Below are 144179 nucleotides of genomic sequence, written 5' to 3'. Positions count from 1 at the left end.
TTGATCCAGCAATACCACTCCTGGGTCTATACCCTGAAGAAAAAGGGTAAAAACATCACTTGTACAAAAATATTCATAGCAGCCCTGTTTGTGGTGGCAAAGAATTGGAAATCAAGTGAATGACCTTCAATTGGGGAATGGCTTAATAAACTGTAGTATATGTATGTCATGGAACACTATTGTTCTTTAGAAACCAGGAGGGATGGGAATTCAGAGAAGCCTGGAAGGATTTGCATGAAATGATGCTGAGTGAGATGAGCAGAACCAGAAAAACACTGTACATCCTAACAGCAACATGGGGGCGATGATCAACTTTGATGGACTGGCTCATTCTATCAGTGCAACAATCAGGGACAATTTGGGGCTGTCTGCAATGAAGAATGCCATCTGTATCCAGAGAAAGAACTGTGGAGTTTGAACAAAGACCAAGGACTATTAACTTTAATTTAGAAAAAACTGATATCTTTTTTATCTCTTATACTTTATGTTTCTTCCTTAAGGATATGATTTCTCTCTCATCACATTCAATTTGGATCAATGTATACCATGGAAATAATGTAAAGACTGGCAAATTGCCCTCTGTTGGGGGTGGGGGGAGGGAGTAAGATTAGGGGAAAAATTATAAAACTCAAAATAAATAAAATCTTAAAAAATATAGTTAGTAAAGGAAGGATAGAATATTTCTTCCCTTGAATCTAGATCATTCTGCCCCACAAATGTACACAGACTCATTGGGAATAGTGGGATTTGCAAATGAAGGATAAAGTGTAAGGAAAATATGTAACCGCTGTAGAAGGTCACTTATCCAAGGACCATGTAAAGTCAGAAAAAATAAATGGAGGAGCAAAGACAAAAGGAACATATGTGGGGCAGGCCATAGGTAAAGGTCATATTGCAACCAGTGAACACAAAGGGAGGAAAAACTAATATCTTGGATGTTTTATGGCTGCTATATGATTGTCAACTGTCTTGTGGTGATGTCAAGTTGCTCTACTTGGGCCAGATCCGTAAAGGATATTGGTCTTTGTTAGGACTGCATCTGTTCATTCTAGCATGTTTCTGCTCTTCATCTATTAGGTAATAAATTCTCTTGTGTCATAGTTTCTGCTAGGCAATTCTTCCTGTTATCAACTTTTGTATTTTGTTTCTTTAAGGTTTCCTCCCAAGAATCTGAGTTACAAGGTAAAGTGACTAGAAACCTCTCCCTGATAAAGGAAAATTGACAGTCCTTTAGTCATAGCCAGACCCAGGCTAAGGTTAAGCATTTCATTCTTCATGGTTTATCTGGGACTAAGATCAGAATTGTTTGCTATGTACCCAAGTGATTTAAGGTTAGAAATTCCCAGTTCCTCTTTCTTTGCCAAGGAATTGAAGATAAGGAACAAAAGGTAAACAAAGGAGGCAAGATCATAGTTCTCTACTTTTCTGTCTCACATTTCATATATATATTATATATTATATATATATATTAAATTTATCAATAAAAACCCATTTAATTTTAGTTCTGCATTTTGGCCAAGGGAAAAAAATTACTATCATTCAAGATTAAGGGTAGCAGGTATCTAGAGAATTTCATTAGTTGAATAAAAGATTGATATAAAACAAGAAAGCAACAAGTCTTTTTTAAAGGGAAATAAATTTATATAACATCACTGCTGCCTCTGAATTTCACCATTCTGTTTCACACTTGAAATGATTTCCCTCTTCTATTCTGCTTATTTAGATCCTATTTTTGAGACTGATTAACTCAGATCATCCCAGAATAGTAGTACTTACTATTCTTTGATGAGAACAATGCATAAATAAAAAATGGAAGATTTTTCAGTCTTTCTATAATGATTTGTTTTTCTCATTAGTACTATGCAACCATTATATTCGGAGAACATCTCAGTCCCTGATGACCTATACAAGGAGGCTGAACATCCATTTCCCTTAAAGATTAACCCCTTGGTTTCCTGATGCAATGGGAATAGAATGTTATCAATTGCCCATAATAGATGCTTGAATATTTTGTTACAGGGTAGCCTGTGCTTCCTGCCTCATGGTCCTGTCTTCTGCCAGGTATTTCCAGGTATATATATATATATATATATATCCTTCTAGCTCAGGTCTCAGCTGTTAGATTTCTCAAGTAATTCATGCTTTCTGGCTTGGAAAATATCTATATCCAGGAGCTAGATACCAGGCACTAAGAACTTTCATTCTCCATTATTCTCTCCAATGAACAGCACTGTATCTGTGTTAGGTTGTAAGCAAAATGAAACTATTTAAAGCATTCATTAAGGGGAGGAGTTGATGTCCAATTCCATAGACAATGGGGAGCCACGCAAAGTTTTTGAGCAGAGGTGGCTTAATCAGACCTGTGGCACAATCACATAATTTACAGCTGTGTATTGGATTTATTGGAGAGAGGTTATATAGGCTTGAATTAGGGTGGTGACAACAGTAAAGAAAAGAATGGGACAGATGGAAAAGAAATTATGGAAATAGAAACAACAGGACTTTCCAACTTCCAGATGAAGAAAAGTGGAGAGTAAAAGAAAATTGAGATTTTTGACTCTGGGTAACTAGAAAGATGGTGGTATCACTAAAAGGAATAAGGAAATTAGGAGAAAGGGAAAATTTAAAGGAGAAAATTTTGAGTTATATTTTTGACATGCTGGGTTTAAGGTACAAATGGAACAAATGGCAGAAACCTTCCTCTGCCAGTAAGAAATGTGAAACTGGAGCTCAGGAGAAAGATCAGAGCTGGATATATATAGACTTCCAAGTCATCTGCATTGAGATGATAAATAAAACCATGAGTAAAAGAATTTGACATGGGTTAGTGTGTAGGAAAAAAAGTACTAAGGTTGGAGTCTTGGGGAATACTTAGTGACAAGGAAGCAGAAGATGAGCTGCAATCTCATAGAAATCACAAAAAAAAGTATCAGATTTTAAAAAGAAAAGAGGACTTCAGTTCAAATTCCTTCTCTGATGATAGCTGTGGGTTCTTGACCAATTTCTTCACCCTTCTAGGCTTCTATCATCTAATTTATAAAATGAAAGTTTAAACTAGTGATCTTATTTCACTTGTAAAACCTATTATTTGGAATAAAGAGAGACTGAGATAAAAAGAAAAATAGGAGGAGGACAAAGTAATATCTTCAAAAACATTATATGGAAGAACATGTGCTTAATAGTGTCAAATTCTGCTAAGAAATTAAGGAGGATGAGGATGACTGTGAAAGAGCCATGAGATTTAGCGGTTAGGTCATTAACCTCAGAGGGAAGAGATTTAGTGGAATGACTGGGACAGAAACCAGACTGCAGAACAATAAGGAAAAGAGTAGTAGGTAATGAGTAGGTAATGGGAGAAATGAATTTAGAATGATCTTTCTTGAAGTTAAGCAGTGGAGAAATATTCAATCTTCACATTCATCTAGTCTCAAGATAAGAAACATCTTTGAAGCTATTCTCTTTCCTCAAGTTGTCCTTGGCCTATATCCTTCATCCCATCCCCTCTTGACTAAAAGAATATGATCTCTGTCTTGATCTCTCCATCTCATTCTCTCCTCTGAAACTTTCCTTTAAGCCTTCAAACATATACAGGTCTCTCCTCTAGTGACTGAAGTGCCCTTCCTAGTTACTATCATAATCTGTAGTAGCATCATAGATTTCAGAGCTAGAAAAGAACTAGAAAAAGCCTTGGGGATTATCTAGACCAGGTCTCTAATTTTATAGATGAGGAATAAGGTCCAGAGAGGTTAAGTGACAACCAAAGTTATAAAGATAGTACGTGGCACATCAGGAATTGGAACACAGCTTTCTTCATCTATAAACTGAGATGACTGGATGAAGAGACCTCTAAAGTCTCTTCTAGTTGTAAATCTGTAATGTATGACCTGAGTCTAGGTTCCAGGTAAACCAACTACTTGTTAGCTGTGTGACCTTTAGCAAGTCCCTCAACTTCTCTGAGTTACTGTTTCCTCATATGTAAGCTAGCAATATGTAAATTACTGTCTTGGAGTGAGAAAGGATAGGGTTGTTGGAAAGCTCAAAAGAGATAATGAAAGTGAAAGTGCTTTGTAATTGTAATTGCAAAATAATTGCAAATAATTGCAAAATAAAAACAAATAAAAACAAATCATTAATATTATTAGGATCCCTGTCTAGGGTAAGATTTCCTGTCAGGTTTGCTGCCCAGTCCTGCCTACCTCATTGCTCTCTCTCTCTCCTTTAATTCTGTCAGTTCTCATAGCCCGTATCACATTACTCAGCAATGAACCCTAAACTATCTTTCAAAAACTCTATGAAGGGAAAAATTGTGGAAAACCTTTGTTGCATTGTTTAACTCTAGCCCTACATGGCTGAGAGACCAGACTTATTGCTCAGATAGAGACCAAATTTGTTTAATGCTTAACTCAGTTAGTCTAGGTTGTACTGATTCAAAAAACAAAAACAGGGGCGGCTAGGTGGCACAGCAGATAGAGCACCAGCCCTGGAGTCAGGAGTACCTGAGTTCAAATCTGACCTCAGACACTTAATAATTACCTAGCTGTGTGGCCTTGGGCAAGCCACTTAACCCCACTGCCTTGTAAAAACTAAAAAACAAAAACAAAAACAAAAAACTTACTCAGGAGTAGAATATCAAGAGCAAGAAATGTAAAAAGTGTTTTCCATCATACATCTCAAGTACTCTATATGCCTTACCTGACAACAGTCTCATTGCTGGTCAGTCAGCTCTTGTTCCCTTGTTCATTTATCTGAGTTCTATATAATGTGTAACTCATAGTGTTTTGGGGAAGCAAGTCACCTATTTCAGTTCTCCCTCTGGCAGATGATTTAACAAAAATTTCTCTCTAAAACTTTTTTCATTTCTGGGTTTCTCAGACAGATTACATTGAAGACTTCTTTGGCATCCTCTAATACCTAGTACAGAAGTCAATTACATGATTAGGTGATTAATAAATATTGGTTTGATCTGAAAGATAAATTTGGTGACACAATATTTCAACCCAAAGAACTACATTTCTAATTGTAGAATTTCAGGCACAATGGCAGAAAGGTTATAGAGATTTTTTTTGAGGCAAAGGGGCCTCTTCCTTCTGGAACCTCACTCCCATAATATTCACAGAATTTTGATGAAGCAATCAACAAGAAATTATTAACTGTCTCCTCTGTTTTAAGCACTGGGCTAGACACTGGGGAGACAAATCAAATAGTCCCTGACCTCAAGGAGTTTACATTCTTTTGGGGATACAACTTGTTTTCAAAATTGGAAAGATCTTTATGACTATTGATGCAACCCATACGCAAAAAGGAGTTTCCTTTACTATATACCAAATAAGTAGTCATCTAATTTTTGCTGAAAATCTCTAGTGAGAGGAATCCTACCATATCTTAAAGCAGTCAGCCTTTTCCATTTTTGGAATAGTTTTTAAGAAGTTCTTTCCTTTTAGCAAGGCTAAGTGTATTTCTATTACTTCCACTCATTGCTCCTGGTTTTATCGTCTGGGGCCAAACCAAACAAATATGATCCTTCTTCCACAAGTTCTCCCCTCAAGACAGCTATTATGATCCTGTCTAAGTCTTTTCTTCTCTGGCTTAAATATCCCCAATTTATTTAATCTGATCCTCAGATAACATGGATTCAAGTCTCATGACTATCCTGCTTGTCCAACTCCCAGACAACTCCAGCATATCAACTGTCTTCCTAAACTGTGGCATTGGAAATTGAACTTTCAACTCTCATTTTTTAATTCCTTATTTCTTGAACAGGCAGCTAGGTGTTGAAGGGGATAGAGCACCCTGTCTAGAGTTAGGAATACTCCTCTTGTTGAATTAAGATGTGGCCTTATACACTTATTAGCTATGTGATCCCAAGCAAGTTAACTTGTTTTGCCTCAGTTTCCTCTTCTGTAAAATGAGAGAAGGAAATGACAAACCACTCCAGGATTTTTGCCAAGAAAGCCCCAAATGGGGCCATGAAGAGTAAAGACACAACTACACAACTTCCTTGAAACCCTCAGACAATAACTTCATGATTTCTTTTGTCTTTCTAGACCTTTTAGCCTCAGAAAAGAGAAGTTTGGGAGACAGGGAGTATAGCAGTTGTCATTTGAAAGAAGGATTAGACTAGGTCTTCTTAGTCTTCTTGGCCCTAATAGGCAGAACTAGGAACAGTGTTTGAAAGAAGTAAGTTTCAGAGAGAAAGAACTCAATTCTACATAAAAGAAAATTTCTTAACAATTGGGAATCTAGGGGGCTAGGTGGTGCAGTGGATAGAGCACTGGCCCTGGAGTCAGGAGTACCTGAGTTCAAATGTGGCCTCAGACACTTAATAATTACCTAGCTGTGTGGCCTTGAGCAAGTGACTTAACCCCATTGCCTTGCAAAAAACAAAACAAAACAAAACCTTAAAAAAACCAAAACAATTAGGAATCCCTAAAAGGGAGGGACAACAAGATGACATGGTTGATAAGAGTGCCAGGCTTAGAGTCAGAAAGATCTAAGTTCAAATTCAGCCTTAGACCCTTACTAACTGAGTGACCACTGGCAAATCACTTAATCAAATATGCCTCAGTTTCCTCATCTCTAAAATGAGCTAGGGAAGGAAATACAAACCACTCCAGTTTCTTTGCCAAGAGAACTCCAAATGGGGTCAAAAAGAAGTCAAACAAACTGAAAACAAGTAAACAAAAAGAAAAATAAAAAATGACTGGGAAAAAGTGGAAATGAGAAGTGGAAAGTTCCCAGTCACTGGTACTCTTTACCAAATGGGGATGTAATAGAGTGTTATTTGGTTTCACATGTGGGTTGGTTTTTGAAATCACTTGGAATGCTGATGTTCTGATCTTTAGAGCTGACCTTGAAGGCATGAGGTTAGGGACTGTATCATTATTATAGGGAACTCTCAGGGGAGAAAATTTCCTCCACTAATGTAAGTGGATAGTTTCTCTTCAACTTTGAGTCTTAGAGAGGTGCTTAGAGAACTGAGAAAGCAAGACCATGGCTCTATCAATTAGGTTTCAGCAGCCTTAAAGGAATATGAAATTAGAGAAAGTATCCTGATTTTGAATCTAGAAGACCTGGGTTCAAATTCCAGAGCTATCATAGGCCATAACAAAATCCCTTGTCCTTTCTCAGTCTCAATTTCCACATCTGTAAATACTTGTACTTTTACTTCACAGGGGATTAAATATGAAAATGTTTTGTAACTGTAAGGAGCCATATAAATCTAAGGGATTAGAATCACTATGGTTCTTCTTTCAGGAAATGCAGGGTAGGGTTTTCTTTCAGGTTTACCCAGTCCTTCTTGTTGCAAGGGAATAACCTGAAACTGTGGCTTTCACAGGATCACAGAGATAGAGCTGAAAGGTGTCTAGAGTTTATTTAGTCTAACCCCTTCATTTTACAGATGAGGAAACGACATAACCTAGACTTGCTTAAGGTTGTTCAATGAGTGCTAATACCTCTAGTGTGAGAGCCTGCTGATTTCTTTCCAGGCTACTCATTCACGTTTGGTTCCCACCTGCAACTCTGCTCTTACTTGTAACTCTAAAAAGCTATAGCATGATCAGCAGCCACTCTCTGGTAATCTGTCTCAGAAGATGGATTAAACCAGGTAGAGAGTAGCCAACATGCCTCAAATCTGTCAGTGAATTGGGGGGGGGGGGTGTCTACCCCAAGTATGTGAAGACTTCCCCTTACAAAATGGGTGGATAAGAACAATTTGTTCCAATTACTATAACTATGATTGATACAGGTGCTTAGACCTTGGTTAGTCACAGAAAATGTATTCTGGCCCATCAACAGGCATCTTGACTTTTTGTCCTTCCATTGAACTTCCATGACTCTGGAAGAGAGATTGAGGCTGACAACTTTGTGTAACTCTGCCTTCCTTAAATCCAATTCATATGCAAGTCAAGATATCACTCTTTGGCCCTCTTTTTTTAAAAAAAGGATGAACAGCAGCAACAACAACAACAAGGTCTCTGAATTAGCAAGTCACAGAGGTAGAATTTGTTAATTTTAGAAAAAAAATCTGATTTATTTTTACTTCTGTTATTATAAGAATGGATCACAGTCTTTTTAAATATGAATTTATTTTTCAACTACATACAAAGATAATTTTCAACATTCATTTTTTTTGTTAATTTTTGAGTTCTACATTTTCCTCCCTCTCTCCCTTCCCTCCCCTTCCCTTCCCTTGGACAGCAAATAATCTTATTAGATTATACTTGTGTAACTATGTTAAACATATTTCCGTATTACTCATGTGAAAGAAGAATCAGAACGAAAGGGAGAAAAACCTGGGTGGGGGGAACCTAAAGGATAAAACAAATGTTAAAAATGGAAAATTCTGGGGGCAGCTAGGTGGCATAGTGGATAAAGCACCGGCCTTGGAGTCAGGAGTACCTGGGTTCAAATTCGGTCTCAGACACTTAATAATTGCCTAGCTGTGTGGCCTTGGGCAAGCCACTTAACCCCACTTGCCTTGCAAAAAAAAAAAAATAACAAACCTAAAAAATAAAAGGAAAATGCTTCAGACTCTGTAATTCTTTCTCTGAATGTGGATGGCATTTTCCATCACAAGTCTTTTAGAATTGTCTTTGCAGTTGATCACACTATGTTGCTGTTGATGTATACAATGATTTCCTGGTTCTGCTAACTTCACTCAGCATCAGTTCATGTAAGTCTTTGAATGGGCTAAATTCTAAGGTTAAAAAAACAGACTTTATTTCTCTGAGAGTTGATGTACAAAAGTGGAGTGTAGAAGAGAGAGAAGGGAGAGTAAGCACAAGAAACTGGGGATATTGTCCAAGTTATAAGAGGCTAATTCCAAGAAAGCCTGTACAAGAGATGAGAAAAGAAACCCTACATTAAAAAAAAAATTTGAGACATGATAGTTCATACTTCATCCTAGTAACCTATTTTCCCCTTTATCTGTCCTCAATAAGAGAAAATAACATTTGCATTGCTGCTCACCTAGCAGCTAGGTGGCGCAGTAGAGAGAGACCAGCCCTGGAGTCAGGAGGACTTGAGTTCAAATTTGACCACCTCAGACAAACAATATATAACATGGAACCAATGTAAAGACTAATAGAATGCCTTCTGTGGGGGGGGGGGAAGCAAGAATGGGGGAAAATTGGTAAAACTCAAAATAAATAAAATCTTTTTTTTGTTAGTTTTTTTTTTGCAAGGCAATGGGGTTAAGTGGCTTGCCCAAGGCCACACAGCTAGGTAATTATTAAGCGTCTGAGGCTGGATTTGAACTCAGTACTCCAGGGCCGGTGCTCTATCCACTGCACTACCTAGCCACTCCTAATAAAATATTTTTTTAAATATTTATTTATTCTCTTTTTTGTACAAATTTTTTTATACATTAATAAAACATTCTTGTTTAAGAGTAAACAGAATGCCCCTCCCCCACAAAATATAGACTTGCTTGAGCAATAAAGGGGAGAGAAAAAATTAAAATTAAAAAATAATAGTAATAATTGTAGGTATGGCTAGGTGGTGCAATGGACAGAGTTCCCAGCCCTGGAGCCAGGAACACCCGAGCCCATATCCAGCCCCATACACTCAACAATCACCCAGCCATGTGACATGCAAGCCACCCCAACCCCACTGCCCTGCAAAAACCAAAAGAAAAAAGAAAAAAAAAAAGACCCAAAATACAAAAAAATAGTAATAATTGTAGGGGTGGCTGGGTGGTGGACAGAGCATTGGCCCTTGAGCCAGGAGCATCTGGGTCCAAATCTGGCTTCAGACACCCAAAGATCACCCTGCTATGCGGCTCCAGGCAGGCCACCCAGCCCCATTTGCCCTGTGCCCCCACAAATAATAATAATAATAATAATAATAATAATAATAATAATAATAATAATAATAATAAATGTGCTTCAGTCTTTGTTCCAACACCACCAACTCTTGTCATGAGTGGATCACATTCTTTATGATAAGTCCATCACAAAAGTTACTTCCATATTTTTCCACCGTTGCCATTGCTGATGCAACTCCCTCCTTTCATATTTCTCCACTACCATGTACTATATTTTCTCTCTCCTTTCACTCTGACTCTGCTGTTGGGTAGCTGAGTGGCGCAGCAGACAGATCCCTGGCCCTGGGTCAAAGAGGCCCTGAGCCCCCATACTACCCCTTAGGCCTAGCATCCACTTTGGCCCTATGGTTCTGGACAGGCCATCCAATCCCAGCCCCTTGCAAGAAGTAAAAAGGAAAATGTGTTATATCTGATCACTCTCCCACCATGGTCCATCCTCTCCTCCTTCATTCACATCCCCCCCTTCCCCCGTCCCTCTTCTCTCCTTCTTACTACAGATGTCTATACCCCATTGAGTATATATGCTGTGTCCTCTCCTAGCCACTTCTGATGAGAGCGAAGATTCCTTCATTCCCCATTGCCTTCCCCCCCTTCCATATCATTGCAATAGCTCATTGTAATAAAGAAAAAAGTTATTATATGAAGTATCTTGGCCTATTCCCCCCTCTCCTTTTTCTTTCTCCCATTACATTTCCCTTTTTTCTATTGATTCCATTTTTACACCATATTTTATCTTCAAATTCAGCTTTCTCCTGTGCTTCAATTATAAAAGCTCCCTCTATCTGCTCTATTAACTGAGAAGGTTCATATGAGTATTATTGGTGTCATTTTTCTATATAAGAATACATGCAGTTCATCATCATTGAGTCCCTCATATTTTACCCTTCTCCTCCAGTCTCCATGCTTCACCTGAGTCCTGTATCTGAAGATCAAACCTTCTGTTCAGCTCTGGGCATTCTAACAGGAACATTTGAAATTCCCCTGGTTCACTGAAAGTCCATCTTTTTCCCTGGAAGAGGATATTCAGCCTTGCTGAGTAGTTGATTCTTGGCTGCATTCTAAGCTCTTTTGCCTTCCGGTATATTATATTCCAAGCCCTACGAGTTTCCAGTGTAGTTGCTGCTAAGTCCTGTGTGATCCTGACTGCAGCTCCACGATATTTGAACTGTGTCCTTCTGGCTGCTTGTAATATTTTCTCTTTGACTTGGGAGTTCTGGAACTTGGCTATAATATTCCTAGTGGTTGGATTTTTTTGGGATCTCTTTCTCGGGGGGATCGGTGGATTCTCTCCATTTCTATTTTGCCCTCTGCTTCTAGAATATCAGGGCAATTTTCCTGTAGCAATTCTTTGCAAATGATGTCAAGGCTCTTTTCCTGATCATGACTTTCAGGTATTCCAATAATTTTTAAATTATCTTTCCTAAGTCTGTTTTCCATATCAGTTTTTTTTTCAATGAGATGTTTCACATTTTCTTCTAATTTTTCATTTTTTTTGGTTTTGAAGTAATGAATCCTGGTTTCTCATAAATTCATTAATCTCCCTGAGTTCCATTCTTTGTCTGAAGGATTTGTTCTCCTCAGAGAGTTTTCTTATCTCTTTTTCCATCTGGCCAATTTTGCTTTTTAAAGCATTCTTCTTCTCACTAACTTTTTGAACTCTTTTATCCATTTGACCTAAGCTGGTTTTTAGCATGCTATTTTCTTCAGCATCCTTAGTTTCAAAGTTTTATGAGAGAGCTTCTAAGAGACATTGCTCTCTTGTAGCCATCTTGGCTCTGCCCCCCCCCCCAATAAAATCCTTTCAAAAAAAAAACTGGCCTCAGACATTAATTACCTAGCTCTACCTTGGTCAAGTCACTTAACTCCACTGCCTTGCAAAAACCAAAAAAAGTATCGGTGGGAAAAGTGCTGGAATTGGAGTTAGTTGGACCTGAGTTCAAATCCAGTCATGGTCACTTATTAACTGTGACCCTGGGCAAGTCATGTACTCTCCATTTGCCTCCATTTCATCCACTGTAAAATAGAGATCATAATAACACCTACCTTACAGAATTATTGTGAGGATCAATTGAGATAATATCTGCATAGCATTTAGCACAGTGTTTGGTGCATAGTAGGTCTTAATAAATATTTATTTCTCTTTTCTTCACCCTTTAACTTCCAATTCTCCCAGCCCCCTAGCAAAAACAAAACAGAAATAATCTCAGACTTTTTTTTTTTTAGGAAAACAGAAATAATCAAAGAAACAAAAAACCTGATAGGTCCAAATATATGGAAGATATAGAATTCGAACCTAAGCCTTCTGACTCAAAAGCTAGTGATCTTTTTCATTGCTTCAGGTATAGGAAGCCCAAGATAGACTGAAAGTGGGGTGATAGCCATTGGAATCAAAGTTGTAAAATTAATATAACCAGGAGTTTGTTTACCAATTCTGCATCCTGACTAGGGTTTCACTTTGTCCCCTGTTTGACAGATGCCTTGTTGGCCTTGGGGTAGGAGAGTCTAAGGAATAAGAATAGGGTGTCTGAGATCTCTAGGTCTCTGTCTGGATAATGCAGATCTGAGGAAAAAATACTCATAGTTTCTGTGTGACATCTTTTTCCAGTGAGTGTTAAACAGGAATTATTGCTTCTGGGGCAATTTAATTTGGGGCAGTGATGATGAAGAGGACATTTTCACAACAGGTATAGTGACTGTGGTGATACCTCCTTTACAAGTCTGACTCATGACCCTGATATGTTTGGAGAAGGAAAGTAGATCTTAAAAAGGGGCACTAGAGTAATGGAACCCTGGAGGTGGCCTCTCAGGAGTAATCATGTGGCTGAATGTGATGAACAAATAAAGAATCATATAAGTCAAAAATGACTTCTTAGTCCAATGCTCTGGTTTTTAAATAGAGACCAGAGAGCCAAAGTGACCAGTATCATACAGGTAGCAATGGAGATATAAATTGAATCTATATCCCCTTTTTTCCTTTTGTTCCATTTTTGACTCTCCCCAAAAGTTTCTCCCATTAGAGCTTTGAGATGAAATGTGGGAACTGAGATACCCCTTACCCTGGAGGATCAATGCATCCATTCCTATTTTGATACCCTAAGGCAATGGACAGGTCATACATTGATATTTACAGTTCTGCTCACTCAGAATGTCAAAGGGAATCAGAATCACAGAATGGCAGAGTTGGAAGGAACTTTAAAGATCAATTAGCTCAATTCCAGTCCCTGTTCTGATAGATGAGGAAAGGTCACACAAGTAGTAAGAGACAGAACTGGGACGCAAATTCAAAACTTAAGTCTTGTACTCTCCCTCTTTACCACATGATTTCTTTACACAGAAGTAAGAGAGCATAGATTGATCTTCCCCATTGCTGGTAAAACATTTCATAGCATCTGGTCTTTTTGATAAGGGTCAATAGCATCATCTTTCTTTCATTACTGATGATGGTAAGTGTTTGCCTACTTTTTAATGACAAGTTTATTTTCCCAGCATTAAATATTAAAACTGTTTTTGACAAGCCAAATATTAAGTCCCTTGAAAATAAAGACAAGGGGCAGCTAGGTGGCACACTGGATAGAGCATGGGCCCTGGAGTCAGGAGGACCTGAGTTCAAATCCAGCCTTGAACTCCTAATAATTACCTGGCTTTGTGACCTTGGGCAAGTCGCTTAATCCCATTGCTTTGCAAAAAAAAAGAACAACAACTAAAAATAAGTTTCTGTGGTTAGGACTTGGAAATAGTTATGCTTATCTTGATGAAAAAGTAAATGTATATCAGATTACTTGCTATCCTAGGGTAGGAGAAGGGAAGTATTGGTGGGGGAGAAAGCTTTACAAAAATGAATGTTGATATTTATCTTTATATATATAATTGAGAAAATAAAAAAATTGTAAAAAATGTAAAAAAATTAAAATGAACATATTGGTAATGTAGACAAAAAAGTAAACGTGCTTGTTTTGGAGAAGGAAAGAATGTTGATTGGCATGAATAACTGAGTGTGATGGCATAAACCTGTAATCCTTACTACTGAGGAAGGTGAAGTGGGGGCATCTCTTGAGCTGGGGAGTTCTGAGTTGCAGTTGGGCTGAAACTTATCAGGTGTCCTCATTAAGTCTGGCATCACTATGGTGAACCTCCTAAGAGCTTGGGGCCACTGGGCTAATGAGCAGAGAACTGGCCAGAACTGGGAGAACAACAAAAAACCAAAACAAAACAAATTGGCATTAGTGGAACTACTCCCATGTTATGGGCCAGCTTTCAGGGCCCTGGCCAATTAAGAGGTGGTAGAGATTTTTAATTTGCTGGGGTTGTTTTTTTTTTTCTCTTGGTTTGTTTGTTTGTTTGGCAAGGTAGCATCATCCATGAAGCTCTATCCAGGAAGGGAAACTGGAAGGCAGATTTAGACTATACAGAGAGAGGTTCTAGACTTGGACTTTAGTTAATTCTTATACCATAGTATTTCATTGTTTGTGGGGTGTTTTTATGTGTAAGCGACATAATTGCTTTAGTCTTCTTCAGGCATGAAAGATTTTTTATGACCCTATTTGGGATTTTCTTGGTAGAGATACTAGAGCAGTTTGTTATTTCTTTCTCCAGCTCATTTTAGAGAGATGGGGAAACTGAGGCAAACAAGACAGAGTGACTTGCCCAGAGTCACAAAGTTAGTAAGTGTCTGAGGAAAATTTTTTTTAATTTTTTTTAAATTTTTTTTTTCTGAGGACAAATTTGAACTCAAAGATGAGTCTTCCTGACACTTTAAGCTGCCCAAGTAATATAGCCCTATAGCAACCAATTCCTCTGTACTTGTCCTAGTGATGGTTTTCTACAATGATTCCCCTAGAGTGTCTTTCCAAAGCCATGGTCTTGGGCTTATTTGGGAGTTTGGGGGCTAACTCCCATGTATATTTACTCCTTTGGCCCATAATCGTCCCAAGAATTAAGGTTGTTTGCCCAGTATTGGGAGTCAAGATCATAGATCTAGAGGCCTCAGATGCTATCTGGTCCAACACACTATTTTACAGATAAGGAAACTGAGGCCTAATAAATTTAAAGTGTCATATCCATGATAAATGTTGGTAGTGATATTTGATTTCAGTTCCTCTGACTCCAGTCAGTGCTCTTTTCACTGAATTACAGTACCTCCTTTATCACAAACTCCTCTTGGTAGCCATTACAAGAGGGCATCAAGGAATCTAGGGTTAGAGTCCAGGATCTAGGCCATTGGACTTCTCAGAGGTTTGACTGGTAGGAAGGTTTGGAACTGAAAGCCAAATCCAGTTGCCTGGTCACCAGCCCTCAAAAAAGTAACTTGGGGTCCAGTCATAGTTAGTGGTACATTTATGTGTAGCCTTGGTAGTCTCTGGAGCAGATTAAACCCTCCTGAGCATCTTCTAACTCTCCCAAGTGGCAGTGGACTGCTAACATGGTGGTATGAGGAATTAGCATTGGAAATAAACAAGAGGAGAACCTATTATTAAAATAAAACAAATCTGTCTCTGAATGTAGGAATGAATGGGACTTTAAAACTAGGATTCAGTAGCAATAAACTGGATGTATCAGTTAGACTGATAATAAGGAAGCAATAGTATGTGAGTAGTTCCCCCATCTGACTTCCCTTGTTTTAATTTGCAGCCCCTAGATAACTTCAGAATGGGGTGGATGCTGGTGCTATCATTCAAACTATCAGAAGCAGAAAAGTATAAACTATTTTACCTTGGCACTTCAGAACTTTCCTAATCTGGTATCACCTTCTATTCCTTTTTGCTGTTGATCAGCTGTGTACAACTCTTCACTACTTCCTTTTAGAGTTTTCTTGGCAAAGATACTGGAAGTTTGCCATTTCTTTCTCCAACTCATTTTATAGATGAGGAAACTGAGGTAGTATTAAGTGATTTACCTAGGGTCACAAGCTATTAAGTGTCTGAGACCAAATTTGAACTAAGGAAGATAAGTCTTTCTAATTCTAGTCTCAGCACTCTCCATTGCACTACCAAGTTGCTCTTTAAAAGTATCCCTTTGGGGGTGGCTAGGTGGCACAGTGGATAGAGCACCAGCCCTGGCTTCAGGAGTATCTGAGTTCAAATCCGGTCTCAAACACTTAATAATTACCTAGCTGTGTGGCCTTGAGCAAGCCACTTAACCCCCATTGCCTTGCAAAAAAACCTAAAAAATTTTTTTAAAAATTAAATAAAAAATAAAAAAAGCCATTCCCCAATTGACAAATGGTCAAAGGATATGAAAAGGCAATTTACAGATGAGGAGATCAAAGCAATCCATAGTCATATGAAAAATTTCTCTAAATTATTACTTATTAGAGAAATGCAAATTAAAGCTTCTCTGAGGTACCACCTTACACCTCATCAGACTGTCCAATATGACCAGAAAGGACAATGATCAATGTTGGAAGGGTTGTGGGAAACCTGGGACACTATTACATTGTTGGTGGAGCTGTGAATTCATCCAACCTTTCTAGAGAGCAGTCTGGAACTATGCCCAAAGGGCAACAAAAATGTGCATACCCTTTGACCCAGCAATATCACTACTGGGTCTATACCCTGAAGAGATGATGAAAATGAGTAAAAACATCACTTGTACAAAAATATTCATTAGCAGCCCTGTTTGTGGTGGCAAAGAATTGGAAATCAAGTCAATGTCCTTCAATTGGGGAATGGCTTAACAAACTGTGGTATATGCATGTCATGGAACACTATTGTTCTATTAGAAACCAGGAGGGATGGGAATTCAGGGAAGCCTGGAGGTATTTGCATGAACTGATGCTGAATGAGATGAGCAGAACCAGAAAAACACTGTATACCCTAACAGCAACATGGGGGCGATGATCAACCTTGTTAGACCTGCTCATTCCATCAGTGCAACAATCAGACAATTTGGGGCCGTCTGCAGTGGAGAATACCATCTGTATCCAGAGAAAGAATTACAGAGTTTGAACAAAGACCAAGGACTATTACCTTTAATTTAGAAAAAAAAAACTGATATCTTATTGTCTGATCTTGCTATCTCTTTTACTTTTTGTTTCTTCCTTAAGGATATGATTTCTCTCTCATCACACTCAATTTGGATCAATGTATACCATGGAAACAATGTAAAAACTGGCAAATTTCCTTCTGTGGGGGGTGGGGGGAGGGAAGTAAGATTAGGAGAAAAAATTGTAAAACTCAAAATAAAATCTTTTTTTTTAAAAAAAGTAATCCCTTTGAAAGTCAGCTAGGTGGCAAAGTGGATAGAGCACTGGCCCTGGAATCAGGAGGACCTGAGTTCAAATTCGTCCCCAGACACTAAATAATTACCTGGCTGTGTGACCTTGGGCAAGTCATTTAACCCCAGTGCCTTGCAAAAAAAAAAGTAATCCCTTTGAGCAGAACCAAGAGAACATTGTACACATTAGCACCAACATTGTGAGTTCATCAACCTTGATGGATGCAACTCCTCTCAGCAGTTCAGAGAGCTAGATATCCCTAGGAGGCCAGCAATGGACAATGCCATCTCCATCCAGAGAAAGGAAAACAGATCAAGACAAACAATCAAAAAACCCTTCAGAATCTGGATGAACACTATATTCACTTTTTAAAAATTTCTCTCATGTATTTCTTTCCTATCACATGTTTTCTTTCTTTTTCCTTAATCCTAAATCCTCATAGAGAAAATGGTTAATCTGTAAACATGTTTAATACAGATATACATGTACAATGCTCACCTGACTGTTCACCAGTGAGGCAAAGGGGGTGGGAAGAGAGGGTGAAAGGAAATTATGTAACTTAAAGATATGCATAAGCAAATGAATGAATACTGAAAAACTTCCATAACTGTAATTGGAAAAATAAAATAAAGTATCAATTGAAAAAATTATCACTAATTTGGAAAAAATAAAAGTAATACCCTCCATCTATTCTGTGCTTCGTCTTATTGGACAACTGATTGTCCAAAAAATGTGTCCTTTATTTTCTCATCTCAATAGCTTTGTTCTTCATCCATTATGCCTATTCTGATTTGCTTAACTGTGGTTTCTTTTATATATTAGTTGTCTAATTTGTAATTGTTTATTGCATTGAATTAAATTGAATTAATATAATTTAAGAAGTCAGCATGGTACTGTAGAAAAATCATGACTTGAAAGTCATAGGTCCTGGATTTAAATTCTGGGCAGCAATGAACTGAGAAAATAGGGCAAGAGATCACATTTGGGAAGCAGCAAAAAGGAGATTAAATTAACCAATAAGTGTAGGTACTATATTGCTATTGTTCATCCTTTTATTTCAAAGAGGACCTGTAACATCAATAGATGATGTCCTGACTTGTGTATCATTCTCTTTTCCTGAGTCATCAAAGTCCAGTGGCAAGACAAAAGTGTAGACAACTAGTGATGACCCTAGGAAGAGTTGAATGACTTTGACCAAGCTCTGAGTCCATAACACGTGCTTCAGCTACCTTCATGATCATTGGAACAAATTGTTCTCATTTGTCCATTATACTGAGGGTAGTCTTCACATTCTTGGGGTAGACATCCCTTAAGTCACTGATTGGTTTGAGGCCTGTTGGTTACCCTCACTCTTAGCCTGTGGCAAAGATGGCTTTATTGGGATATGAACAACAGCTTCTTGAAGCCCCAGATGAAAGCTATATAACAGGTGAATGCCAAAGGTGGAATTCCTAAAATGAATAGCCCTGAAAGGACTTGGCAAATCCACATCCAGGGAAAAAACTATGGAGTCTGACTACAGACCGAAGTATACTATTTTCACTGTTTTAAAACTAGTTTTATAGTTTTTTTCTTTTTCCCATGATTCTTTTTTCCTTTTAGTTCCCTTTTAGTTTCACAATATGACTAAAATGGAAATAAGTTAAACATACATAACCTATATCAGATTACTTCGCTGTCATGGGGAGGAGGGAGGGAAAAGAGGGAGGTAGAAAAATGTGGAACTTAAAGTTTTCAAAGAGATGAATGTTGAAAGCTATCTTTGCATGTAAGTGAAAAACAAAATAAAATAGCATTTAAAAAAAAGAAAGGAAAAAAAGGGCTTAGAAAATCTTCACACTAGAGATCCAGAGGGGGTATAGCTCAGTGGTAAGGCATTTGACTGCAGATAAAGAGGTCCCCTATTCATATCCATATGCCTCTTAAGAGCAGGACTGCTTACATTCTACCAGGCAAGAAAATGTTCACAGATAAGAAAATATAAAGTATGTAATAAGTAAAACAAGGTAATTTGGGATGGTGATGGGGAGGCACTAGCAGCTGGGAAAGGCAGGAAAAGCCTCATGCAAGAACTAATGTTTGACCTGAACTTTGTAGGCAGTTAAGGCAGCTAGGTGATGCACTGAATAGAAAGGCTGGTCTGGAAATAATAAGAACTGAATTTAAATCCAGTATCAGTCACTTGCTACCTTTTTGACTTTAGCAAGATGCATAACTCTCATTTTCCTCATCTGTTAAATGAATTGAAGAAGGAAAGAGTAAATTACTCCAGTATTTTTTTTTTTACTTAGATAAATCATAATTTCATCTATGTGGGTATTCCTTCCACTGATGCAATTTGCAATACATCCACACCCTCTTGAGCCCTGGGAATCTGATTTATATTCTCCAGGGTTCACCTGAAGTTCTGGAAGCCTTCCTTGTCCATGGACTGTCCTATGGTGGTTTCTCACTCTCCACATGTGGCTGTCCCTCCTTAATTTTCTGATCATTTATTTCTCCCTGTTTTCACTTTATGAGCGATTTTCAGAGTGGATGCCTTGGTCCACTAGGTTATTATGACTTGATCCCAAGGTATGAATGGTCAACCAATTAAAAGATGGGAAGATAGATCATATTTTTCCTTCTCCTGATAGCTGATTATAGGACAGGTTTCTGATGCAATCATCCTACCCCCTTTACCTATTAGGACTCAGTACTTCCCCACTCTGACACCTTCTGTCTCTGGCCTCTAGTAATTGTACAAGTTTTCAAACTTTCCTTTTCCCCATCAGCCCTCAATTGCAGGGTAATTGCAACCTGCTCTCAACTTGGCACCCACACCAGCAGCACTAACAAACCACTTTCCTACACAAATGTAGTCACCCTCTATCCCCTTCCTCCATTATCTTCTAGTTGGGTCAGACTTCCCTTGGCTGCATGGATTCTGCATTCAGGAGTAACCAGTAATAAAGGTAGCTAGGTTGCATATTGAATAGAGCATTGGGTCTGGGGTACAGAAGAACTAAGTTCAAATTGGGTCTCAGATATTTCATAGCCATAGACCATGGACAGCTTATTTAACCTCTGTTGAAATTTTCTCAACTATAAAATAAGAGTAATAATAGAACCTATCTCCCAGTGTTGTCATGAGGTCCAAATGAGATAATATCTTTAAGCACAGTACTGGCACATGGTACCTTTCTTGAAATATCACCCACCTTCACAATATCTCTCATATATGTTCCATTCTTTCCATTCCTATAGCTACCACCCAAGTTAAAGCCTCTGTCATTTCTCCCCTGGACTATTGAAATAGTTTTCTGATGGTCTCCTTGCCTCAAATCTCTTCCCTTTCCAACCTATGCTTCATACAGCTAACAAAATGATTTTCCTAAATCTGACTATGTTGTTCTCCTCTTTCTCTCATTTCAATAAAGACAAGCTCTAGTAATTCTAAGATCAAATATATTTTACCTTCATCTCATGCCTTTAAAAATGTATTTTGTGTACATTTTATGATTTTCACAAGTATTAATATAGTAGTACATAAATATAAAAGTTAACACGCAAATGTTGGTGGAGGTACTCAAACATTTTCATTGAAAGATTTGGAGATCATGGACCTCTACTGCTTCTCTTGCACAATTGTCAGTTGGTCATTTGTAGCCTATCCATATCTTTTATACATAACTCCATTGACTTCTAAATAACTTTAGTTCTTCATAGACTGTGGCATGCCATGACTCAGAATCATATGGCATTCCTGGAAGAATATTATTTTGAAAAAAAGATGGGTCTTTGATTCAGGAAAAAATTTGACATCATTAGGTAAGGACATATACCAAAGATAATCCAACATTATAATTATTGTTGTTATCATTATTTTAAAAATTGTCAACAATTCAAACTATATTGTTTCTTTAATATTTTCTATTATTGCTAAATGAATAGTATCAATAAGTAATATTAACAAAATGATAGCTATTTTTACATTTCGGTGAAAGAAAAAAGAGTTTAACAAAATGAGAAACCTCAAGTCTATATATTTTCTTTTTGTTGGTTATAATGAGGATTGCATAACATCACAAACCTGAAATTAATTATATTTTGACAAGAAAGAACTTGCTATTAGTGTGGCAATCCCACACTATTAAATAAGCAGTCCCTGTGCAGTTATTTCAACTGATTAGAGTATTTAGTATGACATTAGAAGAAAGAATGAAGGTAAGGGAAAAATAAACACTAAATAATATAATTTTAAAAACTCTATTCTGACTTATTTAAACCACTGTTGACTCTGAAAATAGGAGATAGATAAAAGTAAAGATATTGACTCTGACTACCAGCATTTCCTAGAAAATTTAATCACTGTAAAACAACCATAACAAGGAAGACGAAAGAACCCTGAAACCAGCTGAAGCAAGAAGTGCTTCATCTTTATGCCAAAGTGGTGTTTGTAAAAGTTTTGGAAGAGGATAAATCATTTCACTTCACAAAGCAGTGAAAAGCAGCAGAGGAAGCCAAAAGTTTATTATGAGACACCTAATCCAGATTAGCTCCAGATGTACAAGGTCTATGCCCAGACATTGTCCCATAATCTTTATTTTTGTTGCCTTTGTTCTACTATTGAAGATGTCTCCTTAATAAAGAGTGAATTTTTCCTTGTATTAAGTTCTTTTTGTCCCAATGATACCTCTTTGATGATGATTGATTATTGATAACTAATTCATAGGAAGTTACTGAACTACTCTAGGAGCTGATCTTTAAAAAGGGGCATCAAATTGGCAAAGAATTGACATTGAGGGGATGCCCACTAATTGGGGAATAGCTGAACAAATTGTTATGATGTGTTGCTGGTAATGGATATAGTGATGGTAATGATGGTAATGGATACTACTGGGCTGTAAGAAATTAAGAGATGAGAGGTTTCAAAATAATCTGTGGCAGGGGGGCAGCTAGGTGGTGCAGTGAATAGAGCACCGACCCTGGAGTCAGGAGGACCTAAGTTCAAATCCGGCCTTGGACACTTAATAATTACCTAGCTGTGTGACCGTGGGCAAGCCACTTAACCCCACTGCCTTGCAAATCACCCCCCCCAAAAAAACAATCTGGGAAGACATGAAATGAAGCAAAAAGAAGCAAAACTAAGAGAACGTTGTATACAGTAGTAATAATATTGTAATAATAAACAACTATGAATGATATAGCTATTCTGATCAATACAATGATCTATAAATACCCCAAGGACTCATGGTGAAACAAATGCTATCTACCTCCAATGGGAGAACTGATGAACTCTGAGGAAAGATTGAAGCAATTTTTTTTAACATGGCTAATAGGGAAATATGACATTGTATATATAATTAATATCATATTTCTTGCCTTCTAATGTTAGAGAGAGGTGAGAGACAATTTGGAACTGAAAATAATTTTTAAAAAAGTCATGCAAAATATATTTCCATATCAGCTTTACTACAAAACAACTTACCCCCCACCAAAAAAGAAAAAGGAATTAAAAGAAATATGCTTTGATTTGCATTCATTTGATCTGCATTTCTTTCTTTGGAGATAGACAGCATTTTTCATCATAAGTCCTTTGGAATTGTCTTGGATCATTGTATTACTAAGAAGAACTACGTCACTCACATTTGATCATTCTGTATATAATGTTCTGTATAATGTTCTGATTCTTCCCACTTCACTTTGCATCATTTTATATATCTTCCCAGGTTTTTCTGAAATCATCTTGCTTACCACTTCTTATAACCCATTAGTATTCCATCACAATTATATAACACAACTTGTTCAACCATTCCCTTAATTGACAGTCATCCTATCAATTTCCATTTCTTTGCTACCACAAAAGAGCTGCTATAAACATTTTTTAACACATAGGTCCTTTTCTAATTTTTAAAAAATCTCTTTGGAATACAGACCTAACAGTGGTTTGCTGGATCAAAAGGTATGCACAGCTTTATAGCCCTTTGGGAGTAGTTCCAAATTTTTCTTCGAATGGTGGACCAGATTACAAGTTAATCAGCTGCATTAGTGTCCCAATTTTTTCATGTCAACTCCAACATTTTTCATTTTCCCTTTCTATCATGTAAGCCAATTTGATAGAGATAAGGTGATACCTTAGAGTTCTTTTCATTTGTATTTCTCTGATCAATAGTGATTCAGAGCATTTTTAACATGATTTTTTAAAAAATTAAATATTTTATTTCTTTCTCCAACTATATGCAATGGTAGTTTTTACCAATTTTTTGCAAGGTTTTGAGTTTTACAATTTTTCTCCTTTCCTCCCCCCTCCCGCTGACATAAATCTGATATGTTTGACATCTACAACCAATTAACATGACTTTTCATAGCTTTAATTTCTCCTTTTGAAAACTGCCTTTTCATATCCTTTGGTCATTTATCAAATGGGAAATTGCTCTTTTTTTAAATAAATTTGACTCAGTTCCCTATATGTTTGAGAAACTAGGTTTTTATTAGAGAAAATTACTACAAAAAATTTCCCCAATTTTTTGATTTCCTTCTAATTCTTGACTGCATTAAGTTTTGTTTGTACAAAAATTCTTTAGTTTCAAGTAATCAGAATTATCCATTTTACTTCCCATGATTCTCTCTGTCTCTTATTTGATCATAAAGTCTTCCCTTATCCATAGATATAATAGGTAAATTTTTCCAAGCTTCCCTAATTTATTTCTGAAATTATTCTTTATGTCTAAATCTTTTATCAATTTTGACCTTATTTTGGTATATGGTGTGAGATGTTGGTTTATACCTAATTTTTGCCAAACTTATTGCATTTACTATTAATGCACATTTATTTTATTTTGTTTTCAACAGAACTCTAGATTGGTTACTCAGGATGCCAAGAAAATCACTCTTATTTTAAAATGCTGATGTTTGTGTTTATGCTACATATTTATAAGTCTCCAGCTTGTCCTACCTGATTTTTTGCAAGGGATTTTTAAAAATTTTGACTCAAGGAAGAAATGTAACCTGGCTCTCATTCAAGTAGAGTCAGGGAGAGGCAGCCTGTTGCTATAGAGACCCTAAATGATAGAGACAATGATAAAGCAATGCTGTGGATCTTTGTGAGGGGAAGAGTTGGTGCCAGAGCTTCTTGGAAGAGCAACACAGGTAATTCAAATACTCTTTCAGAGAAGCATGGAGAAAGCTGAGGACTGGGAAGGGAAGTCAGTCCCTTTTTTTTTTTCTTTTTTGTTTGCAAGGCAATGGGGTTAAGTGACTTGCCCAAGGTCACACAGCTGGGTAATTAGTAGTCTGAGGTCAGATTTAAACTCAGGTCCTCCTGACTCCAGGACCAGTGCTCTATCCACTGTACCATCTAGCTGCCCCTGATTCATAACTTCTGCTTGGTTGGAGTTAAGATATCTTATTCTCAGAATAAGAGCTCAATCACTCCTGCCTGTTTTCTGATATATTATAATTTGTAGAATATCTTTAATTTTCATTTGTCGCTTTGCTTGGATAAATGGGAAGGAGTCTAAGAAATTCCTCTTATGTAATCTGTTGGAATATAGATTACCAAGATTTAGGGGGACAAATGGATGTAATTCCAGTCTGGTATCCCCTCTAGGAAATAGATGTGAGGAAGAGTAAGTACCTTTCACCAGTTTCTCTCAAAATGGAAATTGCAGTAAATTGGGAAACTATTTTTACAACTAGTGTTTCTGACAAAGGACTTATTTCTAAAACATATAGAGAACTGAGTCAAATTTATAAAAAACAAGCCATTCCCCAACTGACAAATGGTCAAAGGATATGCAAAGGCAATTTACAGAGGAAATAAAGCTATGCATAGTCATACAAAAAATTACTCTAAATCATTACTGATTAGAGAAATGCAAATTAAAACATCTCTGAGGTACCACCTCATACCTTTCAGATTGGTCAATATGACCAGAAAGGACAATGATCAATGTTGGAAGGGATGTGGGAAATCTGGGACACTAATACATTGTTATGTGGGAGTTATGGACTGATCCAACCATTCTGGAGAGCAATTTGAAATTACATCTAAAGGGCAATAAAAATGTGCATATTCTTTGATCCAGTAATACCTATATTGGGCCTATACCTTGAAACAAATCATGAAAAAGGATAAAAATATCACTTGTACAAAAATATTCATAGCAGCTCTGCTTGTGGTAGGAAAGATTTGGAAATCAAAGGGATGCCCATCAATTGGGGAATGGCTGAGCAAATTGTCGTATATGTATGTGAAGGAACACTATTGTTCTATTAGAAACCTGGAGGGATGGAATTTCAGAGAAGCCTGGAAAGACTTACATGAACTGATGCTGAGTGAGATGAGCAGAACCAGAAGATCATTGTACACCCTAACAGCAACATGGGGTAATGACCAACCTTAATGGACTTACTCACTCAACTCAATAATCAGGGGCAATTTTAGGATATCTGTGATGGAGAATACCATCTGTATCCAGAGAAAGAACTGTGGAATTTAAACAAAGACCAAGGACTATTTCTTTTTTTTTTAGGGTTTTTTTTTGGCAAGGCAAACGGGGTTAAGTGGCTTGCCCAAGGCCACACAGCTAGGTAATTATTAAGTGTCTGAGACCAGATTTGAACCCAGGTACTCCTGATTCCAGGGCCGGTGCTTTATCCACTATGCCACCTAGCCGCCCCTATTACTTTCAATATTAGAAAAAACACTTGCCTTATGTACTACATAATTTTTCTATGTCTCTAATATTTTATTTTTTCCTCAAGGATATGCCTTTCTCTCAACACATTAAATTTTGATCAATGTACAGCATGGAAACAATGTAAAGATTATCAAATAGCCTTCTGTGGGGGGGGGGAAGGAGGAGGGAAGGTAGGGTGGGGGAAAATGTGTAAATTCAAAACCTTACCAAAAAAATGATAGGTAGAGACTACTATTGTATATAATTGGAAAACAAATGAAAAATTTATATAATTTTTAAAAAATTCCAAAAAATATCTATAAGACATCTGTTGGAAATGTTCAATAAGGGGTTGGAGATGTTATACTAGAGGTTGGAAGAGAGGTTAGGATTTGATAAAAAAAAAAGATCTGAGAGTTTATTGTTAGAGAGATAAAAATTGAATCTATGGGTACTAATGAGTTCTAGAGAACTAGTAAAAGCATATCTAGGACAGAGCCTTAGAAGTCACTCATAGTTAACTGAATGAAGACCTGGATGAAGAACAAGAAAAGGACCTGAAAAGGAATTGTCAGACTTATAGGAGGAGAAATCAGAGATTGTGGTGTTATTAAAATCTAGAGTAAAGAGAACATCAAAGAGAAGAGAGTGGTTGATGGTATCAAATGCCGTAGAGAGCAAAAAAGAATGAGGACTGAGAAAAATCTATTATTTCTGGCAATTAAGAGATCATTCATAACTTTGTAGAGAGCAGCTTCAGTGGAATGAAGAATTCAGAAGTCGGACTGCTGAAAGTTTAAGAGAGAATGCGAGGAAAAGAATTAGAGGCAAAGATTGTAGGTAGTTCTTTCAAGGAGTTTAGCCATTAACAGGAGAAAAATTATAGGATAAGAGCTAGGGAGGATAACCAGATTAATGATGATTTTTTAAGAATGAGGGAGATATATTTGAAAGAAGCAGGGGACAGTCAATCAATTGACAGGTAAGATTGAAGATGCATGTGAGAGAGAGAGAGAGAGAGAGAGAGGAAGGTAGAAGGAGTAATCTGTTAGAGAAGATGAGTTGGAATAGAATCACTTGTGCATATTGGTTCTTGTCCTTTGTTCTCAAAGAGGACTAAAGTGAAAATGTTAGAGTCAAGATCGTTAGTCAGGCCTTGCAAGGAAAAAGCCACATCTTCAAGTGAGATATGGGTGATGGTAGAAATAATGTGGAAAGATACTTGTGTTGTGAAGGATGTGAGATGAAAAGAAGAAAAAGGGAAGCTTTCAGTGAATGGCCTCTTTTTTTTTTCCTCAATGAACTATGGGAAAAGGTCATCAGCTGAGAGAGTAGTGCTAGGGAGTTTGAGGAGGGATAAAAATGTTTGGGAAAAATATTTGTGGTAAATGTGATAGTGGATTGATTAGAGTGGTGGAAAAGGCTTTTTTTTTTTTTAAAAAAAATTACGGTGAGGTTCCAGTTGAGATTATATAACATTTGTAGTGGACTTAGCATGGTTTTGTGATTTTCTCCAGAATGAATTAGTAGTATGTGAATAGGAGTAAAGTCAGCAGATAGTGGAAGTGATCCAAGAGTGGTACTTGGTAACACATGCTAGGTATTGGAATAAGGTAGTAAGGGATTCAAGTTTAGATGATAGTTTATAATTAAATTGGTTCCCCAAGGAGTTAAGATAGGGAAGAGAGGATGGTATAGTTAGATGATTTAGGAAACACCTGAGAGTTGGAGGAATTAAAGGTCCCAGTGAGGATGAAGAATAGGGCAGAGAGATAAAAGATAAATAAAAATAAAAAAGATCACTCTCAGACATGAAGGTGAATACTCATGAAGAATGATGGTCAAATTAAGAGTACGTCTATCTGTATGTGTAACTAAGAAGTGGAGACATAGGTTATAAGAAATGAATAAACTGAAGAATTGGAAAGTTAGGTATTTGAAAGAATATCAATATCTATGCTGAAGCTACCTAGCATATAAACAGGAATTGGAAAGAAGAGAATGAAACAGGCACAGAACTTATGGAGGAAGGAAGAAGAGGGTTTTGGGGATCCATAAATATTAGCTACCAGAATATTGATTGAATGGTAAATTGATTGTTTAAACTTCAAATAAGGAAAGTTTCCTTAGTAGTAGGTAGAGAATCTGGAATTAGTATTGGGGAACAAGGAGTATTTCAACTACTCCATCATGACCAGTGAAAAAACAATCAATTTGGATGCCACGCGATCAGAAGGAAGTCAAGTTTCAGTGAGTGTCAGAAGACAGAAAGGATAAGAAAAGAATTAGGATTAAGAAGAAAGCAAGTTTGATTTCTACGAAGCATTCCATAGAGCACAGTAGAAGAGGTGTGTAAATCTGGAGTAGGTATTGAAGAGGCAAACTTGCTGCCTTTGTGGCAACTTTCCTATTCCTGTCTATACATATTATACTCACAACTGTGAAATTATTTCAAGAATTACTGAGAGTTACTCAGAGTAGAGGAGGATATATTACTTTATCACAGGCTTCTCCCAGCTAAAAGCCTGTCATGCCTCAACAGAATCCTGCCTGGCTGGCTTTCTTTCTGGCTTCTCTGTTCTTCAAGTTGAATCTTTGCCCTTTTGCCTAACAGGGCTCCTCCCTCACAGTATTTGAGGTATCTAAGAATCACAGTCCAATCCAGAGTCCCCCATATATATCCCAGACAAACCCAGAGTTTCCACTGTCCAGAGCCAATTATAGTGGGATAATAATAGAAACTGACATTTAACATAGGCTTCAAGGTTTACAAAGGACTTTACCTTTATTATCTCATTTTTATTCTCTCAATACATTCTTGAATGCGAAGCAGTAAGTATTAACATCATTCTACATATGTAGAAACTGAGGTACACAGAGAGATAATGATTTTTATCTCCTTAACCTTTTAGTGAGGAGCAAAGGTAGAAGTTAAATCCAGGTCACTGCTTTTCTCTTTCTTCTGTTCCTTTGGATCCAGGCACATTAGGACCATTTTCATTCCTATTCCCCCTTTTTGATCTAGATGGTTATTTCATTTGTTGAAAACTGTCTGTAGAAACTAATTCCACAGCTGTAGACAAGCAATTCAAGGGAAATTTAGGAGCTTTTACTAGGCTGTGATTATTCAGTTCCTGCTTACACAGCTAATGCTCAGTTAGAAACAGGATTTGAACCTATGTCTTCCTGGTCCTAAATCCATTGCAACATGCTATCTCATATTATTATTATTACAATTTTAAACTATGAAATTAACAATTACCAACAAATATTTTAACATAGAAATACAAGAAAAAGAGAATGGCATTTGAAATTGTGAAATTCTGTAACAAAGTTTTTGAAAAGTCTATATTAACTTTAATAAGCCAAAACAGTTTTTTTCAGAGTCCTCTTCTATGTAATAAATAAGGACATTGACTAGACATATATATGTATATATACTAGATGGGACAACTCTCTTTACCAATGCGAATCAGCACATTTTTGCAACTTGAAAGTCTTAGAAAGTTTGTTTAGAGTCCCTAGAGTCATGTAGCTAGTATTTTCAGAGGCAGAATTTGAATCCAGGTCTTCTTGGGCTAAAAGTCAATTTGACCCCTTTAATAATAATAACAAAATTCATAATTATCTCTGGTTCATGAAAATAACTAAGGTAAATTATAGCAGAAGTCATCTGATATTAATACTTTTCTACCCTATAGGGTGGGGCAATGCCTTAATTTACTTTGCTTGTTTCCAGAATGTAATTAGCTTTGAAATGGGATGCAAAAACAGGACTGGAGAATGGAAGTTTGGGAGCCAAAGCCTTCTAAATACACCCAGAGAACAGCTGCCTTTGCGTAACTTGACTCTCCTGTGCCCTGAGTCAGCTTCCCTTTCCTCCCCCACCCTATATCAAGCTTGCCCTTTTCAGAATGGGATTAATCTGAGACACTGGATGAGCTCTGCTCATTCCCATTTCTTATTCTGATTTTCCCCAGATGGAAATGGTCTCTCTCTCATCTGATCTCATAGCACTTTCTATTCCTCTTGTGTTCTTAATATATTCTATTTTAAGAGGAAGGGGAATTGGACCTGAGATTTCTAATAAAGGTGAGAAAACTCCTAATAATAATAGCTAACATTTATATAATGCCTACTGTATGCTAGGAACTGTAACAAGCATTTTTTGATTATTTTCTTATTTGATGCCCACAGCAACACTGGGAGGTAGCTGCTGCTATTATCCCCATGTTATAAATGAAGAAGCTGAGCTTAAGTAACTTGCCCAGAATGGCAAGTAGGATTTGAACTTTGGGGATCTTCTTGATTCCAGTCAGGGTGGTTCTATCTGGTATTCCATCTGGCTGACCCAGCAAATTCTATTAATGCAGATCAACATTTACTTTTTAATTTATAATTTTAATGAGTTATTTGGGTACTGAAAAATTGAGTGACTTATAAGACAGTCCAAAGAAATGACTGGAAAGAACTTAGGTCCTCTGACTCCCAATAAGCAATCAGTAGATGGTTTATCTAATATATTTTTTAGTCTTTCTACCTTATCACTTCTACTAAGTGCCAACATGATATAGTGGAAAAAAGTGGACTTGGAGACAGAAGAGATCTGGGTTTGATATAATAATACACGGTTAATGAATGCACTGTTTGCTATCAGGGCTGACAGATTCTACCTGTTCTTGAAGGGGTTCCAACATTTGCTTTTTCAAACCTGGATCACTGAGTCTGTAGACTGGAGAGGGGATAAGGAACAAGCTTTAGGATGAACCCTAGAATGGATAGTTTTGGAAATGTGCACTGATCATCTATTTCCTTGAAAAGTTTCCCTCTCGTAACTGGTTCCAGAGTTTCTCAACATAAAACACAGAAGCAAAATATGAGACCTGTATCTCATAGGATCACATGTCTACAGTTGGAAGAGACCTCCTTCTGAGACCATCTAGTTCTATGCCTTTATTTTTCCAGTGGAGGAAACTGAGGCCCAAGGAAGTTAAGTAGAATATCCAGGGTCACACAGGTAAGGAGTGGGACTATGTTATTATATACTATCCAGCACAGGAGCAGCAGGGAGACTGTCAGTCTGTTAGACTTCATCCAGAGCAGTCTAAAGTTGCTGGCTACTTCCACTGCCATTATTAGTGTTCTTAGCACTGAAGGACCAATATCAGAGTCAGAGAGACTTTGCTTCAGGCTCTTCCCTGTCACATACTGACTCTCCAAGGCTGGAAGTTACAGATGAGTTGCTGATCTGTTTTAGAGGATGAAATTTCAGGAAATAAAAGTCCTTTATCCCAATAAAATAAAAGTCCTTTATCCCAATAAAATCACAAGTTTTGGGGGGCAAAACTATGGGTGTCTCAGGGTGTAGCAAGGATGAGAATTTAGGGAGGTATAGGAATAAAGTTTTCCTTATGAATAGTTTGAAGTAGGCAGCCTAACTATTGTGAAGTCCTTCTGTTTGCCTTAGGAAGGTGATTGGGACCTTTGTAAATCTCTGGGCTCTGGGGAAGATCATGGTGGGATCCTGGGGGGGATCCCAGGGATTTCCTGAAAGCCTCTTCTGTGCGTGTGTCACTGTGTTTCTTGTCAGGGAAGACTTCAACAGTATCAACCTTCTCTCCTACCCATAGGCGTCTTGTATGTTGTGGCTAAACTTGGTACTGTCCCCACTGGGTGTGGTCAGTCTGAACCCAAGTTGATATAGCCTTTGTGTGACAGACGAGGGAGGGCTGCTTCCCTGGTTTGGCATTCTTCTGAGACTCTCCACCCACCCAGTTTTGGGAAGGGTTTAGAGCCAATCTGGTTACCCATGGATTTCTTTTCTCTTCCTATTCCTGGGGCTACCCTGCTCCAATCTCTCTAGATCAGGTGTTTTTAACCTGGTGACTGGGAACTTGGTTTTCTGGTAATATTTTGATAACTGCATATCAACATGATTGGTTTTCTTGGTAATCTCAAGTATTTTATTTTATGCTTTTAAAGACATTATTCTGAGAAGTGGTCCAAAGGCTTTAGCTGAGTGGAAAGGGTATTCATGACTCAAAAAAGTTTAAAAATCCCTAGACTAGAAGAGATTTCATGGAGCAGCTGAAGGAGTTTCAGTGTCACTTCATCAAAGGCTTGCCTTGAAGAGACCTTAGTGACCATCTGGTCCATACCCTCATTTTACCAATGAGAACACTGAGAACTATTTTGACTTGTCTAAATCCATAAAATTGCAGACACATAATCTGAACCCAGGTCTTTAGACGCCCAAGCCAGATACTTGTTTCACTAAAATGTGATACTTTCCCTCTGAGGGTACTTTCAGGCAAATAGTCTTAGACCACTCCAACCCAAATTCCCCTGTAATCATCGTTTTTGGGATAGAAGGGCCACTCCCCTGCCCACCCCTTTTTTCTGGTATTTTTCCAGGATGTACATCCCTTGAGATTCTTCTTTCAACCTTTTTTTTTTTTACATATCCCTCTTAACTTTGCCTCCTTTCAACCCAGGACCATCTTTTAGTCTTTCTCTATAGGTCTAACTTTTCCAGCTATGATTAAAGTAGGGGTGGAAGAAGTGGGGGTGGGAGGGGTTAAACAACTCTAGAAATATATTCTTTTTTTTAGTTTAGTTTTTTTTTTTTTGCAAGGCACAGCTAGGCAATTATTATGTGTCTGAGGCCAAATTTGAACTCAGGTACTCCTGACTCCAGGGCCAGTGCTCTATCCACTGTGCCACCTAGCTGCCCTAGAAATTCATTCTTAAAGAATATCTGCTCAAATGAGATGGACCCTTCCCAACCTCCCCATCACTAAAGCCAACTGACTTAGGTAAAGAGACAATACAGTGATATCAATATATTTCAACTGACTCTTTGTGACCCCATTAGGGATTTTCTTGGCAGAGATGCTGGTATGGTTTGCCATTTTCTACTCCAGCTCATTTCAGAGATGAAGAAATTGAGGCAAAAATGGTTAGGTGGCTTGCCCAGGGTCACCCAGCTAGTGAGTATCTAAGGGCAGATTTGAACTCAGGAAGATGAGTCTTTCTGATTCCAGGTCCAGTTCTTTATGTACTGCATCACCTAGTGGCCCAAGAAATCAGTGATCTATTGATGAAGAGCCCTAATGATAAAATAGCAGCTGCTTAAAATTAAGACCATTCTGGAGACCAGACAACACCAGTAGAAAGAAGTGAATAATCTTCATGAATGTAAATGAAAATAAGGTTAATAATGGATAATGAGCATTTGGTAAACCAGTAGTCTGGATCTTAGTGGGTTGATTTTTCTTCTTAGTAAAACATGAGCTAAAAAAGAACTCCATCACTGATGTACTATCCCTGAGTTTATTTTTTAATCAAAAAGAAAAACAAATTTCTTGTTACTATGCTTGAAGTTTAGAATTCAATGAATCAATCAAAAAACATTTGTTATCTGCCATATGCCTGGCACTGGTTAGGTTCTGGAAAAGCAAAACAAATTTTAAAAAATGGACTGGTACTTAAAGACATTACATTCCATTAGGAGGAAAATACACACATATAAGTAAGTGCAAAATATAATAAATTAATGCAAGACAGCTGGATATCTGTGATGGGGGCTGGGAGGGGGAGGCATTAACATGGAAAATGGGGAAGGTGGGGATCAGAAAAGACCTTCAATGGGAGGTGGCACTTGGGCTGAGCTTTGAAGAAGGTTCTGGGAACTAGCTAATGATGTCATTGCTCCCCCTTGCCCTTGGGCATCTTGTATGACTGTACTACTCCATTGGGTGGGGCCAGTCTGTTATTAGGCAGAATCTAGGATGATAAAACCTTCTTGAAAGAGCCAAGGGCTACATCTCTGACACAGCACTATTCTGGGACTCTGCCCTACAAATTCAAGTTAATTCCACAAGTGGTTTCTTAAATGTCTGCTGTGTAACAAGTATTAAGGATACAAAGACCAAACAATACAATCCTGAACCTCAAGGAACTTATATTCTATTGGGGAAATGTAACTTGTATTAAGAGAAGTAAATACAAAAGTATGTACTGAGTAGGCAGAAATTAGGTCTGAACCTGTGATTTTATTGGTATAGGTAATTCCTTCCCTTTACCAATGCAGATAAACACCACCTATGCAGCTTACAATCTAGCAAAGTTGCTGAGAATGCTAAGGGGTTAAGTGCCCCTTTCACCCCCCACATCCACCGCTACTCTTGGCCTCTTCCCTTGAGAGGATATGAACCCAGGGACAAAATATTTCTGAGAGGGAGAAAGAGAGAGCATACAACTTTAGATGTTGGCACTTGAACTGTATTCTGAAGGAAGCTCAAGCATTTATGAAACAGAGAGGACAAATGACTCACTTTCTTGAAATTTGGGACTACTTGGACAAAAGCAGGGAGATGGGAGAAAGGTGTGTTAGAGGGAAGAGTTATAGACTGGTTTGACTAAAATGAAGGGCATATGAATGGAAAATCATACAAAATAAGGGAGTCTTATTTTTGTGTTATCTGGGAGGCTTGAATAGAAGAGTGACATGATTAGTTTTGCATTTTAGAATTATCCAAATGGCAACTGTGTGGAAAATGAAATTGAGAAGGATATAGCATCTTAGATAACAGTCCCATGCAAAGGCTCCCAATCCAGAAGTAATTTAGGGCTTGGAAAATCTGTATCCCCTGAAAAATTCTGTATGGTTAGTTCTGTCCTTTTCTTAAAGCTGACACAAGCCTAACCTCATAAGGTGGCTTAAGGATGAACACCCTGGCTACATTATCAAGTCATTGTATGACCAAGTGAATTACTTGGAGAGAGGATTAATTCACATTTATACAGTATTACTTTGTAGTTTGCAGTATTTATACAGTATTACTTTGTAGATTCCTTCTAAAACTATTATGAGATTGGTAGCAGAAGAAGCATCATCCCTATTTTGTAAATGCAGTAACTAAGAAGCAGAGTCAATAGAGCTTGGACTTGAACTCAGATCTTCTACCTTACAATTCAGTACTTTGTCAATTACAACTTATTTCTTACTAAAGAATCTGGGGAAGAATCTTAATAAGACTATCATATCATATGACATTTCACAAAGAGTCTTTGAAATATATCTCTAGAAGTCAACAATCAAATTTAACTCAGTAAATATTTATTAAGTACTGGCTAGCACTGAAAACTGGACCTCATACTCCCAGTCTCTAGAGAAATTAATCCACTCACTTTTGGAGCTCCAGCTTTAGGGTCCAACTCAGATGACTGATGACCAAGGGAGGACAAACTAGTAGTCAATTCTCTAAACCTACTGATTGGCCCTAGATACCAACCAGACCATGCTTCATTCACTTTCATATTCCATCCAGTCATCCATTTTTTTATCCATTTTTTCTTACCTTTTCTCTAGCCACCACTCCCCTATTTATGTTGTCTTTTAGTATTTGAATGTAAGCTCATTGAGGGCAAATGCTGCCCCTCTCTTTTTATAGTTATATCTCTAATATTTAGCATCTCACCTATTCACTCATCCATGCATGCATACATTTATTCACTAAACACAAAGCACTGTGATAGATTCTAGGAATATTAAAAATATTCAAATTATTCTTTCCCATTCAATTATAATTTTTCACTCAATTATGAAATACTGTGGGATAGTTGACATCAAAGCCAGAAAGACCTAGGTTCAAGTCCCAAACTCTTACATATACTTTCTGTGTGACCTTATTTCTAAAATGTAGACATCCTCTCTTCTCTCTCTCACACTATCTCTCCTCTCTCTCTCTCTCTTTAGGATTTTGCAAGGCAAATGGGGTTAAGTGGCTTGCCCAAGGCCACACAGTTAGGCAATTATTAAGTGTCTGAGGCTGGATTTAAACTCAGGTACTCCTGACTCCAGGGCTGGTGCTCTATCCACTGCACCACCTAGCCACCCTCACACTATCTCTTGCTTTAAAATTTCATGCATTTATAGTTTGAACTATTACATGTATGCAGTTGATTCCTAAATCTATATTGTCATCCCTGGTCTTTCTCTAAGATCAACCTTTCTCCTGAACTCCAGGCTCATATCTCAAGTTGCCTATTATACATCCAAAACTAGATGTCCTTAAGTCATCTTAAACAAGTGTAAAAGTGAACTCATCTTCTTTACCCATATCCTTTCCCTCTTCCATTCTCCCCAATATCCAGGCTCACAACCTATGTGACATCATAGACTCCTAACTCTCACACACCATAATCAACCTATTGTCAAGCCCTCTAGCTTCTACATACTTTACATCTTTTCCATATGCCCCCAGACATTTCTATCACCCTGGGACCAGCTCCCATTATCTTATATCAAACTACTACAATGGCTAGATAGTCTTACTATCTCAAGTCTCTCCCTACTCTAGTCTATTATCTGTCAAACTGATTTAAAACACATATCTGACGATGTCACCCATTCCCCTATTTAATAAAATTCAGGAGTTCTCTCTTCTACAAACATAAAATCCTCTTTTAGATTTACAAAGCTCTCCATAACCAGGTCCCTTCTTCCCTCCTAAGTTGAGTATCTTATTATACTTTATAGGATAGAATAAGTATAAATATCAATTGTTTTCTGTTCTGGCCAAAACCTTCAAGGGTCTTCCCCTCCCAGACTGATATTTTTGTGGTGATAAATTAGGCCATCTTTTGTCTCAACTCTTATCTAGCTTGGGCAGCTAGGAAGCATACTGGATAGAATATCAACCCTGGAGTCCAGACCTGAATTCAAATTTGGCCTCCTCAGACATTTGAGCCTTCCTATCTATATGAGATTCTGGGCAAGTCACTTATTCCCAACTGCCTTCCAAACACACACACACACACACACACACACACAGTCAGCTCTCATTTAGCTCTTAGTCATTGAATGGGTTTTGCCTCAGACAAACTAAGACCTAGGAAAGAACTGGAAAAGAAAATGAGGCTTACAGCTCTGCTTCACTTAAATCCAATTCATTTACAAGTAAAGACATCACCCTGTGATGTCATTGACTTTCAAAAACAAAGGATAAACAGTAACAACAGCAATCATTTCCCCAAATGGAACATAAGATTTTGAAAAAGAAAATTCAATTTTTAGCTTAATAAATGATTTTGGAACATTCTCTTTACTACTTTCTGCCTCAATAACTCATCTACCAGCTACATTCTCCTTGTTCCCAGAATGTTTTGAGACTTCACTGAAGGTAAAGATTTTTAACATATTATAGCTGGGTTCAAAAGAGATAATAAACTTTAGGTATTAGGAAACCACTCTCTATGAACTCTTATTATTGTTAGGAGGAACCATCAAATATGGGCTGGGGATTCATTCTGTGCTAGATTGTATAGGATATATGAATTCTTCACAGACCTTCTAAGAATTAGTACACTAGAGTAGCACATTGTATCTAGTATGTAAACTGAATGCAATTTATGTAGCATGCTTCAAGCATATAACCCCTTTGCCTTAATTGGTGAGTGTTTGTCCTATGTAAATTGAACTTTGCACCAGCCTAATCAAAATAAAGTTAGGAAAATAAATATGCTGTATCTCAACATTATTTAAATATTCCAACACAACTAAAAGATGATTTTAGATTTTACAATATTCTGGATTATACACAGTATTTTTTCCAGTTTGTTCATCCTTCCTTTTGGAAGAGGATTAGAGCCATCATGAGGTGAATCACCTGTAAATTGGATTTAAGTAGAGCAGAATTGCACAAAGTTATCAAGTTTGAGGTTTATCAGTTACCCTTAACATGGTTTAGACCATCTGCTGAGATAGCTTTATAGGGTATGACAGCTGCACATGCTACAGCTTCTTGAACCACAGGTAAGAGTTGGATGAGCAACCTGAAAAGTGCTTGGCAAGTCCTCACACCAGAGGTGTTATTCCTCCCAAAACATCCCATACAGACAGGCATAAACACACACACACACATACACACACACACACAAACACACTAACTTCATATATTCTCTTTCCCAAGGATAATATTTTTTTCCAGAGGGGAAGATTTGGCTGGCTTTCTACACTTATTTTTTTCTTGTAATTCATTTGGCACATTTACCACATGCAAGATGAAGAGAGATGGCTGTTTGACAGATCTGAAGGAGACAGCTGAATCTTCTTCCCTCTCAGTTTTGGATTTAGGGCCAAAGGACTTATGTGTGAATAATGGTTCTGCTTCTTTCTAACTTGTAATCTTGAGCAAAGCATTTAGTTCTCTGTTGACCTTAATTTTCTCATCTGTAAAATAAGGATATTGATCTAGACCAGTGTAGCCATACTCAAATAGAAACAGGGACCACCAAGCCACATCCTTATGGGTGCATATTGATTTTAAAAAATCCATTAACATCTATATTCTTTTTTAAAAATTTACTTTATTAACTACTTCCCAATTACATTTTAATCTGGTTCTAGCAGCATTTGGGAGTGACTTGTTTGATATCTCTGATCTCGAAAGTTTTGTTTTTTTTACTTTCTCATTCATCTCCTAGCTAGACTCTATTCTCCAAGCATTTTCTCTCAAATGAAGACTACAGGTAACTCAGAATCCTACTATTATGATAAAGTATCTAAATAATCTTTCATCATTATTGCCCAAACTGTAGTGCAAAAGGACTAGGACAAAAAACCAAAATACAACTCCCTCTTATTAGCAATCACAATTAATCTTTTTCCTCACATCTAAACTTCTGGGTCTCCAAAGTCCTGGACACTTAATATGCACCTCATTTTTTCATTTATACTCACTGCACCTTTCTTTCTCCTATGTCAACTCACTTTTTTTAATCTCTCTTTTCTCTAATATACTCTGCTAACCAAAGCAAAGTATGCCTATAAGATAGACAATCTAAGCCAATAAGCATTTAATATATATCTACTATTTGCAAAGTGTTATGATATGTGCTCTCTCTGCCCTTAAGGAGCTTACATTCTGATGGGTGGATTCGGGATGTAAAAAGTTAAGAACATGTCCTATGGGTTTCTGTCAAATAAAGGGAAGACTGGGGCAGCTAGGTGGCACAGTGGATAAAGCAACAGCCCTGGAGTCAGGAGTAACTGGGTTCAAATGCATTCTCAAACAATTAATAATTACCTAGCTGTGTTCAAATCCGGTCTCAAACACTTAATAATTACCTAGCTGTGTGGCCTTGGGCAAGCCACTTAACCCCATTTGCCTTGCAAAAACCTAAAAAAAAAAAAAAAAGGGAAGACTTCCTCACATTCAAGGTTCTCTAAATCTATATTTCTAAAAACTATACTTCTTTAGCTTCTATTAATGTGTTTTCCTTTTAAATAGGACAAAATTTACTCAAAGCAAAGGTATTTACTGGGTTGGCATTTAAAATTTACAGTGAATTATAATTCCATCTTCCTCTCCCATAAATTTAAGTTGCATTTTCTTTCAAGCATGCATGCCATCAATAAGGAAAGTAAAAAAGAACAGATTGTATATAAATGACTTCTATGTTGGGACCACATGTGGATTGAAAGTTCTACCTTCAACACTGTAAGGTTGTTTCTGTCTTCTTGTACTGACTCTCAGGTGTTCTTCTTTGGGCAAGAATTTTTATTGGTCCAGGACTAAATCTCTCAGGTGGTTCAAATTCAAGACTGCAAAGAAGTGAAATAGTTGTAGATTATCTAACATTTTCAGAAAAAGGAGTTTACTTAATGATAGTGTAGAAAGAAAACTCAATAAGGACACAATACTGGTTCAGATATATGTTGCCCCTAGAGTCCAAATGGAAACGTCTTCAATAGGGTGTATTTGGTCAGATGGATATAGTGACTTCTATCACAAGGACATCCATCAAATCTGAGGGACACTGACTCCTCATGGGTTGTCCTTTTTGTGCTTTAGTGTCCACACTGTCAATAATTTCATACCTAGTTCTTTGGGCCAATCAAATAGCAAAGATAGCTTCCCAGCATTTTTAGAGGATACATCCTATTCTTTATGACAGCGACCCTGGGAGATATTTCTCCTAATACATTATATTAGTTTGCTGGGCCAAATTGGCTTATTTTCTGCTAAATATGTTGTTCAATTGGATTCACTGAGCTATCCATTGGCTATACTCTTTGACCATCTCAGTTTCTGGCTAAACTGTGTTCTTTGTCTCTCTGCTCTTTTCAAAAGAAACAGACTCCACCCTAGGATCATCTGGAAGCCTCCCTACTTTTACTTCTTCAGAATCTTGGATCTCAAGTCTGGCAAGTTTCCCAGCTTCAGATGCCAAATTTTCTGTCTTCTTAACATTCTCTACACAAAAAACTAGGGTTCAGGAAGCAATTGTCTTGAATTTTCCTCTCCAGCTGTATTAACTATATCTCCTATAGCTACATACTTCTGCTATAGGATGCTACTAACAATGGTGGAGGAAGGAGTTAAAAGAACTGAATTTAAATTCAGCCTCCTTAGACACTTGACCCTTCCTATCTATATGAGATTCTAGGCAAGTCACTTATTCCCAACTGCCTTCCAAACACACACACACACACACCCACACCCCACACACACAAATAAATTTCTTATACTTTGTAAGAGACACAAGTATGACCTCAAAAATTCAGAGCTGAATCCTATAGGTCAAGCTGACTGACTACTAAATGGGGCTAGTTTACTTTTTTAAAGACACCAGAGGCATGGCTTATCCTCAGTCAATAAACTACTAGAATGTCCTTGATGTTTCCATTTGATCAATGCCTTATAAAATTGTCAGGTTTTTGAAGAAATGCTTTTAACTTCTGTTATCAAATTGTTTAGGCAGATCTTTAAATCTATTTTTACCACTTTAGGAAAACTTCCCAGTTTGAACAGGATCTTTCCTGAACCACATTTTATATATATATATATATATATATATATATATATATATATATATATAGATAGATAGATAGCTATAGATATGATGATCACATATTACTATCTGATAAAAAGGAAGCACAATTAGGGTGAACAGGGAAGATTTCCCATGATGAGATGAGCCTTAAAGGAAGTCAGTTAGCTGGTTGTAAAACCACACTAAAAAATCCATTGATTCATGGATTAGCATCAATTTGAGAGTATATCTCTAGGGAACTACCACAGTTCCTGGTTCTGTCCCATTCATATTTATCAATACTTTGAATGAGAAAGTTAAACAGATACTTTTCAAATGTTTGAATTACACTAATATAATGAAGATGTGTTGGTCCAGAGCTTGTTACAGCTACACAGCATTTCCAAAGGTGCAGACAGGTATACAGAAGCAGACAGTAGCTTTGTCTTTGAGGCAATAAATACTTTGCCAGGTTGTGGTCACATCTCCTGCCTCCTCTTCACATTAAGTTGGAGTTTCCTATAGACTGTTTTATACCTTAGGTCCTAATTCAGGCATAATTTTTAGATTTCTTCCATTACAAGTTATGCTTCAGGTTCCTCCTCTCCTATCCCAATAACACTCACAGACACACAGACACACACACACACATATAGAAACACATACACACACACACACACAGCTCTGAATTGAACTTAACTCATCATGTCCTAACAAACTTTGTGTAAGGCTCTCAATTTTTACCCCATTTTTAACAGAATCAGGGCTCAAAAGAATCTTGACAGCATGATGAAGTGAAACAATAATCTTCTTGAAATTTAATCTCCTTTGATGACTTTTATCCACCTAGTTCATTTCTCCCCTGCTCAAGGAGTTTGACCCATATATCTTTCCCTTTACCCACTCCCCCACCCCCCACTTCTTCCATGAGTCTGGAGTGACTCCAATATACATATTGATGTTACCTAAACCACTCAAGTTCCAGTCTCAGTTCTCATGACCTATTCATTTATTCCATCTCAGGTATATATACATAAGAGTGGTTACTCTCTTGATCTGACTTTTATCAACCATAGTTACATTTTCACATGCAACAACTCTGAAATTTGCTTCTTTAATCAAAACCTCTGATCTTTCCTTCTCTTGTCATGCCTCCTAAAACTTTTCATTTTCACTTTGATCTCCAATTTTTATATTCCTCAGTACTTTCTCAGGTTATCACCCCTACTGTGACTTCACTCTTCTCCCTTCACAACCTTAATCCTATAGTTAAGTAAAATAGTGAAATGTAATCCCAACTCCCTTGAATTCCTTGCTGCTCAAGTGTTGCAAACTCAATTTAATTCAATAAGCATTTATTAAGCATACTATTGTTTCAGACACTGTGTTAAGCACTGGGAATACAAAAAGAGGCAAAAGACAGCCTCTTTCCTCATGGAGCTTGCGATTTAATGGAGGAGACAAAAATGCAAGCAAATATGTACAAAACAAACTATAGACAGAATAAATAAGAAATTTTTTATGTAGTGAAAGCACTAGAATTAAGAGGGGTTGGAGTTTCCTATAGACCCTGAATATCCAACCTTTTAGCTTTTCCAGCCTGTGTCACCCAACAAAACTTTGTCAAGAGCTGTGCATAGAATTTAATATTTATTTATGACTACAATGTAACTCATCTTACCAATGAGTATAATAACACAATGTAATGATATAATGAAGTATGAAAATAAAAATAAGTATATTTACTTTTTGAACAAAAATAAGAAAATGTGATTTTTAATGTGAACATTGAGCCTGCTTTTTTGATACCAGTGTATCTATATCTTATCTGATAGAGGCTGTAGTTATATGAAGAATATTTTCAAGATGCCCATCTAAAATTTTAATCTATTTTTACTTTGTATAAGCTTCATCTGGGGAAAAAAGTTGCTCACAAATCTACATGCTCCCCAAGAGAGAAGTCATGAACAGGACAGGTTCATGAAATGCTAGATAATTTTCTTTAGACAGGTGTAATTTATCAAAGTTCCATAAAGACAACTGAATATCTTTTTCTTTAAGTTATAGATCTGATTACAATTCTATGTATTCTATTTGCAAAATAGCAAATATAGTAAAAAATGCAGTTGGTGGTTTCTAAAATCTTGAAATCTAAGTCCCAATTTCATGTGACAAAATAGCAATTAATGCTGCATACAATAAAATTGTCTGCTGCATATTCATATAACTTTTTAAAACAGATCTTAATTCCTATATACATATCTTTTTATTTTTTTTTATTTTTTAGGTTTTTGCAAGGCAAATGGGGTTAAGTGGCTTGCCCAAGGCCACATGGCTAGGTAATTATTAAGTGTCTGAACCCGGATTTGAACCCAGGTACTCCTGACTCCAGGGCCAGTGCTCTATCCATTGTGCCACCTAGCCGCCCCTCTACATATCTTTTTATATAAAAAAAAGATTTCTATAAAATACCTGATATTACATGAAAAAATTGAAATGAGTCATGTTAGTTCAAACTCAGTTCAGGAGTCTTCCTGGCTCCAGGCCCAGGACTCTAGCCACTGCACCTCCTAGCTTATCTTTGTTCTTAGTTCTCCCCTTCAGAAAATACTTTTTATGTTTCTTGTATTTATTAGTTTCATGCCCTATTAACTAATACAATATAAGCTCCTTGAGGGTAAGGACCATCTTATTTTTGTCTTTATACTCTTAACCTAAAACCAGTAGCTATTGCATAGTAGAAATTATTGAATTGCATGAATCAAGAAGATCAATTTGGAGGCTATTACAATAGTAAATATGTGATGAGGAACTGAATTAGGGTAGTGGCCTTAATGGAGAAAAGGATGTGATATTGTTAGAAGTTGACAAGACTTGTCATGAATATACTTCAAAGATTAGTGATTTCTCCCATGTGAAAATACATGATTTCTCAACCTTCTAAGATTCTTTCAGAGTTGCAATAGCTAAAAAAATTCATCATCCTTCAGGCAGCAACCTGATAAGTAGCCTCTCCTAAGTTAGTTAGATTGGTCCTTGGAGTATATACTTGTTCAGTTGCTGGGCCTGTATTTAAAATCTTTCCAGGCTAGTAAGATCTGTCAGGGCATGTGCTCTACTGCACAGTCTTAACAGAATCCAGGTCATTTCTACGCCATGAGGTATTGAAATAAGACTTGTGGTGGGCTGATCCGTTGTACATAGTAGGTATTTAAATTGGATGGTGACTGAGTTAATGAGAAAATGATTATGATTCTAATAAATTCCAAATTGAAGTAGGATGGAGTCAAAGCAGATTATAGGTGAAGAGAGGAAGCACAGAAATCTGAGATAGGCAGAATAAAAGGGGGGGGGGAGACAGATGGGTGAAGGATGGGAGTCTTCCAGAATGAAGTAGGATTTGTTTCATTAATTATTATTTTCCGGGTACTGAACCTAAGATGAAGATGCAAATAAAAGCAAGTGGGACAGTCTCAGTCTTCAAAGGAGCTTACGTTCTAACGGGGGGGGGGGGGGAATTTGACTAATATTCTCAGAATTAGAATTGGAAGGTGAAATGAGAGGTAGGGACAGACGGAAGAGCAATAAAGAATAATAATCCTATTACCACAGTGGTCAGAACGATTCATTTTAGTTGACTGCTGACTCGATACAAATTCCGCTGGGGCATTCAAAGCTCCCTTCCGATTCCTGTTTTTTCCTTTCTCAGTGTCTCAGTCCCTGCTTTCTTTCTCAAATGGAGCCAGTCCCTGCCCTGGCTCAGTCCTCCGGCTCACCCGAGGCGGCTACATTGTAGCAAGGGCTGCGCCGCCGGGGGCTGTTCTATTCTAGGAAGGAAAGCGTGCGTGGAGAGGACGGAGGGGCAGCGGGGAGTTCAGCCGGACCGCGGAGGAAAGGGAGGGTGGAGGTCAAACATGGAGCCGTGAAGAAGAAATGAAGACCGCGGCTGCGGGGGGAAATCATAAGGGAGGGCGGAGAGGGAAGGGGTTTTGCTAAGCGCGATGTCTGAATGTGAAACGAGAAAAAAGGGGCCGAGGGGCGGGCTGCGCCCGGTCTCGGCGTCCCCTCTGCGGCCGAGCGCAGGGCACGGCGCACGGTGGGCACTTCGCGAAGGGCTGGGCTGCAGAGGGTGAAAAACAGAATGGAGACGGTCAGAAGAAGGACCGAGAGCGCGCGGGCGTGGGCAGCCCGGGGGCCGGCTCCGCCCCCGGGGCGTGGGGAGGTCTGCGGGGCCGCCGGCTCTCTAGGAATGCGGCGCCCCGAGAAGGGGAGGGGGGACCGGGGGCGGACATCCCCTCCCCTCCCCTCCCCTCCAGCGCCGGCCCCGCGGCCCTCTGCCCTGACAGGCCGACGGGCCGATGACATCATCCCTTCCTGAACCAGCGTGGCCAGTTTTTCACTTTCAGAGTCCTGCTCCCTTCCACCCAAAGCAAACCGCGGGAGGGGGCGGGGTGGGGGCTGGGAGCTCCCTTTCCGCTCTACTAGCCGGGTCTCCCTGTGGGCTCCGGGGCTGCCTCGGGGCTGGGCCGAAGCCCCAAGTCACCTAAGTGAGCCTGCCCTGCGTGCCGTGCCGGCCGAAAGGGCTCCAGTCTCTCGCGTATTTACGTGGCACCCACGGGCGCGACTGTCCGGACGCTATGCCCGGGCCAGGCCTAGCTGGCCTCCCCTCGGTCCCGCGTAGCTTTCCTTCCCACAGCTCCAGCGGTACCAGGAGGGTGGGGGGGGGCAGGGAGATCTGCGCTTGCCCGGCCCTCTCGGTCCGCTCTACCCAGCCCAATCCTGCTCTGCCTCGGTCGGCCTTCTCCTCCGCCAATCAGACGGCGGCGAAGGAGCGCGTGCGCGCACTGCCTTCCCAGGTCGAGGCGTTTCCGATAGGCGCGCTAGACTTCTGGACTTCTCAGGCCCGGGTGCGCAGAAGGGGCGGGGCGGGTTCACGCTCGTGCGTGCGTGCGTGCGCGGGCACGCCGGCGTGAGAGGGCACGGGGAAAAAGGTGGTTTGGGCCGGGGCGGTTCAGCTTCCTGTGGCTATGTGACTGAGGGCTGCCGGGCTCCAGGCTCCTCTGCCCGCGTCGCGTCCTCGCTGGAAGTCGGCGCCGCAGCTGCCGCCCCGCGCCGGCGGAGACGCCGCTTCTTCTCGCTCCGAGCCCGCCTGCCCGCCGCGGGAGCGTCCCGGCCGAGCGGCCCCGAGGGGGGAGGGGAAGCCATTTTGTCCCGACCGACTCCCCGGAACCGAGTCGGGCCAACGGGAGAGGCCGCAGAGCCGCCGCTGCTGCCCCCCGGAGGCGCCGGAGCGAGCCGCCCGTCGGAGCCTTCCGTGCCAGGGCGCTCGGCGTCGTCCCCGCCCCTGGGTCCCCTCCCCGGAGCGCGCCCCGTCCCCTCCACCCTTCCCCGCGCCGGCCGGGGGCCCAGTGGCCCGGAACCCGAGTGAGGAAGGAGCCCGTGGGGGTGAGGGTAGGGCTCGATCCCGCGGGGCCGCCGGAGGCGAGAGCCGGAGCCGCCGCTCCTCCCGATGGCGAAGAAGACGTATGACCTGCTTTTCAAGCTGCTCCTGATCGGGGACTCGGGAGTGGGGAAGACCTGCGTCCTCTTCCGCTTCTCGGACGATGCCTTCAACACCACCTTCATCTCCACCATAGGTGGGTAAGCCTCGGGCAGCGGCCCCGACCCCGCTGGCCCCGCCGCTGCCTCGGCCTTTGTTTCCGGGACTCCCGAGCCCGGCCCTGCCCTGCCCTGCCCGGCCCGGCCCAGCCCCAGCCCAACTTGCTCTTTGAATTTTTTGGGGGCGGCGTCTGCCCTTATCTCCCATCCGGTCCTTGGCCTCCCAGCCTTCTGCCCTTCTGGAGGCATTTAAGGAAAAGTTCGAACGCTCTGTGAGTCCGAGAGGATGCTGCCTCCCCCCATCCGGCTCAGGGCTGCGGGGCTGCGGGCTGCGTTTTGTGGGGGATCCCGTGGGTCCGGCAGGCCTCACGGTCTAAACCGTGGGCAGAAGAAGAGGTCCCAGATGCTGGGCTTTTTGGCGAATGATTTAAAGTGATTTTAGTGTTAGAACGAGGAGTCATTTGAGCTAGTGGTAGAAAAAGCGAGGCCTGCCCCCCCCCCCCAAGTGAGCCATTGAGGTATTTCCAAGTCTTTGGGACTTTTTGGGACAGGACTGTAACCAGACTTCAAAGTGCTCTGATGACATTAATCCATCTCCATTTATTTTTTCCCATTTAAAGCTTTGACGGTGAAGCAGTTTTCTCACTTTGTGCTTTGACTTGCGGTGCTTTCAGGAAAGTGTCTACTCATGTTTCTCCCTCAGGATGTAAAAACTTTTTTTTTTAAAGGTGTCTTTTCACCTCATGTTTCAGAATTGACTGGTTTCCTTGTCAGGATAAGTCAAAACATTATCCCAAAGTATAATTGTCCAAAATGGGGGGGGGAGTTAAGTATCCCTCCTTATTTCCTGGGAAAGCATCTTCTGACTTGATTGGAATAATTCTTAGTGTGATGGCACAATTTACCCCAAGTTGTTTAAGGAATAACTTGATGTGTTCCTAGGGAAAAAAGCAAACACTTTGGACTTCTGTCAAAATGGAAACTGACTGTAAGCAATTTCTAACATATACTAAAATTCCAAGGGATTGGAAAATAATTTTTCATGTGAAGCTCACTCTAACTAGACAATGATACAAACTAAATTAAGCTAGATGATGGTTTTGTTCATAATTTGTAGGTGTACAAACATTTCACACACATCCATCCTTGCTCTTAAAATCATTGATTTCTTGTTTAGGAAATAATGGGCATTCAGTTTGTACCAAATACATTCCATTTCCAGCTGTAGCTATTTAGCTCAGTTGGTCAGAGAAACAAGGCGAAGAAGATGAGATTTGGTTCCCTCTTGGACCAAGTTAAATTATTTATTCCTTGGATCAGACCTTACTTGGGTCCTATTATGCCATTGGTAATGAGGGAAACTAGTGAAGAGAATAAATCAACATCCTGAGGATTTGTAGACACTGCTGAAAGAACACATCAAAGCCTATGTCCTTATAATCCATAATTTAAAAAAAAGATACACTCCTCTTTTTTCATTAAAGTTTAGAAGGTAAGCAACTTGAAATTTTATAGAATAGTAAGCTGAGGTTCAGATAATGTCAAATAATTTCTCCAGGCTCATGGTTAGTTGGGCTTCAAACACAGTTCTCTTTGGTCTTAAAGCCATTGTTTAACAAGGTATAGATTAGAATAGATAAATTAATTCTTAATTGCATTCATAAAACCTTTCTACTATTTGGGATCTAGCAGAACACATGATGCATTGTGAGTTGAATGATGTGCACATAAGCACATAAAGTATTGATTACTGTATTTGAACAATATTTAATTTTTTACCAGCTTGAGATATGATGAATACTGATCACCATATACACTTAGTTATACTTATTTGGTTTAAGTTAAAATTTTGGGCACAGCTAGAAGTCATGCTTTCAGAACTTAAGGCATATGTATAAATTTTAAGAGATAGCTTTTGTGTAACTTATTTTAGAATATTTTAATTCCATAAGGTTTTTTGCTCATTTTCTAAGAAATATGAAGGGTTGATTACTTGCTAGAAGAAAAGGCTAGAGTAAGATTATCTAGAAATGCTTGTTTTGTAGGAGTTACAGAATGCTTAAATGAGGCAGAGTATCTTTTATTTGGGAGAATTGAAACTTCTTTTTTTTGGTATTCTGTTTTTGAAAATAATGAAACTATTTAGAGCAATATGGAATGGGCACAAAAACACCAAGTCAATCTTTTATTAATCACTTTTCTATTCTTTCCTTGCATCTTTGAATAAGTTTAGTGTGATATTATGGTTTCTCAATTAAAAGTAGATTGGCAAATATAAAAAAGCATGTTATAGTAACTGTTGTCAAAATGATGACAAGCCTGATGTGAAATAACAGTACACTGAAGAAATATAACATCCATGTTCTAGAACATGCTTTTCGGTTTTTTAAAATATTGATCTTAAATTTTTCCTGAATTTAGGCTTATTTATATTTATGTTTTTCTTAAAATTGTTTTTAGCAGAATTAGAACAATACTGATCTTGGTTAAAAGAGTGGAAAAAAATAAGTATAGAGTGACATCTGTTGAATTTTTTAATTCAGGGTTAGTGTGAAATAGTGGAAAGGTCTGGGATGAAACTGCTCTAGGAGGTACAAGTTGTATGATCAAGGACAAATCACTTAATGTCTCTGAATCTTGAGTTTCCTTGTTTGTAAAGTGAAGAAAATATCTGATGTAGCTATCTTGTACAGTTGTAAGGGACTTGTAAACTTTAAAGTGTTATGGAAGTGTCAGCTATTTATTATTATTCAATACATCAGTATTTCAAAGATTTCTTAATTCCATCAGTATGATCATTCCCTCGATAGATTAAGATAACTTAAATCCTACTCTGCAGTCTCATCTTGGAGGTGACCCTGGGTTCTCAAAGTCCATGACAGACAGCAGACCACAAGCCCTGACAGCTACTGCCAAGCTGGACAGGCTTGGAATAAGAGTACAGGCATGGACAGGTGGCAGTGTCTGTCTGTTATCAAAAATTTGAGGTTGGCTACAGGGTGAGAATTTTTCTGTTAGGCACTCTGAATTCATCTGCTACTTTGTAGAAGGTGAAGTTGATGGTGGTAACTGCTTTTTTTTTTAAACCAGCAACTTGACCTTACAAGAACATTGGCAGTTTAGTAATGGGAAGTCAGAAGACTGATTGATACAGGCATGAACTAATTTAATTTAGATCAGCCCCTTAAACACCCAAGATTTGTCTTAGAAGTTAAGTGACTTGGCTTAGGGTCACATAGCTGGTGTGAGTCAGAGGTGACACTTAATTTCAGATCTTCCTGAGTTCAAGACTAGTTTTCAGGCTACTGCATCATGATGCCTAATTTACTTGTCCCAGAAAAACCTATAAGTTTTCACTTATTTTAGGCAGTGGTGAGGTCTTAAGGTAAAAGGTTTTCTATTCCCTTAGGGAATATATTTTGTCCTGGGAAGACTTGGTTACTCCAAGTATTGCATTCAGCTAAGTGTTGACAAAACTACTCTGGAGGCTTCCAGAATTCACATACGTTTTACTTGTTAAGAATAGGGAGGAAAGAATTGGAAGCAATCTCTCTCTCTCTCTCTCTCTCTATTTCTCTCTCTCTCTTTCCCCCTACATATACCTATAAGATTTTTGTTTGTTGTTTGTTGTTTGTTTTTTAAAGAATAAAGGAAACTATAAAAGTAATAATTCTCTTTAGTATAGATTCCAGAGATGTTACTGGTTAGGGAAGTCCGTATTTGAAGCATTTTTCTTTTCTCATTCCTTAGTCTTTATGATCTTGCATCTTCTTTTAGGAACTCCATGTAGATGTGCATGAATTTTGGTTTTGCATTTGCCTGCTGAATCACAGTCATTATCTGCATTATGTTCTACCATCTTCTGAGAGGTGAGGTGACTTACCTAGGTTCAGACATCAAAAGAAAGCATGTTACATATTTTTTTATTCCAACATGAATGAACCCCTTTATATAAGTGAAGCTGTAACTTGGTCTCTTTCTTCTTTAATTCCATTCATAGTCAAATGAGAAGCTATCTGTAATAATCTCTACTTGGTAATTTTTACCTTGTAAGAATACAAAATGTTCTTTTTAATATCTTCAGTAGATATTTTTTAATCTTAGTGCAAAATATTAAGTGTTTCTCTACTGACTTGACATGCACATTTGGATTCTAGAGTGAAGTTTATGATACTAAGAATCTTTTCCATTTAGGGATCATGTTGGTAGGATTGTTAAAATCGTTTCTATAAATTAATAAGGTTGCTTTTTTTTCCTTTGTGGTAACAGGAGTGTTCTGATATCAGGAGCAATTTTGTAAAATGTAATTGTTGACTATTGCATACTGGTTAGTGAGTCTGTTTGGAAATGTTATTTCATGTTGGTATAAAAATTACTTGCTTATTTAGATTGATGAATAAATATCAAATTTTGGGTGACTTATCCCTTGAGTCTGAAACTGGGAGGGTTTGGGGAAGAGACATTATTTTTTGAAAAGTGAGATGAAATATCAAGCCAGTTTTTGATTAGCATTACATAATTAGAGAGATATAATGTGTGAAAGTTGTCAGTTATAAATAACTTGTTCAAATAGACAATAGTGAAGATACTGTTTGAAGTCTTACTTTTTTTTTGCCAAGGCAATGGAGATTAAATGACTTGACCAAGGTCACACAGCTAGGCAATCATTAAGTGTCTGAGGTTGCATTTGAACTCGGGTCCTCCTGACTCCAGGACTAGTGCTCTCTATTCACTGTGCCATCTAGCTGCCCCTAGCTGTCTTACTTTTGAATAAATTTATTTCATTTTGTACAAACTTGTAATTGAAAGTTTCTGCGAAGAATGTGTCATACAATTTTAAGTAATGAAGTAAAATCATAGTAGACATTTGTTTAGGTCTTAAATGTGGACAAATGAAAATACTTATTTCTCTAGTATGATTCAAAAGTGAAGTGAGGGAGAAGTCTGCAGTTAACTTTTCCAGGACCCTATAAAAACACTGACTCATAAGTGCAAAAGAGAATTTCTTTTGTATCAATGCATTTGTCTATGGAGAGTTCATCCTACAAGGGTAAGAAATCAGGATTATGTGAGATTCGGTGTCAGGAGGAATGAACTTTAGGCACAGTGATTATCATGGTGAAGAAGTCAGTGTTCTGCTTATGATATGCTTTTTGTCATTTCCTGTGACCTAATATATTACCCAGTTATTTCCCTACTTTATTCACTAAACTTTTAAAAATCTTTTCTTTTTTCCCCATCTAGACTTTACACTGTATCCCTTCCCATCCCTACCCTAAATGCTATCCTTTATGACAAAGGAGGTTTTTTTAGAAGTAAAAAAGTTAATTAGAACAGCACATATATTTAAAAAGTGGCATTTCATGCAATGTTTTATTCATTCAGATTCATTGTTGAATGTCTTTTTTTGCTTTTCAGAAAACCAAAAGTCGAATTGAGACATCCTTAAAAGCATTTGACTATCATTGAGATTATTATTTTTTAAATTTTATTTAAAGTTAAAAACCATCTTACATTCATTATTTCATTGGAGTTTTACAACAACTCTAGGAGGTAGAAGTATTAAAATTATCCACATTTTACAAATGGAAAAAAAAAACTGAAGATAAAGTAATTCAAGTGACTTGGCCCAAGGATTTTCAGCTAGTAATTTTTAAAAACTTTTTTCTACTTCATAGTATTTTTTTCCCATTTATATGTAAAGATAGTTTTCAGCATACCCTTTTATTAAGATTTTGAATTCCAAATTTTTCTCCCTTGCCTTCTCCCCTCCCCCCAAGACAGCAAGCAATCTGATATAGGTTATATATGTATATACAATCATAGTAGTCATGTTGTCAAAGAATAATCAAATAAATAAAAGGAAAAAATCATAAAAAAAGCCAAAAAATGTGAAAATAGTATGCTTCGATTTGCTTTCGAATTCCATAGTTTTTTTTTTCCTGGATGTAAATAGCATTTTCTATCATGAGTCTTTTGGAATTGTATTGGATCATTGGATGCTAAGAAGAGCTACGTCTATCTTAGTTGATCATCACACAGTGTTGCTATTAGTTTGTAAAATGTTGTCTTGGTTTTGCTCACTTCTCTCAGCATTAGTTCTTACAAGTCTTTACAGGGTTTATTTGAAATCTTGCCTGCCCATCATTTCTTAATTTTCAGTGGAGAAATTTGAAATCAAGCCTTTATATCTTCGAGCCCATTATACTATCTACTGTTCTAGGTTTCTTCTCATTTAAAATAACAGATAATAGACTGAAAACATACGCGAAAATACATCAAACAATGATGGTGTATTTGAAATAAGTCTATATCCTCCTAAAATGATTTCTTTGAAATAAATTTTTTCAATCTAGTATCTTTGCTTTATGGATAAAAACAGTACAGTCTGTCAATTGATGTATCTTAATCTCTTGAAGTATTCTTTTTTTTTTTTAGGTTTTTTTGCAAGGCAAATGGGGCTAAGTGGCTTGCCCAAGGCTACACAACTAGGTAATTATTAAGTGTCTGAGACCGGATTTGAACCGGATTTGAACGCAGGTACTCCTGACTCCAAGGCCAGTGCTTTATCCACTATGCTACCTAGCTGCCCCCTGAAGTATTCTTATACCCAGGTTCTTCTTTTGTGTGATATGGAGTTGTATTAAGTTTATTTTTTATTTTTTATTTTTTATTTTTGCAAGGCAGTGGGGTTAAATGACTTGCCCAAGGCCACACAGCTAGGTAATTATTAAGTGTCTGAGGCCAGATTTGAACTCAGGTACTCCTGACTCCAAGGCCGGTGCTCTATCCCCTGCGCCACCTAGCCGCCCCTCCTTTTTTCTTTATACCATCTTAGAAATAGTTTGCCATTCATACATTGAGCAAGCAGGCTTGGATAGGCTATCATTTTAATAATGTTCTACTTAAGAATGAATAAATGGATATTTATGGCTCAGTTTGTGGATATAGAATTCAGAGAAAAACAAATTGGTGTAAAATTAACCCTTATGACATAATTTATGTGAGTTGTGGGATTGAATTAGTTTTATATGTATAGCTATTTAGTAAATTTTTTTAAAAATTAAAAAAAGATTAATTAATTTATTAATTTATTTAAATAAATAAAAATACAGCTATGCCTCTGGGTTGTCTTTTTTTTAAAGTTTCTGCTCATAAGCATTAGCTTAAGGATTTATTAAAACTCAATATATTCTAAGCACTATGGTAGGCTCTGGAAATGTGGTGAAGAAGTGATAGTTCTGCCATCAAGGAGTTTAGGATCATAGAATTTAGAGGATTATAATTACAGATCTGATGGGAAATTCTGAAGCCATCTACTTCTAGTCCAGTCCTGAGAAAACTGAGACCCAGCAGTGTTTTTTTTTTCTTTAGGTTTTTTGCAAGGCAATGGGGTTAAGTGGTTTGCCCAAGGCTACACAGCTAGGTAATTAAGTGTCTGAGGCCGGATTTTAACTCAGGTACTCCCGACTACAGGGCCAGTGCTCTATCCATTGCACCACCTAGCCGCCCCAACCCAGCAGTGTTAACAGCATTACCTTAGGTTACCTAGGTTCTCTCAATCTAGAGCTAGTTCTCTTTCCTCTCTTTTGTCTTACCAGGGGTTGTGGTTGAACAGAGGTGGCAGTGGGGGATAGGTGAGGAAGATACGTTTTCATACTCAACAAATATTTATTATTAAGTTCTTAACTTGTGCCAAGGTGCAGCTAGGTGGCGCAGTGAATGGAGCACTGGCCTTGGAGTCAGGAGGATGGGAGTTTGAATCCCGCCTCAGACACTTGATGCTTATTAGCTGTGTGATCTTGGGCAAGTCACTCAATCCTGATTGCCTCTTATCCAGGGCTATCTGTAGTTGTCCTGATCCATAGCTGGCCACTGGACCCAGATGACTCTGGAAGTGAAAGTGAGGTTGGTGATTTAATATAGCATGCCCTCACTCAAATACAGTTCATGTGCTTGTCATAGCTTCATCTCCCTGATGTCATGGTCTTCTTCAAGAATGAAGGACAAGCATCACCTTGTGCCAAGCCAGCTTAAAGAAGTGAGATATAAAGAAAAACAAAAACTAGATAAAAACATACAGAGTATTCTATCTGTAAAATGATGTTCAATTATGGTTCACAGAAATTCCTTTAGAAATATAGTGGAACTGGAACTGTATAACTACAGTGCTGCTCTTCCATCTATACTCTGGCCATCTTCTTCACCATCTTCCCTCTGGCACTGACACATCTTGATTCTGGGATTTTGGGTCCTGATAGAGGAACTTGGCCTTTCCTGCCCAGGAACCAGGCTTCTGGGTCCTTTCAGGCTATTTCCAAAACAGGCTACTGCTGGTTCGCCTCTCTCCCCTCTTCCCAAGAATATTTATTAACTTTTTCCATTAGATTGTAAACTCCTTGAAAGCAGGGATGTTTTGATCATCTGCATTTTTATTCCTTGTGCTTAACACTTTGCCTGGCACATGTTGAGCACCTTGTACTCTTTTTTTTTTTAAACCAGAACCTAGTTTTCTTGCGACCTTTGCTTTTGTTAAAATAGCATAGCTGTAGGACTGAAGTAAATAATGAACCCTTGAAATAACTGTCACAAAGTTGCTGTCTTAGGTTTCACAGTGAATAGAGTACAGACTTTGTAGTCAAGAGGACAGGAATTCGAATGTGACTTCAGGTATTTGAGACTTACTAGCTGTGTGTGACTGTGGGCAAGTCACTTAACCCTGATTACCTCACATTCAGGGTCATCTCCATCTACCCTGCTTCTTCTATGGCCACTGGACCCAGATGACCCTGGAGAAAGTGAGGCTGGTGACTTAGCACAGCACCCCCCCCCCCCCCTCAAATCCAATTCAAGTGCTTGTCATGGGCAGTACCTCCCTTAATGCCATGGTCTTCCTTACTGTTTAGCTACTCAGAGTATTTAGGCACATTTAAGTAAGCCTGTACAAATACTTGTGTATTTTACACATAGTTTTTATGAGATATAATTAAATTGTTTCTATTCCATAGAACTCTTGTCATTGTAACAGTATGGTAATGGTGAAGTGCATTATGATGATTTAGTCATCAAGAAAATGTTTGTTTGGATCACAGAGTGAGAAGGAGATTAATGTCCAGGGAGACTAGAAAGATAGTTTGGGACTATGTTGTGAAGGGTTTTAAAAAAACTAAACAGAGTTTATATTTTATCCTAAAGGCATTGGAATTATTTTGGTAGAGGGTCGCATGGTCAGATCTGTGTCTAATGAAAACTACTTTTCCAGAAATGTATAGGATGGGACTGGAGTGGTCATAGCCTTGAGGTAGAGAACTGATTGGAAAATTGTTGCAATAATCCAGATGAGAGCCTGTCAGAACCTGAACTAAATATGGTAACAATATAAGTGGAGAGAAGTTAGACGTGAGAGTTGTAAAGGTAGAAATGACAAGACTTAATAACTCAAGGTGATTGCCCAGTGAGTTGAGGATAATGCTGATATTATTAACCTTAGACATTGGAAGGATAATGGAACCTTCAGAAGAAATAGGGAAATTTGGAAGAGGGTAGGGCAGATTTAGACTTGATGAGTTTGATAATGAATTCAATTTTAGATATAATGAATTTTAGATATCTCTGGAATATCTAGTTGGAAGTGTCCTATTGGCAGTTGTCGGGACTGAAGCTTGTTAGGATAAATATTTAGATCTTCATAGAGAGGATAAACACTAGGGAGTTGATAAAATTACCAAGAAAGGGAAATTAGAAGAGGGGATAGCCCAGGATATACCTTGGGGAACCTCTACAGACAGTGGGACATGATATCTAAGGAGTGATGAGATAGGATCTTAAAGTGGAGAGTGAGTCCTGGAGGAGGGAATAGTGTCAAATGCAAAAGAGCTTGAGAAGAATTAAGAAATTAGAAAAGACTGAGGGAAAAGATGACATGATTGAATTCTCTAAAGTCATGAATGAAATGAATATGATGAAAAGACTTATTCACCAAATCCCTGAGTAAGATGAAGGAGAATCGCCTTTGAAAGTTCCATATAGAACAGTTTAGGGCAAATAAAAGAAATCCTGTTTCCCATAGGTATAGAGCAGGTTAGTGGAACTCATTATCCCAAGAGGTGTTATCAGAAGAAATAGATTAGAAAGTATTTGAACAAATTGTTTTTTAAGTAATAAGGGGGTGGAGAGAAAATGAGCATTTATTATACAGCCTACTATGTGCTGGGCACTGTGCCAAGTGCTTTTCAAATATCTTATTTGATCCTTACAGCAACCCTAAAGTGTGGTGTTCATTAATTACCTTTTATCATTGAAGGAACTGAAGCAGAAAGCCTTGCCTAGAATCACACTGCTAATGTCAATAAGATGTTCCAAAGAGAACTTTTAAAAGTGATGATTTTAGAAATGCTGTGACTGAAAGAACTCTGAAGGACTTACAATAAAGAATGCTATCCATCCCAAAGACAGAGCCGATAATGTTTGAATACAAATGGAAGCATAATCTTGGGGGGGGGGGCTATAGATACACATTTTTAACCCATATCAAGTAACTTGCTTTCTCAATGAGGGGTAGTGAGGTGAGAGGAAGGTTAAAAAAAGTGATTTCTTTTGTAATGCTACTATTTTAAGTTTTATGAATTGAATTATTCACTTTGGTTCATGTGTTATAATTTTTAAATTACAGGTTGATGACAGTGTATGTATGCTTAGGATGCAAAAACTATAAAGGAAAAAAGTGAGACATTTCAAAGCATAATGTAAATGATATTTAATTTTATTTTCAGTTTCATAATTTCAAGTTGATTGGAATTCAATGCTCCTTTAATGGTGCCTAAGTCAGATTAAAATGTACTGGGAAATAAGATACATAAAAAGAATACAAGAAAACATAGATAATATTAAGTTTTAAAACATGCACCCCTCAGGGATCCTTATGTGTGGTTTAGTGACCCCATTTCTGTTCAGGCTTGACACTGCTTCTCTAGGTAACTCTTCAAATCACAGAGAAGGTATGATCTACTTTAATAGAGGATGTTTTCTCTTCCTTTACTTCCCTATGTGTAGTAATGAAATTACAGGTGCAGTCCCTATCCCCAGGTTAATAACTATCTTAAAATTAATGTTTTTCTTATTACTTAGTTTGTATTTTGAAGTAATTTAAAAATGCCCCTATAATCTTGATATAAGTTGAAATGTGTCATTTGAAATCGTTCTTAGATGGTGGAGATATATATATATATATATATATATATATATATATATATATATATATATATGTATATGTGTATTCTTTTTAGATTCAAGTAAATGGGTATCTGATTATGGATGCTGGTTTTCATTTTGCTTCAGTAACTATCATGAAATATGTCTCCCCCTTTCCACCAATGAACTGACTATTCTAGGTCTATCTTCAGCTTTTACAGTAGAGTTCATTGAACTCCCTTACCTAGCAATAGTTATGGTAGATAATAGTAACTTGGATGTTTAGACATTTGTATTCTTCCCATAAGAACACTTCCTTCTACATACCCATAAGACCAGAACTTCTGGAACTCTGCAGATTCTTTACAACCCTGATATTCTTCCCTTTGTCTAGACATATCCATTTGTTTAATTGTGACTCTTCTCTCCTTTTTTTAATCAAAAAATATTTTTTTATTAAAGATTTTATTTATTTTGAGTTTTACAATTTTTCCCCTAATCTTACTTCCCACCCCCCACAGAAAGCAATTTGTCAGTCTTTACATTGTTTCCATGTTGTACATTGATCCAAATTGAGTGTGATGAGGGAGAAATCATATTCTTAAGGAAGAAATATAAAGTATGAGAGGTAACAAGATCTGACAATAAGATATCAGTTATTTTTTTCCCTAAATTAAAGGGAATAGTCCTTGGACTTTTCAAACTCCATGGTTCTTTATCTCGATGCAGATGATATTCTCCACTGCTGCAGACAGCCCAAAATTGTCCCTGATTGTTGCACTTCTGGAATGAGCAATAGTCCATCAGGGTTGATCATCACCCCCATGTTGCTGTTAGGGTGTACAGTGTTTTCTGGTTCTGCTCATCTCACTTAGCATCAGTTCATGCAAATCCTTCCAGGCTTCCCTGAATTCCTGTCCCTCCTGGTTTCTAATAGAACAGTAGTGTTCCATGACATACATATGCCACAGTTTGCTAAGCCATTCCCCAAATGAAGGGCATTTACTTGATTTCCAATTCTTTGCCACCACAAACAGGGCTGCTAATGAATATTTTTGTACAAGTGATGTTTTTACCTTTTTTTCATGTGACTCTTCTCTTCACGTGAATAATAATGAATAAAAGCTAATTTACAAATTCATGTTCTAAGCTTAAATTTCTTTTAAAATTTCTTTAATTTCTGTGAATTTTTTTGACAGATTGGGATAAGTGAAATGAAGTTAATTTATTTTCCCCGAGGTAATGAATGTTCTTGTTTGTTAATTGAACTTTGATCTTCATTTGAATAATTTTTTTACTTAACAATTTGAACTTTATGTGATGTTTGCCATTAATTAATCAATCTCCTTAAATATACTTTTCTCAAATGGTATTTCTGCTGTGGCATCAACATATGCTGAGTCACAGATTTTCAGATGCTTTATAGGCACAGTTTTACAGTTTGACTCATTTCTTTGTATAGAATGAATCAGTTAATTTACTTGTAACTAACAACAATGTAACTTTAGGTAGCATTTAGTTCCTTTTAAAAAGATCCTTATAATGAGCAAATAGGTATCTGAAAGTTTACTTTTTATGATGGTGTATTTTTTTTGTTTTTAAGTACATATGGAACAACAAATGCAAATTTAAGGAAAATCCTTTCATTAATTATTTAATCTGTCATTTGAATCTTTTGTCTTTTCATTTTATGAGTTTTCACTATCAAAGAATATGAAATCTGACAATAACTGGCCTTTATGTGGTACTTTATGACTACTAACTACATATTTTATATGAGGATCACAATAATCTTGTGTATAAGGTACATAGTTTCAGGTATTCTCACGAAATTAAAAAACTGAAACTCAGAGAGATGACTTATTGAAGTTATATAGATTCTATTTGGCAGAGCCAGAACTCGGAACCAATACTTCAGTAATCCCCCCCCCCCATTTTGAGTATAAAAGGTTGAAAGAATACCTAAAAGTATTTTTTAAAAATTCTTGATTCACTTTCCATTTCCAAATATGTCTACCACCTCTACCCATCCATACAGAGAACTATAATAGGATAAAAGAGAAAACAGCAATTTTGTATAACCAACCAGTAAAGCAACTAAGGTCATTTTTATAAATAAGCATTCCCCACTCAGATTCCCCACTCTACCTACCTCTAAAACTACTTGAGTTATTTATTCTGAAAGAATAAGAATTGTTCTTTCTTTTTCTTTAGGGACCTTAGATGGTTCTTTCTCCTTTTTTCTTGCCTTCTGATTGTGAATATTACCAGTGGATTTTTCTGGGTACATATTTCTGCCTTTAACCAGACAGTAATGGTGGGAAATCCAAGATATTCTCCAAAAAAAAGCAAATGATAAAGAGAAAAGCTGGCATGACACAATAAACCAGTTATATGGAGGTGGATAGTATCTTTTGTATTTCCCATTATACTGACTGAAACTTAGAAATAATAAAATAGCTTTTTTCTGTTTCTTACAGACCCTTTCATAAATTCTAGTTTGCCCAAATTGTATATCACTAATGAATCTACCTAAATGGAAACTGGAATATCATTTTCTCTATCTTACTATCTTTTGCTTTATTTATTTGTCTGCCAACTGCTACCACTATCTTAACTCTATCTCTTCTTCATTCTTATTTATGTTGACATGTTGACATCCTCTGCCTGGATTGTTCCACATTATTTTAGGACTGTATGCGATTCTTGTTTCTCAAATGTTACCTACCAGTCTTCAACTCTGTCACTACCTCTTTTGAATGCACCCTAAGAAGAACTTTGCGTTTTGCTTTTAGGGCTTTAAAGTACTTACTATCCTCTTAGCATCTAAATTTTCCTAATATGTGCTGTCTTCCCATATGTTAGATTTGTAAGTTAAAATAACACAGCAGGAGCTGCCATGGTTGAAACAGTTTTCGTTATAGCCACCTTGGTGTTTGAACTGGTCCTCTGACAGCAGACAGTGATGGGATGAATCACTGTGCTTGAAGTTTTTTCTAGTTTGGTTTAGTATCTGCCAGACTTTACATATTAGTATTACCTTTGAGAAGCCTAAGTCACTCCTACTTCATGATGAATCATTGAAATGGAACAGAGAAGTACAGTATCCAGGACAAATCAGGTGATAGAATCTCTTTACTCTGTGTTGACTAGATCACATCTGGAATATTGTGTTTATTTTTAGGTTCCATATTTTAAGGGATTGACTTAACTACAGTTGTAGCCTCTAGAGGAAGTGAAGGAGGGGGAGTGAGTGAGAGAGAGAGAGAGAGAGAGAGAGAGAGAGCATGAGAATATGAACTGACTGACAGTCTTACTATGTAAACATCATTTGAAAGGACTAGGAGAGATTTGTACAGAGATAAGAAAGGGGGAAGGGGCAAGATTTCTGGCTCCACGGGCTGTCATATGGAAGAAATTAGACTTCTCTTTATCTCCAGAGGGCAGAAATAGGAGCAATTAGTGAAAGTTGCAAACCAGGCATGTTTTGGTTCCTTGGAAAGACAAACTTCTTAACTGTTGGAATGAACTGTCTCAGGAGATAAAGTGGTTCCCCATGACTGGAATTTTTCAAAAGAAAGTTAAATGGACCTTATGTTAGCCTGGCATCCAGCCTCCAGTCTCTCTTTTTTGTGCCAAAAGCTTCTTATTGAGCCCTGAATCAACCCTAGATCTGACCACCCACCTCCTAACCTCTAGTTTCCCTTGCCTAGCAAGCCCTGTATCAATTTACCTCTGTCTCTAGGGCTTTTCTTTTGAGTTCCAAAGGCCAAATCCACCTCCCATTGCCTCCCTATTTCCTAACTGCCTACTCTTTACTTGCTGTGAGATGAGTTTACTGCATGCCACAACTTTGAATATTGAAGAGAGCACCTTGAACAGTCTAATCACTTGCCTATTATATTCCCTCATTCCAGTAATTCTGAACCTCTAGATGCTGATGGTGAACCTCATTTCCCATTCCTATCTGTTTGCTCTCCTCCCTGTCTGCCACTCCAGTGACTCACTCTAGATCTATCCTTGACCCCCTTTTTCCAATTACTTAACTCCTTGACAAATCCCAGCCTTGGGTTATTCCCACCACCCCCTTACCTTATTTTTCTGTTCACATATTGTTAAATAGCATTGGAGAAGATCTTGAAATTATGTTTAGACTACAGATTTGGGGGGTGTGTGTGTGTATTTCTATGTGTATTAGTAATTTCTATTGACCCTCACTGAAGTAAGGTAATCCTTTTTCACCTCCCTAATTGATTCTTCATAGTGTCTCTTCCAAACATTTCCATGTCTCCTTAAGCCTCCCTTAACACCCACTTTCTCTGCTCTCATACTTTGCTAAAATGAGGCCATTTGTCATGAACTTGATGATCTTGTATCACTCAGACATCTTTCCCCACTATCTCCTCCTCACATGAATTTGTGCCCTTTTCCTTATCAAGGTCAAACCTTCTACATAAAACTTCAATCCTGTTCCTTCTTTTCTTTTCTAGGATATTGTCCCCTATTATCATTTACAACTCATCAAATCTTGAATCTCTTACCTACTTGGCTCCTTCCTTGATGCTTACAAACACACCCATATTTTCCCTGTCTTTAAAAACTCACTTGTTCTCACCATCCCTTCTTGCTTTTGTCTGATATTTCAACTTCCCTTGATTTGACTAAACTTGAGAAAGCGATCTGCCTCACTTGATTAAACCTTTGGCAGTTTGACTTGACCTCATCATTCAAGTGCATTTCTTTTCCAAAGTCACCAGTGATTGATTTCTTAATTGCTAAGTTTTGTCAAATAACTATTTTCTAGATAATTTCTAAGTTTTTTTTCTGACATTGCTTAGTCTTGGTTCTCATTCTGTCTCCTTCTAGGGGAGAGAAAAGGAACCTTTAATTTAAGTCATGCCCACTAACATAACTAGGGTTGTCCCCTAACACTGTCTTGGGCCTTCTGGTCTTTTTGCTCTATATAATCTCCTTTGGTGATCTCATCAGCTCTTATGAATTCATTTGTTCTCTCTGTAAAGATGATTCAAGGATCTCTGATCTCCCCCCCCCCCCCCCAATCTCTCCTGAGCACCAGTCTTGCATTACCTGATTGGCTTTTGGTATTTCAGACTCTTCCATAGGCTTCTTCTAACTCAGTAGATCCTCCTCCCCCTCTTTGTTTACTTAACTGTCAAGATCATCCCCATTTTCTTAGTAATTCAGGCTCACAACCTTGGTGTTATTCTCAACTCCTTACATTCACATGCCATTTTCAGTCTATTTTGATGATAGACTTGGCATTTTATTGCTTCACATTTTTTGTGTCTACTTTCCACTTAAATAACTATCACCCTGGTGATGACCTTCAGTGCCTTACTCTGGACTACTGAAATTGTTTATACTGCTTCAGATCTCTCCTCTAATCCATTCTTTCTCCACTAAGCTACTCCACTCACAGCTTAAGTTTCATGTGCATTTCTAAAATAATAAAATTGAAATAAATATGTCACCTAATTAAATGCTTGGGACACAGAATTAAAGGGTGATATAGAAACTCCTACAAGGAGCTCCTGTGGTTCCTTTTTTTGGAGGAGGGAGGAGATGGCTAGGGATTTAGGATTAAGTGACTTGCTCAGGGTCACAAATCTAGTAAATATCTGAGGCTGGATTTTAACTCAGGTCCTCCTGATTTCTGGACTGGTATTCTATCCACTGTGCACCTAGCTGCCTCCAGTGTTTTTCTTTTTACCTCCAAGATCAAAATAAAAATTAAATATTTTTAAAATCTTATAGAATCTTAATAGATGCTTGCTTATTGACTTGCTTATTGATGATTACTTGTCAAGATATTTGGAGGTAGTAATATGTTCAGATACTTGTTGGATTAGGAGACCTTTGAGGTCCTTAGGAGAATATCCTTGTATCCTACTTATTTGAACCTTATCATTGCCTTCAGGGTAAAGTTTCTATATCACCTTTTAAATTTTGTGTCCCAAGCATTTAATTAGGTGACATATTTATTTCATTTTTAGTATTTTAGAAATGCTCATGAAACTTAAGCTGTGAGTTAAGGTAGCTGATAAAGAACAGAGTTAGATTTGAATTCAGATATCTGTATTTTTTGGGACCTATTATGGGGAATAGGAAAGAGAACTCAAGTTGTGTACTATTTGTGAGAGACAGCAAATCACAAAATTCTTTAATTTTTTTCCTTTTTTTCCTTTTTTTTCTTTTTTCTTTCTTTTTTTTTCTTTTTTTCTTTTTTGCCAGGCAATGGGGTTAGGGGACTTGCCCAGGTCACATAGCTAGGTAATTACTAAGTGTCTGAAGTCACATTTGAACTCAGGTCCTCCTGACTCTATGGCTGGTGCTCTATCCATTGAGCCGTCTAGCTGTCCCTACAATATTCATTCTAAAACAAGAAAACTTATTTTTTTTTACTCTCAAGTACAAATACTTTTAAATACCATCTCATGTCTACCTAACATTTATTTTTTTCTCCTAAATTACCTGTCTCGTCTTATAAATTATTTCATACTTTTAAGTATTCTCTAGCACAGCATGACATCCTGAATGCCAATGTGAAAGGTGACTTTCTTTGTTTACTTATTTATTTTTTATCTTTTTAGGTTTTTGCAAGGCAAATGGGGTTAAGTGGCTTGCCCAAGGCCACACAGCTAGGTAGTTATTTAATGTCTGAGACCAGATTTCAACCCAGGTACTCCTGACTCCAGGGCTGGTGCTTTATCTACTGTGCCACCTAGCTGCCCCTTTGTTTACTTATTTGAAGGTAAATTTCTATTATGACAAGTGACATTTAAAATAAAGATTCTGTATTAGCTATTTCCACATGCCCTCATGGCTCATACAGACAGAGTTTTGTTCATCTGGGTACAATGATAACTATTTAAGCAGTAATCCTGTAATTCAGTTCAGTTTAACATACACTTATTGGAACAAATACTTTTTCTAGTAATATGTAACAATTTTATAGTAAAAGACTTGGCAGTTACTATTTGCTGAACTTTGAATGGGTTTATAACATTTTTGTTTGAAATGGGTTTATAACCTTTTGGTTAACCTTTGACTTCCCTCAATCTTACTTATATGAAATTGATTCTAATACCTAAATTTAAAGGAAACCACTGAAACTTCTAAATTATTTACTACACCAGAATATACAAAAAGATCCAAGTGTGACTTTGGGCAAGTCACTTAACCCCATTCCCTTGCAAAAAAAAAAAATACAATAAATGATGTGGCACAGATCTGTAAGACAGTCTAGAAAAGGCAGAGTTTGGAGAAGATTTTGAAAACTAGGAAAGTTTTGTTAAGGAATCTGTTTTTTAAAGTCCTGTTGGGGAAAAGAGAGGAGTTATTTTCATTCTTGCAACTGTTTTCTCATCTTTTAGTCACATAATTCTTCAAATACTTGGTCTACTTGAGACGAGATGGCAATACTGGAAATGTTTTTAGATTATTTTTTAGTAGATCTATCTATCTATCTATCTGTTTTAAGTAGATCTATTCCAAAGGTTGAATGCCTCAATAATTGATTCTCTCTCAGGTGTTTGATCAAAAGTTGAATGACCACTTGGTTGGAGAATTTGTTGAAGAAGATGTTCTTGTCCAAGTAGAGATTAGACTTTTATGAATGAATATGGTTAAACAGAAGCTTGGACAAGGGGTTGGGATGGGAAAACATCCAGCATTTATTAAACGCCTACTATTTGCCAGGCACTATACTAGGCACTGGACATACAAATACAAAATTGAGATAATTCCTGCTCTCATGGAGCTTACATTCTTTTCAAGGCATATGTTCCCAGATAAGTTAATATAGAATACAGGCAATTTATAACATAATCTGGAGAGGATGGATGGCGACTTCTATGCAGATCCTTAAAGGGTGTTATCACTTCTATTTCCCTTCCCCCCCAGAATGATTTTTGGTATTCTGTGGTAGGCAGCTAGGTGGCACAGTAGATCAAGCGCCAGCTCTGGAGTCAGAAGGACCTGAGTTCAAATTCAGCCTCAGACACTTAATAATTATATAACTCTGTGACCTTAGGCAAATCACTTAACCCCACTCCCTTGCAAAAATAAAATTTAAAAAGTGGAGGCAGCTGTGCCCATCATACTATATTTGAAAATTTGTTATGTAAAATAAGGGTAAGACTTAAAGATGGATGTTATAGTGCTCATTCATCTCTTTTCCAGTCTAAATATTCCCAGTTCTTCAACTGAATTTCATGTAAAAGTTGTCTTCTAAAACTAGCTTCCTGCCAACCATGGCTTTACTATTTCTGTTTCTTTTTGATTGATATTAATTTTCACAATCTTTGCTTTGAGCCTGTAGTCACAATTAGATGTTTAAATGCAATAACTTAGTAGTGTAGTAATCTCAAGGAACAACTCTGAACAAGTAAATTGTTATTCAATTCAGCATGACCCAGCTTCATGTGGCATTTATTTAGACTTTTCCATTCATCTCTCACCTCCTTGCCTTTGCACCTGCTGCTGTTCCTCAAGCTTTGAATGTTGTCCCTTACTTTACCCTATAAGGATCTGCATAGAAGTCGCCATCCATCCTCTCCAGATTATGTTATAAATTGCATGTATTCTATATTAACTTATCTGGGAACACATCCCTTGAAAAGAATGTAAGCTCCATGAGAGCAGGAATTATCTCAATTCTGTATTTGTATCTCCAGTGCCTAGTATAGTACCTGGCAAATAGTAGGTGTTTAATAAATGCTGGATGTTTTCCCATCCCAACCCCTTGTCCAAACTTCTGTAGCCCAATTTAGAATATTTTCTTTGAGGTGATTGGCCCTGCTTAGTCTTCATTTCTTCCTTGGATCTTTGAGGTTCTAAACCACAGATCTCAAGGGCATCCCTCTCTGGCATCCTAGGAAAACATGTTAGGGAGAGTAGAGCTGAGCTGTCCAGGTGGAGTTCTATGTGTCACCTCCCTGGTCACTGTTGCAACTGGTTGAGAGCTTTATACATCCTTGCTTTTAAGTAAGTAGTATTATTTGTATTTAATATTTTAACCACTTAAGAAGAGAGGGTGATGGAGGGTAGGGTTGTAGTGGGATGGATAATTAGGTTTAGAGTCAGGAAGATCTGAGTTTTTCTGATAAAATACTAAATGTGACCACAGGCAAATTAGTTAACTTGTCTGTACCTAGGCACCTTGCTAAGATGTTAGTTAGAGGAGACTGTAATCTGCTTTGTAAAATGAATTTACCACACCAGGAATTTCTTCTTTGGTTGGTGATCACTGTAGACAACCACTTAAAAACTAAGAGTAAATTGTGATAGGTCACAGTTAGAAAAAGATGGTTAGATACTATAGTGTCCCGTTTCGGTCTTTTCAGTGCAATACAAAATGAATGTAAACACATGCCTCTCTAAGAACAGTAGTAGAAAAGGAAGTGAATAAGCTTTTATTAAGTAACTTCTCTTTGTCAGACACTGTTATTTATAAATATTATCTCACTTGATCACTAGTGATTGTACAGTGGTGGATACTAGAACTTTTGGTTATTGTTTGGCTTTCCTTCCCAAAGAAGACCATTGCATCAGGGTGTTGCTATCATGGCATGCAGGTGAATTGGATTTAAGTGAAGAGGACTGTGCAAAGTCACCAGCCTAATTTTCTCTACCAGAGCCATCTAGGTCCAGATTTGAATCCAGATGATTGGAGATGATGCTGAATGCAGTGGGAAACCTTGGCCTTTTTGAGCTAAGGTCTTTAATGTGTCTCATTTCAGCTGAGACCATACCCATTCATTGACCAAAGCTAGGTTAGAAAGAGATGAGGCAGAGAATGACCACTTTTACCTGCCTGATAGGCTGCCTGAAAGAAACATCAATAAACAAACATCTGGTAGTAGTGACCAATGGTAAAGGCAAAATACCAGCTGGAACAAACAGCCTTTTTAGGAAATAAAAGACTAGCACAGATAAAGAGATACACATGAGGAAGACATCAGCCATTCCTATTATAATGAATATATTCAATAAATGGCAGACAGTATACTGAGTTATGTAAATCAGTGCTGAAGAGAATTGACAGTTAAAATAACCTAATTTTATCTTCCTGAATCTACCCTCTCTCCTTCTTAGTCTTTCACCACAATCTACCAGAGTGATTTTATTAAAGCCCAGGTTTGATAGATCCTTGCTCAAGAAGTTTCATTGCCTCAGTATACATCTGTGACTAAGTACAAAAGCTCCTTTGTCCCTTAAAGCCTTTCCCAGTTTTGCTGTAGCCTGTTTCCAGACTTACTGCCTATAGCACTCCCCCTCACAGACTCTTTGTTCTAGCCTACCTGCTATTCTTTTCCCACTCTCTAGAAGAAATTTCATTTCCCAAGTCCCCAACTTTTCATAGGCTGTCTTCCATGCCTGGCATATTCTCCTTCCTCATCTCTATGAGAAGGTACTCCTAACTTCCTTTAAAGGCTCAGCTTAAATTCTACTTTATATTAGAAATAGTTGGTACTTTCCCTTGAAAATATTTTGCATTTACTCATGAGGTAAATCTCCTCCAGAGAATGTAAGTTTCTTTAGGGTAAGACTGTTTTTGTTTTTATTTATATTTGTATCCCAAGAGTCTGGCATTTTGTTGGTGCTTGGGGTTGTACTCTGATTTGATCAATGTTGATATCCCTTTTAGATGGTATAGATTGAAACCCAATAGGAATCTATGCAGTTTCAAATGAGCTAGAGGAAGTCCCCTAGTACATTGGGAGAATTCTTTGTGGAGCACTTACTAGACATGAACTTTTTCATTGGAATCCTGGAGTGTTAAAATTTATGTGTACATAATTTGGAGGGTCTTGAATTATTGGTAGAATTTCTATACTCTTCCCCTACTTCAGTTATCTTCATGGTGGTCTTTTTTGAAAATCCTTCTCATAAATACCTTGGGTAGGACTTCTGTGAAAATGAAATATAAATGCATTTCAAAATATTTATTGCATTCATATTGCATGCATAATTATCATTATGTATTTTTACAATCATTGGATACTAATAGTGTCATTACTATTTGGGGGTTCAAAATTTGTGTTTAAAAAGTTTATAAAAGCCCTTCACATTCAGTATTTGATTATGCTTCTGAAACTTCGTCATATGTAGTTATTTGTCAAAGACTGCCTTACCTATAAGCAGCAATGGGACAGAACTATTTAAAAAGGACAATGATTAGTGGTTAGTAAGAGTAGCCTAGAACATTCCTTGATGTTACAAATGTAGAGGTTCAGCTGGGGTTCAGCTAATGCTCATTGACAGAATTGGAAGGGACCTCAGAAGCCATTGTAGACCAGCTGCCTCTTTTTCATGTGAGAAAATTAAGGCTTATGGAAATTGTAACTTGCCAAAAATCTCACAGGTAGATTTCTGAGCCAAGTTTTGAATGTAGGTCTTCTGTAGACATAGCTTGAAAAGTGTCAACTTTTATAAGAGTAGAACTTGTAGATAGCATTGATGTGTCATTGGCAGAATTTGCTTGTTTCATGCTCTTTTTTTTTTTAATGATTCCACCTGCTGGGTATGCATAGTTAGCCATGGGTCTGCAAGTACTTTTTTTTTTTAATTTTTGCAAGGCAATGGGATTAAGTCACTTGCCCAAGGTCACACAACTAGGTAATTATTAAGTGTCTGAGGTCAGATTTGAACTCAGGTCCTCCTGACTCCAGGGCTGGTGCTCTATTCACTTCACCACCTAGCTGTCCTTCTGCAGGTACTTATTGCAACCAGAAGGACCAGAGATCTGTTTGTTGGTGAACTTTTATGATGCTTGATGCAATTTATTTTAGTGGATGGTAAGTCCCACTCACATCAAACAAAACAGTCTTTACCCCTCAGTGAACTTAAATTTTATTGGGGTAAGGGTATTCAGAGTTTGAAGGGGTCACTAAGAACTTGGCATCAGGATTGTTCTTTCATTGGAAGTGGCAAATGAAATGAGCTTTGAAACAAACTATGAATTTTATTGCAGTGAGAGAACAGGGATATTAGATGGTTCAGTAGATAGAGAGTACCAGCTCTGGAGTCAGGAGGACCTGAGTTCAAATGTGGCACACTAGCTATGTGTCCATGGGCAAGTCACTTAACCCTGATTGCCTTTAAAAAAAAAAAGAAAAAAAAAGAAGTGAGAGGGCACTTGCAGATTTTGGGATGGGTCAGCTTCTGCTAAGGCATGAAGACAGGAAATGGAATGTTATGTTATATACTCAGAACATCAAGTAGGAAATTTTGGTTGGATTAACATTTCTAAAAGACAATAATGTGCTTTAAATTTGGAAAAATAGGAGCCAGATTGTGAAGGGCTTTTAACAGTTAAGTAAGGAAGTTTTTATTTACCTTAGGCATTGGTACTTCAGTTAGGGTGGGAAGGTGGGTGAAAGACATGTTAAACTGCTTTAGGATTATCATTTGGCTGCTGTATTTAGAATGGATTGAAGGAAAGGGTGGAGAGAGGGAGACCAATTAAGTAGACTCTTGAAGTAGTCCAATGAAAGAGGTGATAAAGGGATAGTAGTTATGTGATTGAAGATATATGTTGTAGAAGTAGAATAGATAGCAGGAGTAAAGTGATTGGCTTTGGGGAGGTGAGGGGAGAAGGAAGAGTTGAGAATGACTCCATGGTTAAGAACTTAGAGGACTAGAAGGATGGTGAGTATCCTCAACAGAAAAAGAGAAGTTAGGAGGATAGGGCAAGCAAGGTAGGGAGTAGAATTAGAGGAAAAGATAATGAGTTGACCTTTGAACCTGTAGATGGCAGGTAGTTGGTGATGTAGAACCGGAATTCATAAGAGAGAGAATAGAGCTAAATATTTAGTTTTTAGAGTAATTTGTGTAGAAGAAATCAGTAATCCTCTGGGAGCTGACAAGACCATTAAGAAAGATTCGAGGGATAAAGGTGCCAGCATGACTGGAATCTTGACATCCTCCCTATTCTGTTTCTTTATGTTCTAGCATTAGGGGAAGTATAAAGAATATATCACATCAAACGGAGATTATTTTTTCCAGCACATATTGTACTCAATAGGTTTCATTTAATAATCCATTTCAATTTGGGTTGTCACAGTTTAAAGGAATTACAGAGAATAATGAAAGCAAGAATATCAAGTTTTTGGACATTGGACTGTCATTGACCTAAAGAAAATTTTTTATCTAGACCTGCCTATTTAGATATCCAGTTTATCCAGATCTTTAAGGTCTTCTATTTCTTTTCAACTTTACATAGGATGTGTGATTTTTAAATTGATGAAATCCTACCCACCTGCTATGTGTGAGTTCATGGTGGGGAAATTGCAGGATTTAGAGCTTAAAGATCTTAAAATCTTCTTGTCCAGCATTGCATTTTATTTTATTTTATAGATTGGGAAATAGGATCCCCAAAGCAGAAGTGACTTGACCAGTTTCTCATAGGTTTAGAAACCGTATTTCTAAATCCTATGTCCTCTCTTCTAAGCCAGAGCTGCCTTTCCTTGTTTAGACTTGACAAGTTTTCCTGTTTACAGATTATATGTCTAGCTATCTTATGTATGTCTTACATCTATCATTAGGGCAGCTAGGTAGCATAGTCAGGAGGATGGGAGTTCAAATCTAGCCTCAGCCACTTGAAACTTAACTGTGGCTTTGGGCAAGTCACTTAAATTTGTTTGCCTCACATCCTGGGCCATCTCCAGTCATCCTGATTCATATCTGGCCACTGTAGCCAGATGGCTCTGGAAAAGAAAGTGGACCTAGTGATTTAGCACAGCACCCCCTTGCTCAAATCCTATTCATATGCTTGCCATGGCATCTCCTCCCTGATGTCATGATCTTCTTCAAGAATGGAGGACAAACATCATTATCAGGTATGATGCTATTATTTCCTTAGAAGAAAACATTAAATCCCTGTGTAGCCTCTGTTATCTGTGAAACCATATGTTTTAGTTTTGAAATATGTTGCAGAGAAGTGTCTTTTTTTTTAATGAACCAAGTGGAATGAATTTAATTTTAACTCCAATAATTTGGTTGAAAATTTCATCAATACCTCTTGGAGATAATTTAAGATACTCTGGAGTATTATAAAACCAGGGTTATGAATTCTTGGTACAGGAGATATATATCTCTATATATCTATATATCTATATATATATATATACCATTGAGAAAAGAGTGTTGAATAAATATGCAGCACTTGGCCATCAAAATGATGTAAATAAAGAAAACCTATGCTTTAAAAAAATATATTGGATAGAGTTTATGAAATGTTTGAGAATCATGAGACAATGGTTTTAATATCTAGTGAATTATTATTTTTTTAAGGCAATCAATTACTTGCCCAGGGTCATGTGAATCCTTATTTTTAAATAAGCTCACTGCTAGGAAGTTTTTTTTAAATTAAGAACTATATAATGTTATAGTACTTTTTATAGGTGTTAGTTTATTGGTCTTTATCCCTCCCACAATGTATCTTAATGTCTTTTCTCTGTCTCATCACCTAATTTTATTTTTTTCCTCTGTGGCTTTCCCTTTCATCTTTTTTTCCCCCACTCCCTTTTCATTGTCTCCTACTCTACCATATCTTCCCTGCAGGCATCTACTTAAATTGTAGGCCCTTCTCTTTATTTTTCTTTTTTCTTGACCTTTCTTTTCTTTGTAAAATGGCAATTCTAGTTGTGGTACTTTGGGCAGACAGTAAATTCTGACTCATGCTCTACTATACATTTTTTATTTTTGAATTCTTTCTGGGCACAACAGGCCCTGTTAGAGAGATAAATATTTCCTAGATTTTTCCCATTGAGGGATATGGTTAGAAGTCATTGAAATTATTAATGATATTTGCCAAATATGAAAGTGTATGTTCTTAATAAGGAGAACTTTCTAGGAGGAGTATCACTGGAGTATGTTAGAATGGTTTAGGTAAAGTCATCTGCCCTGGCATGTATCCCAGGGGACAGAGTTCTTTATGTAGCCATATTTATGACATAATATGAACGTTCAGGTGACATATGTACTTGGCCTGGCATGTTTTAAATTTGGCATTTCTCCCACCTCCTTAGAATTAACATATAAATTTTTTAATTAATTTTTTTGGGGGAAATGGGAGAAACTTGTATTATAAAATGAACAAATTCAGCAATTTCTAAATTAGAAAGAAAATTATATAATATCTGAAAAAGTCTGCCATTTCCCCCAGTTTCCATTTTGAGAACTCTCTATTCTTAGAAAGTGTTCCGGTGTTACTTAAAATTTGGCATCAGTCAGATTTTATAAATTGGCACACAGAGGTCATTATACCCCTTTCTGGGTGGGTTGAGTTTTGAAAAAACTACAAATGGATTGCCTGTTGTATCATCTCAGAAAAATTAGTTACAACTTTTTTTTTAGATTTTTTTTTTCAAGGCAATGGGGTTAAGTGGCTTGCCCAAGGCCACCCAGCTAGGTAATTATTAAGTGTCTGAGGTCAGATTTGAACCCAGGTCCTTCTGACTCCAAGGCTGGTGCTCTGTCCACTGCTCCACCTAGCCACCCCAGTTACAACTCTTAAAACAACAACTATCTATATAGAGATTCCAGTTATTTTAAATCTCCACAATCAAAGTCAGGCTTTAAGTTAATTTGGATTAAAAAATGGGATGAGGGGAGAGGAAGGAATTTTTCCTATGTGGAGTTTTTTCCTTCCATTTCTTTATCCCCTCATTCAACTGAAATAATATCTAAAGTTATTGACTCTTAAATCTCTTATTTGGTTTATTCAAGATTTTCTTCCAGCAATATAGATCAAAACCCATTAGTATTTGCCCTTCCTGTGCAACTTTTTTTTTTTGTAAGGTTTTTTTGGCAAGGCAAATGGGGTTAAGTGGCTTGCCCAGGGCCACACAGCTAGTTAATTATTAAGTGTCTGAGACCGGATTTGAACCCAGGTACTCCTGACTCCAGGGCCGGTGCTTTATACACTGTGCCACATAGCTGCCCTCCTGTGCAACTTTCAGCTATGCCTTCTCACCTAGCATGGTAGAAACCTTCATTTTGCCCACATATTGGGAGAACATCATTGTAACTCTGTCTACCTGTCATCCATTACCCTTGCCAATAACAATAGAACAAATGAGAATGTTATTGCTCTTTGAAATTAAAAAATGCTACATTTCTTGTAACATGTCTTGAAATTGCAAAGGATGTGAGGGGAGTTGTATCTATTTCTGACTCACTGACTTTTTTCTGATAGTTTTGGCAATTTACTTTACTTTGGATTTTCTTTTGACCATTGGGGGGGAGAGATATAGGTATGATGGGAGACATAGTCTTCATTTTCTTGTATTGTTCTATTCTTAGTAACATCAACAAAAGCATTTAAATAAACAAGCAAGAATTTTAAAAAACCCATAGTGACTTTTAAAAGTGAATTTAAACTTTGATTCAGAAAGTAACCCCTTTCCTCCCACCCATAACTTAATAAATATTTTTACCTAAAAGAAGATAGAGTTGCCCCTAGGAGCCTGATGGCCTCAACTTCCCTGACTCAAACTTCCTGGTCACCTAGGGACATAAAAGGTTCCAGCTCTATGGAGTTTAGGCCTTACAGACTTGAGTGCCTAAAACTACTTATCCACCATACTTTGACCAAATCCGTTTCAGGTTGTCAACACTTGTCAGAGAAGCTACGTCACTGAAAAGTCAGTTTCCTTCTGTAAATGATCTTAACATTGAACCTCAGCTAAGAAGGTGCTGGGTTTAAAGTTGAGTCTCCAACCCTAACCAAAATGTCTTCTTGTGTCCCCAGAGGGGATTAAAGGTTGACATCTTATCTAAGTTGAAAGTGTTTGGAGGCAGGGAAAGATTGTGAGAGGAGAAAGGGATTGGATATTCATTTTAGCTGAATTTTTCAAAATTCAAGGTCCCAAAGTTGGTGGTTGTTTTTTTTTTTTTTTTGCAAGGCAGTGGGATTGAGTGACTTGCCCAAGGTCACACAGCTAGGTAATTATGAAGTGTCTGAGGTTGCATTTGAACTCAGGGCCTACTGACTCCAGGGCCAATGCTCTATCCATTGTGCCACGTAGTTGCCCCTTGTTTTGTTTTGTTTTTTAATTGAAATGGGAGTTCTTACCATTTTTTTTTGTGTGTCATGGACAGTTTTTGGCAGGAGGAGGAAATATAAACTCCTTGGAGTAATTTTGAATTTCATTTAACAAAATACATACAATTATAAAAGAAGCTAATTATTAAATATTATGAAAATATTTAAAAATATTAATGTAAAACCTATTTTACATTAAATACTCCCTGTTTAAATGCACACTTCATTATTATATAGGTATAATAAATTGCAGTGAACATAATTCTTTAAGGTCTTGTAATACTGTTGGGCATATTTTCATGTAAAATGTTGTGCTAACTTATAAATTTGGGTTCTGGTCCTGGACCTGTACTATGGTCACAGAGTAAGTAATAGAGTAGGTTCTAGCATTTTTTTTTTTTAGGTTTTTACTAAGGCAAACGGGGTTAAGTGGCTTGCCCAAGGCCACACAGCTAGGTAATTATTAAGTGTCTGAGACCAGATTTGAACCCAGGTACTCCTGACTCCAGGGCCGGTGCTTTATCCATTACGCCACCTAGCCGCCCCTAGAGTAGGTTCTAAATCCAATTCTTCTGAATCCAAATGCATTCCTGTTTTAGGCACATCATACAGCTATATTTTTTGAACCTCCCCCCCCCCCCCCCCCATCAATTAAATGGGACTTTCTTTTGCAAGTCAAGTGGGGTTAAGTGTCTTGCCCAAGGCCACACAGCTAAGTAATTACTAAATGTGTGAGGTCAGATTTGAACTCAGGTACTCCTGACTCCAGGGCCGGTGCTCTATCCACTGCGCCACCTAGCTGCCCCATAAATGGGACATGTTAAGACACCTGTTTCTTCTTCATTTAATTGTGTTAACCTTGTTTAATTTTGGTTAGCTGTGTCTAATGTGAGTCAATCCCTGAAGAATGGTGGTGGTAGTAATTGAACCGACTGAAGCAAACATTAGTACAACATGCACTCATTTTGTGAAAAACAAAGAAAAGGAGAGAGTATTGTGTTGTTGCTTGTGACTTTTTGCTCCATAGAACTACAAAGAATTCCTTACTACAGAGAGGACAGAACCCAGCAAGGCACTGATTGCCTTAAGAATGGAGAAAGATTTATACTAAATGAATTCATGGCATTACTGCTATATTTTGATAACTATAAAGACATACAGTTGTGATTTGGTATTTAATTAGTGTAATGTGTCATTTTGGGGTTTCTTCTTAGTTTCTGTATTTCATTGTAAGAAGAGCTTATGCATCCTAAATGTAGTTTTTGTTCTATTTGTTATTTAGTTAAGTATTTCATGAATAAATTGGCTAACAATATATAGTTATAAATTCTATACTCAAATTTGAAAGAAGGAATGGGGTCTTCTAGTAAAGGTTTAAGGTAGATTTAATTACAGGAAAAAGGGTTCAGATCTCATCTCTAAGGCATATAAAGCTATGGTCAAGTCATTTAACTTTTTTGGGTCTCATTTTTCTAATCAATAAAATGAGGACATCTTCTAGGTTTAAGTCTATGACTTAAAGTCTAGCCCAAGTACTGTTTCTTGAAAAATAGGATGTGAACAAGCAGGGGAGGATATACCTAGTAAATTGTACAGTGTATGGTCCACATCATTCCCTCTCACAAGAAACTTCATTAGCTCTCTACTTTCTTTAGGATAAAATACAGACACCTTTGGTTAGCATTGAATGCCTTTAACCATTTGGTGTTTCGTCTTTTCAGACAGAATAGTAATTATTTCTCTTTATGCACTCTCCATTCAAGGCAAACTGTATTCTTGTATTCTCTCATTCTTTGCCTTCCTTACCTGGCATATTCTCCCTATTCATCTCTACTTTTTGGAATCCCTAGCTCCTTTCAGGGAGTGCCGCATGACTCCCTGATCCCACTAGTTGGTAGTCTCTACTTCTCTAATTCCTGTTCCCCACTTCAGTTAGCCTGCTAAAAAGGGGGAAAATTATTTAATCTGTAGTTGATATTTTTTGTTTTCCCTACAGTAAAATATAAACTCCTTGAGATCAAAACCTATTTTCTTCTATTTTTTTTTGTGTGTGTGTGTTGTCAACTCCTAGCCACTGTGCTTGGTATTAAATTGAATCTTTAGGGGATAGGAGTTAGAGTAGGGGGTTAATATTTCCAAACAAGGAAAAGGAACAATATAATTAGGATAGGAGAAGCTTATGCAAACTCTTACTTTAAAACTTAATGCTCTTAGGTAATTTTGATGAAAGCAATATTTTAGGAAAGATATGTGACAGTGGTAGAGAGAATGGTTAACTGTGTGAGAGAGAACCACCTAGGGAATCTTGTGATATTCTAAGCATGAAATGATGAGGATCTGAAAGTATGGGAGTATCGAAGTGAGAGTTGTAAAAGATATTTCCAATTGATGAACATCCCCTTAGATTCCAGTTCTCCCCCACCCCATTCTCTTTTAAGAAAATTTGTTTTGCTTGTGATTATTTCCACCTATATTATTTGCCCTCTTAGCATTCCCTTTCCCTGTTGAGTTTGATAGTGTTATTATGCTGAACAACCTCAAATTAGGTTACATTTCTAATATTTTGATAGTTCTGTTGATCTCTTTTTACCTAAGCCCCCCCCCTCCAAATTCCTGTTTTTGTAGTTATTTTGTATTATACATTTTTAAATTTGACAGGATATCTATCTCCCTCATTTTAAAAAAATTCTCGCTATTGTCTTTTTCCATATGAATTTTATTACTTGATTTGATGTATCGTATTGGTATTTTTATTGACATTGCATGAAATATATTTGATTCATTTGACCATGTCCTTATTTAGATTTCTGTCAAAATATCTTATGAATATTCAGTTATTTGGCACATTTTTAAATATATATATATTTTTAGGTTTTTGCAAGGCAAATGGGTTTAAGTGGCTTACCCAAGGCCACACAGCTAGGTAATTATTAAGTGTCTGAGACCAGATTGAACCCAGGTACTCCTGACTCCAGGGCCGGTGCTTTATCCACTACGCCACCTAGCTGTCCCTTTTAAAAATATTTTAAGTGATAATTATTTCTATTTATTTTAGTATAGTAAGATTGTAGGGTAGGAAATTAAAGTGGAATTCATTGAGAAGAGGTTATGTCATAGTCCCTTTGCCTGTCATCTTTTATTTATCTTCTTAAGACTAAAAATCACTATTTTCTCTTATTTTCCTTAATTCTTGCTTGGTACTTTGAATTTGTTTTGCTTTTTTTAAAAAATTATATTTATTTTGTTTTTGTACAGATTTTTTTATATATTAGTAAAACATTATTGTTTAAGAGTAAACACAGTACCCCTTCCCCCCAAAAAATAGACCCTCATGAGCAATAAAGTAAAGAGGAAAAAATTAATAATAATAATAATAATAATAATGGGGTAGTTAGATGACACAATGGATGGAGCACCAACCCTGGAGTCAGGAGCACCCAAGCCCAAATCTGACCCCAGACACCCAACTATTACTGGGGCTTTGCAAACCCCAGACAAGCCACCCCAACCCCACTGCCCTGCAAAAACCAAAATAGAATAGAATAGAATAGATAATAATAATGGTGGCCAGGTGGCTCAGTGGACAGAGCACTGGCCCTGGAGTCAGGAGCACCCAGGTTCAGATCCAGCCTCAGACATCCAACAATCAATAAGCTGTGCAGCCCTGGGCAAGCCACACAACCACATCTGCCTTGCAACCCCCCCCCCCCCCCCATAATAATAATAATTTTAAAAATGTGCTGTAGTCTGTGTTCCAACACCACCAGCTCTGTCTCAGGTGATCACATTCTTTAGGATAAGTCCATCATAAAAGCTAATTACATATTTTTTCACTGTTGCCGTTGCTGATCGCAACTCCTCCATTCGTACTTCCCCACTACCATACACTATATTCTCTCTCTCTCTCTCTTTTCATTCTGTCCCTCTTCTTAAATGTGCTGTAGGGTAGCTGAGTGGTGCAGCAGACTTGGAGCCAAGAGACCCTGAGCCCACATACAACCCCTAAGGCCCAATAACTACCCTGCCCTGTGGTCCCGGACAGGCCATCCAATCCCAGCCCCTTGCAAGAAGTAAAAAAGAAACTGTTATAACTGACCACTCTCCCCCATGGTCCACCCTCTCTTCCATCACTCACACCCCCCCCCTTCCCCCTGTCCCCCTTTTCTCCTTCTTACTCTAGATGTCTATACCCCATTGAGTATATATATGCTGTTTACTCTCTGAGCCACCTCTGATGAGAGCAAAAGTTCTCTCATTCCCCCTTGCCTTCCCTCCTTCCATATCATTGCAGTAGCTCACTGTAATAAAAAAATCTTATTATATGAAATATTTTAGCCTATTCCACCTCTCCTTTCTCTTCCATTTCATTTCCCTTTTAGCCATTGACTCCATTTTTACAATATATTATATCTTCAAATTCAGCTCTGTCCTGTGCTTCATCTATAAGAGCTCCTTCTACCTGCACTATTAAATGAGAAGTTTCTTACGAGTATTATCAGTATCATTTTTCTATGCAGAAATACATGCAGTTCATCATCTTTAAGTCCCTCATATTTTACCCTTCTCCACTCTCTTTGCTTCACCTGAGTCCTGTTTTTTTGAAGATCAAACCTTCTGTTCAGCTTTGGCCATTCCAACAGGAACATTTGAAATTCCCCTGGTTCACTGAAAGTCCATCTTTTTCCCTGGAAGTGGACATTCAGCCTTGCTGGGTAGTTGATTCTCGGTTGCATTCTAAGCTCTTTTGCCTTCTGGAGTATTATATTCCAGGACCTCTGAGCCTTTAATGTAGTTGCTGCTAAGTCCTGTGTGATCCTGACTGTAGCTCCACGATATTTGAATTGTGTCCTTCTGGCTGCTTGTAATATTTTCTCTTTGATTTGGGAATTCTGGAACTTGGCTATAATATTCCTGTGAGTTGTGGGGGGTTTTTTTTTTTTTTTTTTTGGATCTCTTTCCAGGGGAGATCAGTGGATTCTCTCCATTTTTATTTTGCCCTCTACTTCTAGGATATCAGGGCAATTTTCCTGTAGTAATTCTTTGAAAATGATGTCAAGGCTCTTTTCCTGATCATGACTTTCAGGTATTCCAATAATTTTTAAATTATCTTTCCTAAATCTGTTTTCCATATCAGTTGCTTTTTCAATGAGATGTTTCACATTTTCTTCTAATTTTTCATTCTTTTGGTTTTGAAGTATTGTCATTTCTAGTAAATTCAGCAGTCTCCCTGAGTTCTATTCTTTGTCTGAAGGATTTGTTTTCCTCATAGAGCTTTCTTATCTCTTTTTCCATCAGGCCAATTCTGCTTTTTAAAGCATTCTTCTCCTCAATAAATTTTTGAATTTTTTTATCCATGTGACCTAAGCTGGTTTTTAGCATGCTGTTTTCTTCAGCACTTTTTTGGATTTCCTTGATTAAGCAGCTGACTTTATTTTCATGTTTTTCCTGCGTCTCTCTCATTTTTCTTCTAACTCCCTCATTTGATTTTTTTTTTTTTTAGGTTTTTTGCAAGGCAATGGGGTTAAGTGGCTTGCCTAAGGCCACATAGCTAGCTAATTATTAAGTGTCTGAGACTGGATTTGAATCCAGGTACTCCTGATTCCAGGGCTGATGCTTTATCCACTGCGCCACCTAGCTGCCCCCCTCATTTGATTTTCAAAGTCATTTTTGAGCTCTGTCATAGCCTGAGCCCAATTTCTGTTTTTCTTGGAGTCTTTAGATGCAGGAGCTTGTGCTTCCTCATCTTCAGACTGAGTGTTTTGATCCTTCTTGGGCTCACAGGCAAAATATTTCTCAATGGTGTTCCTCTTGTTTCTCTGCTTGCTCATTTTCCCTGCCTAAGCCTGGTCTTGGGGTGCTTCCTGAGCTTTTCAGTATTATTGGGACCCCCCCCCCCCCCAAGGATCTCTGTATGTGAAGCTCTGCCTTCCCTCCTGGTCTGTGAATGACCACAAGCACACCCCTGTGCCACGGAGCTGAGGTGGGGGGGGCCCTGCTTTTCTGTTGGGAGTCTAGACTGTGATCAGGATCTGAATGTGGTCAGAGCACCAGAGTCCTGTTCCAGGTGCAGAGGACAGACCTGTCTCTACTCCCCTGCCTAGGCTGAGCACTCAAGGTTCAGTTGCCTGGGGGATCCTGCTTTTGAGCTCTGCTTGCTGAGTGCCCTGAGGGCTGGGCTTGGTCCTCCCTCTCATGGAGGCCCCCACTGATCTTCCAAGTTGTGCCCAGTGCTCCCTGGGGTGTAGGTCAGAAAACTGCCTCTGTTGCCATGAGCCATGGCTTCCAGGCACCCTGGGGCTGCCTCCTGGAGGCTGAAGTTCTTTCACTGTGGAAGGGCTGCCCCTCTAGCCCCGTGGAGCAGAGCCTTTCCACTATTTTCCAGGTTAACTTGGTCTGGAGAACTGCCTCACTAGATCCCTCTGTGGGTTCTGTCTCTTGAAAATTTAGTTAGAGCTCTTATTTTGTATGTTTTGAAATATTATAGCAAGAGAGTACCTGAGAGTCTCTTTTCCTTGTCACCATCTTGGCTCCACCTCTGAATTTGTTTTCTTTGGGGAAACAAAAAAAAATTATTCACAATGAACTTATTGTTATTTTAGAATCTTTCTGGGATTTTAGAGAAAACCTGGATCTTTTGTAATTAGCTATTTGGTTGTTTTCCTTTAATACTCCTTTTGTTACTGCTCATCCCTTGCTCAGAATACTTCTGTGACTCCTTATTGCTTCTAGGATCAAAATCCCTTCACAATCTAGATCTAATTTTCTTTTCCATATATCATGCGTACTTTACATTTATCTCTCTATAGACTAGCTAAATTGACTTTCACAAATGGCATTTTATTTTGAACCAATTTGTATTTTGCACAGGCTGACTCCCCTTTCTGAAAAGCTTTTTGCTCATTGCTACCTTCTGAAACTCTTTATTTCTCTTTTTGTCTCATTCAAGGACCCTCTGATTTCCCCATTTTATCACCTCACCTCACTTCCTCCTCCCATCACTGCATATTAATTTGTATTTCTCTGAGCACATTCTTATTCCCCCCAGCAAAAATGAAAGCTCTGTGAAGGCAGTAATTGACACTTCTGGTGCTAGGAACTTAAATGCTTGTTTGAATAATCAGAAAACTAAGGATTAGGATATATATTTCTGGAAATGTATGTGAGATATGGTATCATTTAATTAAATGTTTTTGGAATAAACAGTTGAATGGGTTCTAGAGTGACCAAAGAAAGGTAGTATTGATCTTAGCTTATTATAAAATAGAAACTATAAGTATTGGGGACATCTGGTGTGGGCTAAGGACTGGAATCCCATTATTGAAATTAAATAGAAGACAAAGTACTATGATTTGACAGTGCTTAAAACATTTATTAAGGGACTCCTCTTTGTCAGGAATGATATGTGTTGGGGAAATAAAAAAGAAAAAGAAAGACAATCCTTGTGTCTACTCCTAGTACTCAGTTTGCCCCTAACTCTATAGTTATCTAATGAGAAAACGGTATGTTGTAATGAAAAGAATATAGGAATCAAAGGGACCTAAGTTTTAAGTCCCAGCTCTTCCTCTTAAAGGCAAACCAGTTGGGCCTTAGTTTTACTATTTGTAAAAGGGCAATAATAATAAAACTTACTACTTTAAAGGATGGCTAACGAAAGCACCTTAAAGTGGAATAAGTACTATTTTAATTATTATTATATTTTATGATTTTTTTTTGTTTTCATAGAAATGTATGATGGGGTATACTTAGTTGGTATTTTCAGAATTACTGTGACAGATGTGAAAGAATGCAGACTAGAGTTGTTCAGGATGTGTGTAGTCATGGATGAGTTGTTATCCACAGTGTTGAAGTAATGCACCTCTCATGAGACCACAGGCCCCATTAACATAGCAAAGTATTATATTTTTGTTGCACCCAAAACTGAAATGACTTTGCTGTTTTAAGAATCAACTTTAAGGGGGAGGTTAGGTAGCTAGGAGTACCTGGGTTTAAATCCGTTCTCAGACACTTAATAATTACCTAGCTGTGTGGCCTTGGGCAAGCCACTTAACCCCATTGCCTAGCAAAAACCTTAACAAAAAAAGAATCAACTTTAAGAACCTTGGGTTTAGGGGCATCTCTGAGTCAGTTAGATAGGGCATGGGTCCAGGAGTCAAGATGACCTTAGTTCAAATGTGACCTCAGGCAATTGATACTTACATTTGACTAGCTATATGACTTTGGGCTAGTCACTTCACTCCATGGACCCACAAAAATAAATCAAACAAAAAAAAGAATTTTGGGTTTGTAGAGGAAAAACTGGGTCACTGAATCAGATAAAATCTGGTTTTGGGATGAGGATCATAAGTAAATGGATATTTTTATCCACAAGTTTATAGAAGGAACTGTCAAATAGTTCAGAGAAGGGGAAGGATATTAACATTTATATGGTGCCTACTATGTGCCATTTAGTGACAGCTAAATGAACAACTCTAGTCTGCAATTGTGAAAATACCAGCTAATCATTTAGTGATACTGCAATTATAGTCAAAGCAAAAAGTAATGAGGATTCTGGAATGAAGCTCCTTTAGGTCAAGCACTTTTTTCTTTTTTTAAATATTAGTATTTGTTGAATTGTAGGTATATAATTTAGGTATTTCTGAAAATAACTGATATTCTGCTATAGAAAAGCTTCCACTTGTGTGCTACTAATTTTGTATTGATTGTTGTGTTTCAGATGTACTGTGTATGATTCTTTTTGAGAACCTTTGATTTTGAGAAACTATAAATATAAATATATATATAATATATATAAATATAAATCTATAAAATCCTGCAGATTTTATATGAATAAAGGAATTTTATGAAGTTGTAGATATTCTACTTCACAATTGAAGGTATAGGCATAGGATATGATAGGGGGGGAAAAGAACAAAGATGAGAGGGTAAGGTGAGATAAGGAAAATGTTTTTAAAAAATCCCACAATTTAACTGAAACTTGAAATAGATGAAAGAGAAGGTATCTTTTGATGTAAGATCAAGGGAGATAAGAAGTAGCCAAATTGTAACCATCTTGATCACCCAAACTAAGAGGTTTATTACTTATTTGGTGCATTGTGGGGAATTGCCTTAAGATTTTGAGCAGAATTAGAGCTTTACATTCAGAATTACCTAGAAAATAGTGTGAAGGAAAGATTAGAGCAGGGGAATTAATACCAAAAGCACTGAGCTTTTTTAAAACTCTTCTAATAGTGGGAGATTTAAGAGAGAGCAATTTGAATTGGTTTTAGAAGCAGAGGCCAGAGACTGAATTGAATTGATAATTCAGATTGGCATTTTATTAAATATGGGACACAAAAGAGAAACCTAATAATGATTGTGGTTTTAAACCTTGAAAGATAGTATCATTAAAAATAGAAGAAGCAGGCTGGATGTGGGGTGGGAGAGACTTTTCTTTGTCTATTTAAAGTGATCTATTTTCTTTTGCAGGTGTTAGGAGCAATATATTTATTTGAATTTACTTGTCTGTTGCCCATTATACACACATACATTCTCTCCCTCTCCATTGGAATACAAAAAAATAAACTAAGAGTGAAAGAACTTTTCGTGTTTCTGGGATCTAGTACTGTGCCTGGAAAATGGTTAGCAATTAATAAATGTTTATCAAATTAAATTATTGAATTGGTGCTGAAGAGCATTTGGCACATAGAAGGTACTTAATAAATGTTTATTGACTGAGTAGAGGAGAAGGGGAAGATACAGTGATGGTTAGGAATTTGGATGGAGCTCTGAAAAAATTGTCATGCAATCAAGGAAATTTGCTTGATTGTTTAAGAGTTATATGTGGGTTCTTGAATGGATCTGTAAATTTGATGTCTGACAAATTCCAGAGCAGTATGCATATATGTTTTGGGGATATTTTGCCAAATAATATATCATTGATTTTTGAGAAACCAAGAGAAGCTAAATATCTCAGCTCTGGAAAGGCTTTTTACTCAAAGAATTTTAAAGCTAGAAAAGCTTAGGTACCATCCCATCTTATATGGTATAGTTTTCTTTTCTGAATATATTTTGAATATATTTTCTGCATGCTATTATGAATTTGTTCCCTTCCTAGAAATTCTAACACAATAAATGATAAATGGAATAATGAAAACTCCTTGAGAACAGGCATTGTTTTTATTTTATCTTTGTAACTTTATTTTTATCCTTCTTATCCTCATTTTACACATAAGGAAACTTGGAGACTTACACAAACCAAGATGTGGTGCTAAACCCTTCCTGATTCCTAAGTCTAGGCAGTTTTCTTCCTATCCTAATCCTGGGCAAGTCACTTAAGCTCTACTTGCTTCTGTCTCCTCATCTGTAATATGAAGATTTAAAAAAAAAACCTACTTCTTGGGTTTTTGAGAGGATCAAATGATAGAATATTTGTAAAATCCTTGCAAAGCTTTAGTGCAATTTACATGTGCTATCATCATCATCATAACTTTTCTCTTCTTCCTCTTTTTTTCTCCCATAAATATAGGGAATTGAAAAGACTCAGGACCAGGAAGGTTCCAGGAAGATGGGTGTCTATAATTAGGGTCTAGTAAATCCTTGAAACTATGGGACGTGTATTCTGGGGAAAAAAGTATAAATTTGAAAATTGCTTGCATAGAGCTTATTATTGAAACTAGTAAGTTAAAAATCTTTAAGTAGACAGAGAACAACAGATGATAAAGAAAAGAGTTTTGGGGGATGCCCAAATTGAAAGGGGCGGGGAAGAAACAGGAGGAAAAAGAAAGAATTTGATTTGGAAGATGCTTCTCAGAGACCACATAATCCAGTCCTTCTATAACATTCCTAACTTGTTAGGTCATTTAGGTCTTCCTTAAAGACTTCTAGTGAAGAAAAGTCTACTATTTCCTCAAATAGATCATAATTGTAATACTAAGGAAAAAATTATTAACATCAAATCTAAATTTTCCTCTTTGCAACTTAACTTTTTTCCCTTACAGTTTGTCTTCTGTTGCCAAACAGAACAACTGAGTTTTCTCTAGGCAGAACATCCCAGTTCTTTCAGTTTTTAGAGGGTGGACCTGTGGGATTGAGGCCTTTCAGTTTGTTGCCAAAAATATAACTTGGGCAAAATATGATGGGATTATCACCTCTATAGTCTTAGAAATTGTGGTTCTTTATTTAACTTACTTCGGGTTTTTGCTTTTATTTATTGGCTTCCACATCTTATAGATCTTCCAATCTGCTAAAATTCCTTTTCTGTTTTTCAGATGAACTATTATAAACTGTTATTTAGGTCCTTTTTCCCTATCTGCTTTCTGTGAAGCTATTTTAATTTTATTCTAATTTTAAGATTTTATATGCATCCCTGTTAAATTTCATCCTGTGTGTTAGCTATTCCTCCCAGTCATGTCATCTTTAGACTTAATAAATGTGATACTGGATTTGCTTTTTTCCAGGTCCTAGATAAAATTCTTAAGCATGTCAGAATCATTCATGACTGTTCTATAGTGGTCTAGGGCATTGAGTACCAAGGCATGTAATCAGGAAGCCTTGAGTTCAAATCCACCCTCAGATACTTACTAGCAATGTGATCCTCAGTAAGTCGCTTAACCTTATTTACCTCAGTTTCCTCAGCTGTTAAATGATCTGGAGAAGGAAAGAGAAAACAAATCCAGTGTCTTTGTTAAGAAAATTTCAAAATCAGATCAGTCAGATACAACTGAAATGACAGAACATTATAGGCCGTGTAGCTATTTTAACCAGTTGTAAATCTCTCTAGTTTTTACTGTTATTGTCTAACCCCCTTTTCTTGTTCATGCCCCAAAATAATGTTAGACTCTGTCACTTTGTGAAAATCTAAGTTAACTGAATCCCCTTATCTACCAATTTTATTAACACTATCAGAAAAGGAAATGTGGTTTTTGTGGCATAACCTCTTTTTTTAAAAAAAAATTTTTCATAATCTTTTGATGAATGCTCTTGGTGATCAACAATTGTTTTGATCTTAATGAAAAGAGGAACTAAAGCCTTATTTATTTTTGCTTAAGTAGCTTCTAGCTCAGTACTTTGCATATTGTTCTGTCATTTAAGTTCTGTTTGATTCTTTGATCCCCTATTTGGAGAATTCTTGGCAAAGATACTGTAATGGCTTGTTGTTTCCTTCTCCCAACTCATTTTATAGATGAGAAAACACAATTAGTAAGTATCTGAAACCAGATTTGAAAACTTTTCATATCGTAGACTCTTAAAAAACTTGGTCAGCAAATATAAGGGCGTACTGTATTCCACTTGCTTTGATGATGATGATGTTTGTCCTTCTTCTTGGAAGACCATGACACCAGGGAGGTGATACCATGACAAACATGTGAATTGGATTTGAGTGAGGCAGTGCTGTGCTAAATCATCAGCCTCACTTTCTCCTCCAGAACCAACTGGGTCCAGTGGCCAGATATGAATTGGGACAACTGGAGATGGCCCTGGGTGCGAGGCAGTCAGTGTTAAGTAACTTCCCAAGGTCACACAACTAGTAAGTGTCAAGTATCTGGAATAGAACTCTTTTCCTGACTTCGAGGCCAGTGCATTTACCACTGTACAGTCCTGACATTATCTCTCTGATGTCCTGGTCTTCTAAAATGAAGGATAAATATTATTATAATAGGAAACCCCCTGGAGTTTAATGAATGGGGGAGGGACTTGAGTCTTGAGACAGGGCCCCTCTCCATGTTAGGAAAAATTGCTTTTAATTGTTCAGTAGAGGATACTTTGAAATTTGGAGAGACTTGAATAAGGCATTTCAATAAGTATTGTTTTGAATATAATTTTAAAAGGGCTAATGAAGGAGACAGAGAAAGAACAATTAGAAAGGTAAAAATAGACTAGAATTTATCATAGTGTCATAGAGATTGGGCAAGGCAGAAGACCCAAAAAAATTTTAAATGTTGCAGAAAGGAGGGTGAACTTGTGATTTCATTAGTATAGAGAGCTTCCAGGTAAAGAAATTCCTTCTCCCAATGCAGGTAGGCATTTTCATAGAAAGTTGGGTAGACCAATGAGAGATTGAGAGGGTTACATGAATGGTTTGTCAGAGGTGAGACTTGAATTCGGGTGTTCTTCCCCTCCCCCCTCAAAGCTGGTTCTCCATAATTATATTTACGCATTACAAAGACTGAAAAGGGACCCACTCAATGGTGAGAAAGTTGCTATTAATTATCTCTCAGCAGTTTGGGGGCCAAAAGCCAGATTGTAAGGTATGCAATGAGTAGGTTAGAAGAAAATGAAAGCATTGAATATACATTGTCTATTCTTTTGTTAAACATAGTTTGTCATTGAAAGGGAATAGAGAATAACAGATTTCAGGTTTGTTAGCCGGGGTTCTTGATTTTCTTTGTGTTCTGAGCCCCAAATTTCAGCTGGAAGTTGCAGAGGAAAAAAAATTAAAATTATATATTTTCACTAAGTTCATGGACATTCTAAAAGTGATTCAAAGATTTCTTGAAGGTCTTTGGATCCCAACTTAAGAACTTATGCTTAGTCCATTCCCCTTATTTTTAGTGTAAAGACTTATTTATTTATTTATTTATTTTTGCTTATTTGTTTCATATTATTACAATAATCTTGTGAGAATAAACATATCCCCCCCCCCCCCAAAAAAAAGAGAAGAAATGTCAAGAATAGTGAGAGAAAAAATGTACTTCAGACTGTGTTCAGATTTCAGTGGCTCGGGCTCTGAGATAGATGAGTTGCCTTCCATTGTTGACGTTTTGTCATTTTTGTCAATTTATAGGGTTGAGGTGAAGCTTTAGCTTTGTTTTGTTTTCATTTCTCTTATTAGTGATTTGGAATATCTTTTTTATGTGATTGTGAATATTTTGCATTTCTTCTTTTGAGAGTTGTTTGTTCACATTTTTTGACCATCTCCCTTTCCTTCTCTGTCCATTTCTTAGATAAAACCTTATCAGTTTGAAAGAGATTTTTTTCCCATATTCAACTACTTCCTTTCTTAATCTATATGCATTAATGTTGTCTGCAGAACCTTTTCAACTTCAAGAAATCAGCTGCCTCTTTTATCTTTTATAATTTCTTCTATCTCTTATTTGGTCAAGCTTAAGTGGTGCAGTGGAGAGGTGCTGGGTCTGGAGTCTGGAAGACCTGAGTTCATATGTGACCTCAGATACTGTGTGACCCTGGACAAGTCACTTAAACCTGTTTGCCTCAGTTCCTTTATCTGTTAAATGAGTTGGAGAAACTCCTCCAATATCTTTGCCAAGAAAATCCCAAGTGATGTTACAGAGAGAGTCAGACATGACAACATCTGAACAACAAAATGCATCCTTGATGCAGTAGTATAGAAAGTGGAAGAAGGATGTGAAGTGAGCTTAAAGGAAAGTATGCTAAAGTTCATGGAATTTTTGATTTGAGGTGTTTTTATCCTGATTTGAGGTGTTTTTATCCTTTTTGGATTTGAGTGTTCTAAAACATGGAGCTCAAGTTGCTTTTCTCTTTGGTGCATAATTTTTGTTTTGGAAAGGTTTGAGAGATTGTGGGGATCAGAGAAAATGTCTAGTTCTTTATCTTCAGGTAACCTAGAAGTTGTCCCAGATCTGCAATTTAGGAAGGTCTCTGACAACTGAGTATAGATTGCACCACCACCACCACCAATCACCATTACTATCACCAAGATGATGGGCAGAGCAACCAGCCAGCTATTGATAATAGTCCAGATTTGAGGTGATGAGGGACAGCACCAAGATGCTTGACAGGATCAAAGGAGAGAAGTTACAATGGTAAAGTTGAAAAGCCTTGGCAATGATTGGATATGGGAGTCTAGAGAAAGTGAGGAACTAATGAAGATGATACTTAAGTTGTGAACTTGACTGACTTTTGAAGGGTGCTTGTAATATCCTCATTAGTAAGAGGGAATTTAGGGTAAAGAGAGGGTTTGGGGAGAAAGATAATGAATCAGTTTGGGACATGTTGAGTTCTGAGATGCTTACTGGAAAATTCTTGAGGTCTATCTCTATTTTGGGTTGTAAAACTGGACGTCAGCAGAAAAGTTAGAGCTAAATATATAGAATAGAGGACCATCAGCATAGAGGTAATAATTGAATACACAGGTGCTGTTGACCCAAGGAAATAGTATAGGGTGAGAGAAGATAATAGGTCCCAGGACTGTACTCTGTGGGAGGATGTGACCTAGATGAAGATACAGCAAAATAGACTGATGAGTTATCAGATAAAAGAACCAGGAAAGATCATTAAAAACTAGAAAGAAGAGAATACCAAGTATCAGAGCCTATAGAGCAGTCAAGAAGGATGAGGACTGAGAAAATATTTAACAATTAAGAAATCATTAGTAGTGTGTGGGATAAAAAACCACTTAAAAAATATAGAGATTCCTGAACAAAAAAGAAAGTTTAATTTGACTTTTCTCAAAAAAGGGCACACACAAGGGGCGGGGCTAGGTGGTGCAGTGGATAGAGCACTGGTCCTGGAGTCAGGAGTATACCTGGGTTCAAATCAGGTCTCAGACACTTAATAATTACCTAGCTGTGTGGCCTTGGGCAAGCCACTTAACCTCATTTGCCTTGTAAAAACTTTGAAAAAAAAAGGCACACTCCAAGTCTCACAAAGGTAGTGAAGATCAAGGAGCTGCCCCAAATTGACAGTCAAGCAAAATTATATGGCTATAATCTATCTACTGCACCACCTAGCTGCCCCCATTTATTTTGATAAATTTTAATTTCATTTTATTCTGGTTTGTGCTACATTTGTAGGTTTTATAGGGGGCCATGAGTTTGACACTTAGGCTATTTATGATTTAAGAAGAGTTAGAAGAAAGATTAAGAAGAGTTGGAAGAGAGCAATCATTTATTGTAGATAGCAGAGATCTTTTTTTGAAGTTTTCTTTTCACTTAGCATATCAGAAGATCCATCAAGTATGAATCCAGATCAAGCCCCTCATTTTATCAGAAAATTATTCCTGTAATCTATGATGGATTCCCCTGAGCTGCCCCCATTCCCTCCAGTCAGTTTATTTTATCATTGGGAGCAATGGCCTCTATAGCATTGTAACTCCAGGATATAATTTTCTCTGATAGACTGTTATTGCTGCTACTTAACATAAAAATGTCTAAGATTAAAGAAATTCTTGATAATTTCTGTCATAATAATAATCTTTATAGTGATAACTTCATTATCTTGTGAGATAAAATACTATAATTAATATCTCTACCTTACTGATGAGAAATAGGTTCAGAGGTTACTTTGTACATGTTCCCACAAGCAAATATCAGTTTGGCTTTGATTATAATTTAGCATTCTTTGCTCTTTATGTACATTATCTCTTTTAAAAGCTATCATGGCAAGGAGAGTTTAGTATATGCTGTGTTTAAATCAAAGAACTTATTTTTTTCTCCAGACCAGTGTAGGAACAATTTGATGTGAATGCCAAAAAAAGCAGAGAATGTTTTTCCCTTTTGGAGAGAGTAATTAAATTTTATTTGTGTTATGTAGTGTAATATCTTAATTAAATATACATTCATAGTTTTTGACCAGATTATAAGAGGAAAATTACTTTCTTCCTTCCTTTGTTGAATAGGTAGTAATAGAATACTTTACTAGTGACTCATAACTGAAATGCCTGTAAACAACTTGGCTATAAGAAAAAAAAAGTGAGAGGGAATTTCTATACACTGGGTATAAACACAACATAGTTCTTCCTAACCTGCTCTTTCCTATCTTTCCAGTCTGTCTTATAGTTTCTCCAATATTTCCATATTTCTGTTCCAGACATTTTCATTGTCTTGTTTCCCATGCCTGAAACTCTACATTCTCATCTCTTCCTCTTGGTTTCCTAGATTTCTTTCAAGGCTTGATTATCATCGTCATCGTCATCATCATCATCATTATTATTGGTAAATTAAGGTTGCTGTTGTTTTTTTAATTAATTTTTTTTGAATTTTACAGATTTCTCCCCATTCTCACTTCTCTTCCCCCATCCTCCACAGAAGCAGTCTGATAGTCTTTGTATTGTTTCCATGCTATATATATATATATATATATATATATATATATATATACATACATACACACACATATATATGTATATATATATATACACACACACACACATTGATCAAAATTGAATGTGTTGGGAAAAATAAAATATAAGAGATAGCAAACTTACATAATACATAAAGTAACTTTTTCTTTTTAAATTAAAAGTGATAGTCTTTGGTCTTTTTTTAACTGTCCATAATTAATATTTATTCAATGAATACATTTAAAAATAGTTAAAATTAATTAGTGAATTAGTTAACTTTTTTATTGAATTTTGCAATTTTCCCCCTATTCTCACTTTCCTCCCCCTGTCCCCCATAGAAAGCACTCTGATAATCTTTATATTATTTCCATGCTCCCATTGATCAAAATTGAATGTGTTGAGAGAAAAACCATATCCTAAAGGGAAAAATAAAATATAAGAGATAGAAAAATTACATAATAATAATAATATAACTTTTTCTTAAATTAAAGGTAATAGTCCTTGGTCTTTGTTTAAACTCCACAATTCTTTCTTTGGATACAGATGGTTATTGTCCATCACAGATAACCTAAAATTGTCCCTGATTGTTGCACTGATGCAATGAACAAGTCCATCAAGGTTGATCATCACCCCCATGTTGCAGTTAGTATGTACAATGTTCTTTTGGTTCTGCTCATCCCACTCAGCATCAGTTCATGCAAGTCTTTCCAGGCTTTTTTGAATTCCCATCCCTCCTGGTTTCTAATAGAAAAATAGTGTTGCATAATGTACATATATTACAATTTATTCAGCCATTCCCCAATTGATAGACATTCACTAAATTTCCAATTCTTTGTCACCACAACAGAGCTGCTATAAATATTTTTGTACAAATGATGTTTTTTACTTTTTCATGATCTCTTCAGGGTATAGACCCAGTAGTGGTATTGCTGGATCATAGGATATATACTTTTTATTTCCCTTTGGGCATAATTCCAAATTGCTCTCCAGAAAGGTTGGATGAGTTCACAGCTCCACTAATAATATATTAATATCCCAGATTTCCCACATCATCCCTTCAAACATTGATCATTGTCCTTTCTGGTCATATTGGCCAATCTGAGAGGTGTGAAGTGGTATCTCGGAAATGCTTTAATTTGCATTTCTCTCTAATCATTAATGATTTAGAGGAATTTTTCATATGACTGTGGATTGCTTTGATTTCCTCATCTGTAAATTGCCTTTGCATATCTTTTGACCATTTTGTTTATAATTTTGTCTTTTATGTCTAAATCCTTTACCCATTTTGATTTTATCTTGCTATGGGGTGTGAGATGTTGGTCTAATCCAAGTTTCTGCCATACTAACTTCAAGTTTTCCCAACAGTTTTTATCAAAGAGAGAGTTTTTATCCCAGAAGTTGGACTCTTTGGGCTTATCAAACAGCATAGTAATATGTAATATAATAATAGTAATATAATCATTTCCTGCTATCTCTTTTCCATCTAGTCTATTCCACTGATCTGATGCTCTATTTCTTAGCTGGTACCAAACAGTTTTGATCACTGATGCTTTATAATATAATTTTAGATCTGATAAGACTAAGCCATCTTCTTTTGCACTTTTTTTTCATTAAATCCCTGGATATTGTTGATGTTTTGTTTCTCCATATGAATTTACTTAGAATTTCTTCTAGCTCATTAAAGTAATTTTTTGCAAGTTTGAGTGATAAGGCACTAAATAACTAGTTTAATTTAGGTAGAATTGTCATTTTTTATTATATTATTTTGAAACCTCAGATATTCTGAGAAACCTTTTTATGTCCTTTTTTCTTAGTGTCTTCCCTCAAGTAATCTTTTCAGTATATAGTTGTTTATATGTTTACAGTCTCTCCCAGTTGACTGAGCTTCTTTATAGCAGGAATTGTTTTTGTCTTTATTTATATCCATCACTTAACACAGTACCTGGCACATAGTAGGTACCTAATACAGGTTTGTTGACTTGACTCCCAAGAGCCATATTGTAATCAAACTTTGCATGAGATTATAAATGTACAACTAGTTGCACCAAAAATGCTGTATATATAGTTAGGGAGAAGTAATAGGAAGCTTAAATGAGAATAGCAACACAAAAGTCATTAGATTGGTTCTTTTTGTTAAACTTTCATCCTCATTAGCCACTCTTATTTTTTTCTTTTTACTTTCCAACTGAGAGAGTATCCGTAGTTGACCAGCCATTGAAACTGATCCACATCTTTGATACTTAAATATTTTCTCAGCTAGCTCTGGTTCACTGTTTACTCTGGGAATAAACCAAATGTCAAAGATATTTGCTTTCAGTGTCTTAGGTTTCTTTTTATATTAGGACATGCAATTAACTCCAGTGTTTAACTAATGGTCGAAAAGATTTGCCATGACTATATTGATCACTTGAATATAAAGATATTAAAGCACAATTTAGGGGCAGCTAGGTGGCCTAGTGGATAAAGCACCAGCCTTGGAGTCAAGAGTACCTGGGTTCAAATCCAGTCTCAGACACTTAATATTTACCTAGCCGGTGTGGCCTTGGGCAAGCCACTTAACCCCATTGCCTTGAAAAAAAATCTAAAAAAAAGCACAATTTAATCAAGCAGTAATCCTGTTCAGTTATTGGCAGACTATATTAATATGTATCCTGGAAGCTTGTATATGAAAAGAATGAATGTGTTAAATAACATTTAATATAGCTTTACAAAGTTTATTTATGCTACAGGGTTATCTAACAAGCTGAAGTGTGCTTTGTAGAGTCAGATTTGGGATTTTAACATAAATTGTCGGAAACCATTTCTAGCTTAGTTCTTCCAAGATCAAATTTAAAAAGCAAGTAACCTAAGTTCAGATGGGTGTGTATATATAAAGCTATGAGAAAATGTTCAAAGTTAGATATTTTTATTTGATATTTCCTGTTTTGAATTCTACACACACATACACACACACACACGCACGCATATATAGTGTATGCTTCTCAGATTGGTTTTCTGTATGCTAATTGCTTAGACTATTTCTGTCAATTTAATTCTTTAGTCTTCTAGGGTGAAATTTTCTCAGAAAATAAAACACATGCTCAAATGAAAATGGAATTGTTAATCTGAAATTTGTTTAATCTCTTGATTCTAAATTCCAGGAGCTGATCATTGAATAATAGGAGGTAATGCATAAAAAACTAACTTCCAGTTTTCTATAACATGAAGGAGCTAGTGTGGTGCAGTTTTATTTTTATTAACTTCTTTGTAGTATATAAATATTGGGGAGCCATGATAACAGTATAATCCTAATTTAGATTGTTGTTACCTTTTTTATTCTTCCACTAAGCAGCGTGAATATAGACTGCCATCTATATCAGTTTCAGGGAAGTTCTGGGATAAAATAAAATTGACATTTAAAAAATATTCATATAAATTTATTTTGTTTCATTCTCCCCCTTTCCACCCATTGAAAAGGCAACAAATGCAATACCCATTATATACAAGGAATTATGCAAAACAATTTCCACATTAACCATGTAGTGGGGAGGGGGAAAGAAAAATAAAGAAAGTGGAAAGAAATTCTTCAATCTGCATTCAGGAATTCAATAGTTCTCTTTCTGGAAATGGGTAGCATTTTTCGTCTTAAGTCTCTTTGGAATTGTTGTTTTCTAGGCAAAGACTTCTTAAGAATTCAATTCTTCAAGGGGGAAGGGGTTGAGATTGAGGAGGAGGGTGGATTAAGCAAGTCAGTGGTCAGAAGCAAAACAGATTTTTGAGAAGAGAACAAAAAGAAGAAAAAACCAGGAAAATAGGATAGAGGGAAATTCACAATTCATATTAATATGAATATGAATTTGATGAGCCAATCCATAAAACAAGCAGATAGCAGAATGAATTGGAAACCAGAATCCAACAATATGTTGTTTATAGGAGACCCACTTGAAAGATAAAAGATACACATGGAAAATAAAGACTGAAGCAGACTGTGCATCAGCTGAAGTAAAAAAAAAAGCATCAGGGGTAGCAGTTATGTTCCCTGATAAAGGAAAAGCAAAAATAGGCTTAATTAAAAGATATTTTTAAGGAAATGTCATTTTCTTTAAAAAGGCATGATAGACAATAAAGACCTCATTTCTCAAATTTATATCAAACTGAGTCAAATTTATGAAAATAAGAGGAATTCCCCAATTAATAAAGTCAAAAGCTATGAACAGTTAGTTTTTAGAAGAAATCAAAGCTATTTATAGTCTTGTGAACAAATGTTCTAAATCACTATTGATTAGAGAAATACAAATTTAAAAACTGATACCACTTCACACCTATCAGATATAAGATAAATGCTACAAAGGATAAGTGGAAAGATAGGTGCACTAATACACTGTTGGTGGAGCTGTGAGCAATTTTGGAATTAAGCCCAAAGGGCTATCAGACTGCATACTCTATAACCCAGCAATACCATGACCAGGTCTGTACCTGAAAAACATCAAGGAAAAAGGAAAATATGTACAACACTATAGCAGTCCTTTTTGTGATAGCAAAGCATTGGAAATTGTTGGGATGCTCATCAATTGGGGAAAGGCTGAGCAAATTGTGGTATGTTATTGTATTGGAACACTAATGTTCTTGAACAAATTTCCCTAAGGGAACAGTTTCAGAAAAAATCTTGGCAAGCCATATATTAACTGATGCAAAGTAAAGTGAGAAGAACTAAGAAATCTTTGTGGACAGTAATAGTAATGTATTGATCATTTGTAAAGACTTGGCTAATCTGCTTATACAGTTATTCAAGACAATTGCAAAGGGCTCATGCTGAAAAAGGTGCTAAATCCAGAAAGAGAACTAATGAACTCTAGTACAAATAGAAGTAAAATTTTCTCCATTTTTTTTTGCCTCTTTTGGTGATATGGCTAATAATGGAAATGCTTTGCATTATTTCACATGTGTAATGTAAATCATTTTGCTTGCCATCTCAGCGGGTGAAGGAAGAGTAGAAGGGGCAGAGAATTTGAAACTCAAAACTTAGAAAATAAAAGAATGCTTAAAGTAAATAATAATGATGATTTTTTTTTTTAAAGACTAGTTGAGGGGCAGAGCCAAGATGGCGACAGGAGAGGATCTTCTCTTAGGCGCTGTCTCATAAAACTTATAAACTAAGGACTCTAACTGAATTTTTGAGAGACAGAACCCACGGAGGGACCCAGTGAGGCAGTTCTCCTACTCATGGTAACCTGGAAAAGAGCAGAAAAGCTCTGCTCCCCCGGGGTTGGAGGGGCGGCCCACCAGACCGAAAGAACTTCAGCCTCCTGGAGGCAGCCCCAGGGTTCTGGAAGCCGCAGCTCACAGCAGCACCTGATGCAACTGGGGGGAGTGGAGGGAGACCTCTGCCAGTGCGAGCATGTGAAGCCCATCCCTCAGGCCACACAGCAAGCAGCATGGCCAAGGCAGTCCAGATCCAAGAAATGGAAGCAGGTGGAGCTGGTAAGCAGGAGCCCCCAGGGCATGAACCCATTGAGCTGAGGGAGGGGAGTGAAGAGAGACTGCAGAGCTCTGTCCTCTGCCCCTGGAACAGGACTCTGGGGCTCTGACCACATTCAGACCCTGATCGCAGTCTAGGCCCCCCCATAGAAAAGCAGGGCCCCCCCACCTCAGCCCCAAGGCAGAGGGGGGCGCTTATGGTCATTCACAGGCCAAGAGGGAGGACAGAGACTCACACACTGACATCCTTGTGGGAGTGTCCCAAAAGCTCAGGAAGCACCCCAAGACCAGTTTTAGGCTGGGAAAATGAGCAGAGAAACAAGAGGAACACCATTGAGAAATATTTTGCCTGTGAGCCCAAGAAGGATCAAAAACAATCAATCTGAAGTTGAGGAAGCACAAACTCCTGCATCTAAAGACTCCAAGAAAAAACAGAAATTGGGCTCAGGCTATGACAGAGCTCAAAAAAAGACTTTGAAAATGAGGGAGTTAGAAGAAAAACTGGGAAAAGAAATGAGAGTGATGCAGGAAAAACATGAAAATGAAGTCAGCAGCTTAGTCAAGGAAATCCAAAAAAATGCTGAAGAAAATAGCATGCTAAAAACCAGCTTAGGTCAAATGGATAAAACAGTTCAAAAAAGTTATTGAGGAGAAGAATGCTTTAAAAAGCAGAATTGGCCTGATGGAAAAAGAGATAAGAAAGCTCTATGAGGAAAACAAATCCTTCAGACAAAGAATAGAACTCAGGGAGACTGCTGAATTTACTAGAAATGACAATACTTCAAAACCAAAAGAATGAAAAAATTAGAAGAAAATGTGAAACATCTCATGAAAAAGCAATGATATGGAAAACAGATTTAGGAAAGATAATTTAAAAATTATTGGAATACCTGAAAGTCATGATCAGGAAAAGAGCCTTGACATATTTTCAAAGAATTACTACAGGAAAATTGCCCAGATATCCTAGAAGCAGAGGGCAAATTAGAAATGGAGAGAATCCACTGATCTCCCCTGGAAAGAGATCCAAAAAAAAAAACAACAAAACAACTCCCAAGAATATTATAGCCAAGTTCCAGAATTCCCAAATCAAAGAGAAAATATTACAAGCAGCCAGAAGGACAAAATTCAAATATCATAGAGCTGCAGTCAGGATCACACAGGACTTAGCAGCAACTACATTAAAGGCTCAGAGGTCCTGGAATATAATACTCCAGAAGGCAAAAGAGCTTAGAATGCAACCGAGAATCAACTACCCAGCAAAACTGAACATCATCTTCCAGTGAAAAAGATGAACTTTCAATGAACCAGGGTAATTTCAAATTTTCAAATGTTCCTGTTGGAATGGCTAGAGCTGAACAGAAGGTTTGATCTTCAAAAAAGCAGGACTCAGAGGGGCAGCTAGGTGGCATAGTAGATAAAGCACTGGCCTTGGAGTCAGGAGTACCTGGGTTTAAATCCGGTCTCAGACGCTTAATAATTACCTAGCTGTGTGGCCTTGGGCAAGCCACTTGACCCCATTTGCCTTGCAAAACCCTAAAAAAAAAAACCCACCCCACCCCCCAAATCCCAGGATTCAGGTGAAGCATAGAGAGTGGAGGAGAAGGGGAAAATATGAGGGACTTAATGAGGATGAACTGCATGTATTCCTGTATAGAAAAATGACACTGATAATATTCATGAACCCTCTCAATAGAGCAGGCAGAAAGAGCTTTTATAGTTGAAGCACAGGAGAAAGCTGAATTTGAAGATAAAATATGGTGTAAAAAATGGAGTCGATAGAAAAAAGGCAAATGTAATGGGAGAAAGTAAAAGGAGAGGGAATAGGCCAAGATATTTCATATAAGATTTTTTTCTTTATTACAATGACCTACTGCAATGATATGGAAAGTGGGAAGGCAAGGGGGAATGAGGGAATCTTTGCTCTCATCAGAGGTGGCTAGGAGAAGAAACAGCATATATATTCAATGGGGTATAGGCATCTGGAGTAAGAAAGAGAGAGGGGGGACAGGGGGAAGGGGGAGATGTGAGTGATGGAGGAGAGGATGGACCATATAACACATATTCTTTTTTACTTCTTGCAAGGGGCTGGGATTGTATGTCCTCTCTGGGACTATAGGGCCAGGTGGATGCTGGGCCTAAGGGGTGGTATGGGGACTCAGGGCCTCTTGGCCCCAGGGCCAGGGATCTGTCTGCTGTGCCACTCAGCTACCCTACAGCAGAGTCGGAGTGAAAGGAGAGAGAAAATATAGTACATGGTAGTGGAGAAATACGAAAGGAAGGAGTTGCAATCATCACTGGCAGCGGTGGAAAAATGTGGAAGTAACTTTTGTGATGAACTTATCATAAAAAATGTGATCCACCCGCGACAGAGTTGGTGGTGTTGGAACAAAGACTGAAGCACATTTTTATTATTTTTATTATTATTATTATTAGTAGTAGTAGTAGTAGTAGTAGTAGTAGTATTGGGGGGGGGGTGAGGGCAAATGGGGCTGGGTGGCCTATCTGGGGCTGCATAGCAGGGTGATCGTTGGCTGTGTGAGGCCAGATTTGGACCTGGGTTCTCCTGGCTCAAGGGCCGGTGCTCTATCCGACACCCAGCTGCCCCTACTATTATTACTATTTTATTTTATTATGGGTATTTTTTTCTTTTTTTTGTTTTTGCAGGGCAGTGGGGTTGGGGTGGCTTGCATGTCACACAGCTAGGTGATTGTTGGGTGTACGGGGCCAGATGTGGTTTCAGGTGCTCCTGGCTCCAGGGCTTGGTGCTCTTTCCATTGTGCCACCTGGCCATATCTACAATTACTACTATTATTTTTAAAAATTTTAATTATAATTTTTTTCTCTCCCCTTTACTTTATCGCTCAAGCAAATCTATATTTTTTGGGAGGAGGGGGTATTTTGTTTACTCTCTTTTTAAAAAAACATTTTATTTGTTTTCCAGTTATATACAATAGTAAATTATACCCATCATTTTTTTCAAGGCTCTGAATTCTAGTTTTCCCCCCTCCTAACCCCCCCCCCCAGGCTGTCTGGCAGTCTCTACATTGTTTCCGTGCCACAAATTGATGTAAATTGAATGTTATAAGTGTAAACATAAGAATAAACATAAATCCCCTCCTCCCCAAGAAGATGGGAAACTTCAAGAATAGAGAGAGAGAGGGAAAAAAAATTGTACTTCAGTCTGTGTTCAGATTCCAATGGCTCTGTCTCTGGGGTGAGTTCCTTTCTTTATCATAAGTCCACCAGAGAAGTTGCTTCTATATTTTCCTCACAGTTGCTATCATTAGCTGTACCTCCACTCTATTCCTCCCCACTCTCATTTATTCTATTCTTTCTCTCCTTTCATCCTGGCCCTGTCCAAAAGCGTGCTGTATCTGAGTACCCTCTCCCTGGATCTTTCCTCTCTTCTGTCACCCATCCCCCCCTTTCCTCCCCCCATTCCCCCTCCTCCTGTCCCTTTCCTCCCATTCTTCTCCAGGGCAAGACAGATTTCCTCACCCTATTAAGTATGCATGTCATTTCCTCCCTGAGCCATTTCTGATGAGAATGAAGGCTCACTCATTCCTCCTTGCCTCCCCCTTCCCCTCCATTGAAAAAGCTGTCTTTTTTTTACTCTTATGTGAAATCTTTCAGCTTCTTCTTCATCTCCTTTTCCTTCCTTCCAGTATTTTCCCCCATTGCCCATTGACTCCATCCCTTTACCACATCATACCATTATATTCCACTCCTTCCTATGTCCTATCTATATATGCTTCTAACTGCTCTTATAAATGAGAAAGTTCATATGAGTTATCAATATCTTCTTCCCGTGCAGGAATACAGTTCAACAACATCACATTCCTCATAGTTAGTCCCTTTCTTCCACTCCTTCTATGGTTCACCAGAGTCCTGTACTTGGAGATGAAACTTTCTGTTCAGCTCTGGTCATCTCATTAGGAAAGTCTGAAAGTCCCGTTTCATTGAAAATCCATCTTTTCCCCTGAAAGAGGATGTTCATTTTTGCTGGGTAGTTGATTCTCGGTTGTAAACCAAGATCTTTTGCCTTCTGGAATATCATATTCCAATCCCTACGAGCCCTTAATGTAGATGTTGCCAGATCCTGTGTAATCCTGACTATGGAGCCTCGATAGTTGAATTGTCTGTTTCTGGCAGCTTTTAGAATTTTCTGTTTGATTTGGGAGCTTTAGAATTTGGCCATAATATTCCTGGAAGTTTTCCTTTTGGGATTCCTTTCAGGGGGTGACTGGTGAATTCTCTCGATTTCTTTATTGCCCTCAGCTTCTAGGATCTCAGGGCAATTTTGCTGTATTATTTCTTGAAAAATGAAGTTTAGCCTCTTTTCCTGGTCGTGGCTTTCAGATAGTCCGCTAATTTTCAAATTATTTTTTCTGGATCTGTTTTCAAGGTCAGTTGTTTTTCCAGTGAAATTCCGTATTTTCTTCTAATTTTTGGCTTTTTTGGAAGAGTTTTATTTCTTCCAGCTTTCTTGCAAAGTCATCAGCTTCCTTTAGTTCCATTTTGCATTTGAAGGAGTTATTTTCTTCAGAGAGCTTTTTTATCTCCTTTTCCAGCTGGCCAATGCTGCTTTTTAAGGCATTCTTCTTCTCATTTGCCTTTTGCTTTGCTTTTTCCATTAGGCCTAAACTGGTTTTTAACATATTGCTTTCTTCACTATTTTCTTGTATTTCTTTACCAAGCTTTTGATTTGGTTTTCATGATTTTTCTGCGTTGCTCTCATTTCTCCTCCCAATTTTTCCTCCACCTCCCTGAATTGCTTTTCAAAGTCTTTTTTGAGCTCATCCACAGTCTGTGCCCATTTTCTATTTCTCTTGGAGGTTTTGGATACAGAAGTTTTGATTTTGTCATAAGCAGAGTATGTGTTTTGACCTTCCATAGGACTGAATTAATTCTCTAAGGTCAGATCCTTCTTTTTCTGTTGTTTACTCATTTCCTCAGCCCAAGGCTAATTTACAGCACTTCCAAGGCTTTGGTTTTTTTTGGGGGGGGACACCCCACTGGTACCTTTATTCTTCCAAGGTCTTAAGCTCTCTAGCCAGTCCTTTGATATGTATGTAGATGACCACAACACTGCCCTCTGCCCTGAGGCTATAAGGCCGGATCCAGCTATCTTAGTATGGAAGCCCAAACTGAGTGTAGGCAAACAGCAGAGTCCTACCCCTGGGAGAGCAGAGACCTCTGCAGACTTCCCTTACCCTCCCCAGGGGTGCAGAATGCTTTCTCCTGATTCTCGCTGCAGGTTCTGTGGTCAGTGCTCCTCACTCCACACTCACTCAGGTGCAGCAGAATTCTCTCCTCGCCCCTTCAAGCTGTTGCTGGTGATCTCTGAGCTGGGCTGGGCAGTGGCTTTTTTTCCTATCCCAGGTCCTGGTGAAGCACACTTTTCCTGTGGAGGTTCTAAGTTATCTTGGACTGGGAAAATGGATTACTCAGTCTTTCTGTGGGTTCTGCTTCTCTAAATTTTGGCTAGAGCCCTCATTTTTTTGTTTTTTTGGGGTTTGGGGGGGTCGGAGTTGGGGAATGCTGCCTTCAAGCCGCCATCTTGGCTCTGCCCCCTATTCTGTTTACTCTTAAACAAGAATATTTTATTAATGTATAAAACATTATTTGTACAAAATGAGAATAAATATTAAGTAAAAAAATTTAAAAAAAGAAAAATGCTTTCTGTCTCCAATGAGAGACTGACGCATACTAGTTTTCACTTTCTTCATATGTATTCATTTTTGGTTTGAATTTTCTTCCACAAAATGCCTGATATTGAAATATGTTTTATGTCATTTTAATATGTATAGCCTTATCAAATTGTTCATGGTCTCAGGATGTGGAAGGGAAGGGAAGGGAGAGTATTTGGAACTCAAGATTTTTTTTTGAGTTTTGTTTTTATATGTAAAGGGGGAAATAAAACTGGTTAGTAGAGCTAAGAGGATAGAGGACTTAGAGATAATTGAATCAGTGTTCAATGTCATGTTGTATAGATGTATGTGTTGGATATGTCTGTATTTTGGTGCATTATAAACTCCCTTAGATTCATGATTATTAATTAATCTTTTTATCCCCATTAGTATCTCCCACAGTGTTGGCATAGATTCTCTAGTCTAACCTCATCATTTTATAGGTGAGGTCCAGAAAGATCAAAGAGATACGCTAGATAATTGATGACAGTTCATTGAAGCCTAAGGGATAATTCTAGTATTCTTTGTCAAGAAGTACTTTTTTCCTATTCTTCATCTTGGACTATTTTCTTCAATTCTTTCTGAATCATACCAGGTACATGTTCCAGGAGCCTGCACTTTAAACCTTAAGTTTCTCATTTTCTTATTTTTCCTCCAAGCTTAAAGATTTCCCTTTTTCATACCCTTAATGTGGATGTGGACCTCATAATCTTACCAAAATATGAATATTGAAAACTCTTTAATAAATAAATTTATATTTAAAAATAGACTAGTTCAGTGCTAGATTCTGAAGGACTTTGCAAACCAAACAATGGATTTTATATTTGATCCTGGGAGGTAGTAAGGATCCACTGGAGCTGATTGAATAGTGGGATTGTAGGGAGTGACATGGTCAGATCTGTGCTTTAGGAAAATCACTTTGTTGACTGAATGGAGGATAGGTTGGTGTGAAGAGAAACTTGAGTCAGGCATACCCATCAGCATGCTATGGTAAGGTGATAAGGGCCTACATCTTAGTGACAGCACCAGAAGAGATACGGGGTCTTATTCCAGAGGTCTCGTGGAAATTGACAGGCTCTGGCAGTAGATTGCATATGGAAAGGGAAAGATAGAGAGGAATTGAGTATCATACCTGGGTTTTGAGGAACTGAGGGGATGGTATTGCCTTGATAGAAACAGGGAAGGTAGGAAAGGAGAAGTATTTGGAGGAAAGGTAATGGATTCTGTTTTGGACCCAAGATGTTTACTGGTCATCCAATTCAAAATTTCTGAAAGGTTGTTGGAGATTCAAGATTGAAAGTCAGTAAATAAGTTGGGACAGGATAGACTTGAGCATTGTCATAAAATTGGTTATTAAATCCATGGGAGCTGCTGAGATAATGAAGTGGTATAGGAGAAGATAGCCTAGAACCCAGGACAGAATTTTGAGGTATTCCTATTGAGTGTGTGATCTGGATAAAATTCCAGCAAAGAAGACTGAGAAGGAATATCAGATTTATGTAAAAGGAGAACCTGGAAAAAATGGTACCTTGAAAACTTAGAGTTAGAATCTTTAGGAAAAAATAATCAATAGTAACCAAAGCTGCAGAAGAAGGAAGAGGATTGATAAAAGGTCATTGAATTTGGAGTCAGTACTTAACTTGTTAATCTTTTCACAGTCCCTCTAATAAAGATTATTACTAGCTTTGATTACCTTTACCAATTTTATAGTTGTGTTCTTATTGGAGATTTCATACATTCTTTCATATGGTTGTAAGTAATTTACACTTTTGAGAACTGTTTACATGTTCATTTTCTCTCTCCCTTCCTCCCTATATATATGTATATTATATATCAGTTATCATACCTTCATTAGAGATGTTTGATTCAAACCCCCCTCTCTTTGAAATTTTCCTAGCTTCATTGTTCAAAAAAATTTCAATTACTTATAATCGAAATTATTTCATTTTTGTGATTTTTGAGACATTAGGGAAGCCATTGAGTTTGAGAAGGGAAATGAATCAACAAGTATTGAGGCAGAGTGCTATACACAAAGAATGCAAATTGTAAAAACACTATGGCTTTTCCAGATGCTCATTGGATTTTCTCTTCTAATTTTTTTTTTTAAGGTTTTTGCAAGGCAAATGGGGTTAAGTGGCTTGCCCAAGGATACACACAGCTAGGTAATTATTAAGTGTCCGAGATCAAATTTGAACTCAGGGCTGGCGCTTTATCCACTGTGCCACCTAGCCGCCCTTCTAATATTTTAATAGTCTTAACTTTTACATTTAGGTCATGTGTAAAAATGATGTGACACATGGAATAAACTGTTTGCTTAACTTATTTATGCCATAATATTTTACAACTCCTCCTATATTTCTTGTCAAGATTTTCCCACAAATAATTTTTGTCAGTCAATCAGCAGTTATTTATGGGCACTTTTTTCTTTTTCCTGAGCACTAGTAATATAAAAACAGAAAACCTTTATTATCATAGTTTTGATGATTACTGTTTTACAGTTTGAGACCTGTAATTGCTGCTTCTTCAATTCTACTTTATTTTTTATTTCCTTGATTCTAAGTGAACTTCTATTTTAACAAATTTCTTTTCTTTTTTTTTTTTTAAGGTTTTTGCAAGACAAATGGGTTTAAATGGCTTGCCCAAGGCCACACGGCTAGGTAATTATTAAGTGTCTGAGACAGGATTTTAACCCAGGTACTCCTGACTTCAGGGCCGGTGCTTTATCCACTGTGCCACCTAGCTGCCCCATTTTAACAAATTTCTGAAAAATTTCCCAGACCTTTACTTGTAGTCTAGCATTTGGGCCAGCTGGGTGGTGCTGTAAATAATTAGAATGCTGAACCTGGGGTCAGGAAGATCTGAGTTAAAATTTAACTTCAGATACTTTGTAATTGTGTGACCTTGGTGAAGTCATTTGATTTCTTTTTGCTTCCATTTCCTTAACTATAATGGTGATACTAATAGCACCCACTTCTCAGGATTGTTGTGAGGATCAGCTGAGATGGTAGGTGATACATAAATGTGTATTTCCTTCCCTTTGGTAGTCATTAGACAAAAATCAGCTGTCCCCAAAATTTAGCCTGAACCAGATTAGATAGTAATTGAGAAATGTTTTAACATAAATTTTTTTTAAATACAACAAAGATAATGTTAAGTTGTGATTCATTTCTATTTGACTATGTTATTCCAAGTGATAACTATAATGCAGAAGTAAAATGTGCATTTTCCCTTTGTTCTTGGACTACCAAAGTTCTTATAGAATTAGGATCATAATTACTTGTATCCAGTTAAAAACTTAGGCACTGCCATATTAGAATTCTACAATCACTGGTGACCTTTTCAGAAAGCTCTGTATTGATGATTAACCCATTTGAGGGACAGGTTAGGATGTACTAGGTTGTCCTCTATTATCATCACATAGCACAGACTAGTGCTTTGCCCAGCAATGCTGATGTGCCATGGCGCCTCGCCAATATAGGAGGAATCAAAACAAATCATTTAAGGCCCACTCGTGCCAGGCCATCTCCAGTGACTATTTCCTAAAAATCCGGGGGATGGAATGGTTCTGGTAAAGATAAGTGAGAAGGATGCCTAGCACAACATAGCCCTTACTAAAATAAGCATTATTGTATATCTCAGGCCATCATTTGGTTGGTTGGGGTGGTCATCTTCAATTTGAAGTACTTCTAGTAGTAGTTCAGGTAAAATTTCACTTGGTGCAATAATTTTCTTGTCATTTTCACAGCTGATCATGGACCTATTGATTTGGATACAGTAAATTTTATAGATCAAAAACAACCCCAATAAAAAACTCTCACCCAAATGAGTACACCTTCCCTGACCTTGTTCATTTGGTAGAATCACAGTAAGGGTTTCCTACTGTTTTTTGTTGTTGTTGTTGTCGGGTTTTTTTAAGTTGTAAAGCAACTATTTTTTTTTTTTCATTTGAAATTGCTTAGGTGGGAATGGAATATGGACCTCTGACCTGATAACTCTTCCCTTCTCTGTTATGAGTCCAGAATATTACAAAGAAGGGTGTTATTAAAGCAGCTGCCAGCATGCAGGTCTACTAAGAAATACTTAATTTTGAAAACCTGCTATCTTTCTTTTAAGTGTGGAGAAGTGGGCTAGTATTTATTACTCTTAAAAACTCCTATATTAGACATCTCACTTAGACAAGGACCAAATAAGGAACAGAATACCCATTTCCTGACTTTGCTGGGTTCAGAACAACCACTCCACCCCATTCCAAACCCATTTTTCATGTAACACTTTGGACTTCAGAATATGATTTGTACTAGTATGTTCATTTTAACCAGATTCTGCTTTTTGTAATATGGCTTGCTTGCTTCTTAGACCATAGACTATGGTATTGATGTTTCCTCCTTCAGTGAAGGACATAACTTAGCCTTGCCAGTACAATTACCCATCCAGCACATTTTTTGTCTATGCTCCCGGGGTCTGGAGGCTTTGTTTTTTTGTGGGTTTTTTTTATGATGTACCATGGATTATATTCTTTTTTTTTTACTTTGTTGACATTTTATTGTTTTCCAATTATACAATAGTAGTATCTACCTATCATTTTTGTAAGGTTTTGAATTTTACAATTTCCCCCTCCCTCCCCCCACACAGAAGGTTGTCTGATTGTTTTTACATTGTTTCTACATTGTTTCCATGCTATACATTGATGTAAATTGAATGTGTAAATGAGTAAACATAACGCCCCCACCCCACCCCACCAAGAAGATGAGAAACCTCAAGAATAGAGAGAGAGAGGAAAAAATATACTTCAGTCTGTGTTCAGATTTCAATGGCTCTGTCTCTGGGGTGAGTTGCTTTCTTTATCATAACTCTGCCAGAGAAGTTGCTTCAATATTTTTCCCACAGTTGCTATTACTAGCTGTACCTCCACTCTATTCCTCCCCACGCTCATTTATTCTATTCTCTCTTTCCTTTTATCCTGACCCTGTCCAAAAGTGTGTTGTATCTGAGTACCCTTTCCCTCAACCTTCCCTCTCTTCTATCATGTTATTTCCTCTCAGCTATTTCTGATGAGAATGAAGGCTCACTCTTTCACCCTTGCCTTCCCCCTTTCCATTCCATTGAAAAAGCTTTTTCTTGATTCTTGTGAAATTTCTTAGCTTCTTCTTCCTCTCCTTTCTTTTCCCAGTACTTTATCATCCGTTAACTCCATGTTTTTACTATATTACACCTTTATATTCCGCTACTTCCTATGTCCTGTCTATATATGCTCCTTCTAACAGCTCTTATAAATGAGAAAGTTCGTATCTTCTTCTGACGCAGGAATACGAACGGTTCAATATCATGAAGTTCCTCATAGTTAGTCTTTCTCTTCCACCCCCTCTATGGTTCACCAGAGTCCTATACTTGGAGATCAAACTTTCTGTTCAGCTCTGGTCATCTCAATAGGAAAGCTTGAAAGTCCCTCTTTTCCCCTGAAAGAGGATGTTCAGTTTTGCTGGGTAGTTGATTCTAGGTTGTAAACCAAGATCTTTTGCCTTCTGGAATATCATATTCCAATCCCTATGGTCCCTTAATGTAGATGTTGCCAGATCCTGTGTAATCCTGACTATGGAGCCTCGATATTTGAATTATTTGTTTCTGGCATCTTTTCAAATTTTCTCTTTGTCTTGGGAGTTTTGGAATTTGGCTATAATATTCCTGGAAGTTTTTCTTTTGGAATCTCTTTCAGGAAGTGAGTAGTGATTTCTCTTGATTTCTATTTTATCCTCTGCTTCTAGGATCTCAGTGCAATTTTGCTGTATTATTTCTTGAAAAATGAAGTCTTATGTTCTTCTCCTGATTGTGGCTTTCAGATAGCCCAATAATTTTTAAATTATTTCTTCTGGAACATTTGGTTCCAATTCTATATAAACTCTTTGGGAAAATAGGTGAAGATGGAACTGCCTAATTCTTTCTATGACCCCAATGTGATGCTGATACCTAAACCAGGAAGAGTTAAAACAGAGAAAGAAAATTATAGACCTATCTCCCTGATGAATATAGATGCCAAAATCTTAAATAAAATCTTAGCAAAATGATTAAAAGTTTTCACTAGGATAATACATTATGATCAAATAGGATTTGTCCCAAGAATGTAGGGTTGGAGGCTTTCCTTTCAAGCCCAAGTGTTGCATTGCTTTTTTTCTATTATCTCTTATTTTTCATGTATATGCCATCTCCTCCAGTCAAATGCCCTTGCTATTTTAACTTATTTTTATTTTTTAAAAGAAATTTCCCCCAGCTACATGCAAAAGCAAGTTTCAACATTTACTTCCAAATTCTCTCCCTTCCTCCCACCTCATTTCCCATCATGGAGAAAGCAAGTTACCTGGTGTAGGTTAAAAATGTGTAAAAGAAAGCATAACTGTGTGTGCATGCGTGCGCGCGCACACACACACACACACACACACACACACACACAAGAAACCTCAAGAATAATAAAGTGGGGGGGGAAGCATGCTTTAATTATATTCAGACACCATTAGCTCTATCTTTGGGATGGATATTATTCATTATCACAAATCTTTCAAAGTTCTCTTGGATCACAGCATTGTTAAAAAAAAAATGGTATGTCATTCCCAACTGAACATCCTGTTGCTACTTTGTATAAGGTATGTTTCTCTTTTCATCTGCTTTTGTAAATTTTTTACTGAGAATATGCTGTTCATCATTTCCCATGACAGAACTGCATTTCATCTCAATCACATACCATAATTTGTTCAGTCATTCCCCAACTACTGGACCCCTTCAATCTTCAGCTCCTATCGCCTTAGAAGAGAGCTGCTATAAACATCCCTACACACACACACACACACACACACACACACACTCTCCTTTCCTCTCCTCTTCTATTTTCCTCTAGGATAGGATATTGTGTGTATCTTTCCTTCTCTAAGCCAGTTCCAGTGAGAGTAAGGTTTATTCACTCCCCTGCACTTTCCCCCTCTTCCATTGCACTGCAAAATCTTTTTTTTGTCTGTTTTATGTGAATTAACTCACCCCATTCTACCTTTCAATTCCCTTTCTTCCATTTACATTCCCTTCTCCCCCATTAACTCCATCTTTTTACCTTTATAATACAAATTTAAAAATATAAAATAATTTTGTAATATAAATATGTAAATTATACTTTTAAATTAAACTTCCTCCTGTATCTTGTGATCTATTCTCCCTTCTAACTGCCCTAATAAATGAGAAAGTTCATATGAGTTATCAGTATTATCTTCCCAGGGAGGAATATAAGCAGTTCAACATCACAGAGTGTCTAATTTGCCCCTTCCTGGTCACCCTCTCTCTGTTTCTCTTGAGACCTGTACTTGAAGGTCAAGCTTTCTATAAAATTTTGATTATTTCATCTGGAAAATTTGAAAAACCCTTATTTCATTGAATGTCCATTGTTTTTCCCTTGAAAGAGTATGTTCAGTTTTTGATTCTTGGTTGTAATCCAAGTCTTCTGCCTTCCAGAATATCATATTCCTTAATGTAGAAGCTGCTAAATCTTGTGTTATCCTGACTGTAGTTCCATGATGTTTGAATTGTTTCTATCTGGCCACTTGTACTATTTTCTCCTTGACTTGTGAGTTCTGAAATTTGGCTATAATATTCCTGGCAGTTTTCATTTTGGGATTTCTTTCAGGAGGTTATTTTGGTGGATTCTTTTGATTCTATTTTTCTCCCCTGCTTCTACGATATCAGGGTAGTTTTCCTGGATAATTTCTTTTTTTGGGGGGGGGGTTAGGTTTTTTTGCAAGGCAAGTGGGGTTAATTGGCTTGCCCAAGGCCACACAGCTAGGTAATTATTAAGTGTCTGAGACCGGATTTGAACCCAGGTACTCCTGCCTCCAGAGCCTGTGCTTTATCCACTGTGCCACCTAGCTGCCTGATAATTTCTTTAAAAACGATGTCAGCTCTTTTTTTGTCATGACTTTGAGGTAGTCCAATAATTTTTAAATTATCTCCCCTGGATGTTTTCCAGATCAGTTGTTTTTCCATTGAGGATAATTAACATTTTCTTTTAGTTTTTCATTCTTTTGATTTTATTGTTTCTTGATTTCTCACAAAGTCATTGGCTTCCCTAATCCCCTTTCTACAATTAAAAGAATTATTTTCTTCAGAGAGCTTTTATATCTCCTTTTCCATTTGACCAATTCTGCTTTTTAAGGCTTTATTCTCTTCATTGGCCTCTTGGACTGCTTTTTTCCCCCCATTTGACCCAAACTAGTTTTTAAAAATGTTATTTTTTTTCAATATTTTTTGCATCTCCTTCACCAAGCTGCTTGGTAATTTTCATAATTGATTTTCATAATTCTCCCCATATCATTCTCAGTTCTTCCATAGCCTGATAACCAATTCATATTTTTCTTGGAGATTTTGGATGCAAAAGTTTTGACTTTGTCATCTTCTTAGTGTATATTTTGATCCTTCATAGCACCAAAGTAATAGCCTATGGTAGAATTTTTTTCTTGTGTTGTTTGCTCATTTCCCCCGCCTATGACATGATTTTTACTCTTTGTTAATTAAGCTGGGGCTCTACTTCCCGGATGTAGAACTTTACTCCACCATATTGGTGCCCCCTCTCCTTGATGTACTTTTATGCAAGTTCTTGGTAATTATGGAACCAAATTCTATTTCATCCTTTGGTTTGCTTGGTAAAATTAATTTTGTAGGTAGTCTCTGTTTTTTGTGTGTTCAGGGAAGCTATTGAAAAGTAGAACAATGGATTATTTTCCCCTTTTACTTTAAGAGATATATCGTTTCATTGATAAAACTTGCCTTTCTTTCCAATGTTTACAGAACATTAACCCCGCCCCCCCATAATAATAGTTTGCATTTATATGGTGTTCTAAAATTTGATTTCTTTTGGCCAGTATAACCAATTTTGATCTCATCTGATCCTCACAAAAATCTTGGGAGGTTTTACATATGGGCAAATCAAGGCATGCAGATCAAATAGGCTACAAAGCCACTGTCTGAGACTTGATTTGAATTAAAATTTTCCTGGTTCCAAGTTCAGTTTTTTTTTCATTGTTGAAGAAAGCTTCCAGCAAGGACCTTCCTCTCCTTTTCTTTGTTGTTGTTGTTGGGTTTTTTTTTTGACAAGGCAATGGGGTTAAGAGACTTGCCCAAGGTCCCACAGCTAGGTAGTTATTAAGTTTCAGAGGTTGAATTTGAACTTAGGCCCTCCTGACTCCAGGGCCCATGCTCTATCCACTGTACCAACTAGCTTGCCCCTCAAAGTCCAGTTTGTAATAGCTGCCTCTTCATCTTAGAAAAGGGTTTTAAATCTTTTTGGCAATTTGATACAGCCTATGGATTTCTTATTGGAATAATATTTAGGATTAAGAAAGGTAGCCAGTTGTATTGAAATAAAAAATTTCCCCCCAAGTTCATAGACTTCTTGAAATCTATTTACAGATCCAAGGGTTTTGCAAATCTCCCAAGTCATGATCCTGAGTCTTTCATGCTTCTCCAAGTTCCTCCTGCTATTAAAAATTTAATACCCAGAGGTTGAACTAACTTCTGGTTGATGTCTCAAATGATGCTTTATTTACCTGGCCCATTTTGAGCTTGGTAGGACCTTCTGGCACTTTAGATATGCTGGCATAGACTTTAGGAAGCCAGGGGCATCACTTCACACCACAGAAATTTTAGTAAGATTTCAAGGGGGAAGTTCTCTCCTTTCTCTCCTAATCATCCTTCCTGTCTTGCTATTTTTTAGATTTGTACAGGTTTGCTTACATTTATTTTAGCCAGTAGATGGGGCCCTTGCATTTTTGGAGGAAAAGATTTACTGAGCTTCCTGCAAGTTTATTCTTGAGTGAAATTTCCTTTTAGGTATTAGAATGAGAAAATTAAACAGGTGGTGAAAATGAAGAACTGAATATAAACACATTTTATTCTGGTTTTAATCTGTTTATCCACATGAAGTTCAAATGGAGCATAAGATAGTGGGACTAATCTCACCTCATTATTCCTGATAAGCAAAAGAGAAAGAAGAGGGAAACAAAATCATCCAAATGTCATTAAGTCTATATTACATCAAATGACAAAAGGGACAGAAAAACCACAGATAAAAGAATTTGAAGATTTCTAGTTCCTCCGAGATAGGAGCTTCTAACCCACCAGTTTTTAAAACAGATTTTTTTTTATATCTTTGATTTTTGCATCACTTAGATTTCTTCAATATCCATCTTCTTCCCAGAGAACTACCCTTATGATTAAAAATTGGATAAAAAAAATGAAGATTTTTTAAATCAAAACTAATTTAGAGATTGAAAAAATATTTTACATTTTATTTTGAACCATGGTATCATATACCCCCTCTACCCTTACACCCCTGTACAAAGGAATCAGGGGAGTCATCATTATTTGGAGTCATCTATTCTTTTAAACTTCACAATACTCCATTTCTGTTTTGTGGTAGCTTTTTCATTTGCTTTCTTATAATTCTGTATATTGTTTTTCTGACTCATTTTACATCAATTAATATAAGTCTTAGTACATATTTAGCAATTTCCTAAATGATAGGATTCTATTTTGTTTCTAGTTTGCCACCAGAAAAAAATGCTTGTATAAGTGAATTTAATGTATATGGACCCATCCTTTTTGTTAAACCCTCCTTAACATAGATAGATACCAAGGAATCTCTAAACCAAAAGGTAAATATGTTTTAGCATATTTTGCATAATTATTTGCATAATTTCAAATTGGTTTGTGGTACTAATTTATAATCTCCCCCAATAATGCATTAACATAATTATCTTTGCACAATTCTCCAATAGTCCCTATTCCCTCAGTTGTGACCTTTACCAATTTTCTGAAGTAAAATTTTAGATTTATGTTGTTCTCCATTTTTGTTATGTTAGTGATTTGGAATATCCTTTCATATGGTTTATAGTTTGAAGTTCTTTTGAGAAATGTCTATAAATATCTCTTATTAGGAATTTTTTTTTGGTCTTAGGTACTTTTTTAAATAAATAAAATGATTTATTTTATCTTTTGTAATTGTTTCATTGCTATCTTTTGCTTGGTTAGAAATCCATCTATCCAAAGCTTTTAGTTAATTTTAATTAGATTAAATAAATTTAATAAATTTAATTTTAACTAAATTAACAATTTTAATTTAAAACAAATTGTAATTATTTTCCTTAATTTGTTAGGTTAGGTTATGATATCAAGTCATATATACATTTTGACTATACTATGGAATATGGTAAGGATTAACAATTTAAGTAAATCTAAGCCTAATTTCCATCAGACTGTTTTTCAATTTTCTCAGCAAATCTTATCAAGTAAGGTGTTCTAACTTGATAATTTGTTTTGGCATTTATCAAACACTAGACTAATGAGTTTCATTATTTCTTACCTTCTTTGTCTCTTCTTTTCCATTGATTACTTTTGTATTTTAACCAATTAGTTTTTAATGATTGTTACTTTATTATATAGTTTGAAACCTGAAATGCTTCGTCTTTTTTTCATAATTTCCCTTGATAATCAAAATCTTTGTTTCTCCAAATGAATTTTGCAATTATTTTATCTATCCCTTTTATCTATCCCTTTGGTAATTTGGTTTAGCACTAAATATGCAGGCATTTTGATATTATAATTTTTAAGAGTTTTATTTCTTTAAAGAAACACTATAATTGAATCTACACAAGTATTGAATGTGTTTTGGCAAAGTGCCTCCCAAATAATTTGAGTTTTGTACTTTGATTACTAGTGGGTCATCTTACAGCCTACAACTTTGATGAATCTATTCATTGTTTTTTTCCTAGTTATATAGATTTTTTTAGTTAAAAGAGCATCATAGTATCAGCTAATAGGGATAGTTTATCCCTTTGACTTTTTACAAGCTTAATTTTTTCTTTTGTATTATCACTATTGTTAGCATTTCTAGAACTATTAAAAAAAACAGGAGAAGGGGGCATCCTTGATTACACTTGTGTTTATTGGAAATAAACTTTTAGTATTTCCATCACATATATGGTGCTTATTTTTTATTTTAGATATTTTATGACACATAAAAGAAGTCCTTGTATGCCTATGCTTTGTAGGGATTTAGCTATTTTTTGTTACCTATAAATTTGAACATGTTATTGAGTTAAAAAATACATTAGTAATATAGATAATTAGAATAATTAGAAATACATTAGTAAAAAATTAGTAAAAAAACATAATGTAACTGTTAATTTGACTTAATTGCTTTTGGAATAACTATTTGTAGACATTAAAGTATTTTTATTGGCTAGAAAGACAATGTGCTTATTACCAAATGAGAATTAGGCTCTCTGGATACTTCTATCAGTCCATCCACTTATTTGTTAGGTGAACTTGTGCAAGTAACTTTCATTCTAGTCCTTAGTTTAAGATGCTTTGACTTCTGACTTAGAGCTACAAAACCTGAGCTAATATCTTGGCTCTGCTATTACATATTTGTGTAACCTTGGTCTTTATCTTTAGAACAAAGATCGAACTTAGATGACTTCTGCTTATTCTCCTTCCAACTCAAAATTTATGATCCTATGAACAGAAATCTCTAAGGTCCTTCTAAGTCTTCAATTCAAATAACATGGGTTTATGAATTTTGCCTGACTCTAGCCAAAAATGTTAGTAATGGCCTTTTTTTTTTTTCGGAGGGAGTGGGTTCTTTTTTTTTAATTTTTATTGTGACTGCATATGTTGAAGAAGATTATGATTTTTTTGATGTCGGGTCTTTGAATTAGAGCATCTCCAAGGGGACAGGAAAGCACATGGCTGGATAATAGACTATCTATTGGATAGAAAAAAGTGTGAGGCGAGAGGGAAATAGTTTTCCAGACTATATAACAAATCTTTACACATTATTTCCTATTTTGGATTTTCATCTCTGGTCCCCATCTCCCCCTCCTCCAAAAAATAATTTAGCAGTTCTTTTAGCCTTCTTGGTAAAAAGGGACATATATCTCCAGTAGATATATGGTAAACAGATGGGAAGAAGTTTTTAAGGGGAAAAAATCCAAACAAATAAGTGTTCCATATTAGTAATAACTAATTAGTTATTAGTTATAATTATTAATAACTAGAGAAATATAAAGTAAAGCAACTCTGAGGTTTTATCCCACACCCATCAGATTACCAAAGGTGACGAAAAAAAGGATAATGATAAATGTTGGTGGGGCCATGAAAAAATAGACACATAATGCACTGATGGTAGAATTAGTCTAGTTCTTGAAAGTGAGTGGGCTATTTCCTCTTAAGAGTTAATATTTCTAGTGAAGTCCTCTTAGAGTTAAAAATCATTAAAACAGAGTTAAAAATCATTAAAACAAAGACAGACTATTACTCTTAAACTATTCTTAGAAGAAAGAGGGAGAGAGACCTTGCATTCCAAGCCAGGCACCCTCCCAACTCTATTGGGGGAAACTGAACTATTTCCAGAGAGACCTTGCATTTTTTAGTTAGTCACCTAATTTGATGATAACACTATCTTTACTGGGGAAAACAGTAGACTGTTCCCATGAGAAAAACCTTGCATTCCAACGAAGCTCATAAGATTTCTTCTTGTTTGATAAGTAGACTGTTACTTGAATAAGATAGTTATAATCCTGAAGGTTATTCTTACCATCTGGATGTTGAGCTAATATTTTATGAAAACCTTTCATCCTTTTCTTTGTTGCTGGGGTAGATTTTCACCAGTAGAATGTAACTCTGAAGACTTAACCAATGAGTGGACAGAGAGGGATGATAGGAAGGAGGAGGGGATCATATTAGGCCATATAATCTTGGTTGACTGTTCATTTGGGGCAGCTCCTTGATCTTGACTTTGTGAGACTTGGAGTGTCCCCTTTTCTTGAGAATAGTCAAAATAAACTTTTTTTTTGCTCAGATGAGTCTATATTTTTTTAAGTGGATTTTTAGCCCACATAAAAGCATTTTGTAACGATTCTCCAAAAGTTGTTAAATTCTGTTCAACCCAACCCCAACATCAAGGAGATGAAAAACAGGAAGAAAATCCATAGGTACAAAATTTTAGCAACTTTTGTGACAAAGAACTAGAAACTCAGATAAGATCTCCTTCTATTAGGAAATGTCTAATTATGATTTCTGATTATAGTGGAATATTATTGTCCAGTCAAAGAAGAAACTTCAGATAAACTTGGGAGGAAAAAACCCAATTCATCTGAACTGATTCAGACTTAAATGAGTGGATCTGGGAAAAGAATTGATAGAATAGCAACATTAACCAAAACCTTGAAAAAAAAGACTTTGAGCTATGCAGGAACCAGTTACAATTTGAAAAAATACACCTTGATGGGGGAAGATCATGCACTTAAGATATGTCAAAAGAGACATACATTTTGGGGCTAAATCAGTAGGAGAATTTATTTTGCTTGACAATACATATTTTTTTACTTTCTCCCTAACCCCAGTATGGAAAGTAGGACAAAAGGTATGGATAAGTTGCCAAAAAGAAAAAAGGGGTTGGTGAGACATCCTAAAATCCAGAGAGAGGGAAAAAACATGAAGATCAGAAAGGAACACAATCAAAACAACTTTGGAAGTTGCATCCTGGGGCAGCTAGGTGGCGTAGTGGATAAAGCACCGGCCTTGGAGTCAGGAGTACCTGGGTTCAAATCCGGTCTCAGACACTTAATAATTACCTAGCTGTGTGGCCTTGGGCAAGCCACTTAACCCCATTTGCCTTGCAAAAACCTTTAAAAAAAAAAAAAAGAAAGTTACATCCTAATAAGAAAAGCAAATTGCATAACAGAGACCTATAGTTACATGTACAATCTACTTTTTCTGTTCTGTGTATATGGAAATGACCGTTTAAGTTCAGACTTTTTTAAAAAAGTAGATAGCTATCTGTCTTAAATACTTATCTGAGGGGAAACTCCCATCTAATTGTTATTATTAAAAATTGAGTGTATTATTAAAAATTGAGTATATTTCCTTAGTTATGATTCTGTAGCCAGAAAATAAAATAAATAAAATTTGTATATAAATTTAATTGTAGTTATAGATTATGAATTAACTATTAAACGTTTCCTTTTCTCTGTCGTAGGAATTGACTTTAAGATCAAAACAGTTGAATTACAAGGGAAAAAGATCAAGCTACAAATTTGGTAAGTGGTGCTAATATTTTTTCACTATAAATGCTAGTGATCTAATATAGAAAAGAATTGGTAGTGAAAATACTACTTTATAAGAAGATGCCATAAATTTTTGTGACTTTTTGACCGGTCTTCAACATGAGATAAGAGAGTTCATAATTGTTTTCAGAGAAGAGAATTAAAGTATCTTCTTTCTATAAATATATAAAACGACAAAGGCATTTTTACAGAAAACAGTAAACCAACTGATTATTAGAAACAAATATTAACATGATTTTTTGGAAGTATTTTTTTTCTACTTTTAGCTTTACTGGAAAGTGATGATTTATAAAAGAAAGCATGGTCCCTTCTTTGTAGTTTTCTTAAGGACTAAATGAAATCCAAACTTTCTGTTAATCAGAAGGAATACAAAATACACTAATATTCCATAAAGAAAAAGAAATTGGAACCTATTATCTTTTTTTTTTTAAGGTTATTTTGCAAGGCAATGGGGTTAAGTGGCTTGCCCAAGGCCATACAGCTACGTAATTATTGAGTGTCTGAGGTAAGATTTGAACTCAGGTACTCCTCACTCCAGGGCAGGTACTCTACCTAGCCACCCAAGAAAAAGAAATTGGAAAAACTCAGCAAGCCCTCCACAGATGTTAGAAAAATCATCCTCTCCTTTCTATTCCCCAGTTAATAACCTTATTTCTTGTTTTGCTTTTATCTATAGTTTTCAGTCCCAAAATTTTGTTAATAATGGGGACAGCTAGATGGCACAGTGGATAGAGAAATGGCCCTGGAGTCAGGAGGATTTGAGTTCACATTTGACCTCAGACACTTAATAATTACCTAGCTGTGTGACCTTGGGCAAGTCACTTAATCCCATTGCCTTGAAAAAGACAAAAAAATTATAAGCTTAAGACAAGTTTGTGGTTCTTACCAAATCATAGTGTTAGAAATTAGGGTCACTCTGAAAAAAAGGCAAACAAATTAAACTCTGTAATCATTTTATGTTAATTCACAGGCAAAAGAAAGTTCACACCCCCCAATTAACCTGTATGGTAAATCACTGAAAAGATGCCTTTACATTATTGCTCAACACTATTGCTCAATTTTTGTCATTTTTGTCTTTCTTCCTCCTTCTCCCCCCCCTCTCTTTTTTCTCTTTCTTCATTTCTTAGGTTTTTTGCAAGACAGTGGGGTTAAGTGACTTGCTAATGATCACACAGCTAGGTAATTAGTAAGTGTCAGAGGTCGAATTTGAACTCAGGTCCTCCTGACTTCGGGGTCAGTGCTCTGCTTACTGCGCCACCTAGCTGCCCCAATAAAATCTCTTTAAACTGATAATCTTTACTTTGTAAACCCAGGTATATGTCAACCACATTTATGTTAGCTTTTCAACTCATTTTCCAGTTTCTTGGATTTGAGACAGATTTTTGCTTTTAGTTAAAATCTGTATTCCCCAAAAGACTAATAAGTTTAGCAAATAAATTTTCTAAAACTGACAAGAAGTGAAATATTATTTCAATAGCTCTTTCATTCCTTGAAGCTTCAAGTGGAAGAAAATAATTTTTATACCCTGACAAAAACAAGTAGTCATTGCAGGTTTGGCACTGTAAACTAAAACTTAAGATTTTATTCATATATATATCCCTAAGAAAGAGATCTGTTAATCTCATATAAAGTAGTTTTTCCATTGTCTTGTGTATTGAAAAGAAATATTGTGTAGTAATACAATAAACTAATATTTTAAATTTATATCATATAATCATTAATATAAATTGTGAAGCAACAGTAGCTAAAATTTATGAAAAATATATAGAATAAACAGGCATATGTATTTTATATTTATACATTTTTATTGCTTGACTCTTTTGTCCTTTTTACCTATCCATTTCTCTCTCTTTGCTGCCATACTTGTTGAACCATAGCCACTATCTCAGTCACATGCATCCAGAATTTAAATTCTATCCTAACCATTCTTCTGTAAGTACATTTTTAAATGACTTTGCGTCTACCCTCTTGCCAAATCCAGTTACCATCTCCTTAATTTGTGAGTAGGGACTGTTTTACTTTTTGCGTTTATATCCTTGGTGCCTAATACATAGTAGACACTTATTAAATGAATGTTGCTTGTTTGATTTTTTTTAGTATTATATTTATTTTATTTTGCTCCTACCTTACTGTTTTTTTTCACTTAATATTTTTAGCCTATTTTCCCCTCCTCAGTATTTTGTATTGCTTCCTCATGTCCCAGAGCTCAAAAAAGATTTTGATTTACTAAAAGCCCTCTGAAACTCTCATTTCTGAATTAACCTGTTTTGAGGCTTCAGCATATTATATGTACAGCTTGGGGGTAGGGTGGAATGTCTTTTATGGTTAGGAAGGGTGTACATATGACATTTTAAAGTTTAATCTGTATTAACTTTTTTTCTTGTCATTTTTTTTAGACAGCCAACAAAACATGAGTCAAGGCCTAATTTATAGCATTTACTAATTTCTGAATTGTAAATGTTCATACTAAAAATATGATATTGGGTTCTCAATAATGTGCTTAAAATTTCCAAATCTTTTATATTCTTTCTCTTGCTTATCCAAATCCTTTATATCCAGCTGCCTCTTAAGATAGCTCCTCTTGGAGACACTACCATCACATCACAGCATATGTCCCATTATCCTACCCCTTTTACAGTTTTCCGTTCTTAGTGACACCAACTTTTCTTACAGCAAAATTTAGAAGCACATTCATTATTGTCTTCCCCCCCCCTTCATAACAGTCATTTTTCTCACTAAAATGTAAGCTCTTTGCCTTAATGTGTTCAGCACCTAACAGTAGATACTTCGTAAATACTTTCTCAACACTAGATCATGCTGCATCTCATGTAAATTTAGGTTATGAACTTCTTGGATATAGGAACTGTTAATTTGCTCTATTTTTTTGATGTCCCTAAGTGCTTAGGAGAGTGCCTGGCATATAGTAGGTACTTAATAAATGTTTATTGAATGACTAAATAATTCAAAGATTGTCAGTTTGAGAAAATAGGCTGATCCATAGTCATAACTATAAGTCTGGTACAAGGAAGTGAAAGGCTATGCTAACACTAATTTATAGGTTTATGTAATTCACTGACTCATTCCCTAATGAATTCAAACCTGCCCATCCTTTTTTTCCATCTTCGAACAAAGTCTTCACTCAATCCTTCCATCCTCCTTTCAGACTTACCCTGCTTTATCTTTCCTCATTCACTACTGAAGACTAGTTGTCCATAGTGTCACCTTCCACTTTTTTTCTCAAGGTCTTGCATTCTTGTCATCCTTAGAAACAACTCTTTAAGGTCATCAGTGATAGTGATCTTTTTATTACTAGACCATATGATCTTTCCTCATGTCTGTTCTCATCTTTCCTGAACTATATGACACATTTGACACTTTTTCTTTCACAATATTGCTTTTTTTTTTCTGGTTCTCTAGAATTTTTATCTAATTGTTCCTTGCTCAGTTTCCTTTGTAGGATTGTCATCTAAGTCCTTCCCTATTTTGTGTCTATACCCTATGACTGTCTCCTTGTCCTCTCTTTCTTTCAAATCATTTCATCAGCCTTCATGGATTCAATTCTCTCTATGAAGTTGATTTACAAATTTACAGAACTAGCTATTTTTTCTCTCTTGAACTCCTTTCTGTCTTTCCAACTGCTTGCAAGACATCTCCTCTTGGATATTATATGTCTCAAACTAAACATGTCCAGAAAAACTCCTTTTCTTTACCTTTAAACCCACCCTCTCCTCCTAACTACCCTATTTCTCCTGAGGGTACCCACATTGTTCTTCTAGTCACCCATTCTTGCAACCCAGCAGTTGTCCTCAAGTTTTTTCTCTTACTCACCCTATGTATCTCTAATCATTTATCAGTTCTATCTTTTACTGTTTCTTTTACCCACTCCTTTCTCTCTCTTTTACACCACTATTCCAAACCCTCTTTACCTCATGGCTGGACTATAGCAAAAAACGTCTTGATTAGTTCCCTTGTACTGTAACCTCTCCAGTCCAGTCTCTACACAGCTACTAAATTAATATTTCTAAAGTACAAATTTGATCTTAGCAACTCAAGAAATTGTAAGGGTTCCCTATTGCCTTTAGAATAAAATACAGGCTCCTCACTGACATTTAAAGTTCTTCATAATCTGACTTTGTTACTCAACTCCAATAATCATTAACTTAGAAATTATTTTTATCTTAGGCAATGAATGATTCCTGGTATTTTTTGGTATTAAGACCTCTTTTTAATATTAGGCAGTTCCAGGTTCACCATCTTGTTCCCTCCCCCTGCCATCGTGCCCCCCCCCCATCTACCCATGGAACCTAGGGCAAGATAACTTTTGTAAAACTAAGGATAGGAATAGATGATTTCCCAGATCCTTCCAGCATATTCTCTATAATATGATTATACCATTAGTGTCCATTGATGAGAAAAATAGATGCTTTTAGTTCTAAATCTTTGCTTCTCTGACAGCTTGATTTGATCCTTCTATTGTATCATAACACTTTACTGTAGTTTAAATGTATTTCTCCTTTTAAAGAACCTCAAAATCTAGGGGTAAACAACTGAGAACTAGGTCCATTATCAGCCAATCCCCAGGAGGAGTCTCAGCCAAAGTAAAGTTCATCTACACCCAAAGGGCACCAAAAATGAGCATACCCTTTGATCCAGCAATACCACTACTGGGTCTGTACCCTGAAGATATAATGAAAAAGGGTAAAAACATCACTTGTAGAAAATATTCATAGCAGCCCTGTTTGTGGTGGCAAAGAATTGGAAATCAAGTAAATGTCCTTCAGTTGGGGAATGGCTTAGCAAACTGTGGTATATGTATGTCATGGAATACTATTGTTCTATTAGAAACCAAGAGGGATGGGAATTCAGGGAAACCTGGAGGGATTTGCATGAACTGATGCTGAGTGAGATGAGCAGAACCAGAAAAACACTGTACACCCTAACAGCAACATGGGGGCGATGATCAACCTGGATGGACTCGCTCATTCCATCAGTGCAACAATCAGGGACAATTTGGGACTGTCTGCAAGGAAGAATGCCATCTGTATCCAGAGAAAGAGCCATGGAGTTTGAATAAAGTTCAAGGACTATTCCCTTTAATTTAGGAAAAAAAAACAGATATATTATTGTCTGTTCTTTTTTTTCTCTTATACTTTTTGTCTCTTCATTAAGGATATGATTTCTCTCTCATCACACTCAATTTGGATCATTGTACAACATGGAAACAAAGTAAAGACTGTCAGATTGCTTTCTGTGGGGGGGGAAGTAAGATTGGGGGGAAATTGTAAAACTCAAGTAAAATCTTTAATAAAGTAAAGTTCATGTTGTAGTATAAAAATTAAAAGCAAAAAAAATCCCCTATCCACTGCAAATGAAGCATTGAAGATAGTTATGGGCCTTATATTTTCAATTAAGGAAGCCAGAATGGGAGTTTATGCCATGTGAAGATCAATTGAAAGGGATAATAAGTTTAACTTGGAGAGGAAAATGCTTAAGGGAAAGTATTGTTGAAATATTTAAATGGTTAACTTCTGGAAGAAAGATGAAATTTAAATTCTTTGGTCCAAGAAGGCAAAAAAGAGGATGAATGAGTGAAAGTTTTAAAAAAAGGGAATTTCAGTTTATTATAAGGGAAAAGTTCCAACAGAACTGTGATACTATAGTGAAATATACTGCTTTAAACAGTATTTGGTTTGGTCCCTTGGAGCGCTACAGACAATGAATTCATATCAGATAGGTTGTAGAGATCATTTTTGTTTAGCTGTGAATTAGACTTAATGTCTATTCTTTATCTGAGTAGGAAAAAAAATATGTAATTCGGTAGAATTTCCTTTTCCAAGGAAATTAATCTCTGAAAGTTTAATGAAACATATATATTTGAAGTGTCTAATCTTAATTCTGTTCATTTCAAAAACTTTCTTAGTGTGTATACGTTCATAGTTTTCAGCCTCTTTCTGTAGTCTTAATCAACCATCAGCAAATGTATCTTATCTATATCTGTAATACAGTGTCTTGAACATAGTAAGCATTTAATATTTAGAATTGGAATCTGAATTATGGTGAATCTAAGAGCTATTCTGAATATATTGTAGGACTTGGTCACAATTCAAATATCTGCCTTTGGCTCAAAAGAAGTATATGATTTCATAGATTCTCTTAGTTGGAAGGACTTCAAAGATTACCTAGTCAACACCCTTCATTTTATAAAGGAAAAAACATGCAGCAACATTTAAATAACTTATTCAAGATTATAAGAGGAAGTGTCCAAGCTGAAATTTATACTGGAGGTCTTCAGACTAGTACGATACAACCCTGTGCAGTTATCTTTGTCTCTTTTAGAAAGATTTTATTTATTTTGAGTTTTACAATTTTCCCCCTAATCATGCTTCCTTCCTGCCACTCCCCCACAGAAGGCAGTCCGTTAGTATTTACATTTGTTTCCATGGTATATATTGATCTAAGTTGCATGTGATGAGAGAGAAATCATATCCTTAAGGAAGAAAAATAAAGTATAAGAGATAACAAGATTACATAATAAGATTTTTTTTTTTAAATTAAAGGTAATATCTTTGGTTTTTGATCAAACTCCACAATTCTTTCTCTGGATACAGATGGTATTCTCCATTGAAGACAGCCCAAAATTGTCCTTGATTATTTCACTGATGGAATGAACAAGTCCATCATGGTTGATCATTACCCCTGTTGTTGCTGTTAGGGTGTACAACATTTTTCTGGTTCTGCTAATTTCATTCATCATCAGTTCAGGCAAATCCTTCTAGGCTTCCTTAAAGTCCCATCCCTCCTGGTTTCTAATAGAAATTTTGTGTTCCATTTCTTTGTCTTTTTTGACAAATCCTCATTTTTCTTATCAGAATTTTATTATGATTATCCTCAGAATCTTCTGAGCCAGCTTTCCCTATAGAAATGCCATGGGATCCTATGCTTCCTTTCTGTTACTTGTGTGAAATACTGACTTTTAAAATTTGGAATAGATAATTGTACTTGGATGTATGTAGCCAAAAACTAGTTGTGTATTCAGGTGTGATCACAACCCCATGCCTAAGATCTAGGAACATTATTTAGTTTGGAGGTAATAGAGAAAGAGGATTCAGTTTTATTAAATTTTAATAGATTACAGGTAAACAATTGTTTTCCCAGCAAACAATTGGCAGATGGTCACCAAAAGACAATTCACAGAAGACCATCATGGGATAGTATATGATAGGATCATTTGGAAATGGAGGATTAATGGGAACCACATCCATAAGTTAGGGTGATCAAGGGGATAGTGTAGAGTTAGTTTGGATTCACATTTAGCTTTGTGAACCATTTTGGCAGTGTTTTCTTGGTAAAGAATTTAGTCAGAGGCATAGAATTGTGTATATAATTTGCTAATTGTATGTAATATGCAGAAAATGGTGTGGGTGTATACATGTAAGGCATTTTAGAAGATGTTTTCCCTAAATAGTTATTACTTTAAAGATAATTGAATTGTGGATCCTCTAATCCTCCTACACTACAGCTGTTATCCTCTGCTATAGTTTAGCTTTTTAAAGTTTTTTTATTTGCATTGACTAAGTACACTGTAGCTTGATTTTAAGTACATTTACTATAGAATTATAATGTAGTTCTGTGCTGGAGGTACTTCGTTTTTGTCAAATGAAAAAGAAATACTGAACAAACTAAGAAGGCTGACTTGGTGATGTACTGAGTCCTTTTTACCTTCCTTCCTCCATGATGACCACAGTAGCTGGTGGGGCCAGTAGTTCAGAATGCTAGTACAGTGTCATAGCCTACTGCCTCCACAACTCAATGTGCTGGTGTTTGGTGGTGGCCTAAATTCAACAGGTCTTAGGCTCCTACCAAAAAAGGGAGGGCACATGAGAGACAAAGGCTGGAATTTAACCTAGTCCAAAGTTTACTGACTTGTATTAAAAGTTCATTAGTTGGGGCAGCTAGGTGGTACAGTGGATAGAGCCTCTCCAGCCTTCTCCCGCCCTGGAGTCAGGAGAACCTGAGTTCAAATCTAGCCTGAGACACTTAATTACCTAGCTCTGTGACCTTCAGGAAGTCACTTAACCCCATTGCCTTGAAAAACTAAAAAACAAACAAACAAAAAAGTTCCATTAGTTGACTGACCAAAGCTTGGAAAGCTCAGTTGGTAAGACTAAACTACTAGTTTAGACTCAAATTGATATTCACAGATTCAATAAATAAATGAATCTTTTAATTTCTTTTATAGAGTTAACTGCATTCTTGATGCCGATATTTAATTTGTTGCATTTTTTCGTGCCGAGGCGTCTTTTAAAAAACCACTTGTACCAAAGCTATATTGCATTTTAAAATTGCAGAACAAGTTAAAAATTGGAGTGTTGTTTAATTTCTTTCTATTGATTTTAATGGATGCAGCTATCATTTTTAGCAAGTAATAAAAATAAGTCACCTAATACTGGCTTTTTACCTTGTTCATTTATATCATTCTTGATATCATTGTACTTGTATATAAGACTTTACTAATTTACATTCTATTGACACCCCCTTTCCACATAGAAACACCCCCCCCCATTCCCCCCTAGATAACAAAACAGGCCTGTTTTTTAAAGGAGTGATACAATCTGGTCACAATGACCACATCCTACCATTTTTTTTAAAGTGACAGCAAGATCAGGTTTTAAGACAGGAAGTAGCATTAATCTTTTATCAGTCTTTTTGGTATTTATTAACCTGTTCTCCATTTGAAAATGAGGTCCAATTGTAATTACTTTGTAATTACTTTATACTGTTAGGCAAAATGAAGAGATGATAATCTTTTTAGTTATCTCATTTTGATTTAATTAACTTTGTTTGCATTTCTCTTGGTGCTTAGCTATTTACTGTTACCACCTTTGGTTGAGATTATATACATGCTACCTCTTCTATTTTTATCTTTTAACTTTGAGCAAGTCATTTAACATCCCTGAACCTTCCTCATTTCTAAAATTGGGCTTGATAGCAGCTAAAGACCCTTGTAGTTAAAGATTTGTGATTCTTTGATCTTCCCTAAGATCTAAAATATTCTAAAGTGCTAAGAATGGTGATTTTTATATTGCTACTTATTCATTAGCTTATGAGTGGCTGATATAAATATAAAATTCTCTTTGTTGTATTGCTATTTAAATGAATAATATCTTAATTATGAATGTTTATCCCCAGGGATACAGCAGGGCAGGAGCGATTTCATACCATCACCACCTCCTACTACAGAGGAGCTATGGGTATCATGCTAGTGTACGACATCACCAATGGTAAAAGTTTTGAAAACATCAGCAAATGGCTTAGAAACATAGATGAGGTAAGCCTAAAACCAAGAGCATTTGGTTCTTTCATGAATTTATGATTTTGGTGGGGAATAATTCTAATCAGGCTAATTTTTTTCCCCTAGTTGTTCTGTGGACTTGTCTAGCTATGTTATAAGAGTATTCACATCTTTTTTCAAACTCATTAAATCATTGGGGTCTTTTAGAGCATATTTATAGATCATTAGAACTATACTAAGGTGAATTTGTTTTGATCCCTTATTAAAGGGAAGTTTAGTTACTGTGAAATTCCATACCCTTTTACATAGTATTCATATTTAAGGTGGTCTGTGATAAAGACACTGAAGAGTTTTTTTATATGGCTCCACTGTATGTTTTACTAGAGTGAAGTACAGCGTCGAGGAAAAAAAATAATTTTGCCTTGAAATACCAGCCTTACCTTTTGGTTGCTTTGTCTACTACTGCCTACTACTCTTATTTGTGACAGGTGAAATATGAAATGATTTAAGAAACAAAAATTTGATCTTCCAAGTTTTTCATGCCATTAGCCTAACCAATCTGAACCACGCCCCTTCATCAGCTTAGAGCTGGAACACAAATACCCTGAGAATCAAACTTTTATATGTTAAAAACAGTAAAACAGATTAATTAAATGGAAACAATACAGCATTTAAGTTAATCTGATTTCTAATTGAATGAAAGATTAGGGACTTTTCAAATTGGGAGAGGAAAGGGAACTAGTGCAATTTCCTGAATTCAGAAAAAGAAGTGTTCTGCTCTCTCAAAGTTTTTGTTAACAATCAAAAGAACATGGAAACAATAACTAATTGATCAGTATGGGACTGTTTTTCAAATAAGACCTATGGATTGCTTGGGATGTACAATTACGAGAAAACTCCTTGCATCAGTCAATCTTTGGATCTGACTGACTGGGTTTCTGGTAGCACCACCAAGGTCCTTGGTTAAGGGTCTTTAAACAGTTAGATCGAGATGGTCCAGTTTCCCAGCCATTCAAGGCTAGCTTTAAACAATGCAGTAAGATTTTTCTCCCAATTCCCACAGTTGAATAAAAGTTTTCTCACAGTCAGAATTTAGACCTGACCCATAATGGTTTTTTTGTTTGTTTTTTACAAGGCAATTGAGTTAAGTGACTTGCCCAAGGCCACACAGCTAGGTAATTATTGAGTGTCTGAGGCTGGATTTGAACTTAGGTTGTCCTGATTTCAGGGCCGGTGCTCTATCTACCATGCCACCTAGCTGCCCCTCAACCCATAACTGAATATAGAAAAGTACCTTTGCTAGCTCCAGAATTGAGTCAGAAGATGGGAGTCTGTGGTTCACTTAATTCTTACAATTAAACACTTGTTCTAATCCCCTCAATTTCCTCATATTAATTATGAGTAGTTGTATTGTAACTGTTGACCTCTAATAGTTTTGTCTTTTTACCTCTCCTGCTTCCTTGCAACTCCAAACACTATTTGATCCTCCTTGTGACCTCCAGTTCTTTAACGGTCTTTAACCTCTTAAATCTTACTCAAGCTATCAGCCCTGTATTTGCTATACTCTTCTTCTTTTCCCATTTTGACCTCTTGATGAACAGGTCAACTCTACACTGTCAGTCTTCACTGAAGTCCCATTTCATATTGCAAATCTTTTTATCCCTCTCCTCAGGCCTGTTCCTCATTTCTCCCCTAGTTGCCTCCTTTCTCATAAAATTCTTACCTTGAAAATGATAAAAATTGGGGGGAATGTAGGAAAATTCAAACACTGATACATTGCTGGTGGAATTGTAAAGTGATCCAACCATTCTGGAGTGTTATTTGAAACTTTATATACCCTTTGATACAATAATAGCACTACTAGGTCTGTATCCCAAAGAGATCATATAAAAGGGGGGAAAAGCCACATGCACAAAAATATTTGTAGCTTTTACCAGCAACATTGTGTGATGATCAACTATGATAGACTTGGTTCTTTTTAGCAGTTTAATGATCAAAGACAGTTCTAAAAGACTTGTGATAAAAGTTACCATCCACATTCAGAGGAAAAAATTTTGGAATCTGAATTCAGAAGCATAATAGTTTCACTTTTTTTTTTTTTTTAGGTTTTTGCAAGGCAAACGGGGTTAAGTGGCTTGCCCAAGGCCACACAGCTAGGTAATTATTAAATGTCTGAGACCAGATTTGAACCCAGGTACTCCTGACTCCAGGGCTGGAGCTTTATCCACTACGCCTCCTAGCTGCCCCCCACTACGCCACCTAGCCGCCCCATATAGTTTCACTTTTTAAAAAATTATTTATGGTTTTTGCTTTCTCATTTTTTTCCCTTTAGTTTGGATCCTTCTTTCACAATGTGACTAATATAGAAATATGTTTAACATAATTTTACATGTATGACCTATATCAGATTACTCACTAGAGGGGGGAGGAAAGGGAGGGAGAGAGGAAAATAAAGAGCTCAAAATCTTAAAAATGAATGTTAAAAACTATTCCTTACATGTAATTTAAAAAAAATTAAATTTAAAAAAGTTGAGGAAAAAAGACAAAAATTAAAACCTTCCTTTGTATTTAGTAAAAAATAATTGAGACCATTCTCTTGAGAACTCCCTCTTCATCTCACATCCAAATACTTTATGCTATTATCTCTTACTCGAAGTAGCCCTTCTTGACAAGGTAAACCCCTCTTCATGAACAAGTGATCCCAATCCATCTTTCTTTTCCAGGAGATTATACTCACTGTCTCACCACTCACTTATCTTCATTTCCTTCCTTTTCTTTTTTTGTTTTTTAGATTTTTTTCAAGGCAATGGGGTTAAGTGGCTTGCCCAAGGCCACACAGCTAGGTAATTATTAAATGTCTGAGGTCGAGTTTGAACTCAGATACTCCTGACTCCAGGGCCAGTGTTATCCACTGCCTAGCCACCCCAAGGCATTTCCTTCCTTTTCTACTGGCTGTTTTCACTACTTTCTACAAAACCCATGTCAGTCTTCCCTTCAAAAAAAAATCCTTACTTAATCCATCTATTCCTGGTAGATCTCATCCTTTATCTCCCTACCCTTTGTTGGCTAAATTCCTTGAGAATGCCATCTATAATAGGTTTCTCTACTTCTTACTTTCTATAATTCTGTTCAGTCTGTCTTCTTTTTTTTTCCTTTTCTTTCTTTTTTTTTTAGGTTTTTGCAAGGCAAAGGGGGTTAAAGTGGCTTGCCCAAGACTACACAGCTAGGTAATTATTTATTTAAGTGTCTGAGGCCAGATTTGAACTCAGGTACTCCTGACTCCAGGGCCGGTGCTCTATCCACTGCACCACCTAGCTGCCCTTCAGTCTATCTTCTGACATCTTTTAATGGAAAAGGCTCTTTCCAAAGTTAGTACCAATTTTGTAAATATCAGTCACTTTTTTTCCCCTAGATACTCTCTTGTCTTCGTGACATTTCTCTTTACTGGTTCTTCTGCTACTCAGTCTCCTTTGCTAGATATTCTGTCCCTGTGAGCCCTCTTCTCCCACTGTATTATTTCACTTATTTTTATCGGCTCCCATGGATTTGATGATCATTTCTATGCTTATTTTTATGCTATTTATTTTGTTTATCCATTCCTAATTTTTCTGCTTACCTAGATCTAGTCTTATATCTCCAATTGGAGATAGACATCTTAAACTTATCTAAAATTGAAGTCATTATTGTCTCTTCTTAACGTTCTTACTAGTATTTGAGTGTACTGTCATCTTCTTAGTCACAGAAGCTCATAACTTAGATGTTCTCCTCAACTCCTCACTTTCAGTCCTCATATCTAATCTCTTGCCGCGACCTGTCATTTTTTGTAACCTTTCTCAAATATGCCCTCTTATCTCCTTTGACAGTGCCCTGCATACTTATGCAGGCCCTCATCACCTCAAATATGTACTATTGTGATAGTCTGGTGATTGATCTGCCTGACACAGAAAGTACTCTAGGCACCCTCTTTTAAAGCATAGGTCTGACCTTGTGAACCACTCCCTACTCAATTAACTCATTGTCTTCCTTTGACCTCTAGGATCAAATATAAAATCGTGTATGTGACAATCAAAGCTTTTCATAACCAACCCCCCTTTCCACTCCTCTCTCCAGGCTTCTTACACTTACGCTTTTCTTTGATTCAGTGACACTATCCTCCTTGCTGTTCACTGAATAAAATACTCTTGATTTTGGGATGTTTTCTTCCCCCCCCCCCCCAATTATTTGTAAAGATAGTTTTCAACATGCGTGTAGTTTTTCCCCTCTTACATTTTTGTCCTCTTGCTTTAAGATAGCAGATAATCTGATAGAGGTTATACATGTACAGTTATGTTACAAATATTTCCATATTAGTCATACTGTGAAAAAAAGGAAAAATCTTAAGGAAAAAACAAAAAGTAAACTTTAAAAAATGAAAATAATATGCTTCTTTTGCATTTAGTTGCATAGATTGCATAGTTATTTCTCTGGATGTGGTTAGTATTTTCCATCATGAGTCTTTTGGAATTGTCTTGGATCACTGTATTGCTGAAAAGAGCTTAAGTTTATCATGGCTGATCATCTCACAATGTTGCTGTTACTATGTACAATGTTATCTTGGTTCTGTTCACTTAACTCAGCATGTAACTCAGTATTCTAGTCTTTCTGAAATCTACCTGCTAGTCTTTTTTTTTAACAGAATATATCCCACAACTTTTTTAGATACTCCCTAATTAATGAGCATCCCCTCAATTTCCAGTTCTTTAGCACCACAAAAAAAGTTGCCATGTAGGTCCTTTTCAGGTTTTTCTTTTTTGGTACATGTGAGTTCTTTTCACCTTTTTATGCTCTCTTTGGGACAGAGACCTACTTCTTTGGTATTGTTGGATTAAAACAGTTTTAAAACCCTTTGGGCGGGGCGGTTAGGTGGCATAGTGGCTAAAGCAGCACCGGCCTTGGAGTCAGGGGTACCTGGGTTCAAATCCGGTCTCACACACTTAATAATTACCTAGCTGTGTGGCCTTGGGCAAGTCACTTAATCCCGTTTGCCTTGCAAAAACTTAAAAAAAAAACACCTTTGGGCATAGTTTCAAATTGCTCTCCAGAATGGTTAGATCACTTCACAAATCCAGATTTGAGGTATTTTCACTGGTTATCCCCCTTACTACAATGTTCTCATCATCTCTGCTTCTGATTTTTTTTTCAAGTCCCAGGTAAAATTTTACCTTCCTTAGAAAACTTTTCTTGATCCCCTTTAATTTTAGAAACTCTCCTCTCTTTATTATTTCTGATTATCCTGTCTGTATCTTGTACCTATTTAAAGTTTTTGCATCTTGATGCCATTTGTTAGCAGACTTTCTTCTTTTAAACTGAGTTCCTTGGGAAACAGAAACAACTGTTTTATGATTTTTTTTTTGTATCTGCAATTCTTAGCACGTAGTAGGCATTTAAAAATGTTTATTGGCTAACTATACATCTTTACATATTTTTAAAGTATTCTCTCTAATGATTCTTATTGAATGAAGACATATTTAGCACACACAAAAAATAAACTTGGCTGCACTGGATAGTTCAGTGTTAAAAAATTCAATGAATTATTTTTATGAGATAAAAATATTCCCAATTTCTCAAAATGTTCAGAAAACTTAGAAGTCAAGTAATCTACTAAATTAGACAAATACATCACTAAGAACATCAAAATATTTTATAAAATAATCTGTGTGTTAAAGCTAAGAATTGATTATGTTCTAATTTAATTTCTAGGTAGGCCATGGAGCATTAGGCCACAGATTTCTCATATTTTTGTTACTACCTACGATGTAAATGCTGTTTAGACTGAACCAGTGAAACAGATTTTAGGCTGAGAAATTAGTTGAAGGCAGTGTGAGCAGACTAAAAAGACCTGAGGCTAGTATTTCAGTGGTATTAAACTGAAAGTTGAGAGAACTCAAGGATTTTTTTTTAAAAAAAGGAAAGAAAGAATAGATCTTTTTCAATGCAGTTAATCTGGAAGATGTCATTTTTTGCAATTTAATTCAATTTTCTCAGCATAGAGTACTTGGAATCAAAAAATTACTCCTTTTGACTGCTTTCTTTGCTAGGTTTGACTATCTTGTGTTTTTCTAAGCAAATTTCAGAGACAACAGCTCATTTAATAAACTTTGTACTTAATCTGCCAAGTTTCTTTTACCAATGTGTATTGTAAAAACTTCAAAATTCAGCTGACACAAGTTTGTTTTCTAGCTTTTGGGAGTTTGAACCATGCCTGATTTTTTTTAGTTAATTGATCACTCTGAAAATAAAAGGGAAATAGAAGTCTGGGCCTTAAGCATTCCCATTTTTACATTAGATATTTTACATAGATATAAGAGATAAGCATGAAATTGTGGAACATTGATTCCTTCCTTGTGATCATGCCATTTATATCACTAGTACTTTCTAAAATTTCTTTTAGAAATTTTGTTTTCTAAAATGCTTAAGGAGCCCAATTTCAAAAGTTTAACATTCACTTTGAAAAATAATTGCCGTTGTTTTAATCTTCCTTATTGGAAGGAACAAGTGTCACACAAGTCATTCCAAGGTTTTAATAGCAGGTCTGGCAGTGGTCTTTAGTCTATTATATATGAAGTTAGGGATAGTTCTATTTCAGAGGCTCATCAATTAGAGCACTATATTTAAATTCATAGAGGGTCTTAACAGCAACTCCTAAATTCCACCTATTAAAATGTGAAGAGGGTTGTGATCTTTTTAATGGAGGGAAACAAACACTCTCAAGTCATGGATTAATTATACCCATTTTTAAGCTGAATTTGAGGACTCAAGTTAATCAAAACTTTCTAAGTGCCAATTGTAAAATTAACTATCACTAAGAAATTTCTGTTGAAATAAATAGCCTAAGATTACTTTGATCCTTTTTTTTTCTTATTCATCCACTGGTTTTGTGTTTAAACAAAATATCTAGCCCCCCACCTTCTTATCCTTTTACTTCCACTGGGTCACCTACCTATTCTGTGTATTCCTGTTTCCATAGGTTCTTATCTTTTGGGAAATGTTAGCAATTATACAGGGAACAAAACAGTGATCATTTAGCAATAGTGGAAGACCATGGTCTCAAGGAGTGCCTTGAAATCACAGTTCCAATGCCTTTGCTTTTATGGATAACTCAAAATCAGGGGCAGCTGGGTGGCACAGTGGATAGAGCACTGGCTCTCACTTGATAATGATGTAGAGGTGTGACCTTGGGCAAATCACTTAACCCTATTGCCTTGCAAAAATTCCCCCTCCCCCCAAAAAAAGAATAACTCAAAGTTACCCTTAGTAGGAGATTTAAATTCTTGGCTTTTTCAGCCCAGAATACATGCATAAAAGCCCCATAATATAGTAAAAACATAAGGAGTTCAGGTCATGTTACAAAGATATCCAGATTCATGTCACTATGGCTTTGTGTCCTAAACTTTAGAATAAAGTTGTTAATATTAGAAGCCCATTGTTATTTGGATTGAGGAGATGAGGTGATAACTGGATATTGAATTATAACAGTTAGGATTGTTATATTTTGAACTGTTTAAAACCAAGCCAAGAAAAACTTATGGTTTTGGGACATGGCAACAATTAGATCATGGATATGGAAAATAAATTAACATGATTGGCAGTTTATATCTTTTGCTTGTAACAGCAGGCAGGGTTGATGCTCTAAGGAATGGATACAACATACTCAGAGGTTGAATGACTACCATAGTGGTCATTTGAGAATGCCTTAATCAGTGAGATAAAAGGAAGCTCTGTGTTATTCAATAGACACATTACAAAGCATTTACTGTCTTGATGTGGAATTTAAACAAGAATCATAATTTATTTCCTCATAGTGTCACAACACATTTTATCTAACAGAGTACCTTCTAAATAGTATCATGCATGACTTGTGATATTGAGTTGTGCTACTATAAAGAAAATCCAGTAATAGCTAAAACTTTCTGATAAAATTTGAATAATGCTGGCTATCAGGTTTACCAAGCAGAATGTGAAGGAAATGCAGTACTTCCAACTCTGGCAGTGTAATTATGTATTTCATCTGTCTTGGTAAATTTCCCTTTAAAAATGAGACATTACCGGGGCAGCTAGGTGGCATAGTGAATAAATCACCAGCCTTGGAGTCAGGAGTACCTGGGTTCAAATCCTGTCTCAGATACTTAATCATTACCCAGCTGTGTGGCCTTGGGCAAGCCACTTAACCCCATTTGCCTTGCAAAATCCTAAAAAAAAAAAAAATGACATTACCAATTTAGCACATTGTTATCCTCTCACCAGCTAAAGATTGCCTTGACATTTAAACTTAACATCTAGTGGAATTCTTTCACTTTTTTGCAACTTTCTCACCACTTGAATTTGTCTTGTTTCATTTGAATGGCTTTAGCTACACATGAAGTCAGTCCATATTTAATCCCTGTATACTTTACTCTGGTATCTTTTAAAAGGAAATAAAACACTGAGTTAAAGACATCTTTGTTAAACAGTGAAGGCTCTTCTCTGTTGGCTAGAACATACTTGTTTAGCAGTTTGTCAGTATTCTCCTTAGTGTCACATCCATAGTATTAGTTCACCTCGAGGTTAGCTGCAACATGTTAATAGATTGGCATATTCCATTTAATGATGTTAACAGGAAAAAGAACTCTCAACTTCTATAAGGAGAGAAAAGGCATTTTTTCCAGAATATAGATGTGACAGTTCTTTTATCCTTAAAATTAGGATTCTCTTAAGGATATCTGTGACAAGAGTTCCCCACTCCTTTGTTCCTTTCACATCTTACTTGTTTTACCATTGTTTTGTCACAATAGAATACGTCGCTGTCAAAATTGGGCCTTCACTTTGAACTAATTCTACCTTGTTTTCATTTTTTTATTTGATAATTTAAAATATTTGAATCCCCAATTGCCTGCTTTTTTTTCTTTTTTTTTTTTTGCAAGGCAATGGGGTTAAGTGGCTTGCCCAAGGCCACACAGCTGGGTAATTATTAAGTGTCTGAGGCTGGATTTGAACTCGGGTCCTCCTGACTCCAGGGCCACTGCTCCATCCACTGCTCCACCTAGCTGCTGCCGCGGTGGACCCCCCCCCCCCCGCCCAGTTGACTCATTTTTAAATAAGTTCCTGAAGCATTCAAATTCAGAATTTATAAGGATGGGCATAATTCCATTATGAAGGTGAAAAACGTTTACCAAACTCTGGTTATTAAGTGCTGACATTTTATTACTTTTTTGACTAGAGAAGTTGCTTACACTCTTTTGCATCATGTTCCACCTCTTTAGAATGGGAACAGTATTTGCATTATCCACTGTATGGGAAGTTATTGTGAGAAAAGCACTTTGTAAATGTAAAACATACAAAAAGAAAGTTGTATACAAAGGATATTTGTAATTTCATATACAGTCATCTTTTTGTGTTTTACTTGTATATGGAAAGGCTCTTTTTTTTTGGTGTTGTGTGTAGATTAAGAAAATTAATATTCCCTACATGTGGATTTTGATGCTTCCAGATGAGATATTTGCTTCTATTCAGAAAACCAGATTTGAAGTCAAAGGACTGGCTTCGCCAACTTTCTGTCTCTGTTGTTGATAAGGTAGTAAGTCATTTAAAAATTCTGGACCTCAGTTTTCTAATCTAATCTAAAGCTTGAGACTTGAAAATCAGTTGAATTCAGCCCTACTTACTGCACTCTGGCGAATTTTGTTAATAATATCATATAATAGACCTGGAGTTAATTAAGGGATGAATAATAGCTTTGCAAATTAAAGATCAGCTAGTTCAGTTCGCTCAGAATTTGATAGCTTTCTACTGTATCATGACTTATGTGTAAGTACTTTTCTCACCTTAGCCATACATTAGCCTTGTGAGATGAGCAGTGCAAATATTTTTTCCATAGAGAACTTCCATAGAAGTTCAAATATAGATTTTCCATAGGGAGAACAGAAGCTCAAATACAGACCAAGTTCAATGTTTTTTCCACATCTCCATCAGTTAATAAATAAGTCAATAAACATTTTTAGTGCCTACTACATTTGTCAGGGATATCCTTATAGTTTTTTTGGGGGGGGGGGTTGTTTGTTTTGTTTTAGGTTACAGGAATTTGTGGCAACTTAAATCATAGCCTAATAACTTGTATTATTTAAGTTCAACCCATTCCAAGATGTCCTCATCTAGCAAAAGAGGTCATCTTATCTGACCTCAAATAAGTAATTTAACATCTGAGGGTTTCTTCATCTGTCTGGTGAGCAGGCATAAAATTTGTATACCTATTTAAGGTTTTTTGTAAGGCCCAAATGAGGTAAGTGCTGTATAAAGAAAATATTAGCATATTAACACATTAAACTGAAGCTATTATGATTATTTGAAAAAAATTGATACAAAAACTTGGAAAATAAATTTTTAAAAAGTTAAACTTTATTGTCTTGTTAGCATGCCAATGAAGATGTGGAAAGAATGCTGCTAGGAAACAAGTGTGACATGGAAGATAAAAGAGTTGTACCTAAATCAAAAGGAGAACAGGTAACAAGTTCTGAATGAAATTAATGTTATCTTATTTTTCTTTCAGGTTTTGGGGAGAACTTTAGCACATATTACAAAGGTAGATTCATTTAATGGTGATAGTCGAGTGATTTTTTTTGCATCAACCACATAGCTGAATAAAACATGTTTATTCAACCAACTATCTAGCCAAAGGACAGGACTGAGAGAGCTTGCTTTCTTTTGTTGTCTGTCACCATGCTTTTTAGTATTAGGTAGCTATAAAGGAACAGCATCAGCTGCATCAGATTTTTTTGCAGAGGCAATTAATTGGTCAGTCTCAATTTGGACTTAGAGCTTTTGTATTAATTCAGTTTTAAATCTATGTTTACAGGTGATCTCTAGACCATTAGGAAGGGGGGATTTCTTCCTTTTTTTTCCTCTGTCAGCTTGATGAATTCATAGTATAACATAGTTTTACTAGTACAGGTACTCCAGACATATAAGGACATTAGAGTATAAGCACCAACTATATAAAATATATTTAATTTTGTAAAAGATAGAGTAATATATACTAATATCAGGATATTAAGAATAGGATTTGAAAGCTGTTGATGCAGGTTTTGGATTCAGACTCGGGTTTCTGCTCAGTCAGTCATAGTTGCCTATAGCTGACCTAAAGATTTGTCTTGACTCTCGGTTTTTGTGTTTTTTAAATGTATCTTCTAGTCTTTAAGAATCCCCCACTATCTTGTATGGAGAGGTTGTTACAGGCACAATTTCAGAAAATTTGCTTTCATTTATTATTACAAGACTTTGAATAGATGCCAATCCATTCACATAACAAAGATGTGTTTGAGATTATTCATTCCACTAAATTTTTGGATTTGTGCTGTGGGGCGGTAATTTTTAATGAAAAGCTAAATGGGATATAAGATCAACCTCTTCCTTCTTTGTACCATAAATAAGAGAGTAGAAAAATGTAAACCATTTCAAAATAACCATTCCCTCACTCACTGTCCAAATTATACATGAAACAAAAATTGTGGACCGGTTTGTATAGGTCATTGCATAAAATAGGCACTTAATACTCATTTGCTGAGTGAAAGAATATTTTTAATGCTTATTATAATTTAGCTTCAAACTCATATTCTGCATTAAAGGGCATATTCCAAGGGCAGTTAGGTAGCATAGTAGATAGGGCATTGGCCCTGGAGTCAGGAGGATCTGATATGTAATAATTACTTTTCTGTGTGATCTTGGGTAAGTCATTTTAACCTCATTGCCTTGCCCAACCCCCAACCCCCAAAAGGGGCATATTCCAGTTCGGGTCTCTATTATTAGTATCTGATACCAAATAGAATTCATAGAATATTAAAGAGTTAGAAATATTTCATAATTATTTACTCACTAAAATTAATAATTTGAGAAATTGGACAATCAATTAACAGTCATTTATTAAGTCCTTGCTATATATCAGATGCTTCTGCAAACAAGCAGTTTAATAGGCATCTTAGTTTTACCCATATATTCTAGCTAATCATGACTTGGAACACTAGAAGCATATAAAAATAAAAACAAAAAAGTGAAACAATGTTGTCACTCTGGTGCTTCAAGTTCATTTTTCAATAGAACTGAAATATAATTATGTCCTTCCTGTCCTCGACCTTTTTTATAATGTTATGCTATAAGAGCAACAATCTCTTAGATCAACAAAAATATTATCACCTTTATAAAATTGCTCATTGTAGACCTGTCGGTGCGAATATTTTGTAAACCTTAAAGTACTACACATAAGTCATGATACAGTAGAAACAAACCTTTTTCTTTCTATGATAGTCATTTTACTTCTTTTTATTTTTAGATTGCAAGGGAGCATGGTATTAGGTTTTTTGAGACTAGTGCAAAAGCAAATATAAACATTGAGAAGGCATTCCTCACATTAGCAGAAGACATACTTCGAAAGGTAAGTTTTTGTTTTGTTTTTTTTTAAAGTTAATATGAATAATACCTGAAATAACTCATTTGGAATTTTTGGCTCCTTTAAAAGTATTCTGTTATTTAAAATATATCCAATAAGCTGCCTTTTGTAAGGTTTACCTTTATAATATTGAGACTGACCTGAATATAAAGTAAAGGATTTTGGGGGGAGAAGGGCCCCGAAGGTTATCGAATTGGTTTCAGAATCAGTGTTAGAGCTGGAAGCAACTTTCGTTCAACCTCCCATCTTATAAACTGAGGCCCATAGAGTGACTTGTTGTCCTTTGATCATGGTAATCTTCTAGGATTCTGACCTGGGCCCCTTTTTTCATTCTCTCCCTTCCTTTTGTCTCCATGTTATTTTCATAGATTCATTTATCTCTGTACATATACAGCTCTTGATGCTTTCACTTTATTTCCATTTAGAGGACAGGAAGGAGCTGGCCTCTCATTAGGGGATGAGAGAAGAGTGACACTATCCATTTTCCACATTGCTGTCAGACTTTCTAAAGTATAAATCTCCAACTTTGTCCCTCTTCTGCTCAGTAACCTTCAACAGATGCTTCTACAGACAGCTCATATTGATGTTTAAATCCCTTCACAGTTGAGCCTTAGCACTCCAGGCTTATAAAAATTCATTCCCTTCAAACAATCTTTTCTCAGATCTCTAGTTTACCTTGTTACTAGAACTTGATACTCTATGCCTTTACAAACAAGTGTTTCCCGTGCTGCAAATGCTCTCCCTGTTTATCTCCATCTTTCAGAATTTCTAGCTTACTTCAAGATTGGCCTTGGTACCTACTACCTTCTGAAAGAAGCCTTGCCTCCCTCTCCCTTATTGGTCTATTTTACCCCTTCCTCAAATTCACAAGAATGTACTTAATGTGCAGGTTTTAGATCCCCCTTACCTAAGAGAATATAAACCTTCTGAAGGGTTTTTGTTGATTTTTTTTTTCATGAAAATTAAAAAAAATAAAATCCATCATTTGTTTGAGGATATGCCGTTCAATTGGCCCTGCTTCCTTTGTAGTACCAGCTGCTTAGGGTCTCAACAGTGTCATTATTGCCTGGCTGCTATCAGGCATTATTTCAGAATTCATTGTAGCTGTTTCTGATCTTAAGATTTTTCCAATTTTATTGGGGACCTAAATACCAGTGACTGTTTGGAACATTAAATGTATATTCCCCTAGGAAACAATTGATTTATAATCTTTTGGGATTTAAACTAACCTATTTTGAGTTATCACTATACAGATGCGATTTCTGTCTCTTAAGGCACTTATAAATGAAAATATAGCACAGACTGAAACAGATATAGGAAGGGGTATTTATCAGTACAGAAATCACATTTCTGTAACTAAAGTTCACAAAATTTTCCTCACAACAATCCTCTAAACTTTGTAGAGTAGAAAATAACAATAGGTGTTCAGTAGGCATGGCTAGAAGATGCCATTCCTTTGTCTACATCTCAGTTTTTCAAAGAATTTTGGTAGTCAGCTAGGTGGGTAAAAAAGGTCTTGCAGATTCTTTCTTAATGAAAAGACCTTCTTTCTTAATGAAGTATACCCAAGTTGTCTGATTCTTTGGTTTACCCCACTAGGTTTGCATTTCTTATTATATTCATAACTACTTGAACTATGGTATCTTACTGAAGAATTTTACATTTTCAGAAATATAGATGTTGACATTAATTTTGTTTTTGTTTGACATTTTTGTCATCATTTGATTTCTTGTGTATATTTATTCCAGACCCCTGTAAAAGAGCCCAACAGTGAAAATGTAGATATCAGCAGCGGAGGAGGAGTAACAGGCTGGAAGAGCAAATGTTGCTGAGCATTCTCCTGTCCCACCAGTTGCCATCCACCAACCGTTTTTCTCTTCTTGCTGCAAAATAAACCACTCTGTCCGTTTTTAACCTAAACAAACATTTTTTTCCACATCTTAACAACTATCTGCCCTCTCTTTGTTCTTCCATCTTATGACTGCTTGCTGACTATATAATTTTCTCCAAACAGAAGTGTATAGAAGAATCATGTCTGTGACTTCATTTTTAAATGTATTTGCTCAGCTCACCACTATATTTTGGTTGTATTATAGTCCAGTTCTTATCAACATTAAAATCTATAGCAATCATTTCGATTCTATTCTGCAAATTGTATAAGAATAAAAGATAGAATTAACAATTTTATTTTGTACAACAGTGGAATTTCTGTTATGGATAATGTCCTTGAGTCCCTATAATCTGTAGACATGCATTAGCAAAAGAAAAGAAAAAAAACAGGAAAATACTCTCATTTCCGCCTTGAATGTTTAAATGGGGTTAATTTTGTCCTGTGCCTTATGTGGAAAGAAACTTTTTTTGTATTTTGTTTCTTTTTTCCTTTTGTTTTGGTGGATGCATGTGCAGGAGACATCCAAATGTAACCATTTTTAAATATGAAATTTTTGTGGTTTGCTTGGCTGTGATTGTCAATGTAGTGAATTGAGGACAGCAGATAATACAGAAACGGTAACTTTCATTTGCTGAGTCTCCTTATAAAGTGGCCTTGCAATTCAAAACTAACTGCTCCTGATAACCTTTACTTCTCCTTGGCCACTTACCCCACCCCACCTCATTGCCTGCATAGTGCTTTATTTGCTTTTTTTTTCCCTTCATAGTATAAATTTTTTTTAATTAAAAAAAGGAGAGGGGGGCAAACCAATGTTTGCTAAGTTTAACACAAAGCACTGATTTAACTTGCAAGGTAAACTCTCAAATATACCTACTAACTATTTCCCACTAGCAAATGTCAGTTCACTGGTGTCTTTCCCTTATCTACTCTCTCCCAACTCTCCTTATTTCCCTTCCTTTCCCTGTCTTCCTTTTCCTAACCTCTTCCTCTCCTTGTTCTCCTATGTATCCGTTGAGAACGGAAGAGTTATTTGCATGCACTAGTGTTTCAATGGAGGGTGATGTGGTTTGTCTTTCTAATTATGTGTATAGAGTATTCATTTCCCCAATGTATCAGTTAGCCTAAATTTATACGGTCTCCATTTTGGCAACTCCTCTAGCAGGTTGGTAGCCCAGAAAAAGGTTTGTGAGCTTTTTTTTTTTAATAGGACATGGGTCAAATTGAACACCACAAATTGCCAGTTGTATTAAGCTTTGGCCGATCCAAAACAATTTTGTCCAGTGTTAAGATTGTTTACCTTAAGATTCAGCAATTCATCTATAATTAGTTTTATCTCTTTTAATTGTAATACCTTTTGGGAAATTGAATTAACATGAATTGGAAAACTGACAGCAAAAAAGTATTTCATGTAAATATAAGGTCACTAGCCATCTTTAGCCCTGCTCCTATTTTTTCTTATGTTTCCAGTTGTTTTGCTGCTTTGCTTATTAGAATAGCACAAGTTAAGTTCCGTCTGCTGCTGGCATCCTAAGATGATACCTTTGTTGAAATTTTTGAATAGCATGATTCAGTTCTAGCAGAGGCTGAGTTTAGGACAGCAGCTCTCATTGAAATGAGCCTTGCCTTTTCGTGAATAGCATGCTAATGCCCTCTTGGCTCATACAAACAAGGGAGGATTTCTGCCATGAAAATACTTGGATTTTCCAAATAACACCCTAAAATGTACCTTTCTGAGCGTCAAAGGTGGGTGTCTGTGTCTTTTTTTTTCTTTCAATTTAATCATACTTCCCACTAAAAGCAGCCTTGCCAAATATCCTTTTATTGTTTTTAAATCATAATACTGAAAGGGCAGTATAAAGCCTTTTCCAACCTCTAGGTTTGACCTGCTGTCAGCATAGTAATTTCATTTGAATTATTTTGTTTCCCTTTTCTCTGGAATGTAAAGTTTGTTTTATGGTTTTTTGTTCTGTGGGGAATGGGGGTAGGAAGGTTGCTTTTTATAATTTGTTTTTGCCATCTTCACTTGGTTAAACCTACTTAATTGGGTGACTTAAGGTGAGAAATAAAACACTGGGATTTTGGGTGATAGACTGACAGTTTCATTGTTTGCATAATAATAATAATCGGCATTGTAAATAGGCAGGATGTGGCTACCTTTTGTTAAATCTGCACTTTCTAAATGTCAAAAAAGGGAAAATGGAGTATAAATCACTTTTTGTATAATCTTTGTTTAAAACATGAGCTTTTATTTGCTTAATATTAGGGCTTAGCCCCTTTTCTGTAAGTCTATTGGGCTCCTGTGTAGATGCTGTTTTCATCAAACACCAACCCATTTGTCCATCCTCTGGTACAGCACTAGCTACAGATTCGGTTTCATATTCTACTTAACAATTTAAATAAACTGAAATATTTCTAGATGGTCTACTTCTGTTCATATAAAAACAAAAACTTGATTTTGAACTTTGGTTTGGCCTGCATTTATTTATAAAGAACGTGGTATAGATTCCCTTAAGAAGAGGATTGTCTTCATTTCAAAACTAATATAAACATATTACTTTGAAATAATATTTTGAATGTAAAATGTTAGGCGATTTTCTCTTCATACAAAGACAGAACTAGAAACATCTAAGCTCTTGAATGAGATATTTAACCTCATCGAACTCAACATCTCAGAACTTTGGAGATCCAATATAACCTATATCTCTGGCGATCCCAAGAAGTGGTCATCCAGAAGATTTTTAGTGAGGCAGTGTGTTGTAGTGGGGGAAACGCACCAACTCTAGAATCAAAACCAAAACTCTACCTTCCCTTTGTGATTTTTGGAAAGTCACCCTTTCAG

The 144179-nt window shown here is 36.8% G+C and overlaps 1 protein-coding gene across 2 annotated transcripts; it reads left to right on the top strand.

Moving 5' to 3' along the window:
- The first annotated feature begins 45494 nt into the window (after positions 1–45494).
- On the top strand, positions 45495–143755 carry RAB10 (RAB10, member RAS oncogene family). Of its 2 annotated transcripts, none has more exons than XM_074209928.1 (6): positions 45495–46158; positions 117616–117676; positions 126893–127031; positions 137421–137510; positions 139333–139434; positions 141198–143755. In XM_074209928.1, exons 1-6 carry the CDS (start codon positions 46032–46034, stop codon positions 141279–141281), a joined length of 603 nt encoding a protein of 200 aa, XP_074066029.1. In that variant the 5' UTR covers positions 45495–46031; the 3' UTR covers positions 141282–143755. The 2 variants fall into 2 exon arrangements, with proteins under 2 accessions (XP_074066029.1, XP_074066030.1); XM_074209929.1 differs by lacking the exon at positions 45495–46158 and adding an exon at positions 46273–49989.
- Positions 143756–144179: the final 424 nt, after the last annotated feature.

This window comes from Macrotis lagotis, chromosome 1, assembly GCF_037893015.1.
Source record: "Macrotis lagotis isolate mMagLag1 chromosome 1, bilby.v1.9.chrom.fasta, whole genome shotgun sequence".
NCBI lineage: Eukaryota > Metazoa > Chordata > Mammalia > Peramelemorphia > Peramelidae > Macrotis > Macrotis lagotis.
This window is presented reverse-complemented; position numbering and strand designations above follow the sequence as displayed.

Coding starts and splice junctions, on each gene's coding strand:
- RAB10 (XM_074209928.1), top strand. CDS start 46,032: ATGGCGAAGAAGACGTATGACCTGCTTTTCAAGCTGCTCCTGATCGGG. Junction 46,159..117,615: donor CACCTTCATCTCCACCATAG/GTGGGTAAGCCT, acceptor TCTCTGTCGTAG/GAATTGACTTTAAGATCAAA. Junction 117,677..126,892: donor AAGATCAAGCTACAAATTTG/GTAAGTGGTGCT, acceptor GTTTATCCCCAG/GGATACAGCAGGGCAGGAGC.